Consider the following 144,179-nt stretch of genomic DNA (forward strand, 5'->3'; position numbering starts at 1 on the left):
GCATTGAAGTGTGGTGGTTGGGGGGTATTTATAGCCCCAACCACCAAAATGATCGTTGGTGAAGGCTTCTGTCGTATGGCGCACCGGACAGTCCGGTGCGCCACCGGACACTGTCTGGTGCGCCAGCCACGTCACCAGGCCGTTGGGTTCCGACCGTTGGAGCTTCTGACTACGGGGCCACCGGACAGGTACTGTTCACTGTCCGGTGTGCCACCTGACGCCTACTCTGACTCTGCGCGCGTAGTCGGCACTGTTCCTGTTCACTGTAGCCGTTGCAGACGACCGTTGGCGCTTGGAGCCGTTGCTCCGCTTGGTGCACCGGACAGTCCGGTGCTACACCGGACAGTCCGGTGAATTATAGCGGAGTGGCTCCCAGAATTCCCGAAGCTGAGCAGTTCAGAGTGATTCTCCCTGGTGCACCGGACAGTGTCCGGTGGCACACCGGACAGTCCGGTGCGCCAGACTAGGGCAGCCTTCGGTTGTCTTTTGCTCTTTTTATTGAACCCTTTCTTGGACTTTTTATTGGTTTGTGCTGAACCTTTGGCACCTGTAGAACTTATAATCTAGAGCAAACTAGTTAGTCCAATTATTTGTGTTGGGCAATTCAACCACCAAAATCAATTAGGAAAAGGTGTAATCCTATTTCCCTTTCAATCTCCCCCTTTTTGGTGATTGATGCCAACACAAACCAAAGCAAATATATAAGTGCAGAATTGAACTAGTTTGCATAATGTAAGTGCAAAGGTTACTTGGAATTAAACCAATATACATTTCATAAGATATGCACGGATGCTTTCTTCATATTTAACATTTTGGACCACACTTGCACCACTTGTTTTGTTTTTGCAAACTCTTTTGGAAATTCTTTTCAAAGTCTTTTTGCAAATAGTCAAAGGTGAATGAATAAGATTTTGAGAAGCGTTTTCAAGATTTGAAATTTTCTCCCCCTGTTTCAAATGCTTTTTCTTTGAATAAACAAAACTCCCCCTCAATAAAATTCTCCTCTTAGTGTTCAAGAGGGTTTTAGATATTAATTTTGAAAGAGGTCATACCAATTTGAAATTGTATCAAAAATAAGATACCAATTTGAAACACTTTAAATACAAATTGAAAGACTAAGTTTTTGAAATTGGTGGTGGTGCGGTCCTTTTGCTTTGGGCTAATACTTTCTCCCCTTTGGCATGAATCGCCAAAAACGGATACTTGTGAATTGAAATTGGTGGTGGTGCGGTCCTTTTGCTTTAGGCTAATACTTTCTCCCCCTTTGGCATGAATTGCCAAAAACAGATACTTGTGAGTGAAATATAAGTCCTTTTAGTATCTCTCCCTTTGGCAAATAACATATGAGTGAAGAGTATACCAAGTTGGAAAGCGGTGCGGAGTGACGGCGAAGGATGAATATTTCGATGGAGTAGAGTGGAAGCTTTTGTCTTCGCCAAAGACTCCTTTTCCTTTTCAATCTATGACTTAGCATGAAATGCACTTGAAAACACATTAGTCATAGCACATGAAAGAGAGATGATCAAAGGTATATTAATGAGCTATGTGTGCAAAATATCAATCAAAATTCCTAGAATCAAGAATATTTAGCTCATGCCTAAGTTTGGTAAAAGTTTTCTCATCTAGTGGCTTGGTAAAGATATCGGCTAATTGTTCTTTCGTATTAATATAAGCAATCTCGATATCCCCCCGTTGTTGGTGATCCCTCAAAAAGTGATACCGAATGGCTATGTGTTTAGTGCGACTATGCTCAACGGGATTATCCGCCATGCGGATTGCACTCTCATTATCACATAGGAGAGGAATATTGGTTAATTTGTAACCATAGTTCCTAAGGGTTGGCCTCATCCAAAGCAATTGCGCGCAACAATGGCCTGCTGCAATATACTCGGCTTCGACGGTAGAAAGAGCTACAGAATTTTGCTTCTTTGAAGCCCAAGACACCATAGATCTTCCCAAGAACTGGCAAGTCCCTGATGTGCTCTTTCTATCAATTTGACACCCTGCCCAATCAGCATCTGAATAACCAATTAAATCAAATGTGGATCCCTTGGGGTACCAAAGTCCAAACTTAGCAGTATAAACTAAATATCTCAAGATTCGTTTTACGTCCCTAAGGTGAACTTCCTTAAGATCGGCTTGGAATCTTGCACACATGCATACAGAAAGCATAATATCCGGTCGAGATGCGCATAAATAGAGTAAAGAACCTATCATCGACCGATATACCTTTTGATCTACGGATTTACCTCCCGTGTCGAGGTCGAGATGCCCATTGGTTCCCATGGGTATCTTGATGGGCTTGGCATCCTTCATCCCAAACTTGGTGAGTATGTCTTGAATGTACTTCGTTTGGCTGATGAAGGTGCCCTCTTGGAGTTGCTTCACTTGAAATCCTAAGAAGTGCTTCAACTCCCCCATCATAGACATCTCGAATTTTTGAATCATGATCCTACTAATTCCTCACAAGTAGATTTGTTAGTAGACCCAAAAATGATATCATCAACATAAATTTGGCATACAAACAAATCATTTGCAATTGTTTTAGTGAATAGAGTAGGATCAGCTTTTCCGACTTTAAAACCATTAGCGATAAGAAAATCTCTTAGGCATTCATACCATGCTCTTGGGGCTTGCTTGAGCCCATAAAGCGCCTTAGAGAGTTTATAGACATGGTTAGGGTACTCACTATCTTCAAAGCCGGGAGGTTGCTCAACATAGACCTCCTCCTTGATTGGTCCATTGAGGAAGGCACTCTTCACGTCCATTTGATAAAGCTTGAAGCCATGGTAAGTAGCATAGGCAAGTAATATACGAATTGACTCAAGCCTAGCTACGGGTGCATAGGTTTCACCGAAATCCAAACCTTCGACTTGTGAATATCCCTTGGCCACAAGTCAGGCTTTGTTCCTTGTCACCACACCATGCTCATCTTGTTTGTTGCGGAAGACCCACTTGGTTCCTACAACATTTTGGTTAGGTCGTGGAACTAAATGTCATACCTCATTTCTTGTTCAGTTGTTGAGCTCCTCTTGCATCGCCAACACCCAATCTGAATCCCTTAATGCATCTTCTACCCTGTATGGCTCAATAGAAGACACAAACGAGTAATGTTCACAAAAATGAGCAACACGAGATCGAGTGGTTACCCCCTTTTGAATATCACCGAGGATGGTGTTCATGGGGTGATCTCGTTGTATTGCTTGGTGGACTCTTGGGTGTGACGGTCTTGGACCATCATCATCTTCCTTGTCTTGATCATGAGCATCTCCCCCTTGATCATTGTCCCCATCTTAAGGTGGCTCGTCTTCTTGATCTTCATTTTCATCCTCTTGAGCTTGATCCTCATCTTGAGTTGGTGGAGATGCTTGCATGGAGGAAGATGGTTGATCTTGTGCTTGTGGAGGCTCTTCGAATTCCTTAGGACACACATCCCCAATGGACATGTTCCTTAGCGCGACGCACGGAGCCTCTTCATCATCTAGCTCATCAAGATCAACTTGCTCTACTTGAGAGCCGTTAGTCTCATCAAACACAATGTCACAAGAAACTTCAACTAGTCCAGTGGACTTGATAAAGACTCTATATGCCCTTGTGTTTGAATCATAACCAAGTAAAAAGCCTTCTACAGCCTTAGGAGCAAATTTAGATTTTCTACCTCTTTTAACAAGAATAAAACATTTGCTACCAAAGACTCTAAAATATAAAACATTGGGCTTTTTACCGGTTAGGAGTTCATACGATGTCTTCTTGAGGATTCGGTGAAGGTAGAGGCGGTTGATGGCGTAGCAAGCGGTGTTGATTGCTTCCGCCCAAAGCTGGTTCGAAGTCTTGTACTCATCAAGCATGGTCCTCGCCATGTCAAGTAGAGTTCTATTCTTCCTCTCCACTACACCATTTTGTTGTGGCATGTAGGGAGAAGAGAACTCATGCTTGATGCCCTCATCCTCAAAGAAGCCTTCAATTTGAGAGTTCTTGAACTCCGTCTCATTGTCGCTTCTAATCTTTTTAATCCTTAAGCCGAACTCATTTTGAGCCCGTCTCAAGAATCCCTTTAAAGTCTCTTGGGTTTGAGATTTTTCCTGCAAAAAGAACACCCAAGTGAAGCGAGAATAATCATCCACAATTACAAGACAATACTTACTCTCGTCGATGCTTATGTAAGCTATCGGGCCGAATAGGTCCATGTGGAGTAGCTCAAGCGGCCTGTCGGTCGTCATGATGTTCTTGTGTGGATGATGAACACCAACTTGCTTTCCTGCTTGACATGCGCTACAAACCCTGTCTTTCTCAAAATGAACATTGGTTAGTCCCAAAATGTGATCTCCCTTTAGAAGCTTATGAAGATTCTTCATCCCAACATGGGCTAGTCGGCGGTGCCAGAGCCAACCCATGTTAGTCTTAGCAATTAAGCAAGTATCGAGTTCAGCTCTATTAAAATCAACTAAGTATAGCTGACCCTCTAACACTCCCTTAAATGCTACTGAATCATCACTTCTTCTAAAGACAGTAACACTTAAATCCGTAAAAAGACAGTTGTAGCTCATTTTACATAATTGGCAAACGGAAAGCAAATTGTAATCTAAAGAATTTACAAGAAAAACATTGGAAATAGAATGGTCAGGAGATATAGCAATTTTACCAAGTCCTTTGACCAAACCTTGATTTCCATCCCTGAATGTGATAGCTCTTTGGGGATCATGGTTTTTCTCGTAGGAGGAGAACATCTTCTTCCCCCCTGTCATGTGGTTTGTGCACCCGCTATCGATGATCCAACTTGAGCCCCTGGATGCATAAACCTACAAAACAAATTTAGGCCTTGTTCTTAGGTACCCAAACGGTCTTGGGTCCTTTCACATTAGAAACAAGCACCTTGGGTACCCAAACACAAGTCTTTGAGCCCTTGTGTTTAGCCCCAACATATTTGGCAACTACTTTGCCTGATTTATTAGTTAAAACATATGATGCATCAAAAGTCTTAAATGAAATGTTGGGTTCATTTGATGCAATAGGAGTTTTCTTCTTAGGCAATTTAGCATGGGTTGATTGCCTATAACTAGATGCCTCACTCTTATACATAAAAGCATGATGAGAGCCAGAGTGAGACTTCCTAGAATGAATTCTCCTAATTTTGTGTTCGGGATAACCGGCAGGGTATAAAATATAACCCTCGTTATCCTGAACCATGGGAGCTTTGCCCTTAACAAAGTTGGACAATTTCTTGGGGGCATTAAGCTTGACATTGTCTCCCTTTTGGAAGCCAATGCCATCCTTAATGCCTGGGCGTCTCCCACTATAAAGCATACTACGAGCAAATTTGAATTTCTCATTTTCTAATTCATGCTCGGCAATTTTAGCATCTAATTTTGCTATATGATCATTTTGTTGTTTAATCATAGCAATGTGATGATGGATAGCATCAATATTAACATCTCTACATCTAGTGCAAATAGAGACATGACTAACAGTAGATGTAGAGGGTTTGCAAACATTTAATTCATCAATCTTAGCATGTAATATAGCATTCTCATCTCTAAGATTAGAAATAGAAACATTGCAAACATTTAAATCTTTAGCCTTAGCAATTAATTTTGGGAAATTTGGATCCATACCATTAATTTTCATTCTCAACTTTAAGGCTAGAGAGAGATGCATTCAATTTGTCAATCTTAGCAATCAAATTACCATTATCATTTCTAAGGTTGACAAGAGAATCATCACTAACATTTAATTTCTCAACCTTAGCAATCAATTTATCATTTTCAAATCTAAGGTTGGAAATAGTGTCATAGCAAGTACTTAGCTCACTAGTTAATTTTCACATTTTTCTATCTCTTGAGCATAAGCATTTTTAAATTTAACATGCTTTTTGTTTTCCTTAATAAGGAAGTCTTCTTGGGTATCCAAGAGTTCATCCTTCTCATGAATAGCACTAATTAATTCATTCAATTTTTCTTTTTGTTGCATGTTTAAGTTGGCAAAAAGGGTGAGCAAATCATCCTCATCATCACTAGAGCTAGCCTCATCACTAGAAGTAGCATACTTAGTGGAAGCTCTAGATTTTACCTTCTTCTTTTTGTCGTCCTTTGCCATGAGGCACTTGTGGCTGACGTTGGGGAAGAGAAGGCCCTTGTTGACGGCGATGTTTGCGGCGTCCTCGTCGGAGGAAGAGTCAGTGGAGCTCTCGTCGGAGTCCCACTCCCGGCAAACATAGGCATCGCTGCCCTTCTTCTTGTAATACTTCTTCTTCTCCTTCCTTCTCCCCTTCTTGTCGTCGCCCCTATCACTATCACTTGAAAATGGACATTTAGCAATGAAATGACTGGGCTTACCACACTTGTAGCACACCTTCTTGGAACGGGGCTTGTAATCTCTCCCCTTCCTTTGCTTGAGGATTTGGCGAAAGCTTTTGATGATTAAAGTCATCTCCTCATTGTCGAGCTTGGAGGCGTCGATGGGGAGCCTACTTGATGTAGACTCTTCTTTCTTTTCTTCCGTTGCTTTGAAGGCAACAGGTTGCACCTCGGGTGTGGAGGTGGCGCCTTGCTCGATGATTTGTTTGGAGCCTTTGATCATTAGCTCAAAGCTCACAAACTTTCCTATCACTTCCTCGGGAGACATTAGTTTATATCTTGGATCACCATGAATTAATTGAACTTGAGTAGGGTTAAGAAAAACAAGTGATCTAAGAATAACCTTGACCATTTCATGGTCGTCCCATTTGGTGCTCACGAGGTTGCGCACTTGGTTCACCAAGGTCTTTAGCCGGTTGTACATGGCTTGCGGGTCTTCTCTTTGGTTGAGCATGAACCGACCGAGCTCCCCCTCGATCGTTTCCCTCTTGGTGATTCTTGTCACCTCATCTCCTTCGTGCGCGGTCTTGAGCACGTCCCAAATCTCCTTGGTGGACTCTAACCCATGCACTTTGTTATACTCCTCTCAACTTAAAGAGGCAAGGAGTATAGTTGTTGCTTGGGAGTTAAGATGTTGTATTTGGTCGACCTCATCCGAGTCATAGTCCTTATCCCCTACCTGTGGTACCTGCGCTCCATAATCAACAACATTCCATATGCTTTTGTGGAGTGAGGTTAGATGACCTCTCATTCTAGCACTCCACATAGAATAATCTTCACCCTCAAAAACGGGTGTTTTGCCTAATGGAACGGAAAGTAAAGGAGTATGTTTAGGAATGCGAGGATAGCGTAGGGGAATCTTACTAAACTTCTTTCGCTCATGGCACTTAGAAGTGACGGATGGCGCGTTGGAGCCGGATGTCGAAGGTGATGAAGAATCGGTCTCGTAGTAGACCACCTTCTTCATTTTCTTTTTCTTTTTGCCGCTCCGATGCGACTTGGTGTGTGAAGGGGACCCCTTCACCTTGTTGCTGGACTCTCCCGATGGAGCCTTCCCGTGGCTTGTAGCGGGCTTCTCGCCGGTCACCATCTCCTTCTTGGCGTGATCTCTTGACATCACTTCGAGTGGTTAGGCTCTAATGAAGTACCGGGCTTTGATACCAATTGAAAGTCGCCTAGAGGGGGTGAATAGGCAAATCTGAAATTTATAAAGTTTAAGCACAACTGCAAGCCGGGGTTAGCGTTAGAATTAAAGTTAGGTCCAAAAGAGAGGGCGAAACAAATCACAATCGAATAAGAACGGATGACACGGTGATTTGTTTTACCGAGGTTCGGTTCTTGCAAACCTACTCCTCGTTGAGGTGGTCACAAAGACCGGGTCTCTTTCAACCCTTTCCCTCTCTCAAACGGTCACTTAGACCGAGTGAGCCTTTCTCTTCAATCAAATGGGACACTTAGTCCACTTCAAGGACCACCACAACTTGGTGTCTCTTGTTTTGATTACAAGTGGGTTGGAAACAAGAATAGAGGAAGAAGAAAAGCGATCCAAGCGCAAGAGCTCAAAAGAACACAAGAGTCTCTCTCTTTAGTCACTAATTTGGTTGGAGTGATTCCGGACTTGGGAGAGGATTTGATCTCTTTGTTTGTGTCTTGGAATGAAGTCTAGAGCTCTTGTATGAGGTTTGATGGCTGAAAACTTGGATGCATTGAAGTGTGGTGGTTGGGTGGTATTTATAGCCCCAACCACCAAAATGACCGTTGGTGAAGGCTTCTGTCGTATGGCGCACTGGACAGTCCGGTGCGCCACTGGACACTGTCCGGTGCGCCAGCCACATCACCAGGCCGTTGGGTTCCGACCGTTGGAGCTTCTGACAACGGGCCCACCGGACAGGTACTGTTCACTGTCTGGTGCGCCACCTGACGCCTGCTCTGACTCTGCGCGCGCAGTCGGCACTGTTCCTGTTCACTGTAGCCGTTGCAGACGACCGTTGGCGCTTGGAGCCGTTGCTCCGCTTGGTGCTCCGGACAGTACCGTGCTACACCAGACAGTCCGGTGAATTATAGCGGAGTGGCTCCCAGAATTCCCGAAGCTGAGCAGTTCAGAGTGATTCTCCCTGGTGCACCGGACACTGTCCGGTGGTGCACCGAACACTGTCCGGTGTGCCAGACCAGGGCAGCCTTCAGTTGTCTTTTGCTCTTTTTATTTGAACCTTTTCTTGGACTTTTTATTGGTTTGTGTTGAACCTTTGGCACCTGTAGAACTTATAATCTAGAGCAAACTAGTTAGTCCAATTATTTGTGTTGGGCAATTCAACCACCAAACTCAATTAAGAAAAGGTGTAAGTCTATTTCCCTTTCAAGTGTGCAGATGAGGATCTGCTCCTATGCCTAGGTTGAGGACCGTCCAGTCCTATCACGTGGACTGTCCGCGTCTCTTTAGAGAGCACCGTCAGGTGGTTCGTTCTAGTGTTTGGCACCCAAATCGACGCCAACATACTTTTTATCGATCAAACAATCAATATATCTTCCATTCTTTACATTTTTTCCTAGGAGTATACAATAACATAGTTTTCTCCCTCTAATCTTCACCTCTCTATGGCTCTACATCATTTAGAGGCATCTTGGGTTGCATGTAGATCCCAAGACAAACCCTAGGATCCAGATGTTGTTGGCGAATTGCGTCGCCTCTGCGCATGCGCGGTCGGTTGACCCCCCCAACACACACACACAATCAATCCAATCAACTCTACTTATTTTTTTCCTTATGCGTTAGAAGGCCAAGTTATAGCTTATGCCCAAGACAAATAGAGTAAGACAGTGACAAGATGCTTTACGATTGATAAGGGGATAGTTCAACAAGGAACCATGTCACATTTAAAGCTTGAGTCTATTCTTCAACAGAGAATTGTTGATGCTTAGAAGACTGATAAGGGCATGAAGCATATCCAAGAGAAAATGGAAGTTGGCAAAGAAACCTGCTTTCGAAAAGATGACTAAGGAGTTCTCTGGTTTAAAGATTGCATAGTGGTTCCTAAGGACACTGAGCTCTGCCAACAGAACCTAGAAGCTCATCTCACTCGGTATTCTATCCACCCGGGGAGTACTAAGATGTACCAAGACCTAAAGCAACACTATTGGTGGACTAAAATGAAGATAGAGATTGCTTGCTACATAGCAAAGTGTGACACTTGTCAGCGGGTAAAAGCTATGCACATGAAGACTGCTGGTCCCCTACAGTCGTTGTTCGTACCAACTTGTAAGTGGGATGACATTAGTATGGATTTTAGTGTTGGGTTACCAAAGACATCTAAAGGGTATGATTCTATTTTGGTTATAGTGGATCGACTTACCAAGACAACTCATTTTCTTCCAGTGAAAAGCTATTACCTAGTTCTTACTTATGCTCAGCTATATGTTGCTTGTATTTTAAGTTTGCATGGGGTGCCATGAACGATTGTGTCAGACCGAGGACCACAATTTATATCTAAGTTTTGAGAAGAACTGCCCAAATCTTTGGATGCTAAGTTGCTCCATAGTTTGGCCTATCATCCCAGACAAGCGGACAAACAGAAAGAGTGAATCAAATCCTAGAAGATATGTTGAGAGCCTGTATTTTGGAATTTCTACACAAGTGGGATGACTGTTTGCCTCTGGCGGAATTCTCCTACAATAACAGTTATCAAGAGAGCATCAAGATGGCACCATTCGAAGCTTTATATGGTTGAAGATATAGAACACCTTTAAACTGGTCATAGTCGGGAGAGCGATGGTTCTTCAGACCTGATTTGGTAAAAGAAATGGAGGAAAAGGTTCGATGTATTCAGCACAATTTGAGAGAAGCTCAATCACGATAGAAGAATTATGCTGATAAATGACGCTGACCATTAACCTTCCAAGTTGAAGATCATGTATACTTGAAGGTGTCACCCATGAAAGGAGTTAGCTGTTTTGGGTTCAAAGGGAAATTAGCACCTCAGTAGATTGGTTTGTTTCCTGTTCTTGAACGGTGTGGACATGTTGCATACATACTTCAATTGCCAAAGTCTTTGTCTGCAGTACACAATGTGTTCCACGTATCATAGCTAAAGAAGTGTCTCCGAGTACCCGAGCAAACCATGGATGTATCAGAAGTTAACCTAGAACTAGACCTAACTTATTCGGAATAACCAGTATGAGTTTTGGACCAAAAGGATCGGGTCACTCAAAAAAGGACACTCAAGTTTTATAAAGTGTAGTGGAACCAGCATACAGAAGAAGAGGCCAGTTGGGAATCTGAATATTATTTAGAAAAAAACATTTTTCTGGGGTTTTATCTTCTTGTAAACCTTAAGTTTTATACATTTTAATGTAAAACCAGTAGAGACACACCCACCCACCCCTGCCTTGTAAGATAAAAAAGGAAATAAAGTTGTGACACATTTCCTTTTCCATTACTTACCCAGGAGCTTTAAATCTCGAGATGTGATTTTTTAGGGGGAGAGGATGTAACACCCCTAGTGTTACAAGAACTAAAACACTGACATGTCATTATATGCACTGTTGGGGGCCTTCTTCTTTCGAAGGTCCTCAAAAACTTAACTAACATGTTTTTCAGTATAACATAGACTGTTACAGGATGCTTCAGTTTTGAGATGAAGGTATGCGTGGTATAAAGGTGCAGTCGAACGAAGGACAAGCTAGGTTCGAAGCTATTACTGAAGGAGCTTCGGCTCAGCACGTTAACGATGGCGAAAGGAGAAACCGACTTAAGGGGAAAAGACTGCTTAGTCCTCGACAGCTTGCCTTATGGTCAATAGTGAATGTCAAGGACATGAATGTAATTTCATCCAGACTACGTCATGTGCCTATAAATAGATGAACAGTGGCACCGTACTGTTCACGCTGACTTGTAAGCACTCTCGCGTCACTCCCGCTTTTCTACCTTCTGTCAAGCCGAATGTACAAATGTAATATAAATATCGTTGATGTTTGTTCATGTTCATATAATAAGAATATGAGTAGTCTAACAATTTGAAATGATTATTCATATTCCCTTTGCGTTTCACATGTCTCTGTTTACATTCTTGCTTATTGAAATGATGAAGGTATGTCCTTCATGGCCTTCGTCTGAAGACCATTATATCCTAAGGGAGATAATGCTTCGAGGGACGAAGGTCTTTAACCATTAACACTTGTGTTGCCTTGTTCTTGACTCATAGCATTTGAGAACAAGTGACCAACATTGGCGCCCACCTCCGGTGAACTCATTCGACCATCTTCGGCAAGCTTTGACCTTCGTCATGCCGCCGAAGAAGACAGCCGAGCCAGGGGCTGCACTGCAGCCGCTGGATGTTAATTAGGAGACGCTGCGCGAAGCTAGGAGCCAGAAGAGGAAGGCTACCAGCCCAACACCTCAGGAGGAGGAACTAGACAAAGAGATCAGGGACCTTGAAGCTATTCATCAACAGGTTCAGAAGAAGAGAGAGAAAATGCTTCGGCTCGCCGATCTCCAGAGATAGATTGATGAGGAAGAAGGCCCCCAACAGGTTCAGACTTTCAAGGTCTTTCTCTATAGATCGGCGAGTCGAAGCATTTTCTCTGTCTTCTTCTGAACCTGTTGATTAATAGCTTCAAGGTCCCTGATCTCTTGGTCCAGTTCCTCCTCCTGAGGTGTTGGGCTGGTAGCCTTCCTCTTCTGGCTCCTAGCTTTGCGCAGCGCCTCCTGATTAACATCCAGCGGCTGCAGTGCAGCCCCTGGCCCGGCTGTCTTCTTCGGCGGCATGACGAAGGTCAAAGCTTGCCGAAGGTGGTCGAATGAGTTCACCGGAGGTGGGCGCCAATGTTGGTCACTTGTTCTCAAATGCTATGAATCAAGAACAAGGCAACACAAGTGTTATTAATGGTTAAATACCTTCGTCCCTTGAAGCATTATCTCCCTTAGGATATAATGATCTTCAGACGAAGGTCATGAAGGACATACCTTCATCATTTCAATAAGAAAGAATGTAAACATAGACATGTGAAACGCAAAGGGAATATGAATAAGCATTTCAAATCGTTAGACTATTCATATTCTTATTATATGAACATGAACAAACATCAATGATATTTATATTACATTTGTACCTTCGGCTTGACACGAGAGTGATTACAAGTCAACGTGAACAGTACGTTGTCACTGTTCATCTATTTATAGGCACATAACGCAACCTGGATGAAATTACATTCATGTCCTTAACATTTACTGTTGACCATAAAGCAAGCTGTCGAGGACTAAGCAGTTTTTCCCCTTTAAGTCAGTTTCTCCTTTCACCATCATCAACGTGCTGAGCCGAAGCTCCTTCAGCCACAGCTTCGGAGCTAGCTTGTCCTTCGTTCAGACTGCACCTTCATACCACGCACACCTTCATCTCAAAGTCGAATCCTCCTGTAACAGAGTATGTTATACTGAAAAACATGTTAGTTAAGTTTTTGAGGACCTTCAAAAGAGGAAGCCCCCAACAGTACCGGCGTTACATTGTTTGTGTTACACCTAGACTGCATTCACTAGGCTAAAATTTCAAAAGAACATGTGGTGTGATGCTTGCTTGAGTATAGGGTATACTTAATAGGGTTGCTTGAGCCATGTGAGGAGTGAGTTACTCCATAAGTTAGTAGCCTATTGACCCTGTGGCTTAGGTGTGAGAGAATAGTTTTCTAAGTGGAGATTATGCCTTAAGGGGTGTGGATTAGGAGAAGTCAAACACTTGAAGCACTTGGTGCACTCAAAACCCTAATTTGGAGCTTAAAAGTGAAATTTGTGATCTAGCCACTTTTTTGCAAAAAGTGCATGTACCAAAGTGGTAGAGTTTTGAGAGCCTAACATTTTTTCTATTTGTTGTGGAACAATTTGGAGAAAATGGCAAAAGCTCACAAGTGTCACATGGATGAATCCCTGAAAAATAGTGATAACTAGTCCACTTTGGACTCATGTAGTTTTTCATCCATAAGGATTTTGTAATAAGTCACCATAGCAAAGTTGTAGAACTATTATAGTAGTGTTGAATTGATTAAGTGACCAAACCCTAGTGTAAAACACCCTTGAAGTGTGGCTGTCGGTCAAGGGGTGATCTGAACTTGGGCTATCAGTGACATTTCTCCAACTTTGGAGCTAAATTGTGAATAATCTAGTAAGACCCAGTGCCCTTATATTAGTGAACAATTCTCTTACAAGGAGTGAGACCCAGTGCTGTGAAGAATCTAGAGTAAAATGCTCCCAAAGTCATATTGGCAGACATGTTGAAGAAGGCATTCAGACACGAACAGTTCACTAAAGAAAATCAGGTTCACTGAACCCGCCACCAGTGATCTCGCGTCGCGATTCAAACTCGTCATCGAGATTCGTGGAAGGTTTGGAATAGAAATTACCGGAGAGTGAAAAGATCGGCGGGGGAAGGAACTTGGGCACTGCGCTAACTGGTCTGCAGTGCCCACTTGCTCGGCGTCATGACAGAGTTACCACCATCGTGATCCACCAGTCATCCTTGCAATGCCACACGTAGCCTCGCTTCACCCCCATCATAGTGAGCGTGGCATACGGTGATACAAGTTTCCGAGTCACTGAGCCACATGTGTGCCATGGAGATTCAACCTCTGTGAAAAAACCCGACTGTCGTGGAGCTCGATCTCATCCCAAATTTGTGAAGCGTGCGATTGATCCCTTTAAATTTAGCCCCCCTGCTCTGCCTATCTGTTACACATCTAGCCCACCCTCAGCCAGCCCCTCTCGTCCACCATAGCCCGTAGGCTTCAGATTTCCCTGGAGTTGGTCACCATCGCCGCTGTGAGGAGCTTCATCGTGGCCAACGCTCCTCTGGTTAGTTTGTGCCCCTCTGGTTCCCATTTGGGTACCTATTTGACCTCTAGTTGCTCACGGACTCAGCCGATTGAACGCTACCACAGTGAAACCCTAAGAACATCGTCTCACCATTGCTGGACATTTCCGAAGGCCACCCTTCACGTCGATCGGCCCTCCCATGCTTCCTCTGTCCAAATTCATGCGAGCACCGCAACCCTGGTGAGCAACTGGTACTTCCCAAGTCGCTTGATTGAACTCTATTGTGTTGTCTTGCTCGGAACAAATTTGTTGGGGTCTCGGATCTTCCATCACCGTGGGTGGACTAGGTACTAAGACATAGTAGTCTGATTAACATAGGGTACATGGTCTCCATAACTCGGGGATGATGTTTGTGGGACTACTTCTGACGGTAAGGGTCATCAGCGTCGAGTTCGCGTGACTCCAGCGAGGTGCTCGACCGGAGCACTGTCGGGGACCCAAGCCTGTGAAGGAATAGAAATAGAAGGGTTTAATCATAAATGTGAGAGACACAATGAATAGTGTTGTGGGCTCATATCTGGTTATATGAATGGCTAGGGGCCTTTGCACAAAGTCCCATACACGGGCGCAAATGCGCGCGCTTTCCTGTGTTCATGGGCCGACTCGGGTTGGATTGAGCCTAGTCATATTCATGTTTTTTCTTTTTACTGATAACTTGTAAAATCCAGTACAAATTGTAGAAAATGATAAAATAGTGAAACCAATTTTACTAGACTCCTAAAATCAGATAGTATTTAATAAAAGTAGTTTCAGGATTTTTATTGCAAACCTTGAATTATCTAGTATTTAATAGTACTTAGGTAAAGCCTATTAGTATTTTATAATTCTATTGGAAGTCCCAAAATTTATGAAGACTCTTGGGTAGACTTGGTATTTTTGTTATAACCCTTGAGTGAAGTTTGAGCCTATTTGGGCATTGTTTGACCATAGAACATAGTTTAAGCCCAAAGGGATAATTTTTTTAAATATGAAATAGGAGTAGGGTTTAGTTCTAAAAGCAAAAGTAGGAATATTAAAATTTATTGCTACTTAATAACTCAAGGGGATTAGTTAAACTAGTCTTAAAAGAACATCTAGCTAGGTAGTTTTCACAGTTATTAAGCACCATGAAGGAAAGTTGTATTCAAGAGGATGTTTTCTGTTTTCTTGTTTACAAACTTGCATGTTCATGGCATAACATAAGCATCCATATATGTATTTATTGCGTGTAGAACACAAAGAGGACTATATAATAGAAGAATAAGTTGCCCCTCAGATAGAGAATCCTCCTGTGGAGAACAATCTCTACTTTGACATTTGTGGTGAAGAAACAGGTACTCCTGCAACACAAGGCAAGCCTCGGTGCATTTACCCTTTCCTTTTGTTTTAAAAATTTATCACCTTTGAATGATGCATTAAGTGATAGGAGTTGTGTGATAAACTACTGATGTATTTCCTTTCTTGATGAATTGAGTATCAATCCTTGTTACCTGATTTATTTAAAATTGGTTTTAATGATGCTTAACCTTGCTTAGAAAACAAAAATGTTTTTGTTTTAAAAAGGTGATGCTTAACACTGGAATAGGGAATTTTTACAAAAACTTATGATGGTGAATTGATCATGGTCGTGATGGATTCAACATCTGAAAAGGGTACCTCTGATAGGTACCAGGTTTTGGGTGATAAGTTAATTAGATGAGACTGGGCAGACGACTTGCACGAGAAGAGAGTCTCAGTGTAGTGTCTTCGTCTGAGTCGTTTAAGGACCGAGCCGATGTAGGCTTGATGATCGAGAACCTTTTAACTGGCCACGTGCCTCATCATGGATAAGCTTTGCCTCGGCTGGACCAATACCAGAAAGGCTACCACACAATGGGAGTGGTGAGATGGCGAGAGTAGCGTGTACCCTCCGTGGCAAGAGGCTGGACGGTGGAGTATCTGTGCTCTCGGTTGGCGTGAACCTGTTCTGGTCTTGAGAAACCCGAGTGCGAGTTGACATATACAAGGGTTAAGTGCTACATATGTCCAGGGGCGGGCCAGAATTTGGAGGCTGGGTATTCGAAATTTTAATGGAGCATAATATTTTTTTGACAGCCTAATAACCTTTAGACGTATACAATTAATCATAGTATCATATAGAAAGTTGCATTGCATATAAAATATATACAACACATAATTGAGTATACACATTACATAACTAGTAAATGAGATCATAACTCACGCAACAAAGAATGGGTCATAAGATGATATTGTTCAACACTCAACATACTAGCGAGTCGATTAGGGTTACGCATGTCGTCGTTGCGCGCGTAGGTAGCCACACTGTAGCCCCTTGCTCTCGAGTATCTATGTAGAGCTTCAGCGTGCTAACGGGTAAAGGCTAATAACCTATCTATTGTACTTCTTGATGGGTTGCATGGTAGGTAAATAAAAAAAGCCGGTGAAAAGCACGACCAAATAGCTACAAAATAGGGTTATTTTATGTTTTTACAATTTTTTGTGTATATACATAGTATATATATACATATAGATATTCTTTTTCCAAAAATAATGGGTATTCAATTGAATACCCTTGCTCTAACTTGGGCCCGCCCCTGCATATGTCGTGTGGTTGGAGATCCCCAGTTGGGTATTAAACGATTCAGATTGTCGTTACTTCTCGGATATGAAGACTTGGACACTAACCTACTTCGTAGTTGAGAAGTGAACTCAGGATTGGATGAAAGATGGCTAGAGTAGGCCAAATGATTGATCTAGATCAGGAAAATCCAGATTTAGGAAACTACTTAACTTGACAAGTAAAAAGAATTCGTAAGGACCAACTTCAGTAAGCTTTGTGCAAATTAAGTCATTGATTCTTGCTAAACCTTACCTTGATTCCCAAAGGCCAACATATCCTTAAGAGTATTTTCCTTTAGTCGGGCAAGACTTGTGAAAGTACACTTCGTACTTAGGGTTTTCGAACCCATGTTGTTGTTGGTGAAGAGTCTATGGAGTTTTGCTGCTTCTGCACCAAGATTGTCCCCAAGAAGGAGGATGAAAATTAAGTATGAACTTGTGGAGGGTGTTTACCTTCCAAATGATGTAATAAGTAGAAGCACTCAGACCTTTATATTGTAATAAGCACTCTTTCTATATCGTTACTTTAACATATGAATGTTAATTAAGTTATTGTAACTCTTTCCGCTTTTTCTCCGATTATGTGTAATGTATGTGAGATGGGATATTTGCTCTTGGGAGATGTTGAGAAAGATACAAGGTCTAGGTCCTGTCAAGTTGTTGGGTGCTTCTGCATGGCTGTCTAAGGTCCTTGGGACAAGGATAGATGCAGGTGGGCCTAATATCTTGGGTGGTTCTGTCACATTCTCAATCGGTCGTACCCCTTCATATATTTAGGGTGAGTTCTGGACCCGCTCCTAGGAGATAGCTAACAAATCCCACATGATTAGATGGATAACCACACACAAGATAAGGATAATCGCCCGAGTTAAATCTGATCGCGGGGGTGCGGACCGTCCGCCACTTTTGTTGTTCAACACATGCCCCCTGTATTTTGGTGGAGCTTAGCAAACCAAAAGCACCAGCACACTCCAGAAACAATAGATCTCATGAGTTATTTTGTTCCCGAAGTAAGGACTCATGAAGTAAGGACTCAGCTCGATGCAAGTCATCAGCTCTTGTGATTAGATAATATAAATATTTGACAGAACTTTGATGCACATAGTCCATTTCAGATTGCATCATCTTCGATCATGTTTGCCTCATCAACATGTCAATAGGCAAAAACTTATGGTGCCCCCAGCCCGAATAAGCAAATGGATTGGGCCAGTAATATAGATTCAATGTCGTAGCACCCCACGCTTGAGTAGGACAACACATTGACGATGGAGAGACCAGGAAGCACCATGCCATCCCTGGAGGAGGATGACCAGGCGATCTTGGCTGCGCTACCTTTTGGGCGTTTTTGACTTTGTTTGTTTTATTGGCTAGTTGTGTGGAATGGTCTTCTTCATATATTTAGCAAGCAGCTGATCAAAAGTAGGGCCAACTCGATTGAGTTGGCCAGGCGTCTTGGAAGTGTTTTGCTTCCTAGTACTTATTTTGGAACGTTGTGGTCTGACGGTCTGAGGTTGCTGATGCTTCTTGTTGTCTACGGATCGTCTGGCCTTCATAGCCTGCTATCTGCGCCTGTCCCGGACTGTCTGCCTTATTACCCAGATCATCCGGTGTACGCAGGGCAGGTGACTGTGATCGGGTGTCTGATTGTGCTTGCCCTCCGGCGCCTGAAGTATTTCTTTTATCTGGAGCCTTCCAAGTAACCACTCTACGTGACATATTTGGTGTGCGAGGATCACCAATGATGATATTTTTATCTTTGCTTTTATCGGCCGCACATGGCCGAACTAAGATTTTTTTGCTTGTCGGCTCCAATGTGGTGACAAGGATAGGTAGCATGTCAATCTTCACCTCTTGAAATCTCAACTGGCCTTTCTTTATAGCCGATTGTATTTGCCAATGGAAGACAACACAATCATTGGTGTTATGAAGAAAGGATCCATGCCATTTACAATATACACACCCTTTTAATTCTTCAACCAGAGGAATTGTATGTGACAATTTAATGTTACCATGCTTAAGTAACTCATCAAATATTTTATCACACTTAGCAACATTAAATGTGAACTTAACTTTCCCTTTTTGTGTCGGGTGCGGTGAGAGCGAGCAGAAGAATTGGCCTTAGCAGACCAAACAAGCTCAACAATGTGTAACCTTTTCTGCTCCCGGGGCTTAGGTGGTCGGCTATCTTTAGGTCGGCCTTCTGTAATAGGCTGATCATAGGTGGATTCCGGTGCTCCGGACGGTCCAACCTGTGTAGTCGGACGGTCTGCGAGCGAACCGGACGGTCCGATACTATTCTCGGATTGTTTGGTTGCCCCGACAACGTCTACGACTCTTGTGATGGGCTCTGTGTGACTCCAAACTATCCAGCGTAGGGTGCCAGATGGTCTGACGAAGGGCTGGATAGTCCAAGATTGTGTGCGGATGATCCACCCGTGCTTAGAGTCGACCCACCGTTTAATGAAGATGGCAGTGACGGTCGTCCTGGATACGAGTCCACCGACATACCAGAATATGGCTGGGGAAACCCATTTGTTTCCGATGTGTTTGGCGCAATTGTTTCGGTGCCCAATTCATGTGATAAAAAATAAGGCATGTGAGTTTTTCCTAATGCATGTGCCATCTTCTCTATATCCTCCGTGATACTAGTAATCCAATTATCAAAACAAATTTTAGTAGATTGAATATCATCGACTGACCTAGCATCACATGTCGTGAGGAGATGCTGCAACACAACTGCCATGTAATAGTTATTTATTTCCCTCTCCCGGACGACCTTTTGGTGGCGATCTACCCTGAAGTGCGAGAGGTACCACTTCTTCGCTAGCTTGAGCACCTGATCTTGTTGTCGCTGGACCTGCTCGTCCAGCTTCTTCATGTCATCTTCTAATTTTTTATGTTCAGTCGCTGACAAATTAGTTAGCCTTGTGTCACTGTTTGGAGAAGAACCGTTCAGATCTTTAGAATCGGCCATATAAGCCTAATTTTGTAGATCTGCAACCTTCGTCCCCAACGGAGTCGCCAAAAAGTGTGTTGACGCTGATCTGGGCGCAATCACTGGTGTACCGCACGACGGTGCCCTCTGTGGTGACATGGATGGTCCACGGCTCTAAGCCAGACGGTCCGCGACCTGGGCGCAGGAGCGACGCCTTCCCTGCATACGTCCGGATGGTCCACGCTCTGGGTCGAACGGTCCGCGATGGCGCAGGGTCGTCTTCTTCCTCACATGAACCTAGATGCAGCCCTGGGAGAGAGATCTTAGGGTGCTCCGGGTCGGCAGGTGTAACACCCTAAATTTTGGGGTATAAAAATTTCTTTGCTCTATACTCAAAATTCAAGTGTTACTCTTTCCTTTCTTCGCTTTTCTTTTCCATTTTCTAAAATAATGAAGAGTTATTTTGTTATATAGTGAAGTGAGACCTAATGGTGCTTTGGTTGTTGCCTTCATGCTGTTGCGTACTGTTTCTAAGTGCAAGAAGTGTTTGAAACATGTTAATATATCTTATAGAAGTTTCCGGTAAATTTTCATATTTTTCTGAATATTTTTCTATTTCCGAGAACCAAAATCTTTTTATTTGAGGTACTTAAAAACATCTTCAAAATTTCTAGATATTTTTTAGTTCATTGGGTGCCAAATCATGTCTAGAAATTTTCCTAGATTTTTTGGAGCCTTCGAAATATTTTTCGGACATTAAAAACGATTTCAACCTTTTTCTGGAATTATTTTAAATTTAAAATGGATTTATTACGAAAAATAAAATATCTTTAAACCCTAGCAATATATATATATGGCTGGAACCCTCTCGTCGAGTCCTTTTCAAATCTTAAAATCGTTTCCCTAGATTCGATCCACAATTCCCGGAATTGCTCGCCAAAGTTTGGGGCGGTTCCAACTCTGCTGACAACTTCGACGAGCAATTATTTCAATCCGTGCGTCGTTGGTGAAATGTGAGAGTACCGCTGCGTTCGTCTCATCAAGAGCTTCGTCCTGGTGCTTTCTATTCATCGATCCGACCTCTGGTTCGCCGTCAATCAACAAATTTCTCGGCTCCGGTGAGGCCTTTCCCCTCCTGTGAGCTTTGTTCATTGTTGTTCATGGTGGTTCCTCGTTTTTCTCATTCTCATAGCCCACCCCTCCCCCTCTCTCTGCCCTCTCTCCTCCTCCCCCTCCCCGCGCCCTCTCCCTGCTCGGCAACGGCAGCGGTGGCCGGTTGGTCGCCCGCCCGCCTGCGATCGCGGCTCCCCCACGCGCGCGGCGCGCATCGAGCGGCGGCCCCTGCTCCTAGCCGACCGAACCCCCTCCCCTCCCCTTTCCATGGTGTGTGAGGAAGGAGATGGAGGGATATAGGGGATGGTGATATTGTGAAATAGCCCGTGGAATATTTGAAAATTGTGCGCAGAAAAGTAGTTTAATTTGATAATGCAATATCTGTTGTGTTTTAAATCCGATTCGCTACGTTCAAGTCGCGTTAGATTAGTATAAGGTATTATTCTCTATTGTTACATATTTTAATTAATTATTTAAATGTTTGTTTGACTAATGATTATTTAATTAGTGTTCCAATTAAATCTAATTTAGGGTTTTCAACTTGTACTTTTATAAATAAATACCAACATGGTTAATATTATCTCAAATAATCTTTTATTAATAATTGTTTAGTATGAACGCGTTATCTATTTAATAGTCCTCGCGTATCGCGTTGGTCCGCGCGATGTGCGCGTGTTGTTCGCGTGTTGTCGTGTTATTTCGCACTTCGCACACTTTATCTTGTGCCGTTAATTCGCCTCGTTTAGAGTCTCTCATATTATTTAAACTAGTCGGTTGCCCGTGCGTTGCGACGGCTTACAACAATATCCACGTAAACTATGCACCAAAAAAATCTCAAGATTTTTTATTGATTGTCTCCGCTCTCCGTATAATATTTTTTTGATTTAGCTAACTGATGTTATTATTTACTCCATCCAATATGTCTTGGTACAACACGACCAATGAAGTAAGCAATTAGAAGAGAGTTCACAACGAATGACTAAACGAACAGAGGTTATAGAATGACATAATTCCACCATACAGAGACAAAATAAAGGAAAGTTTGTGAGCTCAAGTTTCTAAAATAAGTCACATGAAATCAAACTTATAAAAAAGATAGATCAAAATATGGAGTGGTTGCTAAAGTCAGGTATCAATAAAAATTGTATGCGCTCCATATAAATTATGCTACTTCGTAGCAATTACTAATGTTTAAAACCAACAAATAACCTTTCATTTTACTGTTAGTGTGACAAATCATTGTTGCTCCATCCAATTCAGCAACCTCAAACACCATGGAGTCCATTGCGACAATGTGGTCTCAGAAACGACCTAATACTTGCAAGAGCCAAGAATGTCATGTCGTGCTTGGGCTGTAGCCTTGGCCCGTAGTGCTGGCCTAGCCCAACACGATTATATTTTTTTATTTTACAAAAAATGTATCAACATATATACAATTTATATTCAATATTAAAAACATTTAAGCATGATGTTCTAGTGGTTAGACAGCTTCACCGTCTCCTGCCCTTTTCCCATCAGGGCATGAGTTTGAACCCCACCTCCTGCATCGTTTTTTAACATTTTACGCTGATTTAATCAAATGGGTCGACGGGCTAACGAGTCGGCCTGACACAATCAGCAGGACAGCATGACGTGCCTGGGCCACGGGCGTCTGGCCCGTGCCGGGCCGCCGTTTGGCCATCGATATGTGAAGGTGTGTTTTGGGACGTGGATGTTGGTTGCGCGGACCGGATGGGCGTGCAACGGGTTAATTTGAAATAGCTGTGAGGGATTATTTGTAAAAAGATGACGCGGGATGACCGTTGAAACTGGTGCTTAAAGTATAGTAGAGAAGTAGAGATTACTTATTGGATCGAGAGCTGTTAGTGTAGAAGATTAATCAAAACTAGGTAACAGCTCTAGTTTACATTTGATAAATGTCAAATTAAATGTTTTAGTTCATATTCGTATAACGTAAACATGATAACTTCTCAATCGTAGCTTTGATCTCGACGTTTCTTTTTCTCGTGTGACCGTAGAAGCGAGCTCTATTTCGCATTGCTTGTTTTTATAATATTTTTCCTTGTATAGTTTGTTGTTCCTTTCTATTTCAAAAATGTTGAATGTATGTTCGCACTCGCCTAGATAACGTTCCGTCCGTGAAGTCCGAGAAAGTTGCAGGAGAAAGCAACATCTGCTTGGTGGAGGCAAGTGTCCTCTGAACTATTATGTCGTATTTACTTTATAATTCAATGTCCCGCATACTATGGTCAACCTAATGATTGACTAGCTTTCTATTTATCATGTGCTTTATTACCTTTTTGGGTTGGGCTATTATGATCAGCTACATGCCAGTGCTTTACTTTAATCAACGAACATGATGAGAATTAATTTATGATACGATGATTCATTCTGATTATGATTATGAGCTTGTGGCATTTTAGGGGGCTCGTGCTATTTTCCGAGTACCTCTTCCGTAAGGATCTGTTCGTTGATAGACCACCCGAGACAAAAGTACAACCATGAGCGTGGTATGGGACACCCTTAGCTTATTAATTGGAGGAATCTAGGGGTGTAGTTTGCTTCGCCGTTGTGCCATCAATGGGGGCTGGGGCATAATGGTTGCTCTGTTAAGGGTGGTTGTCGAGATTCATTCGATTTGGTTTTGTTAGTCACCCGCCTTAGGGAGGAGTACTGTGTTTGTATAACTAGCAAAACCTAACGGGCGGCTACACACCGAGAGAATCTTTGTAAAGGCTACGTAGCGAGTCCCTAGCCATTCACCTCGGTAGTGAAGATCGGGTCTTGCAACCCTAGCCTGGAAAGGGATCACGACTCATGGGTAAAGTGTGTGACCTCTACAGAGGGTTAGAAACTGGTATGCCAGCCGTGCTCACAGCTAAGAGCAGCCTTGAGATTCTCTTTGATTAGAGATACTCTAGACACATTTATGTTGATGGTTTAGTGATGATGGCTATACTTATAATTTATGGTACTTTCCTCTTTGAGGAGGTGCATTCTTTTGGGATATCAACTTGGGTTCTATGATTAAACTTGACTTCTACTAATGATAAATACCTAAATACCTGACCAATTAAAAGCAACTTCTTTGAGCTAATCTCCACATACAGCTAGTCCTCTTCAACCAAATGAGACATTTGCTCAGTACATTGTTATGTACTCACCCTTACTTAAATACCAAACACAAGGTTGTCCACATTGTAACCATTGCTCAGGAGAAGATGAAGGCAACACACAGGATTTTAGGAGTTTCAGGACTTTGAGGAGTTCTAGACTAGACTAGCGGCAAACCCCCAGTCAACTGCCTGTGAAGATCTTATCTCTACTACGTTTCATTTAGCACTTTGATTTCTGTTTAAGTTAATGACTATATGGATGTTTCAGACATCATGATGTAATAAAACAATACTTCTTTACGCTATTATTTGAGCATTGTGTGATGATGTCCAGTTATGTAATCGCTGTGTACGTGAATTTCTGATCTTGTCACGTATATGATTCGTATTCGGTTTAACTTTCAAAGTCGGGTGTGACAGTAGGTCACCCGAGACATCCACAAACGACATAGAGTCGCCTAAAAATTAAGAGATCAACTCGATAAAGAGTCTCTTGGATTGACAACCAGATCTTGCACCTAGGAGAGGTAAGATCCTAGAGTCGTCTTGGTGTCGACATACCACACAAGACAGATCTTGACGATGTAGAGTCGAATATGAGTGAAGGTTGATATGCGGAAAACTATAACTAGTACTATATTACATCTACTAATAAGACAATAATAACAAAGAAAATAATTGGTTCGATTCAAATGTGTTCGTGAGTTTTCAATCGATCGTACTCCTTCGTATATATAGGAGAGGTCTGAACCTGTTTATAGGCGATAGCTCACAAATATCATACGATTAGACGAATAACAACATACAACGTAAGAATAATCGTTAGAGATAATCTAATCGCGGGGACACATATCGTTTGAGTTCTAAAGACAGAGTCCGTCACTTTTTAATGTTTAACCAATGCATTGTCGCGGACACATCATTTTTATGAATCTAAGCCATCATAAAAGCCTACTTTTCCCATGCCTCTTTCGTAAACTCGAACGCAGCTGTGCCATTGCGAGCACGATTGCGTCCAAACTCGGAATGGCAACCCCCTAGCCGTCCGATCGACCGCCAGCCCCGAGTCCGATCGACCGCGGTCTGCGCCATCTTGTCCTCTTCCTCCCTTCCTGGACGGCTGGAGCTGGACCTGCTTTATTGATTATTGGGTGCCCACGCATCGGGCCGTGGGAGGCGGGCTCTGTTTCAGCCTCGTCAGCCGTGGGCGATGGCGGCGGCGGCTGGGAAGGCGCGGGCGGTGAGCCTGGCCGCGGCGGTGCGTGTGGTGGCGGCGACGGCGCGGCCGGCGTCTAGCGCAGCCGCGGCGGCGGGAGTGGGTGCGATGGCATTGATCGTGCAGGGGGAGGACACGGCCTTCGGGTCTCTGGAGTGGTGGGCGTACGCGGGCATCTCCTGCTTTCTCGTGCTCTTCGCAGGGATCATGTCCGGGCTCACACTTGGACTCATGTCGCTCGGCCTCGTCGAGCTGGAGATCCTCCAACGCAGCGGCACCGACGTCGAAAAGGCTCAGGCTGGTCCGATCCGAACCCCTATCCATTCCCTGCTCTCGTTGTGCTCGATCTGGTTATGAGCGGGTTTGTTATATTGGTAGTGGGGACTGGGGATCACACTGTTGTGGCTTGTTAGTTGTTACATTAGGGAATGGAGATTAGAGCGTCATATACTCTATGGTATTCTCAAGTTTCTCTGCAATTTTGAACATTAGAGCGTCTCTGGTGTATGCGGTGATTTTTTTCTGGCACCTATCGGAAGTCTACTATATTTTGTAGGTAGCGGTAATGACAGTGAGGATAAAATGTGATGGTAATATTGACATATTATTTACATGCAGAAGTGTTTGGAAAGGAAAGTAGAACGATCCAAAAAGGTTATAGTCAGGAATAAGAAAAAGCAGTGTGGATGGGATTCATTCTTTTCTAAGGTTCACCTCGTACTGGTGATATATGCAATGACACATCAGACAAGTGGAAGTGGAAGTAGTATGCAATGGACAATCATAAAAAGTGATCACTCTGGAGTTTCCTGGATCTACCATGTTTGTTTACTAGGGTAGCATGCACTTTTGGTTTTGTCTTACCTGATAATCTTCAGAGCTGCTCTATTACTGAAGGAAATGGCATATCTGGACACCTCAGATCTTTATCAGTTCATCAAATGCATATGGTAGCAATGTTAAATTTTAATATGGCAGCAATTCTGCTTAGTTACTTTGAGTGCCTATACACTGCCTCTTTCAGCATCTCTGGCAATAATTCTGCTTGGTCACTTTGACTGGCTACACGTTGCCTCTTTTAGCATCCCTCTTTAGTTAACAGCAGTTTATTGCTGTTGCCCTGTTGAAGACCAGCTCAATTGTTGTATTTTCCCTTTGACTGATGGTTCTGCTGCCCCTCATGTTTTGTTAATATTTGCCTTGTTTGCTGCAGCTGCCATCCTTCCGGTTGTTCAAAGGCAACACCAGCTTCTTGTCACCCTGTTGTTGTGTAATGCTGTTGCCATGGAGGTAGAGTATTTAGATTACAATCATATCAATTATCACACTATTTTGTACTCTAGAAGTGTATTCATTTGCTAAAAGAATGTATGGTAATATCAGAATTTTTGTTTGAAGCTTCTAATGAATTATCCTAGCATCAACATTTTTTAACTGACAACGGTGGGGAGAGAATCCCCACCTGAATTTCATTGATTATGGTATGACTGAGCCACACCTCAACGATCTCGTTTTTAAAGGAAACGAGGCAAACCTTTACATAATGTTGTGGCAGACCACAGATTACAGACAGCTGCAAGCACAACACAACAAATACTTCAGCAACAAGGAGGAAAACAAAGAAAGCAAACACATTACGAACGGACTTGACGCGAGCAGAACAACAACAACCGAATTCCTGAGGACCTGATCATCAAACAACATACATGTCGGCTAACCCAAACCAATGTAAACCACATCACCCCTTGTAGCAACGCTGCACAGTTGCCTCCCTCCATTGCGCACAACAAGGGGAGGAATCCTTGAAGGCATGAGAGACCATTCAACTGAGTGGGGACTAAGAGTGAGGGAGCATGCCAATCGAAGCTTGTCGAAGAACAACCATCTCCCTTGAAGTTGACGACGAGCACCCACAAACAACACATCCAAGCACCATAAACCGCCATCCCACGCCCTTAAAGGGGAGGAAGCCTTTAAGAGGGAGTGCTAGAACATGGTTCCACCTGGCATAAGATTGATGTCATCCATTGTTTTCAGGTCAGGCGACCAGCTGGTCGTTCCTGAGGACCGACCAGGCGCCTAATCACGATTAGGGGGACGATTAGGACGCCTAATCGGTCCTGGTCGACCTCTGGTCGTCCCCTAATCGTCATATATATTTCTGGACATATGTATATATAATATGATATATGTATATATAAGCAATACTGCAATAGGAATTATATAAGTCTGAAAGTCTGAAACTGAAACTGAGTAACAGACTGAAAGGCAATATAGGCATATAGCACTATAGCAGAACTGAAACTAAAATATTGAATACAAGGCTACAAGCAGTAATGCAGTACCTACTACCTAGAGCATATCATCACCCAAGCAAAAAGCAGCAGCAACTTCTCCAACAGATTCACATTCATCAGAATTCAGACAATAGGAAAGATAGGAAAGGGGGAGAAGGGGGAACCTTGAGATGAGGAGCTCATCTCGTCGCTAGTGTTTTGGAGCCGCCGCCGGTGTTCTGGTGCTGCTGCTAGTGTTCTAGAGCCGCAACCTATGTTCTGGACTCGGCAGGGGAGAGGAAAAGTTTGAAGGGGTGACAATGGGTGGCGGCGCATTGCTTTTATACTACTGTAGATGGACCGAAAAAATAGAAGCCCAGTAGCCCACTAGAAAACCCTAGCCGCCTGAACAATTCCTGGTCGATTTACCATCTAGTCGGACGACTAATCGCCCCTAATCGACGACTAGTCGGATGACCTGGACGACTTGATACTCTAGTCGATTCATCCGACTGATCGGCCACTACCAAGCGACTTGCGCGACTAATCGATTAGTCGGATGACTTGAAAACAATGATGTCACCACCAACAGGAGACGAATGATGAAGCAAAGGTTTCAATGGTCACGCAATCAAGAGCCACAGCCATTACCGGCCGCAAGGCCAAGGCCAACAAAGAAGAGCACAAGCAACCATCAAGCGAGCAGAGACGATAGTGCGAAGGTAGGACACCTCCCCGCGCACCGGGCGCGGCGCTTTCACTGCACATATATCAGCTTTGCACAGATTTCAGATGACCTCGAGAACCGCCACTAAGAGCGGCCACATACAACAACAAAATCATCCCGACTTTGCCTCCAACAAGGTGAAGACACAATAATGCCATCAAAGCCGGGGCTAGCAAAAAGCCAAGCAAGGCTTTCACCCATAACTAGTGGTCGTCGTTGCACGGCCACCCAAACCATTGGACACAAGAGTTGGCACAACGGTCTGGGTGGCCAGAGGGCAAGGAGTCAACGATAAAGAGGCCAAGGAAGCACTGATCTTGCAGGAGGTCAAGGGAAAGAACCTCGATGGCAAAGGCGGGGAGCGGAGACGAAACGACATGGAGCACAGGAGGCGGAGGTGGAACCCGCGAGCTAGGCGAAGGAGGATGATGGGGGAAGGGCGGTGGCGGGGGGCGCAGCCATTGGAAGGAGGCGGAGGTCGCGGCTGCTGGGAGGTGGCGGTGGAGGATAGAGAGGTGTGGGGGTGGAGAGGAGAGCAGGGCCTATACTCAACAAAGATCTGAACCAAGGCGCACTTAGGCTAGCGACGTACGTGATGCTCGCGGCGAACGGGCCAGCAGACCTTGCGGAGCCGCTCCGGCGCGTCCTCGCCTGCTGGCGACCTCGAGGCATGGACGACTTCGGTCGACAACACCAGGGAGTAGACGACTGTGTGTGCATTGGACCAGAGCACGTATAAAGGGGTCGCCGTCGGGGAAGAGATTGGGGGACCCACACCAAACATCACCGAGCCAGCAGCAGGACCTTGCGCCCACGACACGTCGCAGCCGCCAAGCTTCGCCGTTGCCAGCCTGCACTGCTGCCCAGCTCGTCAGGCGGGAGAGGAAAAAGTGGCAACTGCCGGGAGATGGAGAAGCCTGAGGGAGACAGCGGGGGGAAGGGGCGAGGCTGAGCGTGGGGGGACTCCTCGCTGCCGCCATCCTTGATGTGGGGGCGCGGGTTGCCGAAGCCCTGCTCTGGCAGCGCCGAGGTCGAAGGTGGGGTGGAGGTGTGGCGGCGGCTAGGGTTGGCCGCCCGAGGGGGCGACACATGCGGGATTCAAAATCCTCTTTTGGCCTGCCTCTAGCATCAACACTTTGACCTTTTATCTCATTAGTGGGAGAGAGGGATAGTGTTCTGAAGTTGCAGTTGTTCAACTTTTTTTTGGCACCATGCCACCATGATTTTTTTGTAAGCCTGTTTATGATTATCTTACATTTTGGAAACTAGTTGGTGAAGTTTAGATAAGATTGAGTATAGCACCTATTGCATTCACTATATAAGCTTATTTCTCCTGGTTGCTACTAGTTTTTTTCAACATCCAACTGCAGCATGGTCAGTTTGTGTTAGTCCAATGACATCGTAATTGGTGCATGTATATCTGATCAACGTTATTTTCTTTATCCTAAATCTACTATCACCGGTTGATACTCTTATACCTTATTTCTTTCTTATTTCTGTATTCTAAAGTTGTTGATAGGTAGGGCATAGGTCACATATTGTTTTTTTTCTGATATCTTTTGCACCCCATTCTGTTTTAACCATTGACTTTTATTTTTATCTCATTGCAACCTTTTCAGGCACTTCCTATATTTCTTGACAGAATGTTTCATCCTATTGTTGCTGTAATATTGTCAGTGACATTTGTTCTTGCCTTTGGAGAGGTATTCATCTGATGTCCAAAATTTACCATTTGCTCATTGTGTGGTTTGACTGATAGTGTAGTGCTTTGACATCAGGTTATACCACAAGCAATCTGTACTAGATATGGTCTAGCAGTGGGTGCTAACTTTGTATGGCTCGTACGCATTCTCATGGTCATCTGCTATCCAATTTCTTACCCTATTGGGAAGGTAAAAATCAGCAAAATCACATGATTCATTTCTAAGTACCCACTATACTGTAATTCTCTATGCACTCCTGTCATGGCATGCATTTTGCAATTTTGTGAATTGCATTAGGATAGAGCTTTCACTTCTTTTTTCACGAACATGCCACACACTTATTTCATTAAGTAGGAAGTAGAGTTACAAAGCGAAAGAACATGCCAATGGGCGAGTTGCCCAGCAGCTAGCCAGCACAGTCGGAAACGCAAAAAACATAGAAACGGATGATGGCTGAAAGCCTGAACTCCAACAAGCTGTTACAACGCACTAGTTTTGCGACTAACTAGCATCTCCTTAGCTCAGCCAGTAACAGAATCGACAATGCGTTTAATCCAGCCGCAATCCAGGTGTTCCCTTCAATGACGATGAACTCAAACAGCGTAGCTGGGTTAGTTGACACTGCCTCGAAGACATGGTGGTTCCTATCCTTCCATAAAAGCCAGCATACCAGTAGCACTAGTGAGTTAACCCCCCTGAAATTCTGCAGCAGCAGCAGTCTGGATCGCAGTCACCATGTCACCAGCCACCAGGGCATCGTTCGACGCCGGTGCTGCAGAAGGAATACCCGAACATCGGAACACATGACACCGTGTTTTGCGGCTGTAAACACAAGACAGAAGCAGGTGATCTGAAGTTTCTGAACCTTGATCACACAAAGCACAGTCATCGCAGTCTTGCAGTCCACGGCACATTCTTCATTCTGCCGTCCAGAATCTGCCATGGATCGCCATCCAGAGCTTTCATTTCTGAGTCATCTTTTTGTTCAGTTGTATGACTTAGCTAATGTACTTAGTTGCAGACTGATATTCTGGTTCTGGCTGTTCTTGAAGACTCCAGTTACTTGCATGATAGATATTTGATGACCTATAGGCCTCATAGCTAAGAATAGTTTATTTTTTTATCTCCTATTCAAGCAAAATTTCAACATTGCCAGTTTCTATATGGTGTTAAATATGTTTAATACTCTCAGAAAAAGGACATTCACTGTTTTGTTGGTTACTACACACTTGAAGCGATGCTGTTTCACCTCCAAGGAAAATAAATTAATGCAAACTGTGAACATAGGAAAGTTGCTAGTTGATATATTTATACAAATAATTCACTTGGTTGTGCATTCATTGAATATTTGATACAAATTCCATACATGTGTTTCCTTCTAATCGACTTACTTTCTCCTTATGTTGGTATGTATTCCTGATTTTTAGTCTGTTTCTGTTGGTACGTATCAATTTATTAAAGGGCGTACCCAGTGCCGTAGGCTTCCCGCACTGTGCGGGGTCTGGGGATTGATTCCTTAAATAAAGCATCGATTTACTTTTCTTGGTTCTTGAAAAAGAAACATTATCTTTTTATAGGAGCCATAAAAAATATGCTATTGTTTTGTAGAACATTCATCACACTACAAACTGTTTCATATTTTTTCAGATTTGATTGATGGTTAAATGATCAGCGGACTCTTTCTTTTTTTTTCGAACACACAGCTGCGTATCTTTGTATTAAGAAGAAAAGAAGCCCAAAAATAGGAAAGTACAAACTGCCCGAAGGCAAGTAGAAACACACACCAACCGATTAAAAAACCCAAAACCAAACTCAAAGGAGGCCACAACTCCGACAAGTTCATGTCACCGGGCATACACCATAGCCTCACCCTTAATGTCTAAAAAGAGTTTGGAGACACTAGGGCCTAGGGGAAGCCTCATAAAAACACAGGCATTGCGATGCTTCCAGAGGCCCCAAGCTAGAATCACTAATGAATTGAAGCCTTTTTTTGGCTAGCCACCATCCTCAGCCTTGTCCACCATTCCTGAAAACTCTCCCCGTCCAATGATGGAGAAAGCAGCTGCAACCCAACGAAGGAAAGCACTCTATACCAGATTTCCCTAGCAAAAACACAAGTCACAAGCAAGTGTTCAATGCTTTCTTGTTCTTGCTCACAAAGCGAACGAATCTGGATCCCACTGGTCCTTTCGTCGCACATCATCTCGATCATCTCCAGCCAGAGGAGGTGAAAAACCCTCCCTCGTTGATGACGAGACAACCGGGATATCAAGATGTCAATGTGGTACGAGAGCCTGTGCCTCTCAGTAGAGTCCCCTTTCCAAGCAGTTTTATAATGATCAATTTTGCTGACTGGGGAAGCCGACCAGGATCAAGGCACCATGCCCTAAGCATGAAATATGACAGATTATTTTTTTTCTCCAAAAAGAAATACGACAGATTATGCTTGAGCAAAGTATGTTCATGGATTTCTTGGATAATGAAACAGTTGTTCAATAGTTGTTCCGCAGTGGAAAGAAGCCACACATGCGCCGGAACTCCGCGGAGCTAAATATCAAGTAGAACAGGTAGACGAGTGCTAGTGGCATGCGCAAATCTTTGGAATTTAACACTGAAATTCGGGTAGTGAAGAGGAAGGCCCCTATTGAAAACCCCCTGTGCCACACTTTCATCCGGGAAGGAGATGACAAACTTCAGGCCAACTGCGATGAATTTGCAATCTCTCAACCTCTAGTTCAAAACTGCGGGCCACTTCGGACAGGAGCTCATCGGCATGCACCACAGGTCGAGAGCCAGTGATCAACACGAAAAGTGCCCGACGCAAATCCACTTTAGCCCTAGCAATGGCACGCGAGAGATCGATGACACATTTCATGTTGTTACATTCACTGTGTAGGACCATCAGCGGTGGAGGAGGCCATTCTTCAGGGGTAATCTCTAAGGAGGCCACGTCGGAACTCCCGTCTTAACGCTTCTGGCCATCCGCACCCCACCCTTCCGACTATGCCTCCGACGCCATTTACGTCCCTTGGACACCGAAGGTTGCTCGTCACCATGCATAGTTTCACCCCTAGTTTGGACACCAGAGGTTGCTCGTCACCGTGCATAGCTTCACCCCATGGGTTTGCACTTGAAACACGACGCCACACCTTTCGTGTCTCCTACACTGTGCCTAGACATGTACAAACAGGCTGTTCGGCCCGGCCCGGTTTGGAATCGGCCCGTCAGGCAGGGTTAGAAAACCGGACCGGGCCTGCTAGGCTCGCGGGCTCATTTCCCTACACGGGTCCGACTCGGTAAGCACGGAAAAAGCGGGCTTAACGGGCTGAAAAGCACGAATAAGTACAAAAAATTGGGTTTAGCGGGCCAAGGGTTAAATGGGCCGTGTCGGGCTAGTTTGCCGGGCTTAGATTTCTGTTCGGACCTCGCCTGCTTATTCGTGCCGGGCCAGCCCGGGCCCGTAAAAAGCGGGTCGGGCTTGTACCGGGCCACAAAAATGAGCTTCATGCCAGGCTTTCGGGCTTCGGGCTTGATGTACACATCTATAACTGATTAACTGTACCCAGGCGCTCCTTCACATGGGGTTTCTCCTAGGAAAGCATGTTCCAGATCGACCGCTGCCTTTCCGAGTCAAACGAAGAACCACCGTAAATGACCCGCTGCGAGGAAAGCCTACTCCAAATCGGCGCACGACTAGCCTATGACGGGGCATCACAGACATTCTGTCTTGCGAAGCAACCCGAAGCCCTGTGTCCCAGCTTTAGGCATCTGAAACAACACGACAAACTCTGGTAGAAGGTAGCGATGGGAACTAGACAAATGGTTGAAGCACTTCCCTTGGAGATCCCCAAGGACCACTCGAAGAGGACCGTGCTTAACAACTCTCCGCCAATGCTCAACCACTTGCTAGCCTTCCACAACAAGACCACGACAGTTAGGGACCGTGGGGCGATCGTTTTTTCGCAGAAAAATTTGAACCTGGGGCACACGGTCATCCAACGGACGAGGCTAGGCTACCGAGTTAGCAGATGAGGAGAGCACAACATCCTGGCAGGAGGCGGGCACAACACCTTTGAGAGAGGCAGGCGAAAAGATTCCCTCACCGACCGCAACGCTGCCCGCGGGAGAGGTGAGCCCCATAGTGTCACTCAACGGAGGGCCAAGGACCACAACCCATAACATCACCGCCATTCGGGCTAGGGCTGACGTCGCGCCACAAGCACTCCTTCGAACGACCTATAGGGAAAAAAGGCTTGGCCAACGGGGACAAAGGGAAGTGGAAACGAGCGCCACGAGGAGAGGGGAGGTTGGCGGTAAGGCCGGCGAGGCCAGAGTGGTGGCCGCCGGACCCTAGACGGGCGTCGGCGTGGGGCTGCTGGGGGAGGTGGGGAGACGTAGAGGATGTTCGGTGTAATGGATTTTCTCGGACTCTTTCTTATAACCTTATCCCATGTCATCATTTTATAATCCTCAAAGAGTGCATGCTAATTCTCACTTCACTTCTCACTTCCTTTTCCATAGTGATCAGTTGCATGTGTCTTTTGCTACCTTTTGTCATGCTTATTAACCTACCTGCATTTAATGAATATTGTAACAAGTGATGATAATATCTTACATACTGGTCCACAACACAGGTGCAGTTGGGAGTTCTATCTTAACACTTTGTATTAACTTAGAGTTAGCAGATAGAAACTTTTTTTCTCGAACAACGCAGGAGAACTGCACGTCATTTCATTAAGGAAGAAAGAGGTACAAGGGTCAAAAGTGACCCGAAACACAAACACTCACACACACACCCACACACGCCTCCCCCTTAAATACAACCGTCACGCCACATCAAGGAAGAAAGGCGACCACAACCTACATAGCTAACTAAGCTCCAGCAGGCACCGACCCAAAAACAAGTTCTTGGAGCTTGGAAGCTCCTGCCAAGCACCAAAGCCCACCCTCCACATTAACAACTTTTAGCACTTCCTCAACACTTGGTCTTGAATTGTCAAAGACACAACTGTTGCGGTGTTTCCAAATCTCCTAGGACACCAACATAATTAGAGGATTGAGGCTTCTACGAAGCCCCATGGGGACAACAACAACATTTCTCTTCCACCAACCTGAGAACCGAGACACTGAGGGCTGAGGTGCCAACTGCAGCAGCCCCAACCGTTGAAGGATCATGGTCCAAATTTGGTGAGCAAAAACACAGCCAACCAACAAGTGATGCACCGTCTCATCCATCTAGTCACAAAATGGACAAGACTCTGGATGGGGCAGGTTCCTCCGCTCAAGACGATCAGCGGTCCAAACCCGGTTATGATACACCAATTGTATAAAGAACTTACAACACGACGGAGCCCAGGTTTTCCAGATTCTCTTCCAAGGGCCAAACTTGGTAGAGGCGTAGAGCCCACGAAGAAGGCCTCATACACAGACTTGCTGCTATAACAACCATCTTGTGTCAACTTCCACCTGAACTGATCAGGAGCATCAGGCTACAACACGACCTCCTCAACAAAATCCCAGACCTGGAGGTACTCAAATAAAACCTGAACATTAAGAGCACCCTTGACATCACGAACCCAACTCCGCCCAAACAAGGCCTGAGCCAGTATTTCGCTTAGCAGTTCGCTTAGGGACAGCTCTGAAAAGATTGGGCGCCATCTCAGCCATAGTAAGCCCATCCATCCAATGGTCAGACCAAAAAAGTATTTTCTCACCATTCCCAACCACAGCATTCACAACCATATTGAAGAGGGCCCGGGCTTCATAGGGAATAGAAATTGAGAGACCAGCCCACGACCTCTCCACATCAGTCTTCTGTGCCCAAAGCCACCTAATCCTCAGGGCCCAACCTAGAAGCTCAAGATTATGAATTCCAAGGCCGCCATACTGAAGAGATCTCTGAACCTTTTCCCAAGCTACCAAGCAGTTACCTCCATTAGCTTGTTGATGTCACTTCCACAAGAACCACAACATCGTCAGCATAGAAGGAAACATGATGATATCTCGTTTTGTGTAGCATGTATCAAGCTTTTGTTACTAAAGCCACTTGTGATAAGTTGTCCTTCTACTGTGAACTACATGCAAAGTTCCTGTCATTGAAAATCCGCATTTAATTTCTTATACAATTCAGTACAGATGATTTAATGCAGATTCTAGCATGATGTGGCAACCTCGTTGAGGTCGAATATCAAAGTTACTAAACTGAGTGGCTCTCTGTTATGTGGACGTTAATATAGTCAAAGTTTTGCTAGGCGCTAGGCGGAATCTAGGCGATGACCCTTAGCCTAGGGACTAGTCCAGCCTAGGCTTGCCTAGGCGATGCTAGACGTTTTGCCAACTTATATAATATACTAGTTCTATGCCCGTGCGTTGCCACGGGAGTAAAAAATAGTTTAAAACATAAATATCATTCTTCATCTACGAGGAGGATGGAGTCGTGGCGAGAACGTGTTCCTGCTGCACAACGTCGTCGTTCCCAATGCGACGTTCCCAATGCCACAATATAGGACTCCGGTCTCCAATGCTCAACCTCGCTACGAGTGTCCAGAGAAGGGGAAGGCAAGGCCGTTGTTCACCCCGCTATGGCCGACGCTACGAGTGTCCAGAGAAGGGGAAGGCAAGGCCGTTGTTCACCCCGCTATGGCCGATGCTCCGCTCTGATAAAGCAATACAGGCAAAGGAAAAGTGAGCGATGGAGTTGATGATCTATACAGCTAGGCAGAGTGACACGGTTGTTGAGGTCGCGGAGTCGTGTCGCGAAGGTCACAGACAAATGAGTCTAATAGGTTGTTACACCATAAATGGGTTATGTGAATCCACTCAAACCAAACACGACAGGAAGCCACATGTAACACATTGCTCTCACATAGTACCACCTAGCTTGCTAGCTGAAGAAGGATGAGCGATCGAGCGAGATATAAAAAAGAGGGACCAGACGCATTTTCAACCCATACATTTCTCAAACTTTTGGCTCAGATGAAGTATAAAATTTATTCTTATCACTTTAATATTTGATAGTACGATGCCCGTGCGTTACGACGGTATACAATTATTCGATAAAATTTTAACACAATCAGATACCCTATTATCTCAGCAATGGTTTCAAATTGGCCCCGCAATTGGCATTGTCAAACACTAAGAGGTAACTTAGCAGCATCCACAATCTTAAGAGACCATATAAAAACCTACTGAAAGTTATGCAGAAAAATCGTAATTCCAAGATACTTAAGTCTTCCCATGTTTCTCTCCAATCAAAGAAAGGGCCAAACAATCTTGAGGCAGTTGTCCCACAAGAGTCATAAGAATAGTAATTAATGACATCAATACATACAATGCTCTCGCAAGAGTCCATGGGTGATATATCTCGCAAAATACTGGATATGACTAAAGAAATATAACCCAACAAGGAAGGTCATACTCAAGTAATGTTAAAAGTTTGACGTCATATAGTATGACTTCTTTGAATCCGAATGGAAGGTCACGATCATCAAACCAAAAGCAGATCAGTACATCCTTATATGTTCAAGGCTCCAAAAGCAGATTGGCATTCACATCATCACTGGCAAATGAATTTGCTATAATTTTCAAACAATATCAATGTACAAATAATGCCTAGTTGCCCACCCTAAAAAACATATTCCAACTTACGTGAGCTAGGAAAAAGAGTAACAGATAATAGAAATAAACATTGAGATGTAACGACCAAGAAACTAAATAGACGCAACCATGGAACTGAAAGTGCAAGATGATCACCAGAACAACACTAATTCTCGTTTGCAAATACGAGCGCCAGGAAAACCATATCAAACATTTAGCACGAGGGGCTTCCCATGAAATTCTGCTGGCGTACACAGAGGGCGACTGACCACATTTGCTCGATGTGCCTGACCACATTCAGCATGAGAGGATTTTCCCTTCAGATCAGAATAGAAACAGGGGCGTAAAATCCATCAATAGATCCAAATAATAAAAAAACAAAAGGGGACTTAGAAGGTTCACATCAAATCCACAAACTCATCTCATCTCGGTCCGGTAGCCACCGACACCGAGGTTGACCTTCACGGGACCGGGATTCAGTGAAACAGAATAAGAATAGTAAAATCCACATAACTTTTTGTTGTTGTTCATGCAGTAGCAGATCAACAAGTCTGACCAATTTCCTCAACTTCATGAGCAGCATTTCTTAAGGAACATGGACAAATACCTTTCAAAATTTTAGTAGCATTCTGTAAAGACAAACAAATTAAAAGGTAAGCAAGCAAGTGAAATACTCCAGCTTCTCAGCCCCTAGACATACTTCTCATCCAGCAATTTCTAAAGGAACATGGACAAATACCATTCGACTTTTCTGAGTAGCATTCTGTAAAGACAAAAAACAAATTAAAAATGGATCAACCAAGTGAAATACTCCAGCGTCTTAGCCCCAGACATACTTCTTTAACCTCCTCAATGGCCTAGTATGCATTGGTGGGTATACCCAACTCCTTGGGTTTAACATCAATAATCACCAGGACAGGATTAGGAACATACCTGAGAATTGGAGAACGACAAAACAGTTGTATGAAGCGCCACGAGCAGTACAGCATGAGCAACCGTGTACTCGCTGAAGCTTAACACTGCACACTCTGATTAAATTAAAATTACAGCTTTAGTTTATTGGAGCCCCTGTAGGTACAATCTGTATTTCGAGTGCTTGTTGTACTATAGGTTATATTCATCGGTTTGCCTATTTGTGGCTAACATTTATCGTGTCATTTTAGTTTAACATTCTTCTTATTTAAGGCTTCGAGATGTACTTATATCTTACCAATCCATTCTTTTTAAATGAAAGTAAGACAAACATTTGATTTTCCTTGTTAGACGCGAGCAGATTTTCATCCACTTTTGTTGTATAGGTCTGCAGGGAATGAAGTGTCTCTGAATGCATCTACAAGAAAGTATACCACAGAGGCACCATCGAGCTCAGGCACAACGAGTGCAAGGAGGGAGGATGTCTCACTGAGTTGGTAGTTTTTGAGAGGCGGCCTTCATGTAGGTGTCGTCAGTTGCCGCGGAGGGCGGGAACATGCGGAGCACGGAGGTCGGCGACGTCGCCGCGGCGTGGGACTACTCGCTGGAGTCGTAGGACGTGGCGGAGGAGGACATGTTCTTGGACGCCGGGGCCGGTGGCTGCTGGAGGCGCTCGGCGACCTCGTCGAGGACGGGGACCGATGCGTCGTCTGCAAGTTCGAAGTTGTTGGTGGCATGGGACCCGCGTAGCTGTATGGTGGCCGAGTGCGGCCTCCTCGGTGGCATCGAAGGTGACGAGTCAGATGCGCACACGACGCCACGGGTCGCAGATCTCCGCTGTGTACTTGCCCCACGGCCGACGCCGCACTCTGCAGAACTGGGATTCGGCGCCGGCGTCGTTCGACTTCCTCTTCCGCTCAGGGAGCGTCAGCGGTCTGGGCCGCTCCCTCGCCGCGGCCCGCACGGACGACACCTCCTACTTCAGCGCTCGCTCCAGACGGATCTCCTGGATGTAGCGCTTCACCCTCTGCGGACCTGCTTCACCACGGGCGGCGAGCACCACGGACGACGCAACCTTGACTCGGATGGTGGCCCTTTCCACCATCAGCCTTGACTCGGATGGTGGCTCCCCGTCGCCCCTCTTCTGCACCAGCAGCCCGGACGGCCCGATAGGTTGGGGGAGCGCTAGATGCCTCAACCCTTGCTGCCAGTGCCGCTCTCGTCCCGGTCCTCCGGCGGCAGGAACCAGTGGTAGTAGAGGTGCAGCAGGTGGTGGATCTTGCCGTTAGGGGGCCGCGTGCTCTTAGGGTCCTGTGGGCCAGCGCCCATGTCCACGGCGAGGAGTGGTGGCGAATCCGGGAGCCGGAGGAGAGGTGGCGACAGGGAGAGAGGAAGAGGCGCTGAGGATGGGGCAAGCACGTGATGAGGACGCGGGGCAGGCGCGCGATGAGGACGCGGGGCGGGCGTCACGGCGGGGACATCGCGGCGCGGGGGGAATGCGAGGCAGGGGCGGGGATTGGGGAAGGGGATCGCGCGGGGAAGGGCGGCGATGGCGTGACGGAGGCGGCGGAGGGTTTTTTCTGACTGCGAGGGCGACGCGCGCGGGGCATGATTGGCGGGCGGGAGGAAGACGCGCGCGAGGGCCCAAAATCGCGGGCGGGGGCACGGTGCGCGGGCGGGGGCATGGTGCGTGGTGGACGCCCTCCGTCCACCCTTAAAGATTAGTAGAGATACATTTATAGATAAAAAAATAGGGAAGGACCAGTAGACATACCTTTTGTCCTTGCAGATCTGCTGATCACTGAATCCTCAAGCACTGCTGCAATAGAAGTGGACAACACTTTTAGATGCAATTGGGCATCGATACAAGTGATAAAAAAAAGGAAATAGCAAGTTAGGTACTTATCTGAGGTCTGACCCTTCTCCCATCCATTAAGTACTGATCAGCAGCATAGGATAGCCTTTAGAAATCACAAACATGAAGGGACAGCAGGCAGCAACACATATAAAATGCAGCAACACGAAATAAAATAACAAGCACATGATTCAGTTCTCACAAGCCACAACACAAAACACAAGCGCACAACAGGATTTCTAAGTTCACAAGTTAAAGATACATGGATGCATAATAAAAGCTAAAACATGACATGAAGCTGGCTCACACTTAGGTTTCATCCATCTCATACTCATCCTCATCTTCATCAAACTCTTCTTCTTCGGACTCAAACTCTTCTTCATTGAGCTCTCTTACCCTTGCACTTCTACGCAGCTCTAGTTGTTCTTCTGCTCCCACTGCATCTCCAAGCACAGACCAAAGTATCCCTGTACCTTCCATGACTTCTTCCTCATCTCTAAAGGAAACTAATGCACAATCATCTCCATTCTCTTGGAGGAAACCTTGAGCTTCAGTTGTACCACTAGACAAGAGAACATCAGTAATTTTCTTGGACTTGATCTTTGCTCTCTTATTAATTAGCCTGTTGTTGAACTGAATGTAGACCAACTTGTTGAGGCAGTCTGTAGTAAGCCTATTTCTCTTCTTAGTGTGCACCTATAAATTTAAAATAAGAGCACTTTTAGTTCTGCAATTTTATTGTAATGCTGCTGTAATTTTGATAACAGATAGGTACTAACCCCATCAAACCCACTCCAATTTCTTTCACAACCAGAAGAACTTGCTGTTAAAGATAGGATCTTGGTAGCCATCTTCTGTAGAGCTGGTGTTTCAGTTCCATAAAGCCGCCACCATGATGCTGAAATAAAATACCTCTCTATTAGTTAGTAGTATAACAGATTGCTTGTTACAATGCTGAAATAAACAGCCTCTCTATTTACGAACAACTTGTTACAATGTGGAATCGACGCGAGGTGCCACCTAGGCGCTCCGATCGACTAGGAGGCCGCCTACCCCCCTAGTCCAGGCGGAAGGCCATGGCCTAGCGCCTAGGCGTGCCTAGGCGCGACGTAATCGCCGATTTTCAAAACCCTGAATATAGTACATGTCTGTGTTTTAGTAAAACATGACTTGATTGCATATTCTATAGCATATGCATGTTTGGACCTTTTTTTCATTCAGTAATCCTTTGTTTATTTCATTTTACTTGATTTATGGTCTATTGATTGGTTGCTGAAATTATTGAAATCTTCTTTTCTCCTCAGATCCTGGACTGTGCTCTTGGGCACAATGAGTCTGCACTTTTTAGGCGAGCTCAGTTGAAAGCTCTAGTTTCAATCCATAGCAAAGAGGTAACATTATCATATCACTCTGCTTCAGAAGTTTTCATGTTCAACCAGGGTTATGTCATGGTTAGAGCTTCTACCATAACAGGCTGGCAAGGGTGGAGAGCTTACCCATGATGAGACTACAATCATAAGTGGAGCCTTGGACCTGACCGAAAAGGTGTACATCATCTTTTTTTTGTTATATGTGACCTATTTTTCTTTTTTGAATAAAGAAGTAACACTTATTTCTCAAGGGGACTTTGGTCCAAATGAAGTTGGCATAAACTCAGAAGGCATCACACTTATCATTGTGTAAAATTGTTGTTTCCTTGGGATGAATTTGGTGGTATTAGAAGAAATGAGCTATGATTTTCTTGGCTTTTATATACAACCTCTCAACATTTAACTAGGATATGTAATTATGTATTACTCCTTCCAATCCAAATTATAAGACATTTTGACTTTTCTAGATATATCGGTTTTTGTATGCACTTAGATATGCAATATTTCTAGATACACAGTAGAATTTAATGTATATAGAAAAGCCAAAATGTCTTATAATTTGGAACAGAGGGAGTAATATCCTGTATTAGACTTTTTGTTTCATTCTCTATATCTCCTATTTGTGTTTATAAGTAAGCATACAAGAGTTTCCAGTTCACTGCTATGGTGCTCAACTAGAAATGATTTAACCCCTGTTGTAATTTTTGTGCAAATAAACAACTTGCAAGTGCCCTTGTTGAATTTTGTACAAGGTTCAGTTTGATATATGTGCTGAATTAGCAAGCAAAGTGACATGGTAATTTAGGGTTTGCAGCACTTTATACACTGATGAAAAGTTCACTTAATTTGGTTGACAATTACATAACCTTCATCCATCTAGTTGAATTTGGAAGGACTCTTATTACTCTGTGTGTGTGCAGACTGCTGCAGAAGCTATGACACCAATTGAGTCAACTTTCTCACTGGATGTGGATTCCAAGTTGGATTGGTAATAATACATGCCCACTTATTGAACCACAACTCGTGCTGATGTATCTTATTATTGACCTTAATCCATTTTGTCACACTCTTGTTTTTTTTTTCTGTGATTCGTTTCTGTTTTACTGCATTGATATTCTTTATAGACACAAATCTGTGTGTATCGTTTTAGTACTGCTAGTTAGGCCACTTGTGATGCCTTGGGGTGCGATCATAGTGCATAAGGATTGATGGCACTCAGTTTTTTTTGTGTGTTATCCAACATTTTTTTTCTTGGAGGCAGAGTCAAGACGTAGATAGTGCCAGATAATAACTTGCCCCCCCACCCCCCCACACAACATTTGTTAACTGTTATGCAAACTTTCGGCCAACAACAAAGCTTAGTCCCACAAAAGTTTGGGTAGCTAGAGCTGAAACACAACACGAGCCACTAGCCCACTAACAAGAAGGGAAAAGGAATAAGAAAGGAAATAAATATTTGCAAATGGAAGGAAATTCTACATTCCATTTGCATCCCACACATGGTGTATTAGAGTGACCGTGGATATACTGATTGATAAGATGTTGAACAGAGGATACACGCTATTTTCTTCCGGCTTCTGTGTCAATTGGCTATGACTATTATGTGCTTAAGTGAAATTACAATAGGTTTCCTTCATCACTTGGACACCTTTTTTAGAACATCGCAGGAGATCTGGTAGTCATTTGATTAAGAAAAGAGACTGTTGGAATGTAACTGTGACAACCCATATGGGGCGCCTGGCCCATTGGCCCATGTACTCTGTAACCCTAGCCTACAGGCTATATAATGAAGGTCACCCCACCAGTTATACGTGTGCGGTGTGTTTCTTCATGGTATTAGAGCAAAACACGATTTCTTTTCTTCCACTGCCCCCGCACCTGGCCGCCGCGTACGCGCCCCTCGGCCACCGGCACCCGGCCGTCGCGCTGCGTCGCCGTTACCCCGACCGTCGCGCCTCCGCCACCCGGCCCCCGCGCCGCCGCCACCAGGCCGCCGGCCCGCGCCTGCGCCAACCCGCCCCACCCGGATGCCGGCCCTAGCCGCGCCGCCGCGTCACCGCCATCCATGGCCACCGACACCACCGGCGCAGATGGGCTTGCTCCGGTCTTCTTCCTCGCCTACGCCGCCGTCAACGTGAAGCAGCACGTGCCGATCGATCTCAGCCTCGAGCGCCCCAACTACTCCAAGTGGAAGGCCTTCTTCACCGCCCTCTGCGGCAAGTACGGGCTGCTCGGCCACATCAACGGCACGGTGGTCGCGCGCCCTGATGATCCCACGTGGTCTCAGCCTGACGCGTGCGTTCGCGGGTGGATGTACAACTCCGCCGACGACGCTGTCCTCGACCTCGCCATGGAGCCCGATCAGGACGCATGCACACTGTACATCTCCATTGAGGCCCTGTTCCAGGCGAACAAGGAGTCTCGCGCCGTCGTCCTCGAGCAGGAGTTTCACAACCTGTCCCAGGGCGACCTCTCCATCGACGCCTACGCCCAGCAGATGAAGCGCACCGCTAATGCGCTCCGGGAGGTCGGCCACACTGTCTCCCCCACGCAGCTCGTTCTCAATCTTCTGCGCGGCCTCAACCCTCGCTTCGCCAACACCGCCGACATCATCGCCAACACGTCACCGCTGCCCGACTTCAAGTCCGCCACCAACATGCTCCGTGTTAAGGAACTTCGCCTTGGCACCGAGAACAAGGAAGCTTCGGCATCGGCACTCGTTGTTTCCACCGCCCCGTCCTGCACGTCGCCCGCCTGCCACTCCACCTCCTCCTCCAGCAATGGGGGCAGTGGCAAGGGCAAGGGGCGCGGTGGCAACGGTGGCTGGGCCAAGAGCATTGCTCAAGTCCACCAACAACCAACTGTACAACCACTTCACTAAAAAAACCCACTCAAACAGGACCCATTAAAGGCCGTGGCAGCGTCCACGGAGAGAAACTGTAGTTGTAGCGTCCACGGAGAGAGCAGTCAGCACAACTGTTAGTATTGGTGATAGTCAGTTAGCTCTGCAGGCGACTAAAACGAGTAATACACACTTCATGCACAAACAATTCCTTGACAAGCTTTCCAAAAAGGTTTCAGGCCTCCTTGCAACACCAGATGACCCCTTTTTTTGGTGTCGAGAAGTGCCCAGGGTGCAGAAATTATCCCACGTCGTAGCCGTCGAATTGCAGGTGTGGGAGTCGAATTTGACAAGACGGACTTATGTTCAAGGACCACAAAGAAAGTCATGCAGGCCTTGAATGTGACTGGTGGTGGTGGGGGGGTCCATCGCACGGGTGTCGGCGGTGCCGGGAGCCGATGGCAGGACACGACGGCGCGCAGAGGACGGCGGTCTCCCGACGGGTCGGCTCGACGTAGGGAGGACCGGCTGGGCGGCCGGCGGCTGGAGGGGGTGAGGAAAGAGGAGGCGGCGGCGGCCAGGGGCTGGCTGGGCGGGCGGCGGGCGGCGGAAATGGGCAGCGGAGGGGATGGGGAATGGACAGCGGCGCGGCCAGGGGCTGGCTAGGCGGGCAGCGGCCGGAGGAAAGGGGAGGGAGGAAGGGAGCAGCGGCGGCCGGCGGGGTGAGGGAGGGAGGGAGCAGTGGCGGCTGGCTGGGGGAGGGAGGAAGCGACGGTGGCCAGGGGCTGGGTGGCGGCCGGCTGGGGGAGGGAGAGTGTCTAGGGTTTAGGATGCCTTTGGTACCATGTTGGATTGTGAGAAAACCTAACCCTAACCAGGGTTGGAGTTGTATTGATAGGTTAGAGTACCTGGGTCTGGCCCATTACAAAGGGATATTCTAACATATTGGAATCCATAATGCAACTACCTTCAGACAAGGCTCCAGGCCCAGATGGGTACACAGGTAGATTCTATAAGGTGTGTTGGCCAATTATCAAAAGGGATGTGATGGCTGTTATTTCTGCAATTTGGTGCAGAAAATTTGGGCAGTTTGGAAGACTTAACACAACATTTGTTACTCTTATCCCTAAGGAGGGGGCTGAGGAGGTAAAGGATTTTTGACCTATCAGTCTAGTGCACAGTATTGCCAAGCTTGTCACCAAATTGATGTCCAACAGATTGTCCCAATGACTGCATGATCTAGTTTCTCCAAGGCAGAGCGCCTTTATTAAAGGCCGTTTCATCCAAGACAGCTTCATGTTGGTCCAGCAGACTGCCAGATTGCTTCACCAACAAAGCAAACCAAGGGTACTCCTGAAGCTCGACATCACTAAAGCATTTGATTCCGTCTCTTAGCCTTTCTTGCTTGAAGTTCTCCAACAATTAGGATTTGGGCAGATCTGGAGAGATATCTTAAGTGGGCTTTTAGCAACTTCCTCCACACAAGTTCTGCTCAATGGAGTTCCGGGGGCCATCATTCACCACAAGAGAGGGTTGCGGCAAGGGGATCCCCTCTCTCCTATGCTTTTTATTTTAGTGATGGACATCCTTGGATGCAATGTGGCTAAAGCTGATGAGGAGGGGCAGTTGCAACCTCTCTCCTCTAAACCACTACACCACAAGATTTCGCTATATGCTGATGACACAGTTCTCTTTTTCCACCCAAGGGAAAATGAAATCCATACTGTTCTAGGAATTTTAAATTTGTTTGGAGAAGCTTCGGGATTAAAAACTAATATTCAGAAGAGCAGGGTTTATCCCATTCGATGTGGTCAGGAAGAGTTGATGACCCTTCATGATTGGCTTCCATGTGAGCTCGCTTCTTTCCCCTGCAAATACCTTGGTCTGCCTCTGTCTCTAAAAAAGCTGTCCAAAAATCAGGTGCAGCCCATTATTGATAGAGTGGTTGATCAACTTTCTGGGTGGAAAGCGGATCTAGTGACAAGGGCCGGCAGAAGAGTGCAGGTTCAGTATGTGATGACCGGCATGCTTATCTATTTAGCCATGGCAGTCGACATACCCACAGGCTCGCTCAAAGCTATTGACAAGATCAGAAAAGGATGTCTCTGGCGTGGAAGGAAAGATGTCAGAGGAGGACACTGTTTAGTGGCTTGGGGTAGAGTTTGTAGATCTCTTGAAATCGGCGGACTTGGGATTTCTAGTCTCAAAGAACTGGGACGGGCCTTAAGAATGAGATGGTTGTGGCTGAGCAAAACGGATCCGGATAAGCCTTGGACCTCACTGCCTTGTAGATCTCCAACAAAATGAAGGCCTTCTTCTACACTGCCCTGATCACTGAGATTGGGAATGGGTCTTCAACCTTATTTTGGCAAGACCGTTGGGTCCACGGAAAGAATATTGAAGACCTTGCTCCTAGACTGTTTGCAGCTGTGCCAAAAAAGATTAGGAACATCAGAATTGTGCTGGAGGCCTTGACAGACAGAAAATGGTTAACTGATATTAAAGGGGCCTTAACTGTAGGTGTCTTTGCCGACCTCCTGGATCTTTGGTATGAACTTCAAACTATCCAGCTTCATCCAGACATGGAGGACAAGCATATTTTCAGGTTTGCTCCTGATGGAATTTATTCAGCTAAAGCAGCTTATGATGGCCTCTTCATCGGGTCGACCAAGGCTCAGTATTGGGAATTAATTTGGAAAACTTGGTCTCCTCCCAAATGTAAATTCTTTCTATGGCTTGCTGATCTTGGAAGATGTTGGACAGCAGACCGTCTGCAGAAGACAGGATTAAGCCATCCTGACAAATGTGTTCTGTGTGACCAAGATCAAGAAACCATAGACCACATTTTGGTGGGTTGTGTCTTTGCTAGGAGCTTTTGGTTTCAGCTGCTGGGACAGGTCAACATGTCCGGCTTTGCTCCTCAGTAGGGAGAAGTTAAAACTATGGAATGGTGGAGCAGAATCAGTGAGCAACTGCAAGGGATTGCTAAAAAAGTGCTTAATTCCTTGATAACCCTTGGGCTATGGACTCTCTGGAACCATAGAAATGGGTGCGTTTTTTATAGAGTTAAACCCAATCTAGAGGGAGTTATTAGGAGAGCTGAAGAAGAAATTATTGTCTGGAAGTTCGCGGGGGCCAAACACCTTGCCCTTATTACAGCTCCCATTCCAGGTGTCCCTCAGGGATCTGGTAGAGGGATCAGTCGCTAGCTCCATAACGGAAGTTTCTTGCGTCTGGGGCTGGACTGGTTCGTTGGGTCTGTGGTTGTGGTGACATTTTAGGTGGTCATCTTGTTTTGTTGTGGCCAGATGGCCATGATTATTTTTTCTTGTTTCTTCCTTTCTTTTCTTTTTTTGTCTTTTTTTGTGTTTGTATTTGGTCTATTTTTAGACCATCCTTTTCTTAATTCAATGATACACAGCTCTCCTGTGTGTTTGAGAAAAAAAACAGGACCATTACAAGTAGCAGCCCCAATTAGTTTCCTGAAGTGCATTGATGGGTACGGAGCTTATGAAGAGCAGAGTTCCCTGCCACACTCCAAAGGTAGCATTCATTTGCAACAACCTGCAGTGCCGCAGGAACACAAGGTCTGTTTCCTTTAAACACACAACCATTGCGATGTTTCCAATCTCCCAAGCAACCAATATGATGAGGGAGTTAAGGCCTTTTTTGAGCTCCTTCGGGACTGCTTTAGCAGATCTACTATACCAACTTAAAAATCTATCATCAGACTGGTGAGAGCGTCAGCAGCTCCAGCTTCATGAACAAAAGGGACCAAACCTCTCTAGCGAAGACATAGGTGACCAAGCAATGTTGGATAGTCTCCTCAGCCTGAACACATAGAGGACAAGTAGCAGGATGTGGGAGCCCTCGTTTAGCAAGCCTGCTAGCAGTCCAACATCTGTTTTTTTTACAGCCAACCATATAAAAAACCTGCATTGCAATAGTGCCCAGTTTTTCCAGATATGTTTACATGTACCAAATTTTACTGACCCATTGAAAAAGGCCTCGTAAGCTGATTTGCTGGAGTAAACTCCATGCACTGATAGCCGCCATATGTGCTGATCAGGGGTGTCTTGCTGCAGCTCGTGGTTATCCACCAAGTTCCAGAGCTGTAGGTACTCAACAAGAACCTGTACTGTCAGGGCTCATCTGATGTCGGATACCCATGTACGGTTGTGCAACCCTTGTGCCATTGTTCTCTGCTTTCTAGCCTCTGGAAATCATCTGAATTAAGTTTGGAGCCCATTTAGCGGCAGTTTTGCCATGCAACCAACGCTCTGTCTAGAATTTGGTTGTTTCTCCATTGCCTACAACAACTTTGAACATGGCTTGTGCCTTGGGGGGGAATCCCGATGGGCCATGACATCGAGTCAAAGGCCTTAGATCACTTGGACACCTCCCAATGAAATCACTCATCTGACATCCTATCTCATATTTTCCAGAGTGAGTCACACAATTAGTTTTGGATTAGCATTTCTTCATCTCTATGTTGGTCGCGAGCTTGTTCCATGACAGAAGCGCGGTCAACATAGAGAGGTATAAGGTGGCAAAGAAGACTGCAAAGCGAGCTGTGAGTGAGGCAAAGGATCGAGCCTATGATGATCTTTACCGAAGACTTAGTACAAAGGAATGGGAGAAATATGTCTATAAGATAGCTATGATTCGAGAAAGGAAGACGAGGGACCTCAACCAAGTTAAATGCATTAAGGATGAGATGGATCAACTCTTGGTGAAAGGACAAGACATCAAACAGAGGTGGCAGAGGTATTTTGACAATCTTTTCAATGGTGAGAATGAGACTATGAACATCCAATTGGATGACTTATTTGATGATTTAAATAGACGCTTTGTACGCAGGATCCAAGAATCAGTGGTCAAAGAAGCTTTAAAGAGGATGAAAGGGGGCAAGGCGATGGGTCCGGATGGTATCCTAATAGAGGTGTGGAAATGCCTTGGGATATTGCTATCGTTTGGCTAACTAAGTTGTTCAACCATATTTTTCGATCAAACAGGATGCCCGATGAGTGGAGGAGTACATTAGTACCAATCTTCAAGAACAAGGGAGATATTCAAAGTTGTACCAACTATCGAGGGATTAAGCTCATGAGGCACACTATGAAGCTATGGGAGAGAGTTATTGAGCATCACCTGAGAGGAATGACACATTTCACCATGAACCAATTTGGATTCATGCCTGGAAGGTCAACCATGGAAGCAATTTTCTTAATAAGGCAGGTTATGGAGCGATATAAGGAGCAGAAGAAGGACTTGCACATGGTTTTTATCGACTTGGAAAAGGCCTATGATAAAATACCTAGGAATCACATGTGGTGGACATTGGATAAGCATAAAGTCCCAACAAAGTATGTTACACTTATCAAGGACATGTATGACAAGGTTGTGACTAGTGTCCGAACAACTGATGGTGATACAAATGTTTTCCCGATTAACATAGGACTACATCAAGGTTCAGCTTTGAGCCCTTATCTATTTGCCTTAGTGATAGATGAGGTCACGAGGGATATACAAGGAGATATCCCTTGGTGTATGCTTTTCGCTGACGATGTAGTTCTAGTAGATGAAAACCGGGAAAGAGTAAATAGAAAGCTAGAGTTATGGCGTCAGACCCTAGAGTCAAAAGGATTTATAATTAGCAGGACCAAAACCGAGTATATGAGATGTGACTTTGGTACTACGATTAGTGAGGATGGAGATGTAAGTTTGGGAGGCCAGATAGTATCAAAGGACACCTTCCATTATTTGGGATCGATGCTACAGAGAGATGGTGATATTGATGAAGATGTTAGCCATAGAATCGAAGCGGGGTGGATGAAATGGCGTCAAGCATCGGGAGTCCTTTGCGACAAGAGAGTGCCACAGAAGTTGAAAGACAAGTTCTACAGGACAACAATTAGGCCTGCAATGTTATATGGGGCTGAGTGTTTGCCTACTAAGAGACGACGTATTCAACAACTAAGTGTCGCAGAGATGTGTATGTTGCGTTGGATATGTGGGCACACAAGATTGGACCGAGTGAGAAACGATGACATACACGATCGGTTAGGAGTAACGTCAATTGAAGAAAAATTTATTCAACACCGGTTGAGATGGTTTGGGCATGTCCACCGGAGACCTCCAGAGGCACCGGTGCATAGAGGCATCATAAGACGTGACAATAATGTGAAGAGAGGTAGAGGTCGACCAAACTTGACATGGGAGGAGGCAATCAAAAGGGACTTGAAGGAATGGAATATCCCAATGGAGTTGTGTTTGGATAAAAGTGCTTGGAAAGAAGCTATCTACGTGCCCGAACCGTGATTAGACATTTTTCCTTTTAGTGCTCTCAAAAGATTTTCCCTCCCCTTTCCCTCTCTTTCCCATTTTGGTGACATCTTGTTGGGTTCCAACTCTAGCCTGTTTGAGACTAAAAGGCAACGTTGATGTATGTTGGTCGCGAGCAGGCAGAAATTATCTGTTCCATGTGCTTAAGTTCCCCTTTTCAGGTTGAAATGAGCACTTGACATAACTAACACCTATCTGGTTCTATCTTGTACTTTCTGATATATATTAGCAACTTGCAAGCCCATTATGTAGTACCTGATAGGAGTTCCTTTGTACATTTGCAGAACTCTTAAAATATGCTAGATTTTGATGTTTCACTTGATAATAGAAATTTATGCATAGTATATATCCGTAGTGTTATATTATTTGTATTTGTCAATATAAACTCTTGTAGACTACAACCTATTGGTTTATTTTTTTTCACAGGGAAGCAATTGGAAAAATTCTTGCCCGTGGTCATAGTCGTGTTCCTGTATACTCTGGAAACCCTAGAAACATCATTGGTCTCCTATTGGTAAGATTCATTGTTGCTGTTGATTATTATCCAGTGATTTTGTATCCTTAACTATCAAAGCATTTTGAACTTAATAGGTGAAGAGTCTATTGACTGTTCGTGCTGAAACGGAGACGCCAGTTAGTGCTGTTTCAATTAGAAGGATTCCAAGGTATGCCCTTCATCTGTTGGATTATGTTCTTGCTCTAGAATCTTTATGTCTCAGTATGTGATACCATGCTCCAGTGGTGGAGTTTTGAGATATATTCTTTACTGTATCATGCCTGTAAACTAAACTGCTTCCTTCTGAGAAATATGTTACAGGGTTCCTTCAGACATGCCTCTGTATGATATACTGAATGAGTTTCAGAAAGGAAGTAGTCATATGGCTGCTGTTGTGAAGGCTAAACCCAAAACTGAACCACCCCTTGACAAAACTGAACCAAACAGGGAAGCAGTTGGACCAACACAATTGACTGTTCCCTTGTTATCTAATGCTGAAGAAAGTGCAGACAATGTGGTTGTGGATATCGAAAGACCACATAACAGGCAGATTAATGGGAACACAGCATCAAACGCAGTGCCTAGGTCATCAGAGGATATTGAGGATGGTGAGGTCGTTGGAATCATCACACTTGAGGATGTATTCGAAGAACTCCTACAGGTAAGTTGTTCCTCGGGAAGGTGGTTTTATCATTTTATATTATATATATCTCAGTTCAAATTCTTTACTTTTGCAGGAGGAAATCGTGGACGAGACTGATGAATATGTTGATGTTCATAAAAGGTATGCCTCAACTTCACATATACTAGTATTCTTCTGCTACTCTTCAACTTTTGCTAAGTAGAAAGCAACTACTCACAATCTCACTCCCTTACAGGATCCGAGTAGCTGCTGCTGCTGCCGCATCATCGGTTGCAAGGGCTCCATCCGTTAGGAGATTAACGGGCCAAAAGGCTGCAGTAAGTAAACTTTTCTGGTACAGTTATTTAAAATACATCGCATGCAGGCTGTAAAATAATAGTTTCGGTATCTGGGGTCTGGGGATTCACAGACGGGAATATATTCGGTGCACATGAGTCTTTGGTGCACATGAACTAACAAAGTTCACAAAAAATCTTTTTTTCTCTCGAACGCGTAGGAGGACTGCACATCATTATATTAAGAGAGGAAAAAAGGTCCAAGAGGACCAAAGTACAATGCCCATAGGGCAAACCGAACACTTGACCACAATCTAGACCCTACTCATAATAGCAGGAAGACCAAAACTTGCTAGCTGCTTAGCCCCAGCCCTATCCCAGCAGCTTAACTCATTCATAAACAATTTTTTTACAGAGCTTAGAGAAGGGTTCACACCATCAAAAACAACTCTGTTTCTAGTCAGCCATAAGCACCATGACCCCAAAATAATGAGACTGTTGAAGCCTTTCTTTCTGCTTTTGTGCACCTTCTTAATCACCTTCCTCCACCAATCAGCAAAGGAGATTTCATCAACAGCAGGAGTAAGAGCCCCTAGACTCAAGGGAAAAAGGATAGCATGCCAAAACTGCCTGGCAAAACTGCAAGTACACAGAAGATGTTGCACTGTTTCCTGCTCTTGGTCACATAGAACACAAACAACCGGGTGTTGCAACCCTCTCCTTCTTAGTCTATCAGCAGTCCAACACTTATTCCTTATCACCAACCAGAGGAAGAACTTGCATTTTGGGGGAGCCCAGGATTTCCACAAACGTTTTCATGGCTCAAATGAAATGGATCCTATGAAAAAAGCCTTATAGCAAGACTTCGAGGAGAACATCCCAGAAGAAGAGTGCATCCAAACATGTTTGTCAGCATCTTGAGAAAGCAAAACTTCTCCCACAGTATCCCATAACAACAGATATTGCTGCAACCCTCTCAAGGAAAGAGGACCACGAATGTCACTGACCCAATGCCAATTATCCAGAGCCTGTGCCACCGTTCTGGAAGAATACGCCTTGCGGCCAACCATACCCACCACCTCAGGGGCAATGTCCTGGATAGTATTCCCATGAATCCATCTATCCGACCAGAAGAGAGTAGTAGTCCCATTCCCTAAAATGGTAAAAACCGACAAGTCAAAAAACTGTCTAACCTATCGCTGCACTGGGAGGGACAGCCCACGCCAGGGTCTGCTCAGATCCGTCTTTTCCAACCATAACCATTTTGCCTGCATGCCCAGCTTTTGAATTTAAGGTTAGGGATCCCAAGCCCGCCAAGCTTCAAGGGCCTCATGACAACTTCCCATGGAACAAGACAGCTATCACCATTAACCTCCTTTCTTCCTCTCCAAAGAAATCATCGCCGAATTTTATCAATTGATTTAATAACCCACTGAGAGACATTGATTGCAATAAGAAGATAGGTCGGAATGGCCGATAGAACAAACTTCACCAGCTCAGTCCGCCCAGCCAAGTTGAGCAGTCGAGCCTTCCAGTTAGGCAAACGGTCTGCAATCTTCTCAATCCATAACCTAAGGTCACACTTCCTCAATTTTTTATCAGAGATGGGCAGCCCCAGATACCTGCAAGGAAACGAAGCGGGACTGCATTGCAACACACTGCATCCAGCAAGCACCTGCTGAACATCACATCTAATTGGAATAGCACTTCTCTTGAGCATATTGGTTACCAGACCGGAAGCTGAACCAAAACAGTTTAGTATCATCTTAGCACAATTCAGATCTGCTTCAATTGGCTTTATGAAAAGAACCACATCATTCGCATAAATGGAGACTCTACTACGGATATCAGCTCCCCCAAGGCTCTGCAACAAACCTCTATTTTCAGCAGCCCTGAACATGCTGCTAAGAACATCCATAACCAACACAAATAACATGGGATAAAGAGGATCTCCCTGGCGAAGACCTCTCCGATGAAAATTATGATTACCAGGCGAGCCATTCAGGACCACCTGAGTAGAAGAAGTGAATAACAAGTTGGAGATCAGATTACGCCAAACAGGTCCAAAGCCCAAATGTGTCAAAATTTCTAACAAAAACGCCCACAAGACTGAGTCGAAAGCCTTGGAAATATCCAGTTTCAGCAGTAAACTAGAGATCCTCCTCTTATGAAGGAACTTAATTGATTGTTGCACTAGCATGAAATCGTCTTGGATTGACCTTCCTCTAATCAAAGCACTCTGGTTAGCTGCCACCAGGTCTTGAAGATATGGCCCCAATCGATTAGCGAGGATCTTAGTGACCAACTTAGCAAAACTATGAATCAAGCTAATTGGACGAAAATCTCCAGCTGAAGAAGCATCCTCTCTCTTCGGGAGAAGAATGAGATACGCTGAGTTCAGCAAATCAAGCTTATAGGCATTACCATGGTAAAGCGAGTTAAGAGCAGCCATTATGTCGACTTTAATGATGTCCCAACATGTCTTGTAAAATTTTCCTGTAAAACCATCAGGCCCAGGAGCCTTGTCAGAAGGGAGACAAGCAATGGTGTCCATAACCTCTTTTTCCGAAAAAGGCTGCTCCAAAGCACTTAGATCCATCGTAGCCCTGTGACAATTACTCAGACCAATAGTAAAATGTCTCTGCAAATCAGCCCCCAGCAGATTACAAAAATATTCTTCAAAAATTTGCTGCATGTCATCATGATTGGTAGCCATTCTTCCATCTTCCTCAAGTTTGGAAATGAAATTATTTTTCTTCCGATAACATGCCTGTAAATGAATGAACTTAGTGTTGGCATCACCCTCCTTTAGATAGTGGATCCGCGATCTCAACCGAGCAACAGTCCTTTCAAGAGACGCAAGGCTAAGGCATCGTTGCTTCAACAAATTTAGCAACCAAACTTCCCCACTGGACAAAATTCTGATATCCTGCGCCATTTCCAGCCTATGCAACACTTCTCTGACAAGCCCCAGCTGCGTCCTCACATTACCCACTTCTTTATGCCCCCTAGGACTGCAAAACACGAGCTAACCTTTTAAGCTTCAATGACACTTGCTCCAACGGGCAGGAGCTCCTAACTGGCATACTCCAAGACGCACCCACCACCTCCAGAAAACCAGGAATTTTGGGCCAAAAACTCTCAAAGTGAAACCGTCTTTTCCCCATGCAGCCAACTCTGACATTGAGGGTCAAAGGACAATGATCTGAAGATGTGGTAGCCTAGAGTGCGTGTGGGTGTGTGGGTTTGTTTGGTTTGTATGAGGTTTCCTATCCTCACCTTTTTCCTCTTAATATAATGATACACAGCTCTCCTGCGTTTTCGAAAAAAATGATGTGGTAGCATTACTATGAAGAGAAGCGTCCGGGAATAGATCTTCCCAACAGCTAGTGCAAAAAACATGGTCCAGCTTAACAAGAGTTGGAGCATCCCTCTGGTTGGACCAAGTATACCTCCTTCCCTTCAAATGAATCTCTTTCAGATCCAAGGAATTAATAAGCCTATGGAAGTCCCCCAGCATAGCCCTGTTAATATTGGAATTGTTCTTGTCTTCCTCCCTGAAAATTAGATTGAAATCGCCCCCAATGATCCATGGTCCCACACAAGTATCTTTGATTTCTTTTAATTCCTGAAGAAAGGAGGATTTAAGATTGTCCTGGTGAGGACCATACACTCCAGTGAACCACCAGCAAGAACCATTTTTCTCTTGCAATTTAACGGAAACCGAAAATTGCTTGATAACTGAAGCCAACGATGTAAAAACTCTATCCGCCATGATATTAACACCCCACCTCTGGTACCAATCGCTGGGCTATAAACAAAATTACTGAAACCAGACCCCAAAATTGAGAGAATATCAAAATCTGAAATAGAACAAAGTTTGGTTTCCTGTAGGCAAATCATCGAAGGTCTAATGTCAACCACCAAAGATTTAACAGAATCTCTCTTCACATGATCATTCAGCCCTCTCACATTCCAGATTAAAAAACAGCTTGAATCCATCTAAACGACGATCAAACACCACCAGCAACCACCCCAACCGCACCTAAACAGGTCCGTTCAGCGGCACCGTCCAGCCAAACAGCGCTGCCAAAGCAGCAATATGAACGCTAGAGAGCCCAGAAACAAATAGCTTCGCATATTTCCCGGCATCCTGGACAGAAATAACTTCATTGTCATCACAGAAACCTAGATGTCTGCAGACCTGGGCAGCAGCCTCAGAACCGAGTTCTGGAGGAAATTTGGCCACCCTCCTGCTCCGACTTGGTACAAAATTACTGGGTAGAGGCTTCTTCCTTCTCTTGGGAAACCATGGAGTTGGCAGCAAGGCATCCACCGGTTTAGTGACCAAACACTGGAATTCGCACAAGGGTGAAGAAATTACCATAGAATTATCAAAAGTCGATTGAACCAATGTGTCATCCTGATCATCCGAATTAGATGGTATCAACCTCCTGGAGTAGACCTTGAAAACAGGTGGCTTCAAATTCCATCTAGCAGAAGAAACACTGTCAACACAACTCACTGCCAAAATCGAATCCTCCCTCAATCCAGCAGCCAAAACATCAGTGGCACCATCAGGAGAATAATCGGGTACCATAACATCGCACAAGGCCAGAACACCAGGCACCGCCAGCTCCTCAACAGCCAACACATCAGTGGCACCATCAGGAGAATAATCGGGTACCATAACATCACACAAGGCCAGAACACCAGGCGCCGCCAGCTCCTCAACCGCAACACACGTAGGCCTGGTAATGAGTCACAATCTGGCCCTAACCCAACTCCAATCCTAAAGATTATGAAGTCAATATAGCCCTACTTGAATCCAAACTAAATTGATGTAGCTCAATCCGATCCGTTCTATGAAGTCCTGGCATCCTAATCCGCCTCGATCCATTCAAAATCCTTGGGCCAATCCAAGGGCCCTCACAAACAAGCAAGCACCACCACTAGCTAATTGAATCTGTACAATCCATGGGCTCACGCATGGCCCTCACAAACAAATATAACTTGTACTTCGGTACACACTGCTAGATGCAGCTCGTAATAAAATTCAAGAAATACTTTTTGTTCAGATGTTGCAGTCCATAAAAACATAGAAATCCTTTTTTTATTCAGATGTGTCTTCATCAGCACAATAACCTCTGCAAAAACATCTTCCAAACACAACTGCACACGACATACGGACGCAGAGATGAGTGAAAATGTGTCTTCATCAGTAAAATCACGTCTGCAAAATCTGCTCTAGTTGCAAGATTCAATACCTGCACATGACATACACATGCAGAGATGAGATGCTCTAGCTGCACACGACATACAAAATCTGCTCTAGCTGCACACGACATACATATGCAGAGATGAGAAGCTGATTGGAGGACAGAACAACACCAATGATTCAATGTCTGTATAGGCTCAGAATACTCCAAAATCTGTTCTAGCTGCCAAAACAGTACTCCAGCATGATTAAAGAACTAAATTCTTTTTAGATGCAATAATTCGGAGTATCCAAACACAACAGCTGCACATGCATATAAAAACCAGAGACAGCAAGGGAGACAAATAGACAATACTGGCTTTATCACCGGAGAAAAAACACTACTATACGAATACAAGAAAGGGAAATGTGCAGGAGGAAACTGCCCTAAAAATTCACAACCAATTATTTATGACTTATTACTGGCGAACTTAACAGTTCAAATCATCTTATGAAAAGAGCAGACAAATCATCACCTATGTGTTAGAGAAAATCAACTTTGTTTCTTATATCAAACTATTTATACAAAAAGTTGAGTCTTGTGAATCTGGCTTCTGTAGAATAGGCAAGCACGGAATTAGTAGATCATTAAATAAGTAATCATAGCCAATAAAGCTTTTTTTGTGCTTGTGACAAAAGCAAACAACACATATTTTGCCGATTGTGGATAGATAAATTATCCTTTCTTAGAATTATTGCACTATTTTTTTAGAATTATTGGTTTCCGTGCATTGTTCGTGGATTTTGTAGGCGACCTCCACCAACAGTAAAAAAAATAGAGCAATCAGCAATCTGGTCAATTTTTAATGTTGTAAATAAGTCAGTTCAAATTCACAAACAAGGAACATCTAGCTGCACACAGGCTAGCATCGCCAAACAATGACAAGAGTAGCTAGGCAATACCTTCCTTCCTTTCGTGGAATAATCACAAGAGCAGAGCAGCGTCCACACAACAGCGCCTCCACAACAAAGATTTAGGCCACTGGCTATTTGGCTAGAAGCAGACTACAGCTGAGTCAACGAACAAAAGCTAGGTTAGGGCACTTACCAAGAAAAGGGAGAAGCAAATCAAAACTTCTAGTGGATCTCTGCTTCCCACCAGACCAGGGATCGAACAAAATCCCTTTGAGTCGGGCGACGTGTTGGAAGGGAAAGGCAACAGGAAGCAGGTGAGGAGCGTATCCGATGACCTTATGTCTCCACAGCGCTCGCCGCCGCTCTCTAGACGACCAAACCGTGGAGGAAGGCATTGTTGCTTCACACAATCCACGGGTTGTGCCCTTCACACGATCCACGGGTTGTGCCCTTCACATGATCCAGGCACACGCTTGGGTCGTGTTTGATGATCTATCCGTGCTGGCCCTTTAATGAATGGCTTGATCCAACTCTAACCTAATCAGTGGGGAACCCAAAAAATACCCAAATTTATCCGTCCATAAGTTTGGAGGCCCTTTCTGCCCATGAGTTTTCATGGCCCATTCCTAGGCCTAAACACACGGGAGAGTAGGGGCATCAACTGGTCCTGCCAACGAATCCAAAGAGACAGGCGCCGCCAAAACCTCCACTAGAGTTAAAGGGCAACCCGGATCACCAGTAGCCAACAACACATCCAAAAACCCCACATCATCAGAAGGTCCATCACGCGTCGACGAGGAATGAAAATGAGGGCCCAGTCGTGAGTGCACCGAAGTCCGAGGCAAGGGGGCCTGATCACCCAGCCTTCGCACCCGCCGAGCCCGACGACCCTGCTCCGATTCATCATCAGAGGGATCCGATGGAGGTGGCGACAGATGCTCCTCCACAAGGGCACCCTCCGGTCCAATAATCTTCACTATCACAAGGAACACCAACGAACGTGGAATCCAAACTCCGTCTTCATCGAGGATCGCCAGCTCCACAGCGTGCAGGTCCAAAACCTCCGGCAACCCCACGGGAGAGCGGCACCTTGCTCCCAACCTGATGACTGACAAGTCCTCCCCGCTGATAGAATCCGGGTGCAGGCCCTGAATCAGGCAGTATGGACCAAGTAGAACCTCCGCTATCTCCAGTCCCCAAAGGTGAGCAGGGATACCACGTAGCTCGACGTCAATGAGGGAAGACAAGACACTGCCTCCCGAAGCAAAAGCCTTCCTAGTCCATCTCTTAACATGCAACCTCAGTGGAGGGACAAGGATCGACGGTCCTTCACTAATCACCCGCACAGCCAGCTCCTCTGAAGGGAAGAGGACAAGAAAGGAGCCTGGCGCAGCACGACGTAGGCGGAGCGCATCAGAGTCAAGGCCAAACCTTGAGGCGAGCGCCTCTCTAACCTCCGTGGCGCAACCAGTTCCTTCCTGCCCAACAACGCTGACGATTAGGGCATGGCGAAGTTCGAACTCAGCACGATCGATCATCCTGGAACGCCCAATAAACCTCACAGGACAAGGACTGTCCTGAGCCGTGGGCGACAAGTTCCCCGAAGGCAGAAGCAAAGGATCACCGCCAAGTCCACCACCAGACCTGGCCCTGCGCCTTCGCTGCCCACGGCGGGTACGCCGCTTCCCACTGATCGCGGTTGATAGTCGCCTAGAGGGGGGGGGGTGAATAGGGCGAAACTGAAATTTACAAATATAAACACAACTACAAGCCGGGTTAGCGTTAGAAATATAAACGAGTCCGCGAGAGAGGGCGCAAAACAAATCGCAAGCAAATAAAGAGTGTGACACGCGGATTTGTTTTACCGAGGTTCGGTTCTTGCAAACCTACTCCCCGTTGAGGAGGCCACAAAGGCCGGGTCTCTTTCAACCCTTCCCTCTCTCAAACGGTCCCTCGGACCGAGTGAGCTTCTCTTCTCAAATCAAAGCCGGGAACAAAACTTCCCCGCAAGGGCCACCACACAACACAATTGGTGCCTCTTGCCTTGATTACAATTGAGTGTTGATCACAAGAGCAAGTGAGAAAGAAAAGAAGCAATCCAAGCGCAAGAGCTCAAAAGAACACGGCAAATCTCTCTCGCTAATCACTAAAGCCTTTTGTGGAATTTGGAGAGGATTTGATCTCTTTTGTGTGTCTAGAATTGAATGCCTAGCTCTTGTAAGTGGTTGAGAAGTGGAAAACTTGGATGCCATGAATGGTGAGGTGGTTGGGGTATTTATAGCCCCAACCACCAAAAGTGGCCGTTGGGAGGCTGTCTGTTCGATGGCGCACCGGACAGTCCGGTGCACACCGGACATGTCCGGTGCCCCCGCCACGTCATCACTGCCGTTGGATTCCGACCGTTGGAGCTTCTGACTTGTGGGCCCTCCTGGATGTCCGGTGCACACCGGACATGCACTGTTCCTTGTCCGGTGCGCCAGTATGGGCGCGCCTGCCTTCTGCGCGCGCAGCGCGCGCATTAAATGCGCTGCAAGTAGCCGTTGGCGCCGAATAGCCGTTGCTTCGGAGTTCCACCGGACAGTCCGGTGCACACCGGACATGTCCGGTGAATTATAGCGGACTAGCCGTTGGAGTTTCCCGAAGCTGGCGAGTTCCTGAGGCCGCTCTCCCTTGGAGCACCGGACACTGTCCGGTGTACACCGGACAGTCCGGTGAATTATAGCGCGCCGGCCTGAGAAATTCCCGAAGGTAGCGAGTTCGAGTTGGAGTCCTCTGGTGCACCGGACAGTCCGGTGCGCCAGACCAGAGGTGCCTTCGGTTGGCCCTTTGCTCCTTTGTTGAATCCAAAACTTGATCTTTTTATTGGCTGAGTGTGAACCTTTTACACCTGTATATCTTATACACTAGAGCAAACTAGTTAGTCCAATTATTTGTGTTGGACAATTCAACCACCAAAATTAATTAGGGACTAGGTGTAAGCCTAATTCCCTTTCAATCTCCCCCTTTTTGGTGATTGATGCCAACACAAACCAAAGCAAATATAGAAGTGCATAACTGAACTAGTTTGTATAATGTAAGTGTAAAAGTTGCTTGGAATTGAGCCAATCCAAATACTTACAAGATATGCATGGATCGTTTCTTTCTTATTTAACATTTTGGACCACGCTTGCACCACATGTTTTGTTTTTGCAAACTCTTTTGTAAATCCTTTTCAAATTTCTTTTGCAAATAGTCAAAGGTAAGTGAATAAGATTTTGAGAAGCATTTTCAAGATTTGAAATTTTCTCCCCCTGTTTCAAATGCTTTTCCTTTGACTAAACAAAAACTCCACCTAAATGAGATCCTCCTCTTAGTGTTCAAGAGGGTTTTGATATATCATTTTGAAATACTACTTTCTCCCCCTTTTGAACACAATAGGATACTAATTGATAATATTCTTGGTACACGAAGTTTTTGAAATTGGTGGTGGTGCGGTCCTTTTGCTTTGGGCTCTTACTTTCTCCCCCTTTGGCATGAATCGCCAAAAACGGAATCATTAGAGCCCACGAAGTGCTATCTTCCCCTTTGGTCATAAATAAAGGAGTTAAGATTATACCAAAGACGAAGTCCTTTCGCTCTCTCCCCCAATGATGGAGAGTCTCTTGGAGCGACGGCGAAGGATGAGTTACGGAGTGGAAGCCTTTGTCTTCGCCGAAGATTCCAATTCCCTTTCAATACACCTATGACTTGGTTTGAAATAGACTTGAAAAACCACATTAGTCATAGCATATGAAAGAGACATGATCAAAGGTATATAGAAGAGCAATGTGTGCAATTTAACAAAAGAAGTTCATAGAATCAAGAATATTGAGCTCATGCCTAAGTTTGTTAAAAGATTGTTCATCAAGAGGCTTGATAAAGATATCGGCTAATTGATCTTTAGTATTAATGTATGAAATCTCGATATCTCCCTTTTGTTGGTGATCCCTAAGAAAATGATACTGAATGGCTATGTGTTTAGTGCGACTATGTTCGACGGGATTATCCGCCATCTTGATTGCACTCTCATTGTCACATAGCAAAGGGACTTTGGTTAGTTTGTAACCGTAGTCCCGCAGGGTTTGCCTCATCCAAAGCAATTGCGCGCAACAATGTCCTGCGGCAATGTACTCAGCTTCGGCGGTGGAAAGAGCGACCGAATTTTGCTTCTTTGAAGCCCATGACACCAAGGATCTTCCCAAGAACTGGCAAGTCCCCGATGTGCTCTTCCTATTGATTTTGCACCCCGCCCAATCGGCATCCGAATATCCAATCAAATCAAATGTGGATCCCCTAGGATACCAAAGCCCAAACTTAGGAGTATAAGCTAAATATCTCAAGATTCGTTTTACGGTCGTAAGGTGAGCTTCCTTAGGGTCGGCTTGGAATCTTGCACACATGCATACGGAAAGCATAATATCCGGTCGAGATGCACATAAATATAGCAAAGAGTCTATCATCGACCAGTATACTTTTTGATCCACGGACTTACCTCCCGTATCGAGGTCGAGATGCCCATTGGTTCCCATGGGTGTCTTGATGGGCTTGGCATCCTTCATTCCAAACTTGTTTAGAATGTCTTGAGTGTACTTCGTTTGGCTAATGAAGGTGCCCTCTTGGAGTTGTTTCACTTGGAATCCTAAGAAATACTTCAACTCCCCCATCATAGACATCTCGAATTTCTGTGTCATAATCCTACTAAACTCTTCACATGTAGACTCGTTAGTAGACCCAAATATAATATCATCAACATAAATTTGGCATACAAACAAGTCATTTTCAAGAGTTTTAGTAAAGAGTGTAGGATCGGCCTTTCCGACTTTGAAGCCATTAGCAATAAGGAAATCTCTAAGGCATTCATACCATGCTCTTGGGGCTTGCTTGAGCCCATAAAGCGCCTTAGAGAGCTTATAGACATGGTTAGGGTACTCACTGTCTTCAAAGCCGGGAGGTTGCTCAACATAGACCTCTTCCTTGATTGGTCCATTGAGGAAGGCACTTTTCACGTCCATTTGATAAAGCTTAAAGCCATGGTAAGTAGCATAGGCCAATAATATGCGAATTGACTCAAGCCTAGCTACGGGTGCATAGGTTTCACCGAAATCCAAACCTTCGACTTGGGAGTATCCTTTGGCCACAAGTCGAGCTTTGTTCCTTGTCACCACACCATGCTCGTCTTGCTTGTTGCGGAAAACCCATTTGGTTCCTACAACATTTTGATTAGGACGTGGAACCAAATGCCATACCTCATTCCTAGTGAAGTTGTTGAGCTCCTCTTGCATTGCCACCACCCAATCCGAATCTTGTAGTGCTTCCTCTACCCTGTGTGGCTCAATAGAGGAAACAAACGAGTAATGTTCACAAAAATGTGCAACACGAGATCTAGTAGTTACCCCCTTATGAATGTCGCCGAGGATGGTGTCGACGGGGTGATCTCGTTGTATTGCTTGGTGGACTCTTGGGTGTGGCGGTCTTTGTTCTTCATCCTCCTTGTCTTGATCATTTGCATCTCCCCCTTGATCATTGCCGTCATCTTGAGGTGGCTCATTTGCTTGATTTTCTACTTCATCAACTTGAGCCTCATCCTCATTTTGAGTTGGTGGAGATGCTTGCTTGGAGGAGGATGGTTGATCTTGTGCATTTGGAGGCTCTTCGGATTCCTTAGGACACACATCCCCAATGGACATTTTCCTTAGTGCGATACATGGAGCCTGTTCTTCATCTATCTCATCAAGATCAACTTGCTCTACTTGAGAGCCGTTAGTCTCATCAAACACAACGTCACAAGAAACTTCAACAAGTCGTGAGGACTTGTTAAAGACTCTATATGCCCTTGTGTTTGAGTCATATCCTAGTAAAAAGCCTTCTACAGCCTTAGGAGCAAATTTAGATTTTCTACCTCTTTTAACAAGAATAAAGCATTTGCTACCAAAGACTCTAAAATATGAAATATTGGGCTTTTTACCGGTTAGGAGTTCGTATGATGTCTTCTTGAGGATTCGGTGTAGATACAACCGGTTGATGGCGTAGCAGGCGGTGTTGACCGCCTCGGCCCAAAACCGATCCGAAGTCTTGTACTCATCAAGCATGGTTCTTGCCATGTCCAATAGAGTTCGATTCTTCCTCTCCACTACACCATTTTGTTGTGGCGTGTAGGGAGAAGAGAACTCATGCTTGATGCCCTCCTCCTCAAGGAAGCCTTCAATTTGAGAGTTCTTGAACTCCGTCCCGTTGTCGCTTCGAATTTTCTTGATCCTTAAGCTGAACTCATTTTGAGCCCGTCTCAAGAATCCCTTTAAGGTCTCTTGGGTTTGAGATTTTTCCTGTAAAAAGAACACCCAAGTGAAGCGAGAATAATCATCCAATATTACAAGACAATACTTACTCCCGCCGATGCTTATGTAAGCAATCGGGTCGAATAGATCCATGTGGAGTAGTTCAAGCGGCCTATCGGTCGTCATGATGTTCTTGTGTGGATGATGGGCACCAACTTGCTTTCCTGCTTGGCATGCGCTACAAACCCTGTCTTTCTCAAAATGAACATTTGTTAGTCTTAAAATGTGTTCTCCCTTTAGAAGCTTGTGAAGATTCTTCATCCCAACATGGGCGAGTCGGCGGTGCCAGAGCCAACCCATGTTAGTCTTAGCAATTAAGCATGTGTCGAGTTCAGCTCTATCAAAATCTACTAAGTATAGCTGACCCTCTAACACACCCTTAAATGCTATTGAATCATCACTTCTTCTAAAGACAGTGACACCTATATCAGTGAATAGACAGTTGTAGCCCATTTTGCATAATTGAGATACAGAAAGCAAGTTGTAGTCTAATGAATCAACAAGAAAAACATTGGAAATGGAATGGTCAGATGAAATAGCAATTTTACCCAAACCTTTGACCAAACCTTGATTTCCATCCCCGAATGTGATCGCTCTTTGGGGATCTTGGTTTTTCTCATATGAGGAGAACATCTTTTTCTCCCCTGTCATATGGTTTGTGCACCCGCTATCGAGTATCCAGCTTGAGCCCCCGGATGCATAAACCTACAAAACAAGTTTAGTTCTTGACTTTAGGTACCCAAACAGTTTTGGGTCCTTTGGCATTAGAAACAAGAACTTTGGGTACCCAAACACAAGTCTTAGAGCCCTTGTGTTTGCCCCCAACAAACTTGGCAACTACCTTGCCGGATTTGTTAGTCAAAACATAAGATGCATCAAAAGTTTTAAATGAAATGTCATGATCATTTGATGCATTTGGAATTTTCTTCTTAGGCAACTTAGCACGGGTTGGTTGCCTAGAGCTAGATGTCTCACTCTTATACATAAAAGCATGGTTAGAACTAGAGTGAGACTTCCTAGAGTGAATTCTCCTAATCTTGCTCTCGGGATAACCGGCAGGGTATAAAATGTAACCCTCGTTATCCTGAGGCATGGGAGCCTTGCCCTTAACAAAGTTAGACAATCTTTTAGGAGGGGCACTAAGTTTGACATTGTCTCCCCTTTGGAAGCCAATGCCGTCCTTGATGCCAGGGCGTCTCCCATTATAGAGCATACTACGAGCAAATTTAAATTTTTCATTCTCTAAGTTATGCTCGGCAATTTTAGCATCCAATTTTGCTATATGATCATTTTGTTGTTTAATTAAAGCCATGTGATCATGAATAGCATTGATATCAACATCTCTACATCTAATACAAATAGAAGTGTGCTCAACGGTAGATGTAGAGGGTTTGCAAGATTTTAGTTCTACAACCTTAGCATGCAATATTTCATTTTTACTTCTAAGGTCGGAAATAGTAGCATTACAAACATCAAAATCTTTAGCCTTAGCAAGCAAGTTTTCATTTTCATTTCTAAGGCTAGCAAGAGAAATGTTCAATTCTTCAATCCTAGCAAACAAATCATCATTATTATCTCTAGGATTGGCAATCGAAACATTACAAACATGTGAATCAACCTTAGCATTTAAACTAGCATTTTCATGTCTAAGGTTGTCAATCATCTCATGGCAAGTGCTTAGCTCACTAGATAGTTTTTGACATTTTTCTACTTCTAGAGCGTAAGCATTTTTAACCTTAACATGCGTTTTGTTTTCCTTGATTAGGAAGTCCTCTTGGGAGTCCAAGAGGTCATCTTTTTCATGGATGGCACTAATTAGCTCATTTAGTTTTTCCTTTTGTTCCATGTTAAGGTTGGCAAAAAGAATGCGCAAGTTATCTTCCTCATCACTAGCATTATCATCACTAGAGGATTCATATCTAGTGGAGGATTTAGATTTAACCTTCTTTTTGCCGTCCTTTGCCATGAGGCACTTGTGGCCGACGTTGGGGAAGAGGAGTCCCTTGGTGACGGCGATGTTGGCGGCGTCCTCGTCGTCGGAGGAGTCGCTAGAGCTTTCGTCGGAGTCCCATTCCCGACAAACATGGGCATCGCCGCCCTTCTTCTTGTAGTACCTCTTCTTCTCCTTTCTTCTCCCCTTCTTGTCGTCGCCCCTGTCACTGTCACTTGATAATGGACATTTAGCTATAAAGTGACCGGGCTTACCACACTTGTAGCAAACCTTCTTGGAGCGGGACTTGTAGTCTTTCCCCCTCCTTTGTTTGAGGATTTGGCGGAAGCTCTTGATGACGAGCGCCATTTCCTCATTGTCGAGCTTGGAGGCGTCGATTGGTTGTCTACTTGGTGTGGACTCCTCCTTCTTTTCTTCCGTCGCCTTGAATGCGACGGGTTGAGCTTCGGATGTGGAGGGATCATCAAGCTCGTTGATCTTCCTCGAGCCTTCGATCATGCACTCAAAACTTACAAAATTCCCGATAACTTCCTCGGAGGTCATTTTAGTATATCTAGGATTACCACGAATTAATTGAACTTGAGTGGGGTTAAGGAAAATGAGAGATCTTAGAATAACCTTAACCATTTCGTGGTCGTCCCACTTCTTGCTCCCGAGGTTGCGCACTTGGTTCACCAAAGTCTTGAGCCGGTTGTACATGTGTTGTGGCTCTTCCCCTTTGCGAAGACGGAACCGACCGAGCTCCCCCTCGATCGTTTCCCGCTTGGTGATCTTTGTGAGCTCATCTCCCTCGTGCGCGGTTTTGAGCACATCCCAAACTTCCTTGGCGCTCTTCAACCCTTGAACTTTGTTATACTCCTCTCTACTTAAAGAGGCGAGGAGTATTGTTGTTGCTTGAGAGTTGAAGTGCTCGATTTGGGCCACCTCATCCTCATCATAATCCTTATCCCCTATGGATGGTACCTGTGCTCCAAACTCAACAACATTCCATATACTTTTGTGGAGTGAGGTTAGATGAAATTTCATTAAATCACTCCACCTAGCATAATCTTCACCGTCAAAAGTTGACGGTTTGCCTAATGGAACGGAAAGTAATGGAGTATGTTTAGATGTACGAGGGTAGTGTAAGGGGATCTTACTAAACTTCTTACGCTCTTGGCGTTTAGAAGTTACGGAGGGCGCATCGGAGCCGGAGGTCGATGTTGATGAAGTGTCGGTCTCGTAGTAGACCACTTTCCTCATCCTCTTTTGCTTGTCCCCAATCCGATGCGGCTTGTGGGAAGAAGATTTTTCCTTCTTCTCTTTGTGGTGAGAAGAAGATTTCTTCTCCTTCCCTTTGTTGGAGGAGCTCTTCTTCTTCTCCCTCCTCTTGGTGCGGGACTCTTCCGATGAAGTGCTCCCGTGGCTCGTAGTGGGCTTTTCGCCGGTCTCCATCTCCTTCTTGGCGTGATCTCCCGACATCACTTTGAGCGGTTAGGCTCTAATGAAGCACCGGGCTCTGATACCAATTGATAGTCGCCTAGAGAGGGGGTGAATAGGGCGAAACTGAAATTTACAAATATAAACACAACTACAAGCCGGGTTAGCGTTAGAAATATAAACGAGTCCGCGAGAGAGGGCGCAAAACAAATCGCAAGCAAATAAAGAGTGTGACACGCGGATTTGTTTTACCGAGGTTCGGTTCTTGCAAACCTACTCCCCGTTGAGGAGGCCACAAAGGCCGGGTCTCTTTCAACCCTTCCCTCTCTCAAACGGTCCCTCGGACCGAGTGAGCTTCTCTTCTCAAATCAAAGCCGGGAACAAAACTTCCCCGCAAGGGCCACCACACAACACAATTGGTGCCTCTTGCCTTGATTACAATTGAGTGTTGATCACAAGAGCAAGTGAGAAAGAAAAGAAGCAATCCAAGCGCAAGAGCTCAAAAGAACACGGCAAATCTCTCTCGCTAATCACTAAAGCCTTTTGTGGAATTTGGAGAGGATTTGATCTCTTTTGTGTGTCTAGAATTGAATGCCTAGCTCTTGTAAGTGGTTGAGAAGTGGAAAACTTGGATGCCATGAATGGTGAGGTGGTTGGGGTATTTATAACTTCAACCACCAAAAGTGGCCGTTGGGAGGCTGTCTGTTCGATGGCGCACCGGACAGTCCGGTGCACACCGGACATGTCCGGTGCCCCCGCCACGTCATCACTGCCGTTGGATTCTGACCGTTGGAGCTTCTGACTTGTGGGCCCTCCTGGATGTCCGGTGCACACCGGACATGCACTGTTCCTTGTCCGGTGCGCCAGTATGGGCGCGCCTGCCTTCTGCGCGCGCAGCGCGCGCATTAAATGCGCTGCAGGTAGCCGTTGGCGCCGAATAGCCGTTGCTTCGGAGTTCCACCGGACAGTCCGGTGCACACCGGACATGTCCGGTGAATTATAGCGGACTAGCCGTTGGAGTTTCCCGAAGCTGGCGAGTTCCTGAGGCCGCTCTCCCTTGGAGCACCGGACACTGTCCGGTGCACACCGGACAGTCCGGTGAATTATAGCGCGCCGGCCTGAGAAATTCCCGAAGGTAGCGAGTTCGAGTTGGAGTCCTCTGGTGCACCGAACATTGTCCGGTGGTGCACCGGACACTGTCCGGTGGTGCACCGGACACTGTCCGGTGGTGCACCGGACACTGTCCGGTGGTGCACCGGACACTGTCCGGTGGTGCACCGGACACTGTCCGGTGGTACACCGGACAGTCCGGTGCGCCAGACCAGAGGTGCCTTCGGTTGGCCCTTTGCTCCTTTGTTGAATCCAAAACTTGATCTTTTTATTGGCTGAGTGTGAACCTTTTACACCTGTATATCTTATACACTAGAGCAAACTAGTTAGTCCAATTATTTGTGTTAGGCAATTCAACCACCAAAATTAATTAGGGACTAGGTGTAAGCCTAATTCCCTTTCAGCGGTATCCGAACCACCAAGCGCCGAGCCATCTGCCATGGCGGGGCCCGCACCAGCGACCGCTGGGGCCTCCCTGGAGATTGGCCGCCACACCAGTTTGCGCACAGGAGCGACCAGGTTCGTATGAGGAGCGACCAGGCTCGTCTGCCTGCGCGGGCACTCGCTCACATGGTGCCCCGGCCGCCTGCAGAAGAAGCATCGAACATGGTTCGAACACCTCGCCACCCGGTGCTCAGCAGAGAAGCAGTTGAAACATCTGCCCCGCAGATCAACCAGAACGGGTCTAGGCACTGGCCGGGGAGGGCGGCGAGCCAAGCGACGGCCACAACGACTCTGGACAGTCTCCCAGCCGCCACCAGCACTCCCTCCCACGAAATGAGAAACAGAGGGCTGTGAGGACACCAGCGCTTCCTTATAGGAGAGCCGACTCGGATGCGGGATCGCAACCACGCCCGCTAGGTCAGCACCCACGCCCGCGCCCGCAGGGACAGCACCAACTCCCGTCGCGCCCGCCTGGACCGCACCAACGCCCGTCGGGACAACACCAACGCCCGCCGCGCCCGTCGGGACAACACCAACGCCCGCCGCGCCGTCTTCACACCACCTCTGGGCCTTGGAACGACCACCGCACCTAGAGGGCCCCGCCGACGCCGGGGAAGAAGAGAGATGATTGGCCGCCGGGATCGGAATGATCACCGGCGTGGGGCTGGTGTAGGTAGGTGAAGAGGCGTCGGGGGTAGAGGAGAGGTCCAAGGGAGGGGAAGGGTCAGGCGGGAAAGGAAGGGTCAAAAAAATCTGAAAAAAATGATACATATTCTTTCCATCTTACTCTAATTATATACAAAATTTCAAGTTCAAATTCATTATATTTTAGCTGTAATAAAAAAGATAAAATTTCTGACAACTTTAAATTAGAAAATCGGCTAAAATGGTTCTCTTTTTTATTACAGCTAAAATATAACGAATTTAAACTTGAAATTTTGTACGCAATACGATTCGTATGGAAAGAATATGTATGAATTTTCTTAGAATTTTTTGTATAGTTTTTAAGTTCATGTGTACTGGATATGTTTCCCAGACGGGATTAGCATCAGTTTAGCACCATGCTGCTAAAAATTAATAAATTCTTTTTGAAGATAAGTCCATGCTTTGGGTACTAGACAAACCTAAGTAATCTATTGCAGCGTTGCACGCTAGTTGTTCCTGTCCAAACATTTTGTTTCATCCCTTTCTGTTATAAATCAAGTTATTAAAGTTGGTTCGGCCTTTTAAATGTTCATCAGTTGGAGAATGGAACCCTAACCCTAATCAAGGTTGGGAGTGAATATATATAGCTGAGTGTTGTGGGTCAAGGCTCATTACAATGGAGGTATACACAGAGACGTAAACAATACTCTAATACCCCCACGCAGTCCCAACTCTTATCATATACAGATGTTGAGACTGGAGTGAAATTCGGCGAAAACACTCGACGACAGCCCCTTGGTGAAGATGTCGGCGAACTGTAGCGTGGTGGGGACGAACGTCACAGGCGGCGACACGCTCGCGGACGAAGTGTAGGTCGATCTCCACGTGCTTTGTGCACTAATGCTGCACGGGATTGGTGGAGAGGTAGACCGCGCTGACATTGTCAGTAGACGAGGGCGGCCTGCTGTAGGGGGCTGTGGAGCTCCTGGAGAAGCTGGCGCAGCCAGGAGGCCTTGGCCACGTCGTTGGCCACAGCGCGATACTCGACCTCAGCGCTGGAGCGAGAGACGACAGGCTGGCGCTTGGCGGCCCAGGAAACGAGGTTGGAGCTCAGGAACACGGCGTAACCGGAAGTGGACCGGCGCATGTCGGGACAGTCAACCCAGTCAGCGTCGGAGGGGTGGCAGCCGTGTCAGCCGCCAGGACCGGCCAGTCGATGGGGCGAAGAACGCCGGCTACGCGGTGAGTCACCATCAGGTGGATGTGCTTGGGGTCGCGGTGGATGGCGACCAGGTGGTACACAGGAGGCTCGGTGCGTGTCGGCGGGTCGTCGGGAGCTAAGGGCGGGGCCCGCTCGCGACGGTGGTAAACGAGGGCGAGGTTGACGAAGCGAGCCACGCTTGTCGACGGGGCCGGGGCAACGGGAGCCGAGGGAGTGGCCTGCTCGCAGCGATGGTAGACGTGGGTGGGGTCGGTGAAGCGGGCTGCACTCGTCGACAGGGCCGCGCATGCTGCGGGACGGGTTGACGTGGCCGCACATGGCATAGGCATGGTCGACGTTGTCGTGCATGGTGCAGGGACCATGCGTGGCGCAGGCGGTGCCGCACGAGGCGCGAGTGGAGGCGTCGAGGTCGTGCGTGGCACGGGTAGAGGCACGAGCAGAGGTGGGCGTAAGAGGGGGCCCTGCCGTATAGCGCGAAGTGGGGAGTGGGGTGGCTCACCGCCTTCGAGGGGAGGCGGTTGAGGAGATGTGTAGCGGTGTTCAGAGCATCTGCCTAGTAGCTAGAAGGGAGAGACGCCTGAAAAGGAAGCAGCATATCATGTTGGTGGTGGTGCGATTGATGCGTTCGGCCCGGCCGTTCGGGGGAGAGGTGTAGGGACACAAGAGGCGCAATTGGATGCCATGGGTGAGGAAGGAGCGAGAGGCGGTGTTGTCGAGCTCGTGGCCATTATCACACTGGAGGGCACAGACCAGGCGACAAAACTGGGTGAGGGTGGTGAACGTGTCGGACTTCAGCCGAAGTGGGAAAGTCCAAATAAAATGAGAGAAGTCGTCCAGAATGACCAGGTAGTATTTGTAACCAGAGGGGCTGAGGACAGGAGAATTCTAGAGATTTTTTTTTCTCGAAAGCGCAGGAGAACTGCACTATAATATATTAAAGAAGAGGAACAGATACAAGAACAAACTAGGGCCCCCTACGACGGCCAATAGCAGGCATACAAAAATCTATCCATGTCTAAAAAATTAACAAGAACTACCACAGTGCTAGCTAACTAGTAGGGAGGCCCGGAATGGGGCGGTAAGCAAAGACAACTTCTTTGCACCAGCCATCTCCCAAAGGTCAACCTCCAATCCAACTCTTCTTATAGCATCATTAATATTGGGTCTCTTGTTGTAAAAAACACAGCCATTGCGCTGCTTCCATAAGGTCCAAACACCCAGAATGACTAGAGAATTGAGGCCATCCCTTGCGATTCCAGAGACCTTAGTACATAACACTCTCCACCATTCAAGGAAGGCACTATCCTCGGATTGGGGGGCAAGAAGCTGAAGGTTCACTTGATGAAATAGTTTGAACCAAAATTCTCGAGCGAAAACACGTCCAATCAACATATGGTCCAAGGTTTCTTGATCCTGATCACCTAGAGATCACAATGGACAAGATCAAAGGCATGAGCAGCCCGGGACATGAAAGTGGAGAAAGGAAGAGGAGAGTGACAGTCGAGCTGACAAGCATGACAGAGGCGCTCAGAGGAACCCCGAGTGTAGGAGATATCTGAGCGACTGGAAAGTTGGGACATCACGTCAGGTCCAGGGTGCCCGAGACGACGATGCCAAACGGCGGAGGTCGTGGTAGAAGCAAGAGCATGGGGGAGGCTACGCTGGTGGGGGAAGTGGAAGGCAAGTGAATAGAGTAGAGGGGGTCGGAGTTGTCACAACGAGTAAGCACGACATGCGTGGGAAGGTGGCGTATGGTGAGCCCCCAGGGATCGAACTCCATAGAACAGTGGTTGTCACTAGTAAAGCGACAAACTTAGAGAAGGGGATGAGTCAGACCAGGAGCAACAAGGACATTGTTAAGGTAGAATGGTCCTGAAAGAACCGATGCATCTATTGAGGTGACCGAGAGGGTGGAAGCGTTGCCCACAATGATAGAGGGAGGAGGATGTGAGGGGTGTGGTGGATGGGAGTGGGATAACGAGCTAGTTGTGGGAGTGGTGTGGAAAGAGGCTCCCGAGTCGACCACCCAATTGGTGGGAGTGAGAGGGTGGTGAAGCCACGGGGTGCGCGGAAAGAGCTACGGGGAGATGCTCCGACAGGCCCACTAAGAGGGGAGGGGGACAACGAGGGCTCGATCGCCAGGCAGGCGATCATAGGATGGGGGAAGACAAGCGGTACAAACACGTGATGACCCGCATTTGGATGAAGCTCGATGCAGTCACGAAGGACATGACTCATGGCGCGATCGAAGGCCACAAAGGTGCCTTGGACAAGGTGGTCGTTGTGGAGGCGGATGCACACTGTGATCCCGATGGAAATGGGCGAAGCCAGGAGAGGGCCGCAGAATCCAGGAGCCACGGGAGTAGCGGGCAAGGCAAAGCTCATGTATGTTGGGGGTGAAGCCATGGAACCGGCGAGGGGAGGCATAGCAAACGCAGGGGAGACAGGGCCCTTGACGACAGGAGGAGAAGTCCAAGTCGCGGGCGGGCTAGGACAGAGAACCGGCATGGGGGCGGCGCCGAGGAGACCGGGAGCCACAGAAGCGGCGGGAGAGGTGATGGGGGCCGCCATGGAGGGAGTTGTGCAGGTGGTAGGGAAGATGTCGGGGGGCTGCGCAGGGGAGACGCTGCAGAGGGGAGCAGCTACGCAGGAAATAGAGGGAAGGAAGGGCAGCGGCCGGGAACCAGCAGGGGCACTGCGACCGCTTGCGCTTGGGGGCTGGGCGCCTACCGCCTAGCTGGCTGGAGGCTGGGAGCAGAGGAGCGCTGAACACCACAGGGGCCGCCAAAACTGAGCAGGGAGAGGGCGAGCACCAGGGAAGCGGCATCGGCGAGGCTGGGGACGAGCAGGGGCGGTGGCCATCACCAGCGCTGAAGGACAGACGACGGCGAGGTCGAGCAGGGAGGACGCGACTCCATGGCCGGGATCCACGGCCCGAGCGACGCATCAAGGGAGGAGCAGGGAAGGGAACCGGAGCTGACAGTAATTTCATATATTCCTTGTAGTGTTATTTTTATAATAAAATAATATATGCTTGGTTACTTAAGAAGTGGCGTGTTAAATGGACAGCCGATAGCTCGAAACTTGTAGACTAGCAGAATATGCGCTGGAGATGCTTCCTTGTTTCGTATAGACGACTGGATATTCTTTATTATACTCACTGCTGGCATTTCGTAGTGTTCTTATAGTCCTAGCTTTAACTTTTCATCACTGGTTCAGAATTACCATGAAGTTATAATGAATTACTAACTAACACTGTTGATTTTATAGAACCTTCAGGGAGCACAGAATCGCCAAGGACAGCAACCTCCTGGAATTCTCAAGAAACCTACTGAGGGTGATTCAAACCCATCAAAACAAGTGAACCTTATGGAACCTCTTCTGGAAAAGGGGAGGTAACTCTAATGGAACCTCTTCTGGAAAAGAGGAACTCTAAAATGCATTGCGCAACGTAGGGAACCATGCTGGAAGAGCCTATGGTTCTTGCTATATTGTAGCAAGAGGTAAATAGAGATGAACTCATTGTTGCAAATTCCAACATGAGCGACCGAGCGATGTGGTTTTGGTGTCATTATGGACATTACATTAGTGTTGAATTCTTTGGATCCCCCTCCCTTTTTTTTTGTGTTTTGGGCTTCGAAAGTAGAGTCGCCATTTTTGAATGTCACCGCTAACCGCAGTAGCAAGTTAGCAACTGCTTTATATATGTGCTTCAAATTCGTCGATTCCTAGGCTTCATAGTTATGCATAAGATTTTTAAAAAAAATATCGGAACGGACATGCTTGGTGTGAACCAGTATAATTCTGTTATTAGGAAAAGGCTTGGAGATTTGAAAAGGACTGTTCCACGTAGACTAGGGTGGTTCACGAGTCAAATGCATATTTTTGAGCTTTCTTCAAAATTGATAAATCTTATTTATCAGGGTCTCTTTTGTATGAGATCTTACTTTAAGCTGAGTCGAAGTCGAAAGTCACCTAAAATCAACTTATTTTTATTTTTTTTAGAATGATATTTTTGAAACGAGCGACTGGTTTCCAGCCCTACTTCGTGGGACGCATTGGATGATACAGTACTAGCTTGCATCTTACGCCTGGTCCTAGGAAACTTGGGTTACCGGATCTTTCTGCATTATTTTACGGTGATGAACCAAACAGAATCTTCAATTGAGTTGTAAATACAGGAAACTTGGGCCTTGGCTGCCAAGAAACCTTCAGCTATTTTCTTAAACAAAAAAAAGAGGAAATCTTCATCTATGACGTCAAGTTTCCTCCACTCGGTTCTTGGAAGTGCCTCGATACTGACTCGTCCGTGCACTACATATAAGGAACACCGAATTCGACGCGGCGGCACATTCCGAATTCTGCCACGGGAAACCAACGCGATGCAATAGCCCAACTGAAACCGAGCCAAGCGCCCAACAACCTTTCCATCCAAATATAATGTAGTCCTGGCACATCTGAACCCGAGGCAAAACTCAGCCGCCGGCACATAAATCCATCTTGAGTTGGCCAGACGCGTTCCTCCGGCGTTGTGTCGATGGCACCGTCGGCGACGTGCTGGTGCGGCCACTGCGGCGCTGTCCGCCGCCTCCGGGCGGAGGGCGAGTTCGCGTCCTGCGCGGTGTGCGGCAGGGTGCTCCTGGACCTGCAGGACGACGCGGTGGCGGCTCCACCACCACGGCAGCTGCGGCGACGTCAGAGGAGGGCTCGTGACGGCGCGGCGGCTCGTGACATCGGCGCGAGGCCCGAACGCGGAGATATATCGGACGCTGAATCCACCGTCACCAGTACCGGAGAGGATCGATGGATTGACGAGAAGTAGCAGCAGCAGATTCTCTCAAACGCAATCGATCGATTATATCGCTTCTACTCTCGTCTGTTAAAAAAACTTGTTTTAGTCTTGTTTTACAATCTATAAGTCATTTTTTTTTGTTATTCCCCAACTTTTTTTTTACTCTTACCCTTCTCTGATTGCATTGTTATCTTTCCATCTATATGCCACCTATAATTTTAGAGACGAGTAATAATTGAACGTAAGATGAGAATTTATCTACATTCTCTCTGCGGAACATCTCTTTATTAATTTATTTTCCTAAATAAAGAAACTATGGTTAGTTAAATTTTAGTATACGTGTATAACCCTGCATCCTCGAGTTACAAGCATCTTTGTTTGCCACGCTCTTTGGCTTCTTGGCCAACATGTATTCGCGTGTCTTCGTCCAACTAGATCATCGACTCATTCACCATCGTCTTCGTAGCTCCATCGATCGTGTTGTTCTGTTCATGGATACATAAATCAGTTAGACCTTGTTCTATTTATTCCTATTACATGTAGTATGTAGATTGAAGTGGATTGAGTGTGATTGATGTATATTTTAATTTGCTATAGATTTAATCCGACAATCCCACCTAATCTACAAGGATTAACTACAAAACGAACAAGCCGTTAATGGCCGACCATATAATTAAGTTCACATGTATTTGCTTCAAGGAAGGAGATTTCGCTCCAACACAATCGGAGAGCAAATGATTACCATCGTCATGACAGACCTTGCCATTGTAAATGTGTATATATATTATCAATGGAATGAAATATTGAACCTCTCATGACGACCAAAACGAAATTTATACAAAAAAATATGTACCATATCAAATAAAAAAATCTACTTAATCCACTGTAAAGCCCAAATTTAGTAGAAATAAATAAATAAAATAATATATCATGAAATCATAAAATAAATATAAATATATATATATATATATAATAAGTATGGTGAGAATTTTTGAAGACCTTTGAAATCTATTAGGATTCTCTCTTTATATTCAAACAATAATATTAAATTAGTTAGGTAACTAATAAATTAATAAAGAAAAGTGTTGGTTACTTGTTCTCAAATGCTATAAGAACAAGGCAACACAAATGTTAATGGTCAAAGACCTTCGTCCTTCGAAGCATTATCTTCCTTAAGATATAATGATCTTTAGACGAAGGTTATGAAGGACAAACCTTCATAATCTCAATATGTAATAATAAAAAGCAGGAACATATAGGACATATAAAGAACATGAATGATCATATCAAATCATTAGATCATCTATATTTTCATTATATGATCATGAACAAATATTAATGATATTGAATTACATTTGTACCTTCGGCTCGACAGAAGGTAAGAATTCAAGAGTGACGTGCGAGTGATTATAAGTCAGCGTGAACAGTACGGGGGTACTGTTCATCTATTTATAGGCACGAGACATAGCCCGGACAAAATTACATTCATGTCCTTGATAACTAATCATGACTATGACTCAAACTATTAGGGACTATGTAGTCTTTTCCTCTTTAAGTCGGTGCCACCCTTCATCTCAAGCGTGTCATCATGCCGAAGCTCTTTTGGTAACAGCTTCGGCATACATCTTCATGTCGCGTCTGCTTGCATATTATCTTTCCGAAGGTGTTTTTGCTTGAGGACCTTCGACGGAGAAGAAGGCCCCCAATAGTAGCCCTTCGCGGTGCTAGATCGTTTTTCGTAACGAGCTCAATCCGCAAAAAACTCGAAGGCTTCAAAATGCCGAAGGTCCAAAAAACACCTTCCCTGAGCTCGTTGCCGAGAAACGATTATAATATTCCAAGCGTCGAGTGGTCCACCGTTCAACCAGTGCAGGCGATGTGTCGGTTCGCCTTCCCACCTGCAGCACTATATAAACAGACGGGTTGGTGAAGAGTTACCACATCATTCATTGTTATTGCATTGTTGTGCTGTTAAAAAATTTAATCATAGCCGAAGCTTTGTGTGCTGCGCCTTGAGGCAAACACTTTCATCGTTTAAGGTTAACTTCGTCAAACGGGTTCGATTCGTCAAACCGCAAAAAATCCATTAAAAGGCCAGAGTGCGATCAACTGCAAGGGTGTCTCGTGAGGGAGAAGAAACCGAGGTCACTGGGACAGCACCAATTTCAGAAGTCATGGAAAGATCAGGTCTAGTTGTGACAGAGGGAACCATTGACGAAGGTACTCCTGATGCCGAAGCTGAATAGACTGTTGTTGAAGAAGAAAATGTTGATGAAGATGGAGAAGATTACAGTATTTTGATCCCCACAAAGCCCAGTCATTTAGATTTTGAGAAATCTACTGTGTCCGAAGACGACATGCCCATGATGATGAAATTGGGCTATTTTGGAGAAGATGAAAGCAAACTTATTCGATTCGCTAGAGAAGAAACTACCCCAGTGCCGAAGAAGGATGAAGTTGTGGTTTTCAAGAGCTTCTTCAGAGCGGGGTTGCGATTTCCCCTGAATGAGATGATAGAGGAAGTCCTAAAAAATTTCGAAATACACCTTCATCAGCTAAGTCCTAACGCTATCGTTAGGTTCAACGTCTTCATCTGGGCCCTCCGAAGCCAAGGGATGAGCCCAGATACCGAAGCGTTCTGTCGAGTGCACGAGCTACACTATCAGACAAAGGCCAGGGCAGATGGTCTTCACGGAAATTTTGGTTGTTACAATTTTGCGTATCGCAAGGATACGAAGGCGCTAGTCCTCAACTACCATACAAAGTGGCTAAAAGCATCTAGGCCCCTGGTTGGTTTTAGTGATTAATGACAACATAATGTTATATGTGTTTTGCAGAGGCAATTGGTTAGTTAGGTCGCATTACAGGTAGATGTACTACAAAGGTGAAAACAATCTCGGAGATAAGAACTTGAAGCGACGGCTAAATGAACGAAACAAAAAGTGAAGGTCTTCGTATTCCGAGTGTCAAGGAGTTGCGAACACTCGTGATATAGTTAGGTCTTTTATTTTGTTTTAGTCGTACTATAAAGAGGGGTTGTCGATGAGTAGTTTGACCAAGAGAGTTCTAGTGTAGTGTTGGTGCATATTCACACTCACATATAGTGCTAGGTGACACTCTAGAACATACTCACAAGTTAGAACGAAAACCGATTTGAAAAACAGCAAAAAGTAGAAATTAGGGTTTCTGGTTTTGGGGCACCGGACTGTCCGGTGCGCCCTCTGTCAGGTGGGGCCAGGTTGGCCCGGGGAAGGGTTTCCCCTGCACAGAAACCCGAGAGCGCAAGGTTCACGAGTTGAATTTTAGTGGCGCACCGGACAGTGACTGTTCATTGTCCGGTGTGCCATCTGCCCAATGGCTAGCTGTCAGAACTAGCTGTTGGAGTCGACCGTTGACGCACCGGTGGCGCACCGTTGGCGCACCGGACTGTCCGGTGCGCCCATGCGCAGAAGATTGCTGGTAACGGCTAGTTGGTGGGTGAGGGCTATTTATACCCCCTCCACCCACCATATTCATTGCCTTGCTGCCCACATTTACTCATACACATTGGTAGAGCATTGCAAGCACCAAAAGCCTAGTGAGGTGAATTGAGAATCTTAATCCCGCATTTGGGTTTCATTAGCGCTAGCAAGAGCCACCTAGAGCACACACCACTTGCATTAGGCTTCTCTTGGTCAAGCGAAAGTCTACGACTTGTTACTCTTGGTGGTCGGCATCACCTAGACGGCTTGGTGGCGTTGGGAGCTCGGTGATCACCGTGGAGATCTTGTTGGTGACTCGACTCAAGTTTGTAAGTGGTCATGAGGGATCCACCGCGCCGGAGTGGCAAAGGATCATCTCGTAGTGAGCACTTGGTTCTTGCGAGGACTAAGGGGGAGCGATACCCTTGTGCGGGTGCTCCAACAAGGACTAGTGGAGAGTGCCGACTCTTTGATACCTCGGAAAAAATTGGAGGAGTCTTCTAAACCTTGCTTTACATTCCGCACTTAATTCAAGCATTTTACATTGTGTATTTGTTTAGCAAGTATTTGAAGTATTGTCTTAGCACTATTGTATTTCTAGTATTATTCTCTTAGTGCTAGTTGTTGGGGTGAAGTTGGGCTCTTGCTGAGGTTTTAATTAGTGTTGATTTTTAGAAAAGCCCAATTCACCCCCTCTTGGGCATCATGATCCTTTCAGTGGCCAACCGGCTGGAAAAATGAATGGTTTTATATCAAGGTTGATGAGAAGAAGAGGGAGAAGCTGATGACCATGGTCATGAGCCCGCTGTCTTTAAACTTCGGAATGACCAGGCCCATGTGCAACATGCAACTGGGTCACCATGCCAGCTGCCCGAAGTAGAGTTCAGAGTGATGGCTGAGCAAATCAGTACCAGGGACCTGGTGCAGGAATATCTGGCCAACCGAACCTATCCAACGTCAAGTGGTTGGGGAATTCCGAAGATGAAAGAAACGAAGCAGAAGCATGAACTTGTTCGACTAGCTTATCGTTTCAAGTTTGAAAAACAATTGAAAAAGTCGTGCAAAGAGTGGCTGGACATGACCGAGACAATGTGCAATGAAATACTTGGAAATTATACCAAAAAAGAAGACCAACTGATGACCGCAGCCTTCGGCACCCGACCCAAGCGAAGGTTGAACCGGGTGATGGATGCCTTGAAATTTGAATATCCTGATTATGAAAGGCTTGATAAAGGTGCCGAAGGTGTGAAAAGAAAGAGGATTGTCAGTATTTTGAGCAGGCAAGCTGCTAGAATGGTAAAGGAGGATGAAAAAGCTTCAAAGAAAAGAAAATCCACTCCTGAGTCGAAGGCTACTGCTTCAAAGAAGAGGAAGACTGAAAGTTCAGAGCCGAAGATAACCGAGGCAGCAGAGGAGACTCCTTCGACGCCTCCTGCTGCTGAAATAGTAGAAATTTTAAAGGTAGTGACTGAATCTTTACCCGTCAAGCTGCTAAGTCCTCTGGGCCAGAACTGACGAAACTTTTACAGAAGAAGGATGAGCCTTCGGCTACAAAGAAGAAGGCGGATGGGCAGAAAAAACGAAGAATCGTTACAGTTATGCAAGCCATTGAACGGACGCCACCGTTGGCCTCGGCATCCAAAATAACACTCATTGCAAGTGTCGAGGCCATTACCGAAGCTGATACCTCTACCGAAGTTGCAGCTGCTGCCGAAGCTGCCAACCTTGAGAGTACACTATCTAGGATTGATAAAATGCTCACGGATATGGCTGCAGAAGAAACAGCTGCAGCTGCAGAGAAGGTCATGGCCACAGTGCCTGACAAAGGAAAAAAGATTGCCAATGCTGCTCCGGAAGAAAAGGACTTCGACCTTCGGAACCTGGTCGGTCAAGAATTATCCAAGGCAAAAAAATAAGGAGCTACAGGAGTATGGGATATCCTGTGGCTACCAGCCAAGAGCTATGCTCTTTGGTGGAATCGACGAAGGAGCCTTGGGATGCATTCGCGACCGCGCCGGGGCAAAGATAATCGGCACTCTATCGAAGAGTGTCGGTTTCCCGAAGCTTGAAGCTGATATCAGCGGCTACCGGCGACAACATATCATCGGTAGTTTGTTTTATTCCAACTTCAAGGTAAAATTATTTTGTCTGAATTTCTTTTATTTTTGTGATGAAGCAAGGTTTTCTGATGTCAGCTTATTTCTACAGAGTATGCTGCTAAGTAAGGCACTAAGAATGCAACAAGACCTCTAAGACAAGAAGAACAAAATCATAATCGAGGGCTTGAAAAACAAAATTAAAGACTACAAAGCTTCTCTTGAGAAGAAAGACTTCCTACTTCATGCAACGGAGGGTTCCCTTGTAGAACTTCAAACTGAGAATGCCAGATTAAACGGGGAGCTTCTCCAGGCTCAAGAAAGTTTAAAGAAAAATTCAGAACGCTTCGAGCAAGAGAAACAAGAACTGCAAACAAAATGCAAAGCCGAAGCTGATAAAAATACGAAGCTGCAGGAGTCTTTGAAAGAGCTTCAGAATAAGTGCCTGGAATTCGGTGGCCATTGCGTGTAACGGTTGAAAAAGGTTTTCAGCTCGATTGGGGCCAGCTCCGAAGACATTACCCCTTCGGCTGAAGACATACCAAACACCTTCGAACATATTGAAAATGAAGTTGAAGCGCTTGATGAAGTGATAGACGGGCACGGTGACTTCTGTGCCTTGCTAGCTTCTCGCGGCACAGCTGCAGCATTTATGAAGGCAGGTTGCACGCACGCAAAAACGGTAAATAGACCAACCTTCAGTCTGTCTCCAACAGATTTGGTTGATATCCCCAGTGAAGCCCGGAGCATCGGGAACAGGTTTATAACTCAGATTTGGGTTAAAGGTGGGCGAGAGTTGGCTGGTGACGAAGCCCGAAACTTGCTTAAGCCAGTATAGAACTTATACATGTTGTTTGCTTTATGTCTTTAATTTTTCTTTTTTACCTTATATCATTTGTTTATCTGCAGGATGATGGTGCCAAAGACTGATAATCTGAAGCACATTCCGAGGGATGTTGAAGCTTCTCTTTAGGCCTGCCTATGTAGAGCTTAGTAACATTTGTATAAACTTTGTAGAAAAAACTATAATCGAGGATTGAACAATGCTATGTATAACTGTCCGTACCTTGTAATATATTTTTACCTTTTCATCCATATACAAGTTGCTTTGCTGTGGACGAAACTTGTATTTTTTTGAGCCGAAGGCGAAAAACACCTTCCCTTCTTTTCGTACACAACGAAGCATGCTGTTGCGTCACATGTATACGTTTGAAACGAAGCTTCTTTGTGTTCATCGAAGCACTGTCATTGAAGATGGAGTATTTCTATTCATGCTTCATGTTATGGTGATGATGGTCCTACAAATGTCTGAATGAATGTGTATGAATGCAATGAATGATGTAATGTAGTGTGCAAATGAATGTCCCGAACACACACGAAGCCACACCCAGACTCTGCATCCCCTTAGGAACGACTTTGGAGTCTTTAAGCTCTGCATCCCCTTAGGAACGACTTTGGAGCTTTTTCACCTGCATTTAAGCTCTGCATCCCCTTAGGAACGACTTTGGAGCTTCTTCACCTTCTATTTCGGTGGTATTTAAGCTCTGCATCCCCTTAGGAACGACTTTGGAGCTTCTTCACCTTCTATTTCGGTGGTATTTGGCTCTGCATTCCCTTAGGAACGACTTCTGAGCTTCAGAACTTACGTTGCGCTCCCTTAGGAACGACTTTTTGTAGCTTCGTCATGCTCTGCATCCCCTTAGGGAAGTCTTTCGAGCTTCTTCCTGTTTTCTTTTTGCACTCGATGGTGCAAGCTCTGATTTTACATATTACATCTTTGGGGGATTTTGGCCCTTGCATTGCGTAGGGCTAAATAAGAATGAAAAAGTTACAAGCTATGGCCCCAATAAAAACCTTTCTCCCCTCCTGAAAGGAAAAGGGTGCTATAGAAAAATAATGAAAAAAGATTACATCAAATTATACATAGTACCGTCGAAGCTCATCAGCATTCCAAGATCTGGGTATGTCGTTGTCGTCCATATCCTTTAATCTGTAAGAACTGGGTCTTGACGAAGATACTACCAGAAAAGGACCTTCCCACTTCAGTTGTAACTTGCCCACTGTATCTAGGTTGGCCACTCTTCGAAGCACCAAATGCCCTGGCTTGATGTTTTTCAATCAAACTTTCTTGTCACGCCATCTTATTATTTCGGCCTGATATTTATTGATGTGTTTTATGGCCTGAAGTCTGGTCCCTTCTATAGTATCTTTTGCTGTTTGATAACCAGCTTCGTCTTCCGCCGAAGCTGTTGTTCTTATTGATCCTGGCTTTGCTTCTTCTGGTGTTATTGCTTCGTCACCAAACAGAAGCTTGAAGGGTGTAAAACTTGTTGATCTTGACACAGTTGTGTTGTGGCTCCACACCACTTTAATCAACTCATCTGGCCACTTTCCTCTGGGCTGGTTGAAGATTAACTTCATTATTCCTGTCATTATAATGTCATTTGCTCTTTCTACTAGCCCATTTGATTCTAGATGCCTTACTGATGCAAAATGAATTTTTGTACCAATTCGATCACAGAAATCTTTGAATGTTTCGGCATCAAATTGTGTTCCATTGTCCACAGTTGTTGCCTTCGGCACGCCGAAGCGGCAAACAATGTTTTGCCAAAAGAATTTTTGTACTGTGGCCGAAGTTATTGTGGCTAAAGGTTTTGCTTCGATCCATTTAGAGAAATATTCCACTGCTACAACGACATATTTCAAATTTCCTTATGCAGGTGGAAGTGGACCTAACAAATCCAGACCCCACCTTTGCAGTGGCCAAGTTGGCTGTATTAACTGGGTTAAAGATGAAGGTTGTTTCTGGTCTTTTGCACATCTTTAACAATTTTCACACTTTTGAACCAGATCTGCTGCATCCGAAGCTGCCTTTGGCCAATAAAATCCTTGTCTGAAAACCTTCCCCAGCAAAGGCCTATACCCAATATGAGATCCACATAAACCTGCATGTATTTCCTTCATCGGCTCTTGACCTTCGGTTCCGGATAAACACTTGAGTAATGGAGAGCAGACTCCATGTTTATATAACTCCCCTTCTATGATCACATATTCCATTCTTTTATTATAAACTTCATCATCTGAAAGACAGTTACCTTGGAGGAAAGATATAATTTCAGTCCTCCAATCTTCACTATGTACATGTGATATTGCAAGCACTGCCCTCTCCATAAGTTCAACTGAAGGTACTTTTATTGTTTCAAAGAACACTTCCGAAGGCAAAGGGAGCCCCTGTGCTGCTGATTTGGCTAGCAAATCTGCATGCTCATTTTCCCCTCTTGGAATATTTTTTACAGAAAATCCTTCGAAAGAGGCCTCCAATCTTCGGACTGTGTCCAAATATTTTTCAAGCTTCGGATCCCTTGCCTTGCTGCTTTTGTCTACATGACCAGAAATAACTTGAGAATCAGTTTTAAGGACTGCCCTTCTTATTCCCATTGCCTTTAGCTTCTGAAGCCCTAACAGAAGGGCTTTGTATTCAGCAATATTATTTGTACAACTAAAGTCCAGCCTTGCTGCGTAGCATGTCCTGACTTTAGAGGGTGCTACTAGAACAGCAGCCGCTCCTGCGCCGAAGGTTCCCTAAGAACCGTCACAGAATACTGTCCAAGCTTCGGCACCTTTTGTTGCTTCTTCTCCCTGAGCCCCTGGCGTCCAATCAGCAATGAAATCTGCTAACGCCTGAGACTGAATTGATGATCTATGTACATAATCAATAGTGAATTCATTGAGCTCCGCAGCCCATTTTTCAATTCTTCCTGCAGCTTCTCTGTTTCTCATTATGTCTTTCAGAGGTTGTGATGAAGGGACCATTATATGATAGGCTTGAAAGTAATGCCGAAGCTTTCTGGAGGCCAATAGCACAGCATATAGCACCTTCTCCAATTCTGTGTAATTTTTCTTTGATAAACTGAGTACTTAGGAGACAAAGTATACTGGTGCTTGTCTTTTTACTTGGCCATCTTGCTTCTCCTGTACAAGTGCCGCACTGACTGCAGAATGAGAGGCTGCCACATACAGGAGTAACGAAGTTCCTGATGAAGGTGGAGTTAGAGTTGTCAAGTCTATCAAGTATTGCTTTAACTCTTCAAAAGCCTTTTGTTGAGCCGGACCCCATTGAAAAACTTCGGCTAACTTCAATATTTCAAAGAATGGCAGATTCCTTTCTGCTGATCTTGATATAAATCTATTTAACGATGCCATCCTTCCTGCCAATCGTTGAGCCCCCTTCTTTGAATTTGGTGGCTCCATCCGAAGGATAGCTTCGATCTTACTTGGGTTAGCTTCGATTCCCTTCGTTGATACCAGACATCCAAGGAACTTGCCCATCTTTACTCCAAAAACACACTTTTCTGGATTTAACTTAAGACCAGCTTGCCTGAAATTGGCAAACGTCTCTTGCAAGTCGGCAATATGATTCTCTTGTTTCGTGCTTTTTACTATGATGTCATCAACATAAGTCAGCACATTCCTGCCTATTTGAGAGTGAAGAACCTTGGATGTCATTCTGTTGAAGCTTCCTCCAGCATTCTTGAGGCCCTCGGACATCCGAAGGTAACAATAAGTACCACTGGAAGTTATGAAGCTTGTCTTTGGCTCATCTTTCTTCGTCCAAATTTGGTGATAGACCGAGTAGCAGTCTAATAGGCTCATGAGTTCCGAAGAAGCTGCTGCATCTATAAGGGAGTCTATTCTTGGTAAAGGGAACTCGTCCTTTGGACATGCCTTGTTGAGATCTGTGAAATCAATACACATTCTCCATTTCCCATTAGCCTTCTTCACCATAACAGTGTTAGCTAGCCACTCTGGATATGTTACTTCTCTGATAACACTAGCACTGAGAAGTCTCTTTACTTCATTCTGAGCACCTTCGGCTTTATCCTCAGACATTTTCCGAAGTCTTTGCTTCCTTGGCCTGAAAGATGGATCCACGTTGAGTGAATGCTCAATGACATCTCTGTTAACACCACAGAGATCGCTAACTGTCCAAGAGAAGACATCTTTGTTGTTGAACAAAAATCTTAGCAGAGTCTTTTCTTGTTCATCAGATAACTAAGATCCTAGCAGTACCCTTTGATCTGCTATATCTTCACATAGGAGCATAGGCTTCGGCTGATCTGCCGAAGCAGCCTTTTCTCTTTTGTGCTTATATTATTGATAAGCTTCGGCTCCATCTATGTTATGGATCGCCTTTGAATCCGTCCAACTCCCTTCAGCTCTCCTGGCAGCTTCTTGACTCCCATGAACAGCAATGGGCCCTTGTTCCAAAGGTATCTTCATGCATAAGTACGCTGGGTGGAGTATGGCTTCGAAGGCATTAAGCGTCCCTCGACCAATGATTGCATTCTATGGGTATTCCATGTCAACGATGTCAAAGACAACTTGTTCAGACCTTGTGTTGTAGACGTAACCAAAGGTAACTGCCATTGTCATTTTGCCAAGTGCCACAATCTGTCTCCCTCCGAAGCCACAAAGAGGGTGTGTTGCATCATGAATCTTGTCTTCTGGTTCTTGCATTTGTCTGAAAGCCTTTGCAAATATGATGTCCACTGCACTGCCTGTGTCAACCAGAACATTGTGGACCAGAAATCCCTTGATGACACAAGATATAATCATGGCATCATTTTGAGGATAATCCTTAAGCTGAAGATCCTCCTGGGAGAAGGTGATTGGGATGTGAGACCACTTGGATCTGATGAAGGGTCCTTGTACCCCAACATGCTGCACTCTTCTTTGTGCTTCCTTCTTCTACTTCTTGTTAGCTGGCTCTGAGCTTGAACCGCCTATGATTGGGAGCACCAGCTTCGTGACCGAAGGTGCTACAACTTGGTCGTTGTCCGAAGCCATTATCACAACAGTGGAAGTGAGTTCACCGGAGGTGGGCGCCAATGTTGGTTACTTGTTCTCAAATGCTATAAGAATAAGGCAACACAAATGTTAATGGTCAAATACCTTTGTCGCTCGAAGCATTATCTCCCTTAGGATATAATGATCTTAGACGAAGGTTATGAAGGACAAACCTTCATAATCTCAATATGTAATAATAAAAAGCAGGAACATATAGGACATATAAAGAACATGAATGATCATATCAAATCATTAGATCATCTATATTTTCATTATATGATCATGAACAAACATTAATGATAATGAATTATATTTGTACCTTCGGCTCAACAGAAGGTAAGAATTCAAGAGTGACGTGCGAGTGATTACAAGTCAGCGTGAACAGTACGGGGGTACTGTTCATCTATTTATAGGCACGATACACAGCCCGAACAAAATTACATTCACGTCTTTGATAACTAATCATGACTATGACTCAAACTATCAAGGACTATGTAGTCTTTTCCTCTTTAAGTCGGTGCCACACTTCGTCTCAAGCGTGTCATCATGCCGAAGCTCTTTTGGTAATAGCTTCGGCATACATCTTCATGTCGCGCCTGCTTGCATATTATCTTTCCGAAGGTGTTTTTGCTTAGAGGACCTTCGACGGAGAAGAAGGCCCCCAACAAAAAGGTTGATCTATTGATGATGAATTTGTGGTAATGCATTTTATGGAAAACATAAACTTAATCTCCACTTTTAAATAAAAACATAAGATAGAAAATGAGGAAAAGGAATTTTAATGAAACCATTTATTTCTCCCATAAATAAATAACCAGGAAAATAATAAATAATAATATTGTCGGGTACCGTAATTAGGGGTACCCCCAATGCTCCTTAATCCGGCTAGAAAACATCTTCAGAACAAACCATACACGGCTGGTAAAGCGCGGTTCAAGTCAAGGCCACGTCTACCGAGGGACGCGACCTCATCCGAGCCCAGCCTCGGGCGGGAACAGTAGTCCAGGACGGATTCACGCCTCGCCCGAGGGTCCCCTCAGTCAGCAGACGCACTCTCGGCTCAAGCCCAGCTCGGGCAGACTTTGTCGTGCAGCGACCTTGGCCAAATCGCCTTACCAGCCGACCGTATCGCATGCGCATTTAATGCGGGGATCGCCTGACACCTTATCCTGACACACACGTGCCTCAGTCGGCAAGGTCGAAGTGACCGCAGTCACTTCGCCCCTTTACTGACCGATCTGACAGGAAAACAGAGCTATTCACCCCGCTCCGGCTACTGTGCCAACCACCAAGGCAAGACTAGCAACAATGAGTCGTGACCTCTCTCGAGTTCAGCCTCGGGCGCAGTAGAGAGCTCCGCCTCGCCCGACCCCAGGCCTCAACCTTAGCCTCGGCCTCGGGAGGAGTCACAACCTCGCCCGACCCCAGCCTCGGCCTTAGGAGAAGTCTCCGCCTCGCCGGACCGGGCCTCGGACCGACTACACTACAGGGGATGCATCATTACCCTACTCCTAGCTAGCCGCCTCAGGCTATGAAGGAACAAGATCAGTGTCCCATCTAAGGTTACTCCGGCAACAGGTAATGATGGTTCCCCGCGTGCGCCCATGACGTCGGTTGCTCTCAAACCCCCTACAGAAGCAAGACAACGTCAGCAGGATCCATGCCGCGCCGACAGTTGTGCTTCTACAGGGCTCAAGGCACTTCTCCGACGGCCACGATAGCTCGTGTACAGGGCTCAAGGCACTCCCCCGCCAGCCACGTTAGCGCATAGCTACACCCTGTTGTACAGCTGGACATCTCCTTGTATCTATAAAAGGGGGTGTCTAGGGCCTTCCTAAGGGGGGTTCGCGTTCAGGTTCACGCTGAGATACATTCACGTTGACGCAGGACGTGGACACAGGGAGAACGCAGGGACGCGGGGCAGACGAGACAGGCAGCACGCAGAGACTCTCTCTCTCTCTCGCTCTCGCCCTTGCTCTCTCGCGACGCTTGTAACCCCTACTACGAGCACCCCGGTGCAAGATAATATAAGCCACATTCCCCCGCTTGTGTTCCATCTTGCATCAACCCATCTGGGCAGGGACACGCAGCAACAAATTTACTGGTCGGTTGACGGTCCTCGCGGGTCCGAAACGCCAACAGTTGGCGCGCCAGGTAGGGGATCGCTGCGTGTTAACGAACACTTTCCCGTTGAGTTCTAGATGGGTAGCCTCCAGCAGCCTCTTCAGCCAGGGATGGTGCTCCGCTTCGGGAGTCTCGAGTTCATGTCCCTTGATGGCAGCTACGACATGGTGCTCCTCCCCCCGCAGCGCGACCGCAACAACGGTCGTCGACTCGCCCGGCGGCGGCGAACTCGATGACGACTTCCCACCGTGGCAGAAGAGGAACACTCGGGTTTGCCCCGCCACCCTCCTCGCCGGAGGAGGAGGAGACGGGGCAACCGTGGCCATGCAGGAGGCGGCACCTCGTCGGCTGTCGGGCCAGAGCGAGTCGACAACGCTGGCACCCCTGCGGGGGCCATGTCGGGTATTGTCCTCGCACCTGAGACAACGACGGGTGTCGCTTCCCCGCAACGTGCCAACCCCAAGCGGACTGATGACGCCAGCACCCTCGCAAAGGACTTGCTGGGCGTTAGCCTCATACCTGAGATAACAGTGCATTCTGTCCCCGACGCGACTTCACCACCGTCCATCGACCAAAAGGTACCGTCCGTTTTCCACCCTGTCCCTTTTAGATTCAGCTTCGACCCACCAAGCGACCCCGCTTCGGTGAGCGCTTTCGCAAGGGCATACCCTGACCTTCCAGGGTATCATATGTGGTCATCTTGGGACCAACTGACGGCCATCTCAACCTCCGGACCCGCGGGTTCCGAGGAAGACGACGACTCCGACTTCGGTTGGGATTTCTCCGGACTCAGTGATCCCAGTGCCATGTGAGACTTCATGTCTGCATGTGACTACTACCTCTCCGGCTGCTCTGACGATGGCCACAGCCTCGGCGACGAGGGTTGCGACCCAAGTCGCGAGTGTTTCCACATCGATCAGGGGGATCACGGCGAAGACAACCACCTTGGCATGCCGCAAGATGGCAACGCCCCTGTGCCTGTGTCTCGCGTTGACATCCCGCGGGAGCTAGCTGTGGTCCCAGTCCCTGCGGGGGGTCAGGACACATAGCTCGAGCAATTCCGCGAGATGTAGGCCAAGCTCGACGAAGAAGCGGGGCGGCTTGTGCAGCTCCGACAAAACATCGAGCAGGAGTGGGCAGGTCGAGCACTAGCCAGAGGAGCGCGTCATCGGGCCCGAGACGTCCAGCGTTGTATCGTTGATGAAGCCAGGGCTGCCCCCGGCCTTCAGCGGGGTCGGCCAGAATCTAGCTGCAGCAGCGATGCTACTCCGAGCAATGCCGGAGCCTTCCACCACCGAGGGGCGACGTATCCAGGGCGAACTCAAGGGTCTCCTGGAAGACGCAGCGGTCCGACGAGCCGAGAGCTCTGCCTCCCAAAGGCAAGGGTGCCCCTCGGAGCATCGCACAACGTCCTCCCGACACATGCGGGAGGCCTCGGTCCGCATCGAGCGTACACAGGACGGGACGCCCACGGCCTCGGATCGCCTCGATGACGAGCAGCACCGTCGCGACCATCGAGCCCGCCTCGAAGAGAGGGTGCGCCGAGGCTACCACCCCAGGCGCGGAGGACGCTACGACAGTGAGGAAGACTGGAGCTCCTCGCCCAAACCGCCAGGTCCAAGGGTCTTCAGCCGGGCCATATGATGGGCGCCGTTCTCGGCCCGGTTCCGAGCCCCGACTACCATCACCAAGTACTCAGGGGAGACAAGGCTGGAGTTGTGGCTTGCGGATTACCGACTGGCATGCTAGTTGGTAGGGACGAATGGTGACAACCTCATCATCCGCAACCTCCCCCTTTTCCTCTTCGACGCTGCCCGGGCATGACTGGAGCATCTGCCTCCTGCGCAGATCTCCGACTGGGACGACCTGGTCAAGGCCTTCGCGGGAAACTTCCAAGGTACGTACGTGCGCCCTGGGAACTCATGGGATCTCCGAAGCTGTCGCCAGCAGCCAGGGGAATCCCTACGAGAGTATATCCGACGGTTTTCAAAGCAGCGCACCGAGCTGCCCAACATCACCGACTCGGACGTCATCGGGGCATTCCTCGCCGGCACCACGTGCCAGGACCTGCTGAGCAAACTGGGGCGCAAGACTCCCACCAAGGCGAGCGAATTGATGGACATCGCCACCAAGTTCGCCTCTGGTCAGGAGGCGGTCGAAGCCATCTTCCGGAAGGACAATCAGCCTCAAGGAAGACAGAAGGAAGACGCCCCCGAGGCGTCCGTCCAGCGTGGCTCGAAAAAGAAGGCCAAGAGGAAGGCGCAAGCAAAGCGCGACGCCATTGATGCGGATCTCGTTGCTGCTGCTGAGCACAGGAATCCTCGGAAGCCTCCTAGAGGAGTCAACACGTTTGACAAGATGCTCAAGGAGTCGTGCCCCTATCACAGGGGTCCCGTCAAGCACACCCTTGAGGAGTGCGACATGCTCCGGCGTTACTTCATCAAGGCGGGACCCTCGGCAAAAGGTGGCAAGGACCAAGGCAACAACAAGAAGGGGGTGACAAGGAAGAGGAGTTTCCGGAGGTCCGCGACTGCTTCATGATCTACGGTGGACAGGTGGCGAACGCCTCGGCTCGGCACCGCAAGCAGGAGCGCCGGGAGGTCTGCTCGGTGAAGGTAGCGGCGCCGGTCTACCTAGATTGGTCCGATAAGCCCATCACCTTCAACCAAGGCGACCACCCCGACTATGTGCCGAGCCCAGGAAGGTACCCGCTCGTCGTCGACCCCGTCATCGGCAACGTAGGCTCACCAAGGTCCTCATGGACGGAGGCAGCAACCTCAACATCATCTACGCCGAGACCCTAGGGCTCTTGGGGATAGATCTGTCCATGATCCGGGCCGGTGCAGCACCCTTTCACGGGATCGTCCCCGGTAAGCGCATCCTGCCCCTTGGGCAACTTGACTTGCCCGTCTGCTTCGGAACTCCCTCCAACTTCCATAGGAAAACCCTCACGTTCGAGGTGGTCGGGTTTCGAGGGACCTATCACGCGGTGTTCGGAAGACCGTGCTACGCCAAGTTCATGGCTGTCCCCAACTACACGTACCTCAAGCTCAAGATGTCGGGCCCCAAGGGAATCATCACCGTCGGATCCACGTACCGCCACGCTTACGAGTGCGACGTGGAATGCGTGGAGAACGCTGAGGCCATCACCGAATCCGAGGCCCTCATCGCTGACCTGGATTGCCTCTCCAAAGAGGCGCCTGATGCGAAGCGCCACGCCGGCAACTTCGAACCGGTCGAGGCAGTTAAATCCGTGTCTCTCGACCCCAGCAACGACGCCTGCAAGCACGTCAGGATCGGCTCCGAGCTCGACCCCAAATAGGAAGCAGTGCTCGTCGACTTCCTTCGCGCAAACGCCAAAATTTTTGCGTGGAGTCCCTCGGACATGCCAGGCATACCGAGGGATGTCGCGAGCACTCGCTGGATATCCGAGCCGGTGCCCAACCCATGAAGCAGCACCTGCGCCGTTTTGATGAAGAAAAGCGTAGGGCCATAGGCGAGGAGGTCCACAAGCTGATGGCTGCAGGGTTCATCAAAGAGGTATTCCATCCCAAATGGTTAGCTAACCATGTGCTCGTAAAGAAAAAAGGTGGGAAATGGAGGATATGCGTAGACTACACTGGTTTAAACAAAGCATGTCCGAAGGTTCCCTACCCTCTGCCTCGCATCGATCAAATTGTGGACTCCACTGCTGGGTGTGAAACCCTGTCATTCCTCGACGCCTATTCAGGTTATCACCAAATCAAGATGAAAGAATCCGACCAGCTCGCGACTTCTTTCATCACACCCTTTAGCATGTATTGTTATATTACTATGCCATTTGGCTTGAGGAATGCAGGTGCAACCTACCAAAGGTGCACGAACCATGTGTTCGGAGAGCACATCGGCAGAACGGTCGAGGCTTATGTCGATGACATCGTTGTCAAGACAAGAAAAGCCTCTGACCTCCTCTCCGACCTCGAAGTAACCTTCGGGTGCCTGCATGCAAAAGGCGTAAAACTCAATCCCGAGAAGTGTGTCTTCGGAGTCCCCCGAGGCATGCTCCTGGGGTTCATCGTCTCCAAAAGAGGCATCAAGGCCAACCCGGAGAAAATCGCTGCCATCACCAACATGGGACCCATCAAAGATCTAAAAGGAGTACAAAGGGTCATGGGATGCCTTGCGGCTCTGAGCCGCTTCATCTCGCGCCTTGGCGAGAAAGGATTACCCTTGTACCGCCTCTTAAGGAAGGCCGAGCACTTCACTTGGACCCCCGAGGCCGAGGAAGCCCTCGGGAACTTAAAGGCACTCCTTACTAACGCGCCCATCTTGGTGCCCCCCGCTGCGGGAGAAGCCCTCTTGATCTACGTAGCCGCAACCACTCAGGTGGTCAGCGCCGCGATCGTAGTCGAGAGACAGGAGGAAGGGCATGCACTGCTCGTCCAGAGGCCAGTCTACTTCATCAGTGAGGTGCCATCCGAGACCAAGATCCGCTACCCACAAATCCAGAAGCTACTGTACGCAGTAACTCTGACACGACGAAAGTTGCGACACTACTTCGAGTCTCACCCGGTGACTGTGGTGTCATCCTTCCCCTGGGAGAGATCATCCAGTGCCGAGCGGCCTCGGGTAGGATAGCAAAATGGGCAGTGGAACTCATGGGCGAAACGATTTCATTCGCTCCTCGGAAGGCCATAAAATCCCAAGTCTTGGCGAACTTCCTGGCTGAATGGGTCGACACCCAATTGCCGACAGCTCCAATCCAGGCCAAACTTTGGACCATGTACTTCGATGGGTCGCTGATAAAAACAGGAGCAGGTGCTGGCTTGCTCTTCATCTCACCCCTTGGGAAACATGTGCGCTATGTGTTGCGCCTCCATTTTCCGGTGTCAAACAACGTGGCCGAGTACGAGGCTTTGGTTAACGGGTTGCGCATCGCCGTCGAGCTAGGGGTTCGACGCTTGTCATTGATCAAGTCATGAAGAACTCCCACTGCCGCGATCGAAAAATGGAGGCCTATTGCGACGAAGTTCGGTGCTTGGAAGATAAGTTCCACGGGCTGGAACTCAACCATGTTGCTCGGCGGTACAACGAGACTGCGGATGAGCTGGCTAAAATAGCCTCGGGGCGAACGACGGTTCCCTCGGACGTCTTCTCCAGGGACATATTTCAACCATCCGTGAAACTTGACGACGCGCCCGAACCCGACGAGACCTCGGCCCAGCCCGAGGTACCCTCGGCCGCCGAGGGTGAGGCCTTGCGCATCGAGGAAGAGCGGAATGGGGTTGCACCAAACCAAAACTGGCAGACCCCGTACCTGCAATATCTCCTCCGAGGAGAGCTGCCCCTCGACAAGGCCGAAGCTCGGCGACTGGCTCGGCGCACCAAGTCATTCGTTTTACTGGGTGATGAAAAAGAGTTGTACCACCGCAGCCCCTCAGGCATTCTCCGACGATGCATATCCGTCACCCAAGGACAAGAGTTGTTACAAGAAATACACTCGGGGGCTTGCGGTCACCATGCAGCACCTCGGACCCTCGTCGGAAACGCTTTCCGACAAGGTTTCTACTGGCCGACCGCGGTGGCCGATGCCACTAGGATTGTACGCTCCTGCCGAGGGTGTCAATTCTACGCGAGACAGACGCACCTGCCCGCTCAAGCCCTGCAGACAATACCCATCACTTGGTCGTTTGTCGTATGGGGTTTGGACCTCGTCGGTCCCTTGCAGAAGGCACCCGGGGGCTTCAAGCACCTGCTGGTCGCCATCGACAAATTCTCCAAGTGGATCGAGGTCCGACCCTTAACCAGCATCGGGTCCGAGCAGACGGTGGCGTTCTTTACAAATATCATCCATCGCTTTGGGGTCCCAAACTCCATCATCACCGACAATGGCACTCAGTTCACTGGGAAGAAGTTCCTAGACTTCTGCGAAGACCACCACATCCATGTGGACTGGGCCGCCGTAGCTCACCCAATGACAAATGGGCAGGTGGAGCGCGCCAACGGTATGATTTTGCAGGGACTAAAGCCGAGGATCTACAACGACCTCAACAAGTTCGACAAGCGGTGGATAAAAGAACTACCCTCGGTGGTTTGGAGTCTGAGGACGATGCCGAGCCGGGCCACCGGTTTCTCACCGTTTTTCCTAGTCTATGGGGCCGAGGCCATCTTACCCACGGACTTGGAATACGGTTCCCCGAGGACAAAGGCTTACGACGACCAAATCAACCAGACCAACCGAGAAGATTCGTTGGACCAGCTGGAAGAGGCTCGAGACGTGGCCTTACTACACTCAGCGCGGTATCAGCAGTCTCTGCGACGCTACCACGCCCGAAGGGTTCGGCCCCGAGGCTTCCAAGTAGGAGACTTGGTACTTCGGTTGCGACAAGACGCCCGAGGGCGCCACAAGCTTACTCCTCCCTGGGAAGGGCCCTTCATCATCGCCAAGATTTTGAAGCCCGGGACATACAAGCTGGACAACGATCAAGGCGAGGTCTACAGCAATGCTTGGAACATCCAACAGCTACGTTTCTTTTACCCTTAAAATGTTTCAAGTCGTTCATGTATCTCGCTTTTCTTTACATGCATAAATAAAGTCTAACCATCAAGGGAGGATCAGCCTTGCCTCGGAAAAGCCCGACCCTCCCTCGGGGGCTAGAAGGGGAACCCCCTCTGCGTCAAAATTTTTCCTCGGAAAAGTCTTTTACTAGAACATCTTTCACGCTTTTCGACTGCGTCGATAATAGAATCCTAAAGACGAGCGAGAGAGACCTTGAACGGCAAGGCCAACCGAGCCGAGGGACTCCTACGCCTTCGGGATACAGATACCTCACTCATCACCTTCCACGAAAAGTAGCTCACGCTCGGATAAGCGATTCTGCTACCGAACAAGTCCCAACGCTCGAAAACTCTTCTACCAAAACGACTTTCGTGCTTCTCGACTATATCGATAACAGAATCCTAAAAACGACGGGAGAACACGTAAACAGCAAGGCCGACCGAGCCGAGGGACTCCTACGCCTCCGGGATACGGATACCTCACTCATCACCTTCCGTGAAAAGTGACTCATGCTCGGACAAGGGATTCTGCTACCGAACAAGTCTTAACACACAAAACGAGAGGAAAGAAAATGCAGCTTTATAATCCGACGTTAAAATGTTTAGGCCTCAGCGGCCGCGAAAAACATACGCATACTTCAAAGCAAACTGTTCTTGCAGGCTCAGACATCGGTAGGGGGAGGAGCGGCACCCTCGGTGTCGTTTCCACCCTCGGCAGAATCTGGCACGGCCTCAGACGGCGACACGGGTGGAAGGATCTCCACCTCAAAGGAGGAAGCCAACGCCGCACTCGGGCCCTCGACAGCCGTGTCAAGCCTCTAGACCTCGGCTAAGGCAGCCTCCTCTTCGTCGGGTAAGCAGTACCCCTCGCTAACCCGCTCCAGATCCACGTCATAGTGGGAAGCGAGCACGGCGAAGGCCCGCCTAATGCCGTGGTGCAGCGCCCCACGGAGTCTGTTGCGCACATGGCCACCCAAGGCCCGCAGATGACTCTGGGGGGGCTACCCGAGGGGACGCCATCAAGGTCGAAGGCCTGGCAAAGAGCCGATATAGCCTCATACATGGCCACACGCTCGGCCTCTTTCTTCTCAGCTGCCTCGGCAAGCGCCTTGCAGTTCTTGACGGCCTCGTTAAGAGCCATCTCGAACCCTGCAGACAGCATGACAACATTCTTCAGACGCAAGGAGAAGAATGAAGACAAAAACAAAGTCATAGAGCGGGCAAAACATACCTCCGGCCCGGGCACGCTGCTGCGAGGCCTCGACTCGGGCAGACCGGGCAGACTCGACGACCACAGCCAGACCCTCCACAGGGGTCCCGGCCCGAGCGGTCGCCTTGGGTCTAGAAAGGAGGAAGCCCCCTCTGCGTCAAATCTTTCCTCGGAAAAGTTTTCCGCCAAACGACTTTCGTGCTTTTCGACTGCGTCGATAGCGGAATCCTAATGAAGAGCGAGAGAGACCTTGAACGGCAAGGCCGACCGAGCCAAGGGACTCCTACGCCTCCGGGATACGGATACCTCACTCGTCACCTTCCGCGAAAGGTAGCCCACGCTCGGATAAGTGATTCTGCTACCGACGAACTGAGAGCACCTAGAGGGGGGGTGAATAGGTGATCCTGTGAAACTTAAAAACTTAAGCCACAAAACTTGGTTAAACGTTAGCACAGTTTATGCCAAGTGGCTAGAGAGAAGGTCTTGCACAATACGATAATCACAAAGAATTCAACACAGAGAAGACACAGTGATTTATCCCGTGGTTCGGCCAAGTACAAAACTTGCCTACTCCACGTTGTGGCGTCCCAACGGACGAGAGTTGCACTCAACTCCTCTCAAGTGATCCAATGATCAACTTGAATACCACAGTGTTATGCTTTTCTTTTCTTATCCCGTTCGCGAGGAATCTCCACAACTTGGAGCCTCTCGCCCTTACACTTTTGATGTTCACAAAGAATCACGAAGTAAGGAAGGGAAGCAACACACACAAATCCACAGCAAAATGCGCACACACAAGGCCAAGAATCGAGCTCAAAAGACTGTCTCAAAGTTCTCACTAGAACGGAGCTCGAATCACTGAGAATGACAAACGAATGCGCAAAGACTGAGTGTGGATGATCAAGAATGCTCTAAGGTTGCTTGGTGTTCTCCTCCATGCGCCTAGGGGTCCCTTTTATAGCCCCAAGGCAGCTAGGAGCCGTTGAGAGCAATTCTGGAAGGCTGATCTTGCCTTCTGTCATCGGGCGCACCGGACAGTCCGGTGCCCGATCTCCTTCCTAAAATGGCGCAGCCGACCGTTGCAGATCTGGGAGCCGTTGGCGCACCGGACATGTCCGGTGCACACCGGACAGTCCGGTGCCCCCTTCCGACCATTGGCCCGGCCACGTGTCGCGCGCAGATTCCGCGGCCGACCGTTGGCCCGGCCGACCGTTGGCTCACCGGACAGTCCGGTGCACACCGGACAGTCCGGTGAATTTTAGCCGTACGCCGTCGTCGAATTCCCGAGAGCGGCCACTTCGCTCGAGCCAGCCTGGCCTACCGGACACTGTCCGGTGCACCACCGGACAGTCCGGTGCCCCAGACCGAAACAACCTCTTGGCTGTACACAGCCAACTCTTCTCTTTTCTTCTTCTTTCTGTTTCTGATTCTTAGACAAGTATATTAGTACACAAAACCAATGTACTAAGACTTAGAAACATACCTTTGCTCTTGATTTGCACTTTGTCCATTCATGGGCATAGATTTACATTTAAGCACTTGTGTTGGCACTCAATCACCAAAATACTTAGAAATGGCCCAAGGGCACATTTCCCTTTCAATCTCCCCCTTTTTGGTGATTTATGCCAACACAACATAAAGCAACTAGAACAAGTGCAATACCACTTCAAATAAAACTCAAATTTATTTTGATTCAATTTGGCATATATGGATCATCCTTTGCCACCACTTGGTTTGTTTTTGCAAATCAAACTCAAAATCCTATCTCTAAGTCAAATCCACTTGTAGAGACATAAAGAGAGGTTTTCCAAAGAAAATTGATTCAAGATTCCAAAAACTCCCCCTTTTTCCCATAATCAACACTTCTCCCCACAAGAGACCAACTTTTGACAAAAGAGACAATGCAAGAGTTTTGACAAACCAAAAGCTTTATCCTACTGTTTTCAAAGTTTCTCAAGTGGTAGCTGATCCATTTATTGCTTTGGCCTTTATTTTCTCCCCCTTTGGCATCAAGCACCAAAACGGGATCAATCTTGGCCCTTTAACCCCATTGCCTCACCAAAATCTTCAATTAAGAGCAAATAGGCAATAAGAGTTTAAAGATGAACTTGGAATAAGTTACCCTCTCATCGGAGTGCAGTGGAAGTCTTTCACGGTCCAAGTCCACCTTTTTCCCTTTCAATTCTCCTTGGAGACTAAAACAACCAAACTCAAGTACATGGTTAGTCTCAAAGGGTCAAGTTGTAGCACAGCTCCCCCTAAATATGTGCATCACTTGCAAACAGGACTGATGAGGTCCAGGGAGTGTTTGTACAACTTGAGCACCACAATAAGCAACAAAATGCAGAATGAACATGAACAAAAGCATAAACGCATGTATGCTACATTTCAATCCAAGTTTCGCGAATCTAAGATATTGAGCTCACTACGCAGCCTGCAAAAGGTCTTCTCATCTAGAGGCTTGGTAAAGATATCGGCTAGCTGGTTCTCGGTGCTAACATGAAACACTTCGATATCCCCCTTTTGCTGGTGGTCTCTCAAAAAGTGATGTCAGATGTCAATGTGCTTTGTGCGGCTGTGTTCAACAGGATTTTCCGCCATGCGGATAGCACTCTCATTGTCACATAGGAGTGGGACTTTGCTCAAATTGTAGCCAAAGTCCCTGAGGGTTTGCCTCATCCAAAGTAGTTGCGCGCAACACTGTCCTGCGGCAACGTACTCGGCCTCAGCGGTGGATAGGGCAACGGAGGTTTGTTTCTTAGAGTTCCATGACACCAGGGACCTTCCTAAGAATTGGCACGTCCCCGATGTACTCTTCCTATCGACCTTACATCCAGCATAGTCGGAATCTGAGTATCCAACCAAGTCAAAAGTAGACCCCTTTGGATACCAGAGCCCGAAGCAGGGCGTAGCAACCAAATATCTAAGAATTCGCTTCACCGCCACTAAGTGACACTCCTTAGGATCGGATTGAAATCTAGCACACATGCATACGCTCAGCATAATATCCGGTCTACTAGCACATAAATAAAGTAAAGACCCTATCATTGACCGGTATGCTTTTTGATTAACGGACTTACCTCCTTTGTTGAGGTCGGTGTGTCCGTCGGTCCCCATCGGAGTCTTTGCGGGCTTGGCGTCCTTCATCCCAAACCGCTTTAGCAGATCTTGTGTGTACTTCGTTTGGGAGATGAAGGTGCCATCTTTGAGTTGCTTCACTTGGAACCCAAGGAAGTAGTTCAACTCGCCCATCATTGACATCTCGAATTTCTGCGTCATCACCCTGCTAAACTCTTCACAAGACTTTTGGTTAGTAGAACCAAATATTATGTCATCGACATAAATTTGGCACACAAACAAATCACCATCACATGTCTTTGTAAAAAGAGTTGGATCGGCTTTCCCAACCTTGAAAGCATTAACAATTAGAAAGTCTCTAAGGCATTCATACCATGCTCTTGGGGCTTGCTTAAGTCCATAGAGCGCCTTAGAGAGCTTACACACGTGGTCGGGGTACCGTTCATCCTCGAAGCCAGGGGGTTGCTCCACGTACACCTCCTCCTTGATTGGCCCGTTGAGGAAAGCGCTCTTCACATCCATTTGGAACAACCTGAAAGAATGGTGAGCGGCATATGCTAGCAAGATACGAATTGATTCTAGCCTAGCCACAGGAGCAAAAGTCTCCTCAAAGTCCAAACCTGCGACTTGGGCATAACCTTTTGCCACAAGTCTAGCCTTGTTCCTTGTCACCACCCCGTGCTCGTCCTGTTTGTTGCGGAAAACCCACTTGGTTCCCACAACGTTTTGCTTGGGACGAGGCACCAGTGTCCAAACTTCATTGCGCTTGAAGTTGTTGAGTTCCTCCTGCATGGCCAACACCCAGTCCGGATCTAGCAAGGCCTCTTCTACCCTGAAAGGCTTAGTAGAAGAGACAAAGGAGTAGTGCTCACAAAAATTAACTAATCTCGAGCGAGTAGTTACTCCCTTGCTAATATCACCCAGAATTTGGTCGACGGGATGATCCCTTTGAATCATCGCTCGAACTTGGGTTGGAGGTGCCGGTTGTGCTTCTTCCTCCATCACATGATCATCTTGTGCTCTCCCTTGATCACACTCCTCTTGATGAACCTGTTCATCGTTTTGAGTTGGGGGATGCACCATTGTTGAGGAAGAAGGTTGATCTCGTTCATCTTGTTCCTGTGGCCGCACTTCTCCAATCGCCATGGTTCGTATAGCGGCTGTCGGAACATCTTCTTCATCTACATCATCACAATCAACAACTTGCTCTCTTGGAGAGCCATTAGTCTCATCAAATACAACGTCGCTAGAGACTTCAACCAAACCCGATGATTTGTTGAAGACTCTATACGCCTTTGTATTTGAGTCATAACCTAACAAAAACCCTTCTACAGCTTTGGGAGCAAACTTAGAATTTCTACCCTTCTTTACTAGAATGTAGCACTTGCTCCCAAATACACGAAAGTAAGATACATTGGGTTTGTTACCGGTTAGTAGCTCATACGAAGTCTTCCTGAGGAGGCGATGAAGGTAGACCCTGTTGATGGCGTGGCAAGCCGTGTTCACGGCTTCCGACCAGAAACACTCGGGGGTCTTGAATTCTCCAAGCATCGTCCTCGCCATATCGATTAGCGTCCTGTTCTTCCTCTCTACCACACCATTTTGCTGTGGTGTGTAGGGAGCGGAGAACTCGTGCTTGATCCCTTCCTCCTCAAGGAACTCCTCCACTTGAAGGTTCTTGAACTCGGACCCGTTGTCGCTCCTAATCTTCTTCACCTTGAGCTCAAACTCATTTTGAGCTCTCCTGAGGAAGCGCTTGAGGGTCCCTTGGGTTTCAGACTTATCCTGCAAAAAGAACACCCAAGTGAAGCGGGAAAAGTCATCAACAATAACTAAACCATACTTACTTCCTCCTATGCTTAGATAGGCGACGGGTCCGAAGAGGTCCATATGTAGCAACTCCAGGGGTCTTGACGTTGTCATCACATTTTTGGTGTGATGAGAGCCTCCCACCTGTTTCCCTGCTTGACAAGCTGCACAAGGTCTATCTTTTTCGAAATGAACATTGGTTAGACCTATCACGTGTTCTCCCTTTAGAAGCTTGTGGAGGTTCTTCATCCCCACATGTGCTAAGCGGCGATGCCACAGCCAGCCCATGCAAGTCTTAGCCATTAAGCATGCATCTAGACCGGCCTCTTCTTTTGCAAAATCAACTAAGTAAAGCTTGCCGTCTAGAATACCCTTAAAAGCTAGTGAACCATCACATCTTCTAAAGACAGACACATCTATATTTGTAAACAAACAGTTATATCCCATATTACATAATTGACTAACAGATAGCAAATTGTAACCAAGAGACTCAACTAAAAACACATTGGAGATAGAGTGCTCATTAGAAATTGCAATTTTACCTAACCCTTTTACCTTTCCTTGATTCCCATCACCGAATATAATTGAATCTTGGGAATCCTTATTCTTGACGTAGGAGGTGAACATCTTCTTCTCCCCCGTCATATGGTTTGTGCATCCGCTGTCGATAATCCAGCTTGAACCCCCGGATGCATAAACCTGCAAGGCAAATTTAGGCTTGGGTCTTAGGTACCCAACTCATGTTGGGTCCTACAAGGTTAGTGCAAATATCCTTAGGGACCCAAATGCAAGTTTTGTCTCCCTTGCATTTTGCCCCTAACTTCCTAGCAACTATTTTCCTATCCTTTCTACAAATAGCAAAGGAAGCATTTAAAGCATGATAAATTGTAGAGGGTTCATTCATTACTTTCCTAGGAACATTAACAACATTTCTCCTAGGCATATTATGAACAGCATTCCTACCAACATTTCTATCATGCACATAAGAAGAACTAGAAGCAAACATGTCATGAGAATCAAAAACATCATATGTGTTATATCTCCTATAAGCATTTCTAGATTGTCTCCTATCATGGTACATAAAGGCATGGTTCTTTTGCACACTACTAGCCATAGGGGCCTTCCCTTTCTCCTTAGCGGAGATGGGAGCCTTATGGCTTGTCAAGTTCTTGGCTTCCTTCTTGTAGCCAAGTCCATCCTTAATTGAGGGGTGTCTACCAATTGTGTAGGCATCCCTTGCAAATTTTAGCTTATCAAAATTACTCTTGCTAGTCTTAAGTTGAGCATTAAGACTAGCCAATTCCTCATTTAATTTGGAAATTGAAACTACATGATCACTACAAGCATCAACATCAAAATCTTTACACCTCTTACAGATTGTAACATGCTCTACACAAGAATTAGATTTACTAGCTACTTCTAGTTTAGCATTTAAATCATCATTAACACTTTTTAAAGAGGCAATGGTTTCATGACAAGAAGATAACTCACTAGAGAGCATTTCATTCCTTTTAATTTCTAGAGCAAGAGATTTCTGAGCTTCTACAAATTTATCATGTTCTTCATACAACAAATCCTCTTGCTTTTCTAACAGTATATTCCTATCATTCAAGGCATCAATCAATTCATTAATTTTGTCTACCTTAGTTCTATCTAATCCCTTGAATAAACATGAGTAATCTATCTCATCATCATCACTGGACTCATCCTCACTTGAAGAAGCATAAGTACTAGTATTAGGAGTGCTTACTTTCTTCTCCCTTGCCATGAGGCAAGTGTGACGCTCGTTGGGGAAGAGGGATGACTTGTTGAAGGCGGTGGCGGCGAGTCCTTCATTGTCGGAGTCGGATGAAGAGCAGTCCGAATCCCACTCCTTGCCCAGATGAGCCTCGCCCTTTGCCTTCTTATAGTTCTTCTTTTTCTCCCTCTTGTTCCCTTGATCCTGATCACTATCATTGTCGGGACAGTTAGCAATAAAATGACCAAGCTTACCGCATTTGAAGCATGAGCGCTTCCCCTTGGCTTTGGTCTTGCTTGGCTGTCCCTTGCGACCTTTAAGCACCGTCTTGAATCTTTTGATGATGAGAGCCATCTCTTCATCATTAAGTCCGACCGCCTCAATCTGTGCCACCTTGCTAGGTAGCGCCTCCTTGCTTCGTGTTGCTTTGAGAGCAAGGGGTTGCGGCTCGTTGATCGGACCATTCAAGGCGTCGTCCACGTACCTTGCCTCCTTGATCATCATTCGCCCACTAACGAATTTCCCAAGAACTTCTTCAGGCGACATCTTGGTGTACCTGGGATTTTCACGTATATTGTTCACCAAATGAGGATCAAGAACGGTAAATGACCTTAGCATTAGGCGGACGACGTCGTGGTCCGTCCATCGCGTGCTCCCGTAGCTCCTTATTTTGTTGATAAGGGTCTTGAGTCGGTTGTATGTTTGCGTCGGCTCCTCCCCCCTTATCATCGCGAACCGTCCAAGTTCGCCTTCCACCAACTCCATTTTGGTGAGCAAGGTGACATCGTTTCCCTCATGAGAGATCTTGAGGGTGTCCCAGATCTGCTTGGCATTGTCCAAGCCGCTCACCTTGTGATACTCGTCCCTGCACAAAGAGGCTAGCAATACAGTAGTAGCTTGTGCATTTCTATGAATCTGTTCATTAATAAACATAGGGCTATCCGAGCTATCAAATTTCATTCCACTTTCCACAATCTCCCAAATGCTTGGATGGAGGGAAAACAGGTGAGTACGCATCTTGTGGCTCCAAAATCCGTAATCCTCTCCATCAAAGTGAGGGGGCTTGCCAAGTGGAATGGGAAGCAATTGAGCATTTGAACTATGCGGGATGCGCGAATAATCGAAAGAAAAGTTTGAGTTAACCGTCTTTCGTCTATCGTAGTCGTCGTCATCCTTTTGGGAGGAGGAAGATTCGTCGCTGTCGTAGTAGACAATTTCCTTGATGCGCCTTGCCTTCTTCTTTCTCCCGTCTTTTCTTTTGTGGCCCGAGCCTGAGTCGGTGGGCTTGTCATCATTGGGCTCGTTGACGAAGGACTCCTTTTCCTTGTCGTTGATCACCATCCCCTTGCCTTTAGGATCCATCTCTTCGGGTGGTTAGTCCCTTTCTTGAAGAGAACGGCTCCGATACCAATTGAGAGCACCTAGAGGGGGGTGAATAGGTGATCCTGTGAAACTTAAAAACTTAAGCCATAAAACTTGGTTAAACGTTAGCACAGTTTATGCCAAGTGGCTAGAGAGAAGGTCTTGCACAATACGATAATCACAAAGAATTCAACACAGAGAAGACACAGTGATTTATCCCGTGGTTCGGCCAAGTACAAAACTTGCCTACTCCACGTTGTGGCGTCCCAACGGACGAGAGTTGCACTCAACTCCTCTCAAGTGATCCAATGATCAACTTGAATACCACAGTGTTATGCTTTTCTTTTCTTATCCCGTTCGCGAGGAATCTCCACAACTTGGAGCCTCTCGCCCTTACACTTTTGATGTTCACAAAGAATCACGGAGTAAGGAAGGGAAGCAACACACACAAATCCACAGCAAAATGCGCACACACAAGGCCAAGAATCGAGCTCAAAAGACTGTCTCAAAGTTCTCACTAGAACGGAGCTCGAATCACTGAGAATGACAAACGAATGCGCAAAGACTGAGTGTGGATGATCAAGAATGCTCTAAGGTTGCTTGGTGTTCTCCTCCATGCGCCTAGGGGTCCCTTTTATAGCCCCAAGGCAGCTAGGAGCCGTTGAGAGCAATTCTGGAAGGCTGATCTTGCCTTCTGTCATCGGGCGCACCGGACAGTCCGGTGCACACCGGACACTGTCTGGTGCCCGATCTCCTTCCTAAAATGGCGCAGCCGACCGTTGCAGATCTGGGAGCCGTTGGCGCACCGGACATGTCTGGTGCACACCGGACAGTCCGGTGCCCCCTTCCGACCGTTGGCCCGGCCACGTGTCGCGCGCAGATTCCGCGGCCGACCGTTGGCCCGGCCGACCGTTGGCTCACCGGACAGTCCGGTGCACACCGGACAGTCCGGTGAATTTTAGCCGTACGCCGTCGTCGAATTCCCAAGAGCGGCCACTTCGCTCGAGCCAGCCTGGCGCACCGGACACTGTCCGGTGCACCACCGGACAGTCCGGTGCCCCAGACCGAAACAGCCTCTTGGCTGTACACAGCCAACTCTTCTCTTTTCTTCTTCTTTCTGTTTCTGATTCTTAGACAAGTATATTAGTACACAAAACCAATGTACTAAGACTTAGAAACATACCTTTGCTCTTGATTTGCACTTTGTCCATTCATGGGCATAGATTTACATTTAAGCACTTGTGTTGGCACTCAATCACCAAAATACTTAGAAATGGCCCAAGGGCACATTTCCCTTTCACGAACAAGTCCTAATGCTCGAAACAAGAGGAAAGAAACACGGCTTTATACACAAATATTCAGGCCTCAGCAGCCACAAAGAACAAACACACGTACTTGGGGTAACAATGGTACCTAGACTTAGACGTCGGCAACGCCCTCGGCGGTTGTCCCAACCTACGGCAGATGTCTTAGTACTTAAAGCTATTACATCTCACTCTCAAGAGGGTACCATTACAAATAGGACTCCGGATCCATTCACGCAGGAATGAACAACCTTCACACCAGGAGGCCTGCAGGATAACAAACTCCAGGTGGCTCGTCGGTGACCACTGCACCAGCAGCGCGACAACGACCTCCACCTTGGGTGGCTAGACAGCAACAGCGATGGCCTCAGGGCAAATGCTACTGCTGAAAGGCCCTTGTTCACGTCCCCTCACGGGGGACGAGAACCAGCCATTAAAGCCAAAGAGCCGGAGGTCCGGAGCGCAGGTGGCACTGACGGTCTCATCGGTGGAGGCAACCGCTTCGGCAAGGGGAAGCCTCACCTATGGCAACCACCACCTCAGCACCGACGATAGCGACCACCTGCCCACTTCGGCACCGGCGACAGCAGCCACCTGCGCACGACACGACCGTCACCCGGATGGAGGACGGACAGCTGCACCTTGACCAAGCAGCAGCAGTTCGCCTTCCCCCGCATGGCTGGAGGACGCCTCCTCCACAGGGCTGGAGGATGCCCTTCTCCCCCGAATGTTGGAGGAAGAAGCGGGCCATCGGCCCACGCGGAGGCAGGCCCCAACTCGGCATGCCCTCCTCCCCAGCTCGGATGATGAACATCCTTGAAGCTGAGGGCAAGGTAGAGGCCACAGCCCGGCTTGCTTCTCCCCACCGCAAGGCTGGTGATCATCCCTACGGATGACCATTGGTGAGGGACTGCAGCCGGGCTGCATGATGAAAATCCTTGAAGTCGAGCGATGACTGGAGAGCGCCAACCCCCACGGGGCCGCGCTCCTCCAACAACAGCAAGAAGAAGGCAAAACGAGTGCACCCCATCTGGGGGCTCGGAGGGTGGAAGGGCACGATGAATGCGAAGAGTGTGAAGGCATGGCTACTGCCTAGGGGGTCGATCCCTTTTTAAAGGCAGATCTCCTCATTCACACCCCCAAGCGTCACGGGCAAAGTCTCCACCAACGTGCTCCAGGGTTCTCACCCTCTGACGCGGGGTCTGGGTCCCACACATCATGCGAGCTGACCCAAAACAGAAGAAGCCAAATCGCCGCACACGAAGCATGTAACTGCCCCGTGGTTATAAGCGTTCCCCCATCCTCGCCGAGACCAGCGGTCGAAAGGGTGGACCGCCATGCAGGAAGCACGCCACCGCACCACGGTTGTGCACCCTTTCAGCTTCGTCGCATCCAGCGGTCCAGCATGAAGGCCTAGGCCCACCTGTCATGTAACCGGCGCAACGGTTACTACGTGCAAGGAAACCGCACCGCCACTCGCGCCAATGCCGCATCTTCTCGACTGCAGAACCGGTACCGCGACTCGAGGCAGCCCTGCGCATGACCCAACGATGCCAATTGAGTGCAACGATCATGGGTCAGTCAGCCGCGGGGATAGGCGCGACGATCGATATGGCCAAAAGCGGACCGGCAGTAATTGCAGCAACAAACGGGCGGAAGCAGCGGTCCAATCACCTACAGGCTCGCATCCTCTCCCGAAACGGCAGAGAAGCCCTCTCCCACGGAGTAAAGACGACGCACTCGTGTTCCGTTCCTCGAACGGCTCGCGCACGCGCAACAGACGCCCCGCGAATCGCCCGTCTCGTCGCATTAACTCCTTGGCAGGGCAAGCGACACCTCCGGCAGAAGAAGCGGGCGCCGTTTCACCTCCGTCATGATGATCGCGTCAAAAAAGGTGTGCCACCTTATTTAAATTCATGTCCTTTTTCTTTCCCTCTTTCTCTCTCTTGCCACAGGGACCGGGAAAGGGGATATTTCAAAAAAGGATCCTTCCCAGCGAAGGAAACGAGCCCCGAGCCCTCCTACTGATCAGGGGTTCGAAGGTTGCGCCGTCCGAGGTTCGGCAACCGCCCCAAAGCACTCGGGCTCCGTGCCCTTTACTGATCAAGGGTTCAAAGGCTGGCCCCTCGGAAGGGTTCGACAGCCGCCCAGAGCATGCAGAGTCAGGGATGACCCTGGGTACGTCCGTTACATGGCCGAGGCTCGGGCTACGCTCCCGAGGTACCCTAGGACATTTCCGAGACCAGCGGGAACGATTTTGTAACGGAATCCCACCGGAGGGAGGCATCGAGCCCTCGGACCCTATCGAATGGGTCCGGGTCCGGCAAATCACCTGCAGGTACTTTTGGAGCGCGCCTCTAGGCCACTAGCCGACCCTTATCGAACGGGGCTCGGGCGTCCACTCGGATCACCCGTTAGCAACTCACGGGAAACACCATGTTTGGCGCCCTCCGAGGGCAACATGGCGCTTTCCCCCCTTCCTCCTTGCGGAAAGGCGACGAAGGGCGTACAATAAAAGTCAAGACGGTCCTTGATCGTCCTCTCGCTCCGTGCAGAGGCTCAGGGGCTGCTCTCGCACCAGGCTACGGCCGAACCGTTGACCACGTCAACAAACCAGCGTGAAAACTCGGCGCCTGACCATGCACCCGAGCTACGGCCAGGCCGCATGAGGGAACAACAAGGCCACCCGAGGCATCGCAAAAAGAATTAAGACCTCAGAGGAGTCAAACCACTCCTCCGAGGCCTCAGGGGCTACACCCGGCGGGTGCGCTCGCGCGCACCCACCGGAACAAAATATAACAGAGAAGGGCCGGTCCCCTTGCAAAAATCCGACAGAACCTCCAAGCGAGTGCCCGCACTCCCTTTGAGGCTCGAGGTCTACTGTCGGGTACCGTAATTAGGGGTACCCCCAATGCTCCTTAATCCGGCTGGAAAACATCTTCAGAACAAACCATACACGGCTGGTAAAGCGCGGTTCAAGTCAAGGCCACGTCTACCGAGGGACACGACCTCATCCGAGCCCAGCCTCGGGCGGGAACAGTAGTTCCGGACGGATTCACGCCTCGCCCGAGGGTCCCCTCAGTCAGCAGACACACCCTCGGCTCAAGCCCAGCTCGGGCAGACTTTGTCGTGCAGCGACCTTGGCCAAATCGCCTTACCAGCCGACCGTATCGCATGCGCATTTAATGCGGGGATCGCCTAACACCTTATCCTGACACATGCGTGCCTCAGTCGGCAAGGTCGAAGTGACCGCAGTCACTTCGCCCCTTTACTGACCGATCTGACAGGAAAACAGCGCTATTCACCCTGCTCCGGCTACTGTGCCAACCACCAGGGCAAGACTAGCAACAATGAGTCGTGACCTCTCCCGATTTCAGCCTCGGGCGCAGCAGGGAGCTCCGCCTCGCCCGACCTCAGGCCTCGGCCTTAGCCTCGGCCTCGGGAGGAAGTCTCCGCCTCGCCCGACCCCAGGCCTTGCCCTCAGCCTCGGCCTCAGGAGGAGTCACAACCTCGCCCGACCCCAGCCTCGGCCTCAGGAGAAGTCTCCGCCTCGCTCGACCTGGGCCTCGGACCGACTACGCTACAGGGGATGCATCATTACCCTACTCCTAGCTAGACGCCTGAGGCTATGAAGGAACAAGACCGGTGTCCCATGTAAGGTTACTCCGGCAACAGGTAATGATGGTTCCCCGCGTGCGCCCATGACGTTGGTTGCTCTCAAACCCCCTACGGAAGCAAGACAACATCAGCAGGATCCATGCCGCGCCGATAGCTGTGCTTCTACAGGGCTCAAGGCACTTCTCCGACGGCCACGATAGCTCGTGTACAGGGCTCAAGGCACTCCCCCGCCAGCCACGTTAGCGCATAGCTACACCCTGTTGTACAGCTGGACATCTCCTTGTATCTATAAAAGGGGGTGTCCAGGGCCTTCCTAAGGGGGGTTCGCGTTCAGGTTCACGATGAGATACATTCACGTTGACGCAGGACGTGGACAGAGGGGGAACGCAGGGACGCGGGGCAGACGAGACATGCAGCACGCAGAGACTCTCTCTCTCTCTCTCTCTCTCTCTCTCTCTCTCTCTCTCTCGCCCTCGCTCTCTCGCGACGCTTGTAACCCCTACTACGAGCACCCCGGTGCAAGATAATATAAGCTTCATTCCCCCGCTTGTGTTCCATCTTGCATCAACCCATCTGGGCAGGGACACGCAACAACAAATTTACTGGTCGGTTGACGGTCCTCGCGGGTCCGAAACGCCGACAAATATTGAAAATAGTAGAGGTTATATTCACAGTAGTATTAATTTTGACACCTGGGAAATTTGAGATTAAGATTGAGAGTTTTGAATTTGAAGTAAGAACTTTGGAATAGAAAAGAAAGAACAAAAAAAAGAAAAGGAGAAAGAAATATTATAAAATACAAAATAAATTCATAAATAAATAAATCCCACACTGGTATGTTCAAGATGAATATTTAAATTGAGTACAAATTATACTACAAGATTTGAAATCAAATTCTATATTTGGAAATGGAAAAGAGTAAACAAAATAGGAAAATAAAAGAAAAAGAAAAGAAAATAGAAAACTCGCGCGTGGGCCCATTTCCGCTTCCGGACCACTTCGCCCTCTTCTACCACACGGCCCAAGTTCCCTTATCACGCGCGCGTGCCGCTGGCGACTGGGGTCCACTTGGCGGTCGCTGTAACCTCACGTGAGGCTCTTCCTCTGGTTGTGGGACCGCTCGGTCATATGTCTCTCCCCGGGATTGCGGCGACTGGCCTTAAGCGCAATAGATTCTCACGCAAACCACGCGTTTTGTTGACCTGGTGCGCTCGCTACATGGTTGGATGGCATCGGGGTATAAAGCTGGGACTACCCTCGTCGGCCCTTGCCGCCGCGACGCCAGCCGGACCGTCGTCCGCCCTAACCATTGGGAATCAGACCTCTGGGGCTTCCTTTCGAGCTCATTGTCGCCCGGCGTTTGTGGAAGGTCTGGGGGGATCTCCACCCCGTGTTGATCGCGCACGCACTGCTAATTGGTCTCTGAGGGTTAGCGGTCGATGGCAATCGCTCGCCGTGAATCCAGCGCCGCCGTCTGACCGCCAAGTGCCGGGGTCGGCAACCTCTGCGTGCATGATTTCTGGTAATTCTCCCTTTCGTATGTTCGCTACCATCTCCTCTTCGTGTTTCTGTGATCCAATTTGAGGATGGGGACATGTGCGTGTCCCGTGGGTGGCTTGTCGGCGAAGCCCCGCCGCGGCGGCATTTGCGTTGCCGTCACTGTATCGGAGTTGGGGGAAAGAGAGATGACCGTGGATCTTCAAATGTGTGGTGCAGATTTGAAATAGGGAGAACGTTTAGGCCGGGACCTTCGTGTCCATAGATCAAAGGATGGGTGGTGTAGATTTAGTTGGCCATACCCGATGGGGGAGGCCCGGCTCTCGAACGTTGATAATCGGATCCACGGTAGGGACTAGACTTGGGTTAATTAAATCCGGGCCATGAACTCGGGATCTGGGGCCACAAATGCGTACCGTTTCAGATCAGGGTGATCTAATCTGGGCGCTTGATTGATGATCCAACGGCCCTGATCGCGCAATACCCCTTCGCTGTTTGCGTTTTCTAAACGAGACCCTAGAAGAATAGAGTATCAACCCGCAGTCCATCACTGTATAACTCTGAGTCTCGGGAATTTTATAGTTTAGCCCCTGTACTCTTTGGTAGTTTTCGCGTAGTCTAGACATTTAATAAAATCGAGAAATTAATTTGAAAAATGATTTTTAATATAAAATAAATCCAGAAACTTGTATAAATGATATTAAATCCATCTTAACTCCAAATCGATTCATTCCAGTGGCATTAATTTTTTTAATATTGTTTATCACATAGTAACTTTGTTTAGCCATGAAACTTGAATTAAAATTATTCACTTGAATTACTCTACTCTAGGTACTAAATAACTTCGGAAAAACATAACTAATTCATTTTAACTCTGTTTCAATCCGTTCAAGTTGCGCTAGATTCATATGAATATTTATTATGTAGTAACAGTATTAATTATACCATATTGTATAATTTTATAGTTAGATATATATTTAACCTATGTCTACTAGATTAACTCTTTTAATCAAAGCTAACATGTCCATAGTTATAATTTGGGTTAAAATGTGATCTCTAGTCAAGTTATAATTAAGATTAAAGTAGAATTAATTATTCGTAGAATAATCTCTCATATGATTTACGCTAATCAATTTATAATATAGTTTGGTAGATAAATCATAGGGATCTCCCATAAATCATAACTTTATAACCGTAACTCCGATTTTAGTAGTTCTCGAACTCACGATCTCGTAGCAACGCGTAGATTATTAATACGCAGTTTGTTCTTATGTTTGGTGTTATGTTAATTTTGTCTATACCATGTTTGTTTGTATTGCTACGACTAGCGCGAGGCTACGAGTCATGTGAAGATCATCCTGGTACCTGGAATCTTAAGTCCCAGGCAAGTTGTGCCCTTGATCACTTCTTTTTACTCAATCATGTTCTTATTAATCATAATGATATGCATAGGTTAATTTTGATGGGACCCAATAGGTTACCCTAGTTTGACTATCTTTATACCTTGTTTATCACTGAATTTTTGGGTAGTATCTGTTATTGCTTTATGTGATTTTGGGTATAGAGATACACAATGTTCATGATCATACTTTTATCAATTGTTATTTACTATTCATGATGAGATCATTATGTTAATTGGAACATAGAGCGAGCACTCGGGAAAACAGTGCTACCACAAGAGTGGTATGGGACGCCCTTGGCTGACTAGTTAGGAAAGCTAGTGGAGGACTACCTTACCCGAAAGGGACAAGGGCAGTAAGGGAGTGGTTAGTGTAGGGAGGCCTTGGGTTGATTTTGCTGCGATGACGGTCAGGCTAGGGGTCCCTGCATTGGAGCTTCCTAGAAACTATAGCGGGTTTTCTGAAGCTAGTGACCCTGCCTCGCCTCCTCGGTAGAGGTGTATGAGATTGGCTTTCTCTTGGAAGATGAGTAACATGACTTGTGGGTAAAGACGCGCAACCTCTGAAGAGTGTAAAACTGGTATATCAGCCGTGCTCACGGTCATGAGCAGCTCGAACCCTCAGATGATTAATTTATGGAATTAAATTCAATTTGTCATATGCATTGCATTGAGGGTGTTGTTATCATTTTTGTTCTACTACTTAATTGGGTTGGTATTTACTTATACTTAGCAATTGCTAATAAAATTTTGACCAACTTTAAAAGCAATGCTCAGCTCTAACCATCCTCTTTGGTTAGCCTTACACTTCACATGAGCTCCACCTTTGGCGAGTTCATGCACATTATTCTCCACAACTTGTTGAGCGATGAACGTATGTGAGCTCACTCTTGCTGCCTCACACCCCCCACAGGTTAAGAACAGGTACCGCAAGATGAGGCGCATGGAGGATGCCATGACGAGGTCGTGAGAGGTCTAGGTCGTCGTCTCCCAGTCAACTTTGGATTGCTGGATCGTTGTCTCCATATGATGTAATTATTTATTTATTTTGTACAGAACTCCTATTATATAGTAAAGATGTGACATTCGTTTCTGTACCGCTATTCATCATATGTGTGAGACTTGGTCCCAGCATAGCTGGTGTTTATTTCGCGCTCGGGTTTTGGACCCCTGAAACCCGGGTGTGACATCCACCTAACTGCTAGAAAGTAGGCGAGTAAAAATGAGAATGAATGTGTCTCATCATAAATCTTTGAAAAATCATGTTAGGAAAAAATCAGTACCAATATAACATGAAATTTCTCTTAATCTACTAAGAAAAATTAGGAAAAATACCATGACATAAAATCACCGATGTTATTTAGATTGTTGGAGATAAATCGGAAACCTTTGTTTAAAAACACCCTGATAAGAAGGACAATATGTCCCCAACAGCAATTGAGTCACAATAACTAGGGAATGATTGTGAAAGGATCGAGATATCTAAGAGGAGAAGTAAATTATGCTAATCGAAATATTTATAGCAACAATTAAAATCTACCGCTTAACCCATTTCACCTGTTGTGACTAGAAGTATTTTCTATTGTGGGTCTGAACGTTGTGGGTCCAAGCACTTGGGAATATGGTGACAGGTGGCAAGAAGGAGGCACGACAAAACCATAAGCTAGGGGCGCAAATGTCTTGTCAAGTGTGTCCTAGTCTAGCTTCAGAACGGGGGTATTTATAGGGGGTAGGTGGCCTAAGTACATTTGTGCCCCTAGTTACCTAGTATATTCCCAGAATATGTTGTACAATAGGATAATTACAGGGCGGATCCGTTTTTATCCTAGCTACACCAAATCTTCTGGGCCGTCGGAGGATGTTTGGTGGGCCCGACCTAGATAGGGATCGACCCACCTTGGTGCGGTCATGGACATAGCCTCCGGGCCTTCGCCCCCGGCACAAGAAGTGGCCTCGATGAGCTTGAGCTTGATGAAGACCCTTGCAAAGCCTTCGCGATATTCGCCTCGCCTCCGCCACAATGGGTCGACCTCTCATTGGTCGAAGGCCACTGCCTCTCGCTATCGAGGCAGAAAGGCCTTCAAACTCTTGGATTGGAATGAGGCACTTCCTATTACGCATGCCTTCGCTTTTCTCCTCAGATGTATGCCCTGTGTTAGGCACTTAAAGCGATTGATCAGTAAACAAGTAGGAGGTGACCGAGGGCATGTTTCGTTCTCATCCCAACACAAGCCCCTCGAGGGAGGGGTTCAACTTGTTAAGACGATCATGAAGTCCTCTGGAAGAGGTAGACGGATGTTGCCCTCGATCACAAGTTGAGTCGTTGCTTAAAAATGTGACCGTTGTCGGGTGATGTTGTAGGCATGATGTTGCAGGCACACCTTTTGATGATGGGCGGCTACAACATTTTCAAGGAGTCGTGCACCCATTATAAAAGGGGCAGGGCAACTAGGGTTTGTTTTCTTATGGCTTCTTCTTCGTGTTCTGCTTCCATACTTTCTCGCGCTTGCTTTAGATCGCCGCCGCATTCCTCGCTGTTGATGTCGCTGTCATTGCACGTTCTGGCGAGGATCATGCAAACTGCTCGTCGCCGCCATCAGTATGTGTCGATGCCCTCTTCCTCCTCCTCGTCCAACAGCGAACCCCCTCTAGCGATGTTTTTGACGGTGAGTGGATCTGGCGTATAGCGCGGTGCCATCCTGGAGATCGTGGAATTCGGGCGGTCAGCGAATTCCTCAAGCCGAGTGTGAGAATTCCAGCTACTGAGGGTTTTTAGGAGCAGGGACTGGGCGAGTTCCTACGATAGAGAGGACACAGAACCCCTAGGGAGAAGCCGTGGTCTTTGAAGCATTTTTTATGTGGGACTTCGCTTTCCCTGTCGCCGCTTTCTAGTAAAGTCCTGGGGCGCTTTCACGTGTAACTGCATCGGCTAACACCGAATGCCATAATCGCACTATCAAAGTATATTTAGGTGACGACTACTTACGGGGGGAACCCTCGATTGATGTTTTCATGAAACATTATTTCCTACACGAGTATAAGAAGACAATGGGTACCAAGGTGACTCATTTTGGAAGTTGTACATTTACGCCGAAGACTAGTAGGACTACATATGAGATGTACAAGCTTGTGTCGTGCGCCAAAAATAGATGGGGTGGGTGGTTGAAGTCTTGGTTTTATGTGAATCTTGGCAAAGACAAGGCTGACTTGCCGCAGTCGCCGAACAACAGTATGGTGCCACATGCCTTTGTGGCATTCCCTAACTTTGAAGTCAGGGAACAAGATCAAGATGAGGCTGCACTGCATCATGCGAGGGTTAAGAGTAGTGACCGAGAGGTGGTTGGGCCATCAAGGAGATCGCGCGGTGGAAGATGCCATTGAAGAGTGTCATTTTGAGACGTGAAATTATGGGGACCAGTCCTGCCTTCACTATTGATCTCTTAATCCAACTCATTTGGACTTTGCATCTTCAGTATGCTCGATTAGAACCTGTGCTCATGCTCATAACAAGATGGTTAGTTCATAGTGGTGTGTTGAGCAGTTAATCACCAAAACACTTAGAAATGGTCCAAGGGTAAATTTCCCTTTCAATCTTTCCCTTTTTGGTGATTTATGCCAACACACCTAAAGCATCTCAAAATTACTAACTTAACCAATATGAGCCAACTATTACAAATTGAAGTCAAATAAAACACCAATAGGATAAGAATTGGATTTGGCATATTCGAATCATTTTGCCACCACTTGGTTTATTTTCGCAAAACAAATTCATTTTCTTACTTCTAAGTCAAAACACTTTAGTTTTGCAAATCAAACCATTTTCCAAGACTAGTTTTGATCAAAATTCAAAAGCTCCCCTTTTTCATAAGAAAGGTTTCTCCTGCACAAGAAAGTAGTTTTTCAATTAGAGGACTCCTCTTTGCTGCCAAAAAGGTTTTGATAAAAAAGACAAGGTCAAAACAAAATAATTTTTGAAATTCATAAGTGACGGTTGATCCAGTTGCTTTGGCCTTAATTTCTCCCCCTTTGGCATTAAGCATGAATGCACAAGAACTAGTGAGGTCTGGGGATGAAATTTTACAACTTGAGCACCAACATTAGCAATAAAGCACAATTAAGCTTAAAGAAACATGATGAAAGGAATAAAGACACATGTATGCTATAAATGAATCCAAGTTCCACGAATCTAAGACATTTAGCTCACTACGCAGCTCACAAATTCTTCTTTCATCTAAAGGCTTGGTGAAGATATCGGCTAGCTGGTGATCGGTGCTAACATGGCAAATATTGATATCTCCCCTTTGCTGGTGCTACCATGCCAAATATCGATATCACTCGAGCCACTATGCCACCACCTATGTCATCGCTAGAGCACGCCCGCCGTCGCGATCCTGAGGTTGAAGATATCATTTTTGTGAAACGACCCCTACTCTTTGTTTTAACCGCGCCCACGTTTTCCTCGTTTCGAAGACCCTTACAATTAAGTCATTTTATGTATGGACCCCTGCCTTTTTGAGTTTTAGCGCATGTCATCCTAAGCTACTATTTTTACATGCTAGCCCCTTGGTTTGAAGCATATACAATCTAGCTCTTGTTTTCTTCGGTGCTATCCCTTGAAGTCTATAGATATTCGCAAATAAGTCCTTGTAGTGCTATTTTAGCTACAAATGTTTATTTTTTTTATCGAAATTAATCTATTCTTGTTTCTTTAGCTTTGTTTTAACATAATTAATGTTTTAGCTCAGCTTTTTCACCAGTTTTTTTATTTTCAAAATGAAATAAAAATAATGGTTTGAATAATTGATTTTGGATATAGTTTTCTTTATAAAACTAAAAAAAGAAAAGGTTTAGGCTATGCGTTTATATTATTTTATGGAAACTTGGGTTACCGGGTCCTTGTGCATTATTTTATTTTATGGTGATGACGAACCAAACAGAATCTTCAATTGAGTTGTAAAAAAGAAAAGGAAATCTCCAGCTATGACGTCAAGTTTCCTCCGCTCATCAGTTCTTTCTTGGAAGTGCCTCGATGATGCTGACTCGGTCGTCCGTGCACTACATATAAGGAACGCCGAATTCGACGCGGCACATTCCAAATCCGTACTCTGCAACGGAAAACCAACGCGATCAATCAAGTCCATCTGAACCCGAGCTAAACTCCCCCAAAACCTTTCCAAAAATACCGTAGCGCCCGGCATATAAATAAATCCCTCGCGATGAAGTCCATCTGAACACGAGCCAAACGCCCGGCCGGCACATAAATCCCTCTTGAGTTGGCGAGACGAGTTGCGTCGATGGCACCGTCGGCGACGTGCTGGTGCGACCACTGCGGCGCTGTCCGCCACCTCCGGGCGGAGGGCGAGTTCGCGTCCTGCGCGGTGTGCGGCAGGGTGCTCCTGGACCTGCAGGACGATGCGGTGGCGGCTCCACCACCACCGCAGCTGCTGCGACGTCAGAGGAGGAGGGCTCGTGACGGCGGCGCGGCGGGTCGGGGCGTCGGCGCGAGGCCCGAACGCGGAGATATATCGGACGCTGAGTCCACCGTCACCAGTACCGGAGGATCGATGTTCGATTGACAAGAAGTAGCAGCAGCAGATTCTCTCAAACGCAATCGATAGATTATTATATCGCTTCTACTCTCGTCGTCTTCTTTTTTTAATTTTAAAAAAAACTTGTTTCAGCATTGTTTTACAATCTAAAGTCAATTTTTTTTGTTACACCTAGCGAATGCTATCCAATGGATCGAACGAGTTAACATAAATGCTGCATTATTACGTGTTGAATGCTAAATAAAGAGACTATGATTAGTAGTTAAGCTTCAGTATAACCCTGCATCCTCGTTCCTCGATCGAGTCAGTTACAAGCATCTTTGTTTTCCATGTTTCTGTCAATGTATTATCTTCAACTGACGAAGCCATGTTCTTGGCCAACACGTATTCGCGTGTCTTCTTCATCCAACCAGATCGTCTTCGTAGCTCTATCATCCATCATGTTGTTCTGTTCATGGATACCTAAATCAAATAAAGATCATATAATTAATTAATTATAAGTACACATGTACTTGTTTCAAGGAAGGAGTTTTCGCTCCAACCCACAATCGGGGGAGCAAATTATTACCGTCGTCACGACAGATCTTGCCATGATAAATATATATAACGAAATATTCAACCTCTCATGATGGCCGAAACAAAATTTATACAAAAAAAATCCGCTTCGAGGCGAGCCGTCATCCTTGTGCGTGGAGTGCGACGGGGCTCGTGGCGACGTGGATCGCCTTCGGGATGAGGACTCTGAGCTTGCGAGAGGGCGCGACGCGACCGGAGGTCAATCCCCTTTCTTACCCCTTACTAGAAACTTGCTCGCGCCTTGCACGAGTTTTTTATAACATAATTGAATAGCTGATTTGATGTATATAGACATTAAGTAAATTGATGTTGTGGGTGTATATAAGCAATTTGTATCTTAGTAATATATGCGTAGAAGACGGTATGTAATATGAATGAAAAAATATGCAAGCACGAATATGTTTGTACCACTGAAAAGTTGGGATATGCAAATATAGGATCACGTCCAGATTGGATGTGTTATATTACAGTGGGTTGTAAGCTAACCATAGTTGATAGCAAATTCCTAGTTATATGTACATATTTGTTGAGGCACCAGAATATTGGTCCTAAAGACCGCAAAAGATGACATGTCAGAACTATAGCTACATGCCTTTCTAGTTGTAGTATTTGTTTCGGCATGGATATATTGTTTACATCAAAAGAAAGTTCGTAGGGACTTTGGCAGGCAAATACGTTTTAGATCGGATTACACCAAAGTTTGTAGAAGACATCGTGTCAAAAGCAAGAAAATTTGGTGCTCTAAACATCTGTGTTTAGTTCTCCTGGACATCGTCATCATTGCTTTGGATATGTAAGCTTCCTTTCTTGAACCTACATATATTTAAGTAGTAAGTAATGGTGGGTTTGAATTTGGGTAGAATAGATCGATGTAGATGCAAATATAAGAAATAATTTGTGAGCAGGTTAGTATCTTAATGTAAAGTAAAGTAAAGAACAAATAAAGTTTTTTTCTATGATCAAATGGTTCGTATTTTATTAAAATGTATCGTGCATGGTACATAAAATAGATATAGGGAACATGGTATGGTTTTGTTTTGTTTAAGTCATAGTGTACAAACTTATTAGTAGCAGTTGATTTTTTTATGTAGGCACCTGATAGGAAGATGGATAATAATAGTCATGAATTTTAAATTTGGGAATTATTTCTGGAAGGTCCAATTTGGTGTATTTATTAGAAATTCCTAAGTTGATACCTAGATTCTATCTGGTGCAGTAATCTGTGAGTACCTATGGCAGCATGGAATTTGTGTATGGTACTCATATTGTTAAGCTGCGTGTTGGTATATATTGTTAGTAAACGGTGAAAGAAGTTATGTAATATGAAACTGTGGATACTTGGAATAATGGTTCACTTAAATATGGCATGATATTACGTATGGTAATGCTATTAATTTGTAACTGAATGTAATGTACACATGTATAATTAACGTTTAGACCATGTTACCTATAAATGGTGAGTATAATACTCTAGATGACGAACAATTTCAAATTATCAATGTTATTTTTACTACATTTCTTTGATTTAATTGTGCAATGCTTTTTGTAGGAGGCAACGATCAAACCTCACTGCATTGCTACCAGAAATCAAACATATATTTTTTTCTGTTGTTATGTATGATTTAAATTGAGCCATGTATGCACAAAATTGTTTCAATTATTATAGACTTTGTGGTTGGAGTAAAAAAGGTATTGTATTATTGTTGTTCAAGATTCTCAAATATACGATGTTTATATCTCAGATTCATAGAGGATCATAATATAGTTTATTGTTGCTTACTAAGATAAACATGTAGAAGGTATATAGTTACCTTTTTGGAGGAGATTCGAATGAGTGCATACTTTTTTTCCTTTGATTTGACTGGTGTCCATTGTTTGCTGCCACAGAAGGAAAATATGGATTAGCTTGTCAATGTACTAACTTTTCATAATACAGTGAGTAATAGATATATTAATATATTTGTGGTTGTTATTTTTTATACAAAGTGCAAGAGACGTACCTCTGTAATTTCTTCTTCGCCATCAGACTTGGGAGTATGTTGATATGTGAGGGGGTTACTGAGCGGTGGATATATTAGCTTCCTTGTAGCCTAAAAGTAAACATTGTATAACATAATTTAGTTGTGAGACGTTACCTAGGTAGCAGGAAAAATAAGGTGTTTCAGTATGGTCATATGATAACCTGTTTGGGTGGTGGAGTACTTGTGGATAAATTTTGAAAAGGATTTGATGGTGAGTTCTCGATTAACTGCAGTTGTAACTTGTTCTGTGGTGTTGATGTACCTTCTATGATATTGGTTGGCTTCAATGGTAGTGCATGTTGTCTACCATGCGCTGCAGTTATAGAGATGATGCGAAGGGCAATGGGGACCTGGTCTTGGTTATCGAAAGAACTGTCATCTGGTATTACTCTAAAGGTGAATTTCAGTGAAACAATCTGAGCTAAATCTGGAGGAATTGGTGTCGCTGCATTTGTAGATCGTAAGATAACTTTGCAAGATTTGCCAACAATATATCGTGCTATGTTATCAAAGCAAAACATTTGTGCTATGGCTGTTGCATCTGATGCTCGAAATTTGAGCTTGTATCTGTCATTAAGAGGCATTGTGATAGCAATTAAAAATCTATGCTTAGAATGTTGTTATAAAATTGGGTGATGTAAATAACAATGGATAATAGTAATATGTCATGGTTAGATTTGTTTATAAAGCAATGTAATTGTTTATGTAAAAAGTGTTGTTAGTATGTCTAATTTATTCACCATATGAATGTTGAAGATGTTGATTACTTACTTGAATTTGTAGCCATCCCACTTACACAAATCACAATAATATGTTGTATTATGTGGAGTTGTTTTTCGGCCGCATTTTGTGCATGATGGATACCACCATGTGTTTGATGTATCTATTTCGGTGACTGTCACTGTGCATTCATATCCCGTGTCCTGAAAAAGATAATAGTAGAAAGGTTAGGTAGTACAAAAGTGAAGTTGTTAAGCAATGGGAAGTAGTATTTTTATTGGTCTTACTGGGTAATCATATGGGTTCATTGTCAGGAGTTGCTCCAGAGTTTTATGTTCTATTGTTGGAGGTTGGAAGGTTTGTAGTGCATGTTCCGGTTGTGTAGGAAGGTGGAGCTGAATTGTTTCACCACCATGTTTGTAAGCATAATACTTTGTTATACTATAGTGTGATGTGAATAGAAGATGACATAAATAAAAAATAACTTTGGTGTTTTTTTACCTATTTTGGTACGCTTCAGCTTCAGGTATTGCGGGATTGAAATACCAATGGCAAGCCGCACCACCACTTAAGTAAACACCTGGTATTGTTTAGAATTGTAATCTCTAATATCTTTTCTTTGTGTGATGTGTGAAGTGTATATTGTGATAAAAATTTGTAGTTGCAGTAGGTATTTACCTTTGTAGAATTTAGGTAGGCAACCAACAAAAAGAGCAAGAATTGGCTTTTTGCTAACTGGGTCATACACATTTTGTATTGTAAATGATGTTGCTCGTTTTGCCCAAAGAGTGATTTTGAGAGTTTTGCGGCTGTGGATCATGTTGGAAATATATTAGTAAACGCAAAGATATAGACATACACACATATATGTAAAAATTATAGTTAGGATGAGTTGTTTGTCACAAACCTTAGATCTTCTATCATTATGTCTCTAATAATAGTGGGGCTGAGCTGTCCTTCTATGTGTACTGTCTTCAAAGCAGTTACCTCGGTTATAGTTCCAAGAACATCTGTTAAACAAAATGTAGTTAGAATATAGGTAGTAATGCAGTGAGAAAATGTAGTTCAATTGAATTGTTGAAGTTGTTTTTGATGTTACCTAGAAATTTGGTCTTGTGCTGAATTTGAGATTCAATCTCATCAAATGGAGTTAATTGATAGATATATAAAGAAAATGTAGGTGGTGGGTTACTTGCAGGCTTGATAATTGTGTAAATCGTAAATTGTATCATCTTGTCACCATCAATGGGTTTGTAGGCTGTTTTTGCTGCAGTAACTCTAAAACGACTGATGTCGTAGATCTGATTTGTTTCGATGAGTGCTCCCTTTTCTTCGGCAAGATTTGCTGGTATTTCAGCATACATACTATTACCCTAACAATTTGTTTGCTTGTTAGTAATAATATTATAATCGATTTGCTTGTGTTTTGATGCAGTTAAACGTGATGAGTTAAGAAAGTGGATAAGAATTTTATTTGTGTACTTTGTGTCATACCTTGCAATCTGATAGGACCATGTCGATGTGCTGCAAGGGACCATTTTCAGTGGCACCATGGAAAGACCATTTTCTTGAGACATGGACCTGGATTATCGCATGTTTTTTATACGTTGTTAAATCTGGTAGAAGTGTGTAGTCCATCGATCTGTAACAATTGTTATAAATCGTTAGTATGGTAAAAAACATTCTTATTAAATATAGTTGAGAAACTAAGTCACTATAACAAATAAAGGTGTGTAGTTTTTAAATGCACATACCTGAGAGAAGTCATTGTAGAACCTAATGTAAGCTTGTGTACATATGTATAGATATAATACACATATATATGTACATATATAGTATCTTCAAACATTTGATCTGTTGTTTGCTTGTCAGTCATTCAATCATTATGAGCTGGCTGCAGCAGCTATCCTGGTAAATATTTCCTTATAAACAATATTTTTTGTTTCATCAGTGGGTTTTCCATCATCATCTTCAATTAGTATTCGCAATCCACTTTTAGAGGTGACACGGGAGACGGCAACATATAATTGTCCATGTGTGAATACATGTTTTTTAAGGTAAACACCCACATGAGTTAGTGTTTGACCTTGGCTCTTATTGATCGTCATGGCATAGCAAATCTTCACAGGATATTGTCTTCTTTCGAGAACAAAGGGAAGCCTGGTATTTTTAAGAGCTAGAGATATCCTTGGAATTAGCACTGTTTTGGAAATATGAGATCCTGTTATTATCTGGGCCTCTAGTACCATTTCTCCTAACGCAGTCACAATTAGTCGTGTACCATTACAGAGTCCTTCGGATTGGTTTAAATTTTGAAGCAACATAATTGGAACTCCTTCCTTTAGTATTAGTTTATGTTGTGGGAAGTTGTTCCCATTGAGAGAATGTAGGAACTCTATAGGATAGAGTAAATCATATGTTCCATTTCTGTTTGAGTGTGGTGCAATCCTATCGCTGCTTGTATATTCTTTAGAATGGCCAGGAATTAAATGCACAACCTTTTCATTAATTAAATCAGCAATTTCATTTGTAGGTGTTAAGATGGCGCGTTGCTCTAAGTAGATAGGATCATTAAAATTCTCTGTAATATTTGTATAAATGCTTCCAATGATTGCTGATATGTTGTCGTGTTCTGGTATTAATAAGAATTCTGATGGTATTTTTATCCAAGTAGGTTCAGATTCCCCTGGTTTCACTGTAGCTGGTATGTTGCCATCACCAATGTCTAGTATTCATTTGTTGAATTCAGCAATATGAGTTCTTTCCTCATTTGTTAATTCTGTTGAAGCTAGCCTCATATTTTCTGTGAGGTGAAGAACAATAATTGATGACCAAAGTGGTGAGTTTGTTATTGCAGCATTAACAATTTGTGCATGATCTCCGCCTTCTATAACAGGCAATATTTGTCTTGGATCACCTCCTAAGACAATTACTTTACCTCCAAAAGGAGCATTGGTAGAAGCAGATGCATTTAAGTAGAGCAAATCTCGGAGGGAGCGATCTAAAGCTTCAAATGCACATCTGTGTGTCATGAAAGCTTCATCCCATATTATTAGAGAAGTTGATTCAATTAATTCAGCTAGCATTGTTCCCCTTTTTATGTTGCAAGTAGTAGATTCATCTAGATCGCATGGTATCTTGAATCGTGAATGTGTTGTGCGGCCACCTGGAAGAAGCAAGGATGCTACACCTGAGGAAGCAACTGCCAGTACTATTTTTTATTGGCTCGTAGATGTGTGATGATAGCATTCCATAAGAAAGTTTTTCCGGTGCCTCCGTATCCAGACTTAAAGAAGAATCCAGGTTTATTGGCAATGACAGTGTCTATAATAGTGTTAAAAGCATGGAGCTGATTTTTGTTGAGTCTGGAATATAGAACATGGGATAGATGTGATAGTTCATCAAAGTTGTATGACAATTCTTCTTCAAGCAGTCGATTTCCACAGCAAGGATCTGTGAAGATAGTTTTTCTGGGCAAATTGTAGTCATGTATGTTTGCTCCACACCTATTAAATAGAATGGTAAGATTGTCTAGCAGTTGGTCCTTTACTTCATCTTCGGGCATTTGATAAGTGGGAAGATGTAATGTCCTACGCATATTGTATTGGATATCATCAGCTAGAAGCTTCCAGACCTTTTCAAAAAATATGTGTTCATCACCCACTTCACAATAGAGCAACATGGTAACAAAGAGTTGACGTAGTTGATCTGAAGTAGCCCATTTAGCAGCCTCATCAAAAGCTTCATACCATTCGTTATCATCATTTAGTAGACCATGTGCTCGACATGCTTCTTTAAAAGTTGGATGTAGTGTGTTGTTGTATGATCTGAGGTCCTTATAACTTGTAGCACCCTTAACATGAGCAACAACATTCGTAGGTAGTATTTTTCGCCTGCGGATGGATGGACGTAGTATATACGGCCTATTTTGCCTTCTCTTTGTTCTCTATATTTCCAGCTCCTTGTTTTGTCGTCCCATCGCCATTTTGATGGGAAGTCAATGTATGTTAGATTACGTGCATTTTCATTTTGGACATTAGTTGTAAACCACTCTGTCAACATGGTTTTTCTAAGGAAATTTTCTGATAATATTTCAGACATGTTAGCTGTTGCATTGTAGGTGATGTAGTTCTCATTTGGTAGATGAACAGGCATTCTTTCAACTGCAGGGTAGTGTCTGTGAATTTCATACCCTAATATACGCCATGCAGAATCTTTGTCACAAAGATAACGGCTATCCAGATATTCTTTTACTTCATTCTTTGCATCTGTTGCTTCGTCATATGGAGCTTCTTCGCCATTTCTTAGTTTCTGTAAATATGCTTTGCTGCAATCTGGCCCTTTTGTGACATATTTGAAGAGATATTTTATGAAGATGGTTTTGTTGCACCATTCAATATTAATATGAGCTTGGTAGATTTTCAATAAAGCTTTTTCGTATGGAACAACCCATCTATTGTCAAGCTTATTACCTGACTTAATGATATATCGACCATTGTTTGGTCGTTTATATGTGACAAACCCTTGATTGTCCAAAGTGGTTATTTCACAGAATTGCTTTGGATAGTTCTTTAAGCATTTGTCGTTCTTCATGCAAGGAGAGCGTGGATTCAATGAACCGCAAGGACCATGTATCATGTGCTCTGCAACTAAGCAATAAGCTAGAGGGTCAACCAACGGGTCTGGTATTTCAGCATTGATGAAAGAGTCTATTAGAGCAGGTGTTGGTTGCGTAGTGTCAGTGGAGACCCAAAATATAATATGTGAATGAGGAAGACCTCGTTTTTGAAATTCAGTTGTGTATAAAACTATAAGGAAAAATATTGGAACATGTGTTAGGATAACTTAAAGTACATGAATGTGAATGATGTACATAAAAAGTATGCAATGTGAGATAGCAATGTTAGTGTACCTGCAGTACATGGACCAAAAATTGATCCATTTCTTATATGATGTAATAAGTCATTAAGTTTCATATGGTAAACATGAACAATGATGTCAGATCTTTCCGAAGGGGTTTGACCAGGCTGAGATAGACTTTCAAGTATCTCTTGCCAATTTGGATTGCATGTGAACGTGAGGAAAAAATCCGGTGGTCCATGAACTCGACAAATAGCAATGCTGTCATGATAATTTTGGATCATGTAGCGTCTGCCTCCTGTGTGTGATGCTGGTAATATTATAGTTTTCCCATCTGTTCACCGCTGATGCATCCACGACTAACTGCATCTGTGATACCTTGAATGCTTTCCATTCGTAGATTCTTTTGATTATTGATTATGTAGTTGAGTCTATTTCATCAATACATGCTCTAGCATCTACTTTGGCTTGACTTGATAACATTGCATAACACAAATAAGGATTTGGTTGATTTTTTCTATAATGGAAACCTCTCTCGCCAACCTGGAAACCTCTCTCGCCAAAGCGAAAAAGCAGTGGGTATTGTAGAGCCATATATGTTGGGTGTAGTGAAGATATTCGCTTTAGCTCTTTGTTCTGAGTCTCAATAATAATATCACGTTTGAATGTGTCTAATGTGAAATCTCCGACAACCAGCATAGCTAATTCATCTGTTGTTGGTAAGTTATATTGGATAGGATCACCTTCCTTTGCTCCGATAAGTCTGATAGTGAATTCTTCATTCGGATTATCCGCCAAACGATCTCTTGCCATTCTGAATTTCTTGACGAATGGGTTATGATGATCAAGCATTTTAATTAAATTTCTTATTATTACAGGATCGAAACTGTCTTGGGTTCTGTCACCACTGTCTAAAGCATTTATTCTATTTTGGACTTCGTTTGTGGTGTCGTAAATATACAATTGAATGAATCTTGGAGGAGATCCATTGTCTGGCAACAAAGTTCCAATACGATGGTGAACTTGGCCGCAAATTTTAAAGAGAGGTGGACCACGACCATCATTGACAGAGTTATCTATTTGTGCTCCCATTGATGTAAAAGCAAACAGACAATTGTACTGTCTAATATTGCGAATGAATTTTCTTGATGTGGCATCACCATCAAATCTTGCAAGAGATGCTAAAGGCTCAGGTCGAGGCTTGAAGGGAGGAATGCTGATTTTTCCACCTTTGCAGCAGTTGTTATATCTGATAGATGAATCCTGTTGATTACTCCTGACCCTTTCAGCATACCAGAACACAGCATGACAATAAGAGCATTCATAATCTGGTGTTCCGTAGTATGACCTATTTGGGTATGAGGCTGTGTAGTGAAATGATTGTGTATTAGTTACATATTTTATATGTTTAAGAAGTAGTAATTTTATTCGCTCTTACATTTGAGAGAGAATATGTGCATACCTTTTAATGCTTCCACATATTCGGCTGTGAACTGTCCAGTATGGAAATTCGTCAATGTTTTAGCTGTCAACCCTATTGTTTTTGGCTTTTATGGTTAGAATAGGTCGTAATATGCTATAATTGGAACATAAATAATTTTGATGTGGAACTTACCTTTTCTAGCAATTCGACTCTGATTTAGAAGATGTCGTCTTGTTGCCCTTGCTTGAGTGGCAGTTATATTAGGAGGAGTATAGATGGCAGAAGCGCCTTTTTTAAGAAAAAAAGAGTCCATGAGCTTTCTTGTTTTTGTTTAGGTGCCAAACTAAATAGTGTGTATGTATTTTTGTCAGACTTATAGTCATTTATGTACTGAGTGAAAAGACTTATTGTGCCTTCTTTTTCTTCTTGGGGCATCGCATTCATCAAGATATGGAATCGGCCTTACATCACTGCTAGGTGGACCGGATGATGAAGATGGCATGTTGTGTTCTTTTTTTACATGTTTTTTGCCTTTATTTTTTAGTCTATGTGAAATCAAGAACACTTGAGAAGGTTAGAGTCAAGAAACAGAAACATGTATGTATGAATGTATATATATCTGGATTTGTAGGACTTAAGAAGCTTAGAGTTAAGAAATGTAATATTGTTTTGGATATGTATAGATCTGAGCGCATATATGTAAGCGCGTCTATATTATATATTATATGCATATGTATATTATATCTATAGCCATAGTATATAATCTTTGTGTATATATATGACTGTACATATGTACTTAGTCACTATATGTATTCTGTGTACATGTACATTTGTTTATGTACTTATGTATTTATTATAAGAATGCATGATGCAGGTTAAGCCCTAATAATAGCAATTCAACATTTGGTAAACATTAGGAAATAAAAAAATCGATGAATAAAAAAATGGAGTCGAAGTGAGCGAAGCTGGAGGTAAGCCCTAATCACCCGTGTACGGAGGAGGAAGTTACAACCAAAAACCTAAAATCGAAGCCCTAATATCTAGTCGTGTTCAATGGAATCAGAATGAGATGCAAAAGACAAAACCTAGCACGAAGAACACATAGCCAAAGAAGTCTTCGTACCTGCGTGGATCGTCGACACATTGAGGATTGGGTGTATTGGAGATGGTAGCACACGTCGGGAACACCACGCGGCGGCCGTCAGTAACAGTGCTGATGGGGAATGCAACACTCCCTTTCACCTGTCGAGGGCGCGATCTATTACTGGAGGAATCACATGGTGCAGTGAAGAGCGTAGACACGTGAAGAAGGATGGACTGTAAGGTACGCACCAGAAACAGGATCGTAGTCGCCGGCGTACGGAGCGGACACTCGCGGGGAAGGAGAAGCAGCGGCGTGCAGCGCTATCTAGATCTCCGCCCAAGCGCCCACGGAGAAGCTAGCGGCCCACCGTTTTTTCCTTTGGACTGGAACCTGGCAGCTTTATGTGGAAGCGTCCCGTGGTGTGGCCAGCGGATCACTGTTTTGCTTTTGACTGGGAACCTGGCAGTCTTGTGTAGAAGCATCCCATGGTGTGGGGATTTTCATACTCACGTGTTGCATCTTGGACGTACACATCGAATCGAACGGTTGAGACAAATTTTGCAGACGTGGACACCTCTGCGTGACAGATTCGCTCCCCGCTTTGCATCTTGGACGTATACGCCGAATCAAACGGTGAGACAAATTTTGCAGACGTGGACACCTCTGCGTTACATATTCCCTCCCCGCTTTATTAAAAGGAACGTCTTCATTGTCTGCCACTCCTGACTGCCTCGTACTCCTCTTTCCGCAAATCTCTGCAAATTGCTCACTCAAGCGCGGGACGTGAAGGTCATGTCGGATGAAGTGAAGGCGTCGTCGACGGAGAAAACACGTGAGCTCTTGCTCGCTCGTGAAAGTGTCATCGCGGCCGCCGGGCAGACGCCCTTCTCTCAAAAAGGAGCAACCAACTCCAAGAGCTCTGTCTGGTTGTCGGTGTGGTGTGAGCCCATCTCTCTCCTCTGACATTGATCGAGGCGCCTCTAGTTGATCACCTGCGGGAGGTACCAACCATGTGGAGTGCGCTATTGCCGAAGGCATTTGTCCAGGGGGCGGAATCACCCTTGGGCGGATGTCTCTCATTTTGATGAGATTGACGCCGCCGTTATTGCTGAGGGCTATGCCGCCGGCCGAAGCTACGAGGAGCTGGATGTTATCGATGAGCAGGTCTACCCCCACGCTCAGTCGATCGCGAGCCGAGACGACGTCAGGCCCCTCCTGATCAGCCCCCCGACCCTGGAGCCATTCACCAGTGGTCCACCCGCTCCTGTTTAGATGGTGCCCCCTGAGATTTATGTATCGAACCTCTACGAGGTGTTTCTTGTGTGTATGAAAATTTTTGCTTTTGTGTGGACAATAGCGTTGACGCGCATTTTCAATCTTTCATTGATTTTGGGCGAAAGTACACGATTGCGCCTTCTGTGCTTGTGCCGCCTTACCCGTTGACCCGCGCGCTTGGGGACATCGACAGTGCTTGGAGTCGTCTTGGGGCCTCCTCCTTGCTCTACGAGCCCAGTGGCGTCGAGACCGACTACGGTTGTGTCGGTGAGGCTTGGAGTGACGCCCCTCTGGGATCCAACGAGCATTGGGACCAGCTCGAAGCTGGTTCGTTGTAACACCAAAATACTATTTTGATGATTTAGAGAAGTCTCCAAAAAAATAGATTTGAGATTAAATAGCTTCTAATAATAATTTCTTTCGTTTATAAAGTTTGCTTCTCCAAAGTAAATAAAAGACATTATTAGAAGTTTGGCAGTTGAAAACTTAGATCCAAATCTTGAGATTAAAGTTTATGTCAAAACTTGACTAATAAACAGACGAAAGACTTTCAAGCTATCTAATTATTTTCCTAAAGCACCCTTTACCAATATATATATATATATATATATATATATATATATATATATATATATATATATATATATATATATATATATATATATATTTGAATTACAATAATTCATGGTAAAGAATATATACTAACTTTTACCAAATAAATAAGAATATAAAATTTAGAGTATACATTTAAAAGGAATATCTTATGAAAATAAAATATGAGTGTGTGGCTTATATTTTGAAGCATGTGGCTAAACAAATATTAATATGAATCTAATAAACCTTTGCATATCATGCTGACATTCTTTTGTTTGATGCATCCACCTTGAAGTTGAAATTCAAAACCTAGACTTGGATTGAACTTGAAAGTAGAAAACAAATAGATAAAAACTAAAACCAGAAAATAAAAAATAAAAACGAAAAGGGAGGTTACCTACACCGTGGGCCAAAACCCTATGCCGACCCGACTCCCTCACCCTGTACCGGCCCATCAGTGGAGGACTAGCGCCGATAGGCCGGGTCCACTCATCAGCCTCATGGCCGATCGCACTCGCACGACCTCCTTTGTTTCTCTGTCACGCGGGGCCCGCAAGCCATCCCTTCCTTTCCCCGGATCCGCGCGACCGTGGTCACTGCCTAAGGGACCCACTTGTTGGGTATATCGTCTCCTCTCCGTATCTTCTCCCCGCGTCGGTGTAACAAGAACAGCGAAACTCTGTCCGAGGATCCTAGCTTCGCCTATTCTCGTCCATGGAGACTTAGCCCCTTAGTGGCTATAAAAGTCGTTGCTCCACCAAGCACCGCCTCGTCCATCTAGCCGGGCTAGCCTGCCATTACCGGGAGCAACGAAGGGGAGATCAAGTCACCGCCGAGGATACCTGCGTGCTGGGCCATCTAGCCTTAGCTAGTGCCTTAGGAGGCTTCGCCAGCATGTATGGGGAGTGAGTACGGAGCTTCAGTGCCTAGGGCCGACCAGAACGCCGGTAATTGCTCACCGGTGTTGGAGCTCCGCCGTGGCCAGAGACATCCGCGCTACGATTCACAGTGAGAAGCCCTCCATACTATTAGCCATGTTCTCGTTTTCGCATTGCGCTAGTTAGACTCGAGGATTGGGGCTCTGGTCACCAGATGGCCATCTTCGGTGAGGATTGCGCTACGACAGTAGATTAATCTGGTGCTTGGCTCGGCCGTGCTTGGCTCGGCAGGTGGGAGAAGGCTATCTGGCCGTCAAACGATAGTTGAACGACTGAGATTAGATCATGACCAAACTCAACCTGACCGATAGATTGTAAATGGACGGTAGGATTCAATCGTGGATACCCCTTCCCGTATAAAATCTCAACCATCGGTCTCGACATTGATGCGTAGGATTAGATCAGGGCGTGTAATGGTTCGGGCCGTGGATCTAGGATCGTATGGCTACGGATGGGTACAGGTTCATAAGGCGCACGATCTAATTCACACAACCTACTGCTTATCCAACGACTGAGGAAAGAACCTACCCCTTTAGCCGTGCCTTTATCTATAAGAACCCCTCGGTTTTTAAAGAAGTAACCCGTAGTCCACTTGAATAGGAAAACCATTACAAGCAGGTCCTTTTATTTACAAATAGAACCCTGAGCTCTTGAATAAATATACCCTCAGCCTGGATAATAATAAAACAAATGTAGAAATTGATTTTCAGTACAAAAATAATTCCCAAATCTTAGAAAATTCATAACTTGCACATTTTAACTCTGATTCGATCCATTCAAGTTGCATTAACTTCGTATAAATATTTAATATGCAGTGACAAACATTATATTGTCGTATCACATATTTTTGTAATGAGATATTTATTTATCCTATGTTTAGTAGATTAATCTAGCTAATCAAAGTTAATCTATCAGTAATTATAAACCGACTAAGATATAATCTACAATCAAGTTATAACTTAAGTTGAAGTTGAATTAGTTATTTCTTTGGGTTATCTTTCTCACATGACTTATAAAATTAACATAAGACCTTGTTTTAACTGCTTAATCACATAGATCTTCCAAAACCCATATCTTTGCAGCAATAACTCCGATGTTAGTGATTCTCGAACCCGCGATCTCATGGCGACATGTCGTGGTTTGTTTCCATCGTTGGTCTAATGTTACCATATCCATTATTTTCTTGATTGCATGTATTGCTACGGGTAGAAGTGAGGTCGTGAGGAATCTGAAGCCTAGCTTTTGGGGTAGCATCTGGACAACAAGGTTATCACAAGTATAAGGCAAGATTCACCCTTGATAACTTTTCTTTACCTAATAGTGTTCTCTATAATCACCGTGACATGCTCAGTTAATTTGATGATACCTAATAGGTTACCCTAGTTTTGTTCACCCTACACCTTGCAAACAAATAAACTATCGGGTAGTACTGCTATTCCTCTACCTGGTTTTGGGATTAATATTATAACTGAATTATGACCATGCTCCATTATTATGATTGGTTTAATTATTGTTCATGATAAGATTATTGTGTTAGTTGGAACATGGAGCAACCACCTAAGAAAATAGTGCTACTAATAGGGTGTTTTGATCACCACTGTTGGGGACTTGTTCTCAAATGCTATGAGTTAAGAACAAGGCAACACAGAGAATGTTAAACGTTAAAGTCCTTCGTCCTTCGAAGCATTATATCCCTTTAAGAGATAATGATTTCCGGACGAAGGTTGTGAAGGACGTACCTTCATCAAAGCAACATATAAACGAGGAAAGAAACATATGGGATATAAAAGACAATATTAACAGTCATTTATTATCATCATTTCTATTTTATTATTAAGGAAAAAATAAAAATAATAACAAGTTACAAAAGTACCTTCAACTTAAAAGAAGTTAAAAGTACAAGTGTGACGCAAAAGCAGATGCCCAGTCCGCGTGAACAGTACGTGAGTACTGTTCATCTATTTATAGGCACGGGACGCAACCCATGTAAAATTACATCCAGGCCCTTTGCATTTGCTAATAACTCTATAGTAATTCATCGGGGTCTAGATAGCCTTTTCCCCTTTAAGTCGGTTTCCTTTTTTCTGTCATCATGCCGAAGCTCCCTTGCGCACAGCTTCGGCTCTGTTCCATCCTTCGTTTCCCTTGTGCTTCTTCACACTGTGATTTTGACTCAAGTCCGAAGGGTCCAAGTCCGAAGGTACCTGCTCATGTATTATACTTCAGAAACATTGTTAAATCACGTTTTTGAGGACCTTCGGAAGCCGAAGGCCCCAAATAGTAGCCCCTCGCAATATTAATTTGTTAGAATGATAAATTCAGATTGCGATATGGACGAAGGCCTTAAGCCGAAGGTCCGAAAAAACACCTTCTCTTTGCTAGAATAGCAACAGTCAATGACAAGCAGGGCCCTCCCACTTGCAACGTACTGGGCGTATAAATAAGAGCGCACCGCGAGCACATTTGGCACGCTTTCTTGCCATCTGCTCTTGCTTTCCCAATTTTCAGCTCTTTGCACACCAACGCTTGCCTGGCTTTTTAGATTTTTTAGCTTCGGCCTTAAGAGCACGTTTTCAACATTTCCGAAGATGTCTCAAGATAACAAAGCTGTCGCCGAAACAAAGCTGAGCCTTTCTGAAGAGAAGAATCTTGGGTTTCTTGAATCGATTGCAAAGACGAATACAGAGAAGATCACTAGGGAGATTTTAGAAGGTTTAGACACTGGTGAAAGTGACAGTTATGATATGGAAAGCGGAGGTGAAGACTCCGAAGATCGACCGTGGCGACCCAGACACACAGTCTTCGGAAAATCGAGTATTAAACAGAGTCATCTCGATAACATGAGGGGAAGATATTTTCGGGACATGTCTACTGTGAGGGCAGATGACGGAGAGAGGACTGTGCCTACTCCCGAAGAGAATGAAGTTGTGATCTTCCGAAGCTTTTTTAAAGCTGGGCTTCGGTTTCCATTAAGCAAATTTGTGGTTGAGGTTTTAAAGATCTATCAAGTCTACCTTCATCAAATTACTCTCGAAGCAATCATAAGAATGGGAATCTTCGTCTAGGCCGTGAGGAGCCAGGGCTTAGAGCCAAATGCAAAAAGTTTCTGCAATATGCATGAACTGTTATATGAGACGAAAACCTGGGGCAAAGAGCAATATCATAACAATTTTGGCTGCTATAGCTTCGTCGCTCGCTCTGGCTCGAGCTGTCCCGTGCCAACCTTCCGGAAAAGATGGCCTGGGGACTGGATGAAGGAATGGTTTTACGTGAAAAACGATTTAAAGGCACGAGAAGACGTTAAAGATATTATCATGCGTCCTATCTGGCAGCGCTTCGGCCTTCGGAAACCGAAGGTGGAATTTGATGAAGCAGCCAAAGAATGCCAAAAGGCCTTCGGCATAGTCTGTTCTTTCATCGGGACAAGGGATTTAGTCCAGGAGCACATAGCCTTCAGAGTGTGGCCGCTTGTGGAGCAGTGGGAAATGCCAAAGGAAACTATCAGCAAGCCTGACGAAGGTGGACTGGTTAGGTTGAAATACACCTTCAGATACGAGGGTAAGTTTATTGAGCCAGATGATGATTGGCTGAAGTGCATCGAAGCTACAAGCGACGAACTGCTTGGACCATATTCAAAGACAGAAGATAACGCGCTATCTGCGACCTTCAGAGGCCGGAAGAAGAAAAGGCTGAATAGAGTTTTCGATGCTATTGGGTTTATGTACCCTGATTACCGCTACCCGCTGAAAGGGCAAAAGAGAAAAAGCGCAACTTTTGGAAAAGGTGATGCTTCGGTTGCTCTAAGTGAGGCCGCGCCAAAGAGGAAAAGGGTGAGGGTCCTTACTCACCGACCGCGCTTCATCGAACCGGCCTCAGTGCCCGAATTTGGTGGTGAGACCTCTACGGCTACTGAAGCCAAAGGACCTGCTCTTACACAGAAGAATGAAGAAGAATGAAGAGCCAGCTGCAACGCCGAAGGCTGAAAAATTGGAGAGCCGAGAGCTGAAGGGACAACAACATTAAAAATTTTAAGTCCTTCGACAGAAGTTGAAGTGCCAAAAACCCAAAAAGGTCCAGCAATGACCCCCAAAAGGAAAATGATGGTTAATGTTCTGGATGTACTGGAGACAATAAAGTCTTCAAGCTCTACTCCGAAGAAAATTGCCGAAGTTCAAACAGCGTAAATTGAGACAACAACCTCTGAAGCCGAAACTATAAAGCACCAGGCTGAGACTGAAGCTGGGCCTTCAGAGCCCGCCAAGGGGAAATCCTTGGAAACCAGAGAAAAAGAAACATAAGCGGCGAAACAAATTTTGGCTGAAGAAACTGCCACTGCCACCCCCGAAGCATTTTCCGAAGCTCTCAATTATATTTTACGACATGCTTCGGGGAAAAAGTTGACTGAAAAAGAAAAGCAAGAAGCTCAGTTCTATGCCCAAATATTGAAATATCCGAAGGGGGCATTGATTTTCAACGGCAGCGGAGAAGAAGACTTCTTATATTGTCTCCCAGACAGTAAGGAGATCTCTGTCTCCTAGGAGATGGGAAGAAGCTTCGGATTCCCGACGTTAGAAAACGGGCTCTCAGTGTTATCAAAAGATGAATTGGCCGACAGCTTAGCATACAACAACTTAAAGGTGAGAGAATAAGATTTTTGTACTTAAAAACAAATTTTTTTTCGTTTGCTTATACTTAATACCACACCCCTTTGCAGGGCCTTATTCTTAGCAACGCCTTCAGGGTGCAAAAAAGCGCTGAAGACGAGGGATATACCATGGCCTTGAATAACCTTCGTTCCAAAGTAATTGAACTAAGGAACGAAGGTCTTGAAAAAGACAAAATATTAAACTCATTGATAAACAAGATAAAAGAAGACGAGGCTACTTCAAAAGCCCAAGCTGAGACCCAAAATGCGAAATTGAAGATCTTCGGAAACAGCTGGCAGAAGAAAAATTAAAATGTGCAATTACCGAAGCTGACCGAGACGCCAGTGATTACTAGAAAAACCATTGGGAGAAAACAACTGCAGAACTTCGATCTTCAAGAGAAAGATGTTATGAAAAATCCATAGAGTGCGTGGGAAAAATTAAGACTAGTTTCGCCAGCGTCGGCGCATATTCGAATGAAGACAACTTCGTACTGGGCGATCCCGAAGGTCCAATCGACTGGATCAACGGCGAAGCCGAAGCTTTTGAGGAAGTTTTAAGTGGCCGTGGAGATGTCTGTGCCTTCTCAGGTGCCAGGGGCATTGCAGCTATTTTGGAGAAGGCAGGATGCGAACATGTGAAGATTCTGGCCCAAGCCGAAGCTGCGTTCTCTATTGAAGATATAAAAGACCCCTCGGTCGAGGCAAGCTTTGTTGGTGGAAAGTTTTTCACCGACATCTGGGAAAATGGTGGCCGAGGGATGGCTCACGAAATTATAAAGAAAAGTGAAAAAGATACCCACGATGCTAGAGAAGCAGCAAAGACAGTTGAAAAAACTGCAGAACTTGAAAGGCGGATAGGTATTGTCTAATTGCTTTTGACTTTATGTTTTATTCTTGTGACTTCGAACTTATTCATGTTTTATATCGCAGCCGAATTATATCCTCCCCCGGAGCCCTTCGAGTCACAAGCCGACCCCGAAGCAAAAAATGAAGATGAAATTACTAAGATGCCGAAGCTATTATGGACAAAGTTGTGACTCAACTACTAAACGAAGCTGCGGAAGTAGTTTTAAAAGAAGAAAAGCTATTGTTGTAAAAACATTCGGAATACTAATGTAATATTCTATAGCTTTGAAAGTAATATATAAGCTGTATGTAATTCAGTTCTTTACGATGCATGAAACTTTTACATACATACCGTTTTTGAGCCTTTGGCGAAAAAACACCTTCCCTTCTTTTCATGCTTCGTGAAGAATATCCATATTCGTGAAAATATTATGATTCGTAAGCAATAGATCTCCTCTGATACTAAAGTTGATGAAACTGTACTTCTTCAAACTTTATTTTGTGCCTTGGCACAATTTCTTCGAAACAATTTCCGAAAGTTAACATTGTATTCCCTTCTTGTGCCATTGATGCAATATGATGTATGATGTCATGTTATGCGAATTATGTGATGATGCTATGATATGCAAAATGATATTTGTGCCAAAGATACACACACGTTCCTACAGTAGAACACAGTCTCTTTGCCGTTTATTTTTCGGCTTCACCGTTTATTTTTCGGTGTTTCAGCGTTGACTTTTCGCTGTAAGCCTCCCTTAGGAGCTTCTTCGCCTTTTACTTCGGCGGTATCAGCGTTTATTTTTCGCTGTAAGCCTCCCTTAGGAGCTTCTTCGCCTTTTACTTCGGCGGTATCAGCGTTTATTTTTCGCTTTAAGCTCTGCATTCCCTTTGGAACGACTTTTGAGCAGAAAACTTACTCTGCGTTCCCTTAAGAATGACTTTTGTTGCCCCGACAAAAACTTACACTGCTTTCCTTAAAACGACTTTTTATAGCTTCGGAGATACTTTCTGTAGCCACGAGCTCTTAAGAACAAGTTTTCATGCTTCGGCAACTTTTTGGATTCCGTATATCTGTGTATAAGATATATTTTCACTATGACAAGAACGAAGCTGTTACAAGGAATTGAAAACGACAAGAAAAACTTAGGCTTTCAATGATTGTTCCTTATTAAAAAGAAAAATGGTAACAAATGCAAGAACTATTTTAGCAGCAGGATATCTTCTAGTAGATGTGCTTCGACTCTGGTACAGTACTGTTGACTGTGCGAGCTTTGGACTCCTCTCTGAAGTCTCGTTGCTGATGAGTGTGCTGGCTCCCTTCTAGCTGCTGGCCTCGTTGTATTGGTGGTGGAGGTGAAAGCTGTTGCCAAGATGCCTGAGATTGGCTTGCCGAAGCAACAGAAGCTGCAGAATGGTTACCCACATATTCTGGAACGTACGGTGAGTGGTACGAAGCAGTATGCATAACTTGCTTCGGCTGGCTCTGCTGTGCTGCAGCTTCTGCTATCTCTTTCTGTTTCTGGATGGTGACATGGCACATCCTGGTAGTATGGCCCTTGTCCTCACCGCAGAATAGGCAATAAATTTTTCTGGGCTGATCCCCAAACCTTCCTCCGAAGCCCCTGGCGCCTCTGCCCCTTGGAGCTGGGGGCCGAGGATAGCTCTGTTGCTGCCCCGAAGCCTGGGAGGAATATTGTGGCCTCTGTTGCTGGCTTCCTCTGTCGTCATTCTGAGTGGAATGAATTGATCTGACGTGCCTAGGATGGACTCTCCCTCCGAAGCCCCTGGTCATTTCGGAGAATCTGTAAGCTTCCTCCCTTCTCTGTCGAAAGTCATTATCAGCTCGGATGTATTCATCCATCTTCTGAAGCAGTTTCTCTAGGGTCTGAGGGGGTTTCCTGGCGAAGTATTGGGCTGTAGGTCCTAACCGAAGCCCCTTAAGCATGGCCTCAATGACAATTTCATTGGGCACCGTTGGCGCCTGTGCCCTCAGTCGTAAGAACCTTCGGACATACGCCTGAAGGTATTCTTCGTGATCCTGGGTGCACTGGAACAAAGCTTGAGTAGTGTCTGGCTTCGTCTGAAACCCTTGGAAACTGGTGATAAGCATGTCCTTCAGCTTTTGCCATGATGTGATTGTTCCTGGCCGAAGAGAGGAGTACCAGGTTTGTGCAACATTTTTGACTGCCATGACGAAGGATTTTGCCATGACTGCAGTATTGCCACTATATAAAGATATGGTTGCTTCATAGCTCATCAGAAATTGCTTCGGATCTGAGTGTCTGTCATACATGGGGAGCTGAGGTGGTTTGTAAGACGGAGGCCAAGGTGTAGCCTGCAGTTCAGCTGACAGAGGAGAAGCATCGTCAAAGGCAAAATTTCCATGATGGAAGTCCTCATACCAGTCATCCTCGTTGACGAAGCTCTCTTGGTGAAGCTCTCTGGGCTGAGGCCTTCGGTTTTGCTCATCCTGAGCAAGATGACGAACTTCTTCAGAGGCTTCGTCTATCTACCTTTGCAGGTCAGCTAGCCGAGCCATCTTTTCCTTCTTTCGTTGCACTTGCTGATGAAGCATCTCCATATTCTTGATTTCTTGGTCCAAGTCATCCTCCTGAGGCGTTGGACTGGTGTCCTTCCTCTTCTGGCTTCGGGCCTCCCGAAGAGAAAGGGTCTCCTGGTTCGGGTCCAGCGGCTGCAGAGCGGCAGCCCCTGTTGCTGAAGCTTTCTTTGGCGGCATGACGAAGGTCGATGCTTGCCGAAAGTGGTCAGAAAGGGTTCACCGGAGGTGGGCGCCAATGTTGGGGACTTGTTCTCAAATGCTATGAGTTAAGAACAAGGCAACACAGAGAATGTTAAACGTTAAAGTCCTTCGTCCTTCGAAGCATTATATCCCTTTAAGAGATAATGATTTCCGAACGAAGGTTGTGAAGGACGTACCTTCATCAAAGCAACATATAAACGAGGAAAGAAACATATGGGATATAAAAGACAATATTAACAGTCATTTATTATCATCATTTCTATTTTATTATTAAGGAAAAAATAAAAATAATAACAAGTTACAAAAGTACCTTCAACTTGAAAGAAGGTAAAAGTACAAGTGTGACGCAAAAGCAGATGCCCAGTCCGCGTGAACAGTACGGGAGTACTGTTCATCTATTTATAGGCATGAGACGCAACCCATGTAAAATTACATCCAGGCCCTTTGCATTTGCTAATAACTCTATAGTAATTCATCGGGGTCTAGATAGCCTTTTCCCCTTTAAGTCGGTTTCCTTTTTTTCTGTCATCATGCCGAAGCTCCCTTGCGCACAGCTTCGGCTCTGTTCCATCCTTCGTTTCCCTTGTGCTTCTTCACACTGTGATTTTGACTCAAGTCCGAAGGGTCCAAGTCCGAAGGTACCTGCTCATGTATTATACTTCAGAAACATTGTTAAATCACGTTTTTGAGGACCTTCGGAAGCCGAAGGCCCCCAACAACCACGTCATCAACATAAGCTTCTACCCGCTTGCCCCAGTGATCGGCTAAGCATGTTTGAATAGCTCTCTGATAAATTGCTCCTGCGTTCTTGAGGCCGAACAACATGGAGGTATAGCAAAAAGCTCCAAACGGGGTAATGAATGCAGTCTTTTCCTCATCTTCTTTTGCTAAGCTGATCTGATGGTATCCAGAATAGTAGTCCAGGAAGGACAACATAGAACATCCAGCGGTCGAATCAACCACCTGATCTATTCTAGGGAGTCCGAAGGGATCCTTCGGACAGTGTTTGTTGAGATCTGTATAGTCGACGCACATGCGCCAATCCACTTTATTCTTTTTGAGTACAAGAACAAGATTTGCTAGCAACTCAGGGTGAAGTATTCTAATGAACCCTGCTGTGACTAAGCGAGCTAACTCAGCGCGAATAGCCTCTCTTTTGTCAGACGTGAAACGACGTAGTTTTTGTCGGATCAGCCTTGCTTGGGGATAGACCTTCAGTTTGTGCTCGGCCAGTTCTCTTGGGACTCCCGGCATATCCGCAGGCTGCCATGCGAATACGTCTCGGTTATCTTGCAGGAACCGGACAAGCATGCTTTCCTATTTGTCGTCCAGGCTGGAGCTGATGATGGCAGTCTTGCGTTCATCAGCGAACCCAAGGTTGATCCTTTTCGTCTCCTCAGCCGGCCGCATAGAGGTCACAACTTGAACTTCGTTCGTAGGTATCACGAGGTCTCCCTCGGGCTTTGAGTTTGCCTGCGCGGAGGAAGTCGTCGGTGGTTTAGTAGTGAGGGCCGCCTGGATGGCTACTCAGAAACATTCTACGGCGCCTTGGAAGTCAGCACGCACGGTGATGATCCCTTGTGGCCCTGGCATCTTCAATATCATGTACGAATAGTGCGGAATGGCCATGAATTTTGCCAATCCTGGCTTGCCGATGATGGCATTGTACCAGTAGTCGAAGCTTGCCACCTCGAACTTCAGGAACTCAGTTCTGTAGTTTTCCAAAGTTCCAAAGGTAACTAGCATGTAGATGTGTCCGAGCGGGTATTCTCCTTCGGTCGACACAATGCCGAAGAAAGGAGTGTCCGACTCGTGGAGCTCTTTGAGTGCAACTCCCAAGCCTAAGAGTGTCCGGGGGAAGGTGACGTTGATGCTGCTTCCCCCGTCCACTAATACTTTCTTTACCCTGCTCTCTCGGATCACCAGATCGACGAGGAGCGGGTACTTGCCCGGATGATCAAAGTTGAGCCATTGATCCGCCCGGGTAAAGGTGATCGGGCATTCTGACCACCGATAGGGGGCGGGGGCACTGGTGGGTGCCACTAGTATCTGCCGATCGTTGAGCTTTCTGTTGCCTTTTGTTCTCCTGCGACCCGTGTCCTCCAAATATGACGTTGACCTCCCCGTCGACGCGCGGGAATGTCCACCTCCTCCCCCTTTCTGTTGCTGAGGTCACCGAGGCTCGTCGGGCCCTCCTCGCGGTGGGGGAGGTGGTAGAGGTTGGAATGGTTGGCCATTCCCGACGGAATGCTTGATGTCTCTGCAGTTCCGCAAGGTGTGGCGCATATCCTTGTGATACGGGCACTGGGCAACGAGGATGTCGTCCAGTGTTCGCTCGCCTCCGCGGGGTGCACCTCGGGCACGAGAGACGGGTGGTCCAGCGGTGTGGACCTCTTCACGAGGCCTCTTCTCCCAACGCTTGTCGGTTTGCTGGTTCGCGTCACGCCGCGGTGCAGACGGAGCAGGCTTCGCTCCCCCAATGAGGTCCTGAGCCCGTTCGTCGGCGGTGATGTAGAGGTCCGCTTCCCAGAACAGCTGCTCGGAGGTGGTTGGCGCCTTTTGCAGTATGGCTCGGACGAAGGCCGAGTCATTGGATCCCGATAGAAGTCCAATCACTGCTGCCTCAGCGACCTCATGGATGCGATTCCTCATGGTCTGAAACCTCTTGAGGTACGACCGAAGTCATCCCCCCGGCGCCTGATGGATTTGAGGTCCCACGGCTGCACCAGCTTATTGGAGAGGGATTGGAAGTTGGTGATAAAACACCGACTAAAGTCGCTCCAATCGTCGATGTAGTGCCGCGGTAGGTGTCGTAGCCATTGCAATGCATCTTGCCCGAGGACAATGGGTAAGTATGCAGTCATTACATCTTCAGTTGCCCCAGCGGCCCGGGCAGCGGTTGTATAGACGACCAACCAGCCTTCCGGGTCCTGCTTAGGCTCGTATTTGTCGATGTTGGAGACCTTGAAGTTTGGGGGCCATTGGATGGCCCTGAGACGCGGAGTAAGCGCAGATACTCCACGTGTGTCCTCCTGTCGATGATTGTGGTGCCGGTCCCGGGGAGGGGAGTTGCTGATGTGCTGTCTTGACCGTCCCCGGGTTGTGCCACTAGTTGAAGCCGTTGCCGACTCAACTCTAGTGGCGTGACTTCGTGCCGGGACACCATGGTCCCGATCGTACTCCTCTTGGCGCCGTATCTCATTCTCATGTCGTCGTTCGCGCAAAGCGTTGATGGAGCTCCGCGCATCTCGCCGACTGTTGATGGCGTGCCGCAGATCACTCGAGGGATGAGCGAGGGGTAGAAGATGATTAGCCGCCCGAGTGAGCAGCCGTCGATAGCCTTCAGCGTCTGGAGTCCGGGGGAGGCCATCGGCTATCCGAGCCAATACTCCTCTGACCTCACTCAGTGTGTTCATTGCACGGGCGAAGTCAGGGTTCAGGTTTCGCGCGAAAAGAGGGTTCTCTCGGCGTAACCTCGCATCCTGCTCAGCTTGCTCTTGAGCTTGTCGGCGATCACGTCGGCGAGACTT

General features: G+C 45.9%; 3 protein-coding genes and 1 long non-coding RNA gene across 6 annotated transcripts; 1 reads left to right on the plus strand and 3 right to left on the minus strand.

Moving 5' to 3' along the window:
• Nucleotides 1-24,903: 24,903 nt before the first annotated feature.
• LOC103635529 (DUF21 domain-containing protein At4g14240) lies at nt 24,904-75,207 on the plus strand. The gene is made up of 13 exons (XM_008657959.1): nt 24,904-25,487; nt 26,400-26,476; nt 29,809-29,892; nt 29,968-30,081; nt 41,560-41,646; nt 41,729-41,800; nt 42,546-42,613; nt 51,239-51,326; nt 51,404-51,477; nt 51,630-51,969; nt 52,046-52,092; nt 52,187-52,268; nt 74,753-75,207. The coding sequence occupies exons 1-13, from the start codon at nt 25,181-25,183 to the stop codon at nt 74,879-74,881; spliced, it is 1,569 nt and encodes a 522-aa protein (XP_008656181.1). The 5' UTR covers nt 24,904-25,180; the 3' UTR covers nt 74,882-75,207.
• On the minus strand, nt 26,483-40,309 carry LOC118473117 (uncharacterized). The gene is made up of 3 exons (XR_004851988.1): nt 40,175-40,309; nt 37,645-38,516; nt 26,483-26,759 (listed from the first exon to the last, which is right to left on the minus strand). It is a non-coding gene; the product is annotated as an uncharacterized lncRNA (long non-coding RNA).
• On the minus strand, nt 40,405-74,567 carry LOC109941430 (uncharacterized). 3 transcript variants are annotated; one of them, XR_002264044.1, is made up of 3 exons: nt 58,387-60,110; nt 41,035-41,153; nt 40,405-40,951 (listed from the first exon to the last, which is right to left on the minus strand). XR_002264044.1 is itself a non-coding variant. In XM_020542380.3 (3 exons), exons 1-3 carry the CDS (start codon nt 74,342-74,344, stop codon nt 40,565-40,567), a joined length of 555 nt encoding a protein of 184 aa, XP_020397969.1. In that variant the 5' UTR covers nt 74,345-74,567; the 3' UTR covers nt 40,412-40,564. The 3 variants fall into 3 exon arrangements, 1 of the variants encoding a protein (XP_020397969.1); XM_020542380.3 differs by lacking the exon at nt 58,387-60,110 and adding an exon at nt 74,296-74,567 and having other exon boundaries at nt 40,412-40,951; XR_004851987.1 differs by lacking the exon at nt 58,387-60,110 and adding an exon at nt 52,169-55,830 and having other exon boundaries at nt 40,446-40,951.
• A 43,648-nt stretch (nt 75,208-118,855) lies between the features above and the next one.
• LOC103635532 (uncharacterized) lies at nt 118,856-129,954 on the minus strand. Its single transcript, XM_023300882.2, has 13 exons — nt 129,836-129,954; nt 129,627-129,745; nt 123,715-123,862; nt 123,320-123,593; nt 123,128-123,230; nt 122,899-123,029; nt 122,722-122,800; nt 122,564-122,615; nt 122,272-122,423; nt 121,662-122,067; nt 121,480-121,569; nt 121,291-121,357; nt 118,856-120,292 (listed from the first exon to the last, which is right to left on the minus strand). Exons 3-13 carry the CDS (start codon nt 123,856-123,858, stop codon nt 120,168-120,170), a joined length of 1,623 nt encoding a protein of 540 aa, XP_023156650.1. The 5' UTR covers nt 123,859-123,862; nt 129,627-129,745; nt 129,836-129,954; the 3' UTR covers nt 118,856-120,167.
• Between the last annotated feature and the right edge of the window lie 14,225 nt (nt 129,955-144,179).

This window comes from Zea mays, chromosome 8 (genome assembly GCF_902167145.1).
Source record: "Zea mays cultivar B73 chromosome 8, Zm-B73-REFERENCE-NAM-5.0, whole genome shotgun sequence".
NCBI lineage: Eukaryota > Viridiplantae > Streptophyta > Magnoliopsida > Poales > Poaceae > Zea > Zea mays.

What these genes read in the sequence shown, in the direction of transcription:
- LOC103635532 (XM_023300882.2), bottom strand. Translation starts at nt 123,858, where the DNA reads ATGGACTACACACTTCTACCAGATTTAACAACGTATAAAAAACATGCG. An exon ending in TGGGATGGCTACAAATTCAA is followed by an intron (nt 122,068 to 122,271) that starts GTAAGTAATCAA and finishes TCTTAATGACAG; the next exon opens with ATACAAGCTCAAATTTCGAG. An exon ending in GCGAAGAAGAAATTACAGAG is followed by an intron (nt 121,358 to 121,479) that starts GTACGTCTCTTG and finishes CTTCTGTGGCAG; the next exon opens with CAAACAATGGACACCAGTCA.
- LOC103635529 (XM_008657959.1), top strand. Translation starts at nt 25,181, where the DNA reads ATGGCGGCGGCGGCTGGGAAGGCGCGGGCGGTGAGCCTGGCCGCGGCG. An exon ending in ACATCATTGGTCTCCTATTG is followed by an intron (nt 51,327 to 51,403) that starts GTAAGATTCATT and finishes TGAACTTAATAG; the next exon opens with GTGAAGAGTCTATTGACTGT. An exon ending in TATGTTGATGTTCATAAAAG is followed by an intron (nt 52,093 to 52,186) that starts GTATGCCTCAAC and finishes ACTCCCTTACAG; the next exon opens with GATCCGAGTAGCTGCTGCTG.
- LOC109941430 (XM_020542380.3), bottom strand. Translation starts at nt 74,344, where the DNA reads ATGGCCACCGCCCCTGCTCGTCCCCAGCCTCGCCGATGCCGCTTCCCT. An exon ending in TCGCCGATGCCGCTTCCCTG is followed by an intron (nt 41,154 to 74,295) that starts GTGCTCGCCCTC and finishes ATTTTATTTCAG; the next exon opens with CATCATGGTGGCGGCTTTAT. An exon ending in ATTGGAGTGGGTTTGATGGG is followed by an intron (nt 40,952 to 41,034) that starts GTTAGTACCTAT and finishes TTAAATTTATAG; the next exon opens with GTGCACACTAAGAAGAGAAA.